This window comes from Canis lupus, chromosome 4 (genome assembly GCF_003254725.2).
Source record: "Canis lupus dingo isolate Sandy chromosome 4, ASM325472v2, whole genome shotgun sequence".
Taxonomy (NCBI): Eukaryota; Metazoa; Chordata; class Mammalia; order Carnivora; family Canidae; genus Canis; species Canis lupus.
Window position 1 is genome coordinate 38,841,453 of NC_064246.1, and position 144,179 is coordinate 38,985,631.

Sequence of the window (144,179 nt, forward strand, 5' to 3'; positions counted from 1 at the left end):
AACTGTATTCAGTGAAATCCAATCTAAAATTTAGCCTTGCCTAGGCCTTTCTGTGTTTAGTTATAGTCACTAAAAGTAAGAACAAAACAAAACAAAACAAAACAAAAACCTAGCTGGAAAGCCATTGGCCATACGCTCCACATCCCCCAGGCCCTGAAGGCATGTTTTTGCATTTTGCATTTTCCCCAGTTCAGTTAAAATAGTTGTTTCCGACAGTTGGTAAAGAACTTTCCCTCATCCTCAGAAATCCATTTTTTCCCCTTTGTATCTCCATGAAAACAGGGTGTGTAATTATAAGAATCTAATTATCCGCTTTTTCAAAAGAGTCAAGCTGCTCAGGCTGTTTGCAATGTTGGACTTCACTGCCCTGAAAACTCTACTTGCGCAATATTATAATTTTCATAATCAATCCCGCTACCCTCAAGGCACTAAGTGGGAACTTTTTTCTGGAAGAAGACAGATGAAACCCTTTCTCAATGACAAATAAGTAGCAGAACAGGAGGCAGTTAGCTCAGTGGTCTGACTCCCCCAGATGACAGTTCCAGTCCCGGTCCTGTCCTGACCAGCTTTGTGACCTTGGACAAGTCATGTGACTTTTGAGTCTGTTTCCTTATCTGTAGAATGGGGACCAAACAGCTTCTTTCGTACCATCCTAGGAGGTTAACCAAATAACTCATGACAAAGCACGTCCTGGCATGTCTGGCACAAGATAAACATTCACTCAATGGTAGCATTATTTCTACCTCACATCTTTGTGTTTGTATTAGCCCATCAAATTAAGATGATAAATTATGCATGCTCTGGGTACATTGTCAACTCCTCTCCACATGCTCTCCCCCAGGGTCCAGATAAGGTCACGTCTTGGACTTGGAAGTCACTCCCTTTGCCTGGGAGAGACTCAGATTATAAAGCACAAAGAGGCACGGAAAGACCATCAGCCTAGACTCCCAGACCTCAGATTTCCGTCTGTAAAATTGGCTGGTCACCTCTAGCTACCTCACCGCTTTGTTGCGGCTATAGTGAAAATATATGAAATGTCCTCCTCAGTTGCCAGCACGTGGTAACTGTGGCATAAATGAGTTTTCTTCCTTCTGGCACCCACTAAGCAGTGTACTCTGCACTTCTGGGAGGGAAGCAGGCAAGGATCTGCGTTCCCACTGGAGCACAGAGAGACGCTGGCCCATCTGTGGTCACTCGGCTGGAAAAGGCTGGAACGTGAACTCTGTCTCTGGGTTTCACTCCTGTGCTCTTTCCACTGCTCCACTCACTGACTCAGTAGAAGTCCACTGAGTGCCTCCTCCATGTCAGGCCTTGGACTGGGCTACTGCAAAGGTCCAGGCTTGATGTAAAGAGGGCCTGACCAAGGCCAGTGCAGGAGAGAAGGGCAGGGGGGCAGCTTCTGTGCCTCCTCCTCTCTCTTCCCTCTTCATGCCTCCTCTCATTTTCTTCTCTCCAGGGCTTCACCACCCACACAGCCAGCCCCATTCTCATGAAGTTAATAATCAGGGTGTCAGCTTTAAATACCAGTTAACTCAAGGGACAAATCCTACTTGCCAAAAAAAAAAAAAAACTTAAGAAGAAAATTCCAATTGAGCTAACCTATTACCACAGCTCACGCTGCCCGGTCTATATTACATGGTTACGTGCCATTCATTCACTCATTCATTCGTTCACTTATTCTTAAAACAAGTAGTTACCAGCATCTAGCACTGTTCTAGGACAGGAGTCAGCAAACTTTTTCTGTAAATGGCAAGATAGTGAATTTTGAAGGCTTTGTGGGTCATATGGTTTCTTGGCAACCACTCACGGCTGCAGTCATAATGCAGACACTACAGAAACACAGGGGGGTGGCTGCGTCCCAGTCGGACTTTATTTACAGAAACGAGAGGAGGTGGGAGTGTGCACACCCCCCCTCCACGCACTGGGAGGCAACGCGGAAGACCCGGGTGCCCTCACAGAGGTGTGAGCAAGGACGTGAGGACAGACCAGTGGTGCACTGTGGTAAGAGGGAGCGTAAAGGAGGGAAGCATGGTGATGAGGAGTAGCTTGTTATGTACGGAGCACCTACTATGTGCCAGAAACTTTACCTAAGCCATTCAATGTATCCCCCAACAGCCCTGAGAAGGAGGTATGGTCCTTGCAAAAAGCGAGGCTCCGATGGAGGAAATGCCTGCCCGGACCACACGGCAGTGGCCAGGCACAGGGCCAAGACTGAAGACAGGCACATCTGACTCCAAGGTCACCCTCCTGGGCGCTGCCTCTCTTGGAGGCTTCATGGAGGAAGGAGTCTGCTGATTTGGGCAGGTCATGGGAAGCTTGCCCAGGTAGGTGATACTTAACATCTTCAAAGACTTGTTGAATGTTCCCAGACAGGAGGGCACAAGGAGTGGAGAGAGTAGACCAAGCCTCCAATGGTGAGGTACTTTTTTAATGTTACCTACCATGTACCAGGCTCTATTCAGAGAACAATATAGCAGTGAACAAAACAAAGTACCTGTCCTTGTGGAGCTAATACTCTTGTGGTGAGGGACATACAACAAATGAGTACAAATAAAATAGGTGAGAGGGTGGCACGTGCTTGTCAAAGGCAAAATAAAACTGGTAAGGAGGCAGAAAGTAATCAGAGAGAGCCTCTAGGAAGGGCTGACACTGGAGACACAACATGAGAAGGAGACACCTAATCCAGGCAGTGAAAACAGCATGTGTGAAGGTCCTGAGGTAGAAGCATGCTTGAGTACTTGAGCAGCCAGGAAGGGTCAGAGATGAGCCTGACCTTCCACTGCCCAGAGTTTAATCACGAAACCATGCTGCCTCCACCTCCAATACCCAAGGATACGCCAGCTGAGTTGGGCACAGCCAGGAATGGCAAGTGGCCCCAGCACTTCCCTGGACATCCCTCCACTACCCACAGGGTGCTGAGAGGGGAGCAGCCTTCATGGAAGCCCAAGGCAGAGGAGAGGCAGACGTGTGGGCCCTGCCCTCAGGACTAAAGGCTGTATCTTGGTTCCCCTTGAGAGGAGCCAGGAGCAGGGCATGTAGCCTGCATCAGTCTCTGCAGCCTTAGCACAGCTGTCAGAAGAGAGGGCTAGGGAGGGAAAGGAGACACACACACACACACGCACACATGAACACACACACCAGAACATTCATTTCCTAGTAAATCCTAACTGGTAAAAGCCAAGTCAGCCAACACTTCCGTAAATAAAACATCACATTTGTCTTCTGTGGATCCATTCTGGCTTCACTCTTCCCCAGGACTACACACAGATTTGCATATAGTAGAAATAACCTTCTAGGTCTGCTTATTCCCTTACTTTAAAAAAATGTGCAAGGCACCTGGGTGGCTCAGTGGTTGAACGTCTACTTTTGGTTCAGGGCATGATCCTGGGGTCCTGGGATCGAGTCCCGCATCGGGCCCCCTGCAGGGAGCCTGCTTCTCCCTCTGCCTGTGTCTCTGCCTCTCTCTGTGTGTCTCTCATGAATAAATAAATAAAATCTTCAACAAAAACATGCAGAAACACAGGAGCCTGGGAGGCTCAGTTGGTTAAGCATCCCACTCTTGATTTCAGCTCAGGTCCTGATCTCAGGGTCATGGGATCAAGCCCTGCATGTAACTCTGCCTCAAGCCTGTTGTTGGGCTCCACACTCAGCAAGTCGGCTTGTCCCTTTCCCTCTGCTTCAGCCCTGCCCTAAAATAAATAAATAAAATCTTTTTAAAAAAAATGAGCAGAAACAGTAATCAATTTTTTTACCAATTAGAAATTTAGCCTTCAAAAATTATCTTCACTAAGGTCAGAAATGAATGAGTCAGGTGAAATTACTTGTTTTTTTGTTTGTTTGTTTGTTTTTTCTGTTTTTCACCCTGCAAGGGCACATTTGTGAGTTTCCTAGGCATGAAATGGAGTACCCTCGGGTCCCATTTCCAGCCCACGGCATTGATTATGGCGGAGACTGCTTTCCTGAGGCATGTGCCGTGTTGGGGTGAGTAGAGAGATATGCAGGAAGGGGGGGCGGTGTCTAAAGAGGGACACATTTTAAATCATTGACTTTGAGCTTGCTGCCAATCTGTTTCTGGATAAATTCATGTATATGTCACAGAAATCTGCAAGGAATTTTAAGAAGATAGAAGATGCTATATTCCTTTTGACAGTATCTGAATGCCAGAAATAAGTTTCTGGACCTTGTCTCAAGCAATGGGCCCGAAATATATCATTACCCTTCAGGACTCTTAGCTAAAGGGCTGTGTGCAAGAGCATGTGTGTGGTAGGATTTGGTCTGTATTCAGAAAGAAGAATGTAATGCATTCATTATCTCAATTCTTCTCTCTAGGGGAAAAGCAGGCTGTAGGGATGCCAAAAACTGGAGCTGTATCTGCTTGCGAGCCTTTTCTCTTGCATATTTATCCACGGAAAGCTATCGTGAAGGAGCCCTGAGCTTATCACATTTTCTCCCTCATTCTTTTGTACCCGGGGATGCTTTTCCCTCCAATGCTCTTTCCCTCCATTTGTACATAAAGATCTTTTCCTTTTCTTAGAAAATCCAGCTCAGAATTCTGTCTAGATTACAGTGAGTTAATTCCTAGTGGACATCAGTCCCCACAGAAATAGTAACTTTAGGCTGTGGACACAATACAAAAGCTATTCGACACTGAAGATCCTGGGGGTGGTCAAAGCAGCCAGTTTGGGAGAGGAGCCAAAGTGTAGCAAGGACAGGCACAGGGTGAGATCCTCGTGTTTGCAGCTTTGGTCTGAGGATAGGCTGGAATCTTAGAGTGGTCTGGGGCAACTGTAGCTCTGATTTAAAAACAAAAAACAAAAAACAACAACAACAACAAAAAACACAGGCACCCGGGTGGCTCAGCGGTTGAGTGTATGCCTTTGGCCCAGGGCGTGATCCTGGGGTACTGAGATCGAGTCCCATGTCGGGCTCCCTGCATGGAGCCTGCTTCTCCCTCTGCCTGTGTCTCTGCCTCTCTCTGTGTGCCTCTCATGAATAAATAAATAAAATATTTTTGAAAACAAATAAACATAAGCACCATCTTTATGGCCTGAGGAACAAGAAGACAGAGCCTAGGGTGGCCACAGCCACCAGAATGTGAGGGGGAAGTCAGGAAAGCAGGGAGCTAGGGAAGGGGAGCCCCCAGTTCTGTGTTTAACTGGAACCAACCAGGTGTCTGACCAACCCACGTGGACGAGACTTGAAGCAGCTCAGATGAGGCTTTGATATGGATGTGAGGATGGAGCAGCCACTGCCACAGACAAGCCCCCCTCTGCCTCCCCCCGCCCCCCCATGTGTGCAGGCATGTGTGTGTGTGTGTGTGTGTGTGTGTGTGCGTGTGTGTGTGTGTGTGTGGCGATCACCCCGTCCACCATGGTCAGAACCCTGTCCTTGGCTTGGCAACCAGAAACATGAGCCATTGAGAGTACCTGCAGCCCTGGGCTCGAATCCATCAGACCCACCAGGGCTGGAGGTGTAGACCACCAGTACTCTGTCATCTCCTGAGACGGAGGGGCTGGGCCACTTGTGAAGAGACTCTTGAGGGTCATCAGAAGCCAACTTAAGGCACAGCAGGGCCAGAGAATGGACCGATCTCAGCAGTAGAGCAAGAGGAGAAAAAGGGCGAGCCGCACAGTGAACATGTGTGGAAGCCCTCCTAGGGCAGGAGCCCTTTCCACAGATTTCCTCACTGTTCCCTCACTCCAACTTTAGGAGGTGAGTGCTATTCTTTTTTTTTTTTTTTTAATTTTATTTATTTATTCATGAGAGGCACACAGAGAGAGGCAGAGACACAGGCAGAGGGAGAAGCAGGCTCCCTGCAGGGAGCCCGAGGTGGGACTCGATCCCGGACCCCAGGATCACGCCCTGAGCTGAAGGCAGCCGCTCAACCACTGAGCCCCCCAGGTGTCCCTGTGAGTGCTATTCTTATCAACATCCAGGAGCACAGATGAGGAGTCTGGGGGCTCCGAGGGGTGTGTCCTGCTTCCCGCCGAGTGCCCCTCGTGGGTTCAGAGTGTGCTGAGATCGTCATGATGCCCTCCGTGCAGGCGATAGTCCGAGTCCACGCCTGGGCGCAAACTCATCTGTCCTCCCCAGGGTGACAAACAGATCTGAATTTTCTCCGTGGGGCCTTGATATGGGAATTGGCGGGAAGCAGCAGGGCAGTTTGTTCCCTTGAGGTCACTCACCAGCCATGGTGGAGGGGATTCAAAGCACAGCGGGGCTCCCAGGCCCACCCTCCAGGGCTGTGTGCGCACAAGCCCGGCCCCAGGCTCTCTCCATGACCGACTCAAGTCTCCTTGCCTCCGGGGAGAGGATAGTCAGCCACGACCCCCTCAGCCTTCGCACAGGCCCGGTGGGCCAGACGGGATCCCACTTGCTATGCAGACCAGGACACTGGGATGAGGGCACCCCCTCTCCCCACACACCGAACTTTGTTCTATGCTTTCTCTGCCTACCTGGGGCAGGGCGGTAGGGTTGAGTAGCTGATCCTTGATTCCAGAACCTCCTGGGGCCTTCAGTCAGAAGCTACCCCCTCACCCAGTCTCCCAGGTGAGGCTCAAATGTCAGACCCCTTTGTCTCACCATGGAAAGAGCTAGTGATTCTCTCCTCGCACCCACTGCTCCTTCGCAGCAGCTCCCCCTGGAATTACACCTGGCTATGTGCCAGCAGCATCACCTCTTAGAAGGAGCGCAAGACCTGCAGGATGGGGGCCAGGCACAGGGCCGGGCCTCACTGGGAGCAGGATGCACAGAATGCGGAGATGAAGTAGACGTGGGACGCTGGAGGAAAGAGGCCTGAATGCTCCCAGCTGCGTGGTATAAGTTAAGGTGCAAGAAGCTGCCATTTGCTGAGATGAGGTGAAAAAAGGCAGCTGAGAAGGGGACAACTTGAAGCCCCCTAAAGGCAGGAGTCCTGGCATCAGTGACTGCCGACAATCTCACAGCAGAGAGATCTGGACAAGTACGCAAAACCTTTGGAGGCGGAGTCACCCCCCTGTCCCCTTGCGCTCATGTCCAGGCTATTACGTTTCCAGGACCCTCATTGAGATGGTGGAAGCACCTGGAAAGAAGTGGAAACAAGGCTTATGGGAGCCCTCAGCTGGCCTCAGATGGCTGGGAAATCACCCTCCTTTTTGATCCCAGCCAATGTCTAGTGAGAGCCCAGGAAGGCGGAGAGATGAATATTTCAAACACCCGGGGCCCTGGACAAAGCAAGGCCATCCTCGAAGTCAGGGGTCTGGGCTCTGGTCCAGAGCCACCCCTAATGATCCTGGAGTCACCTTCTCCAGGCCCGTCCCCCAGAGTGCCCCCAGCCTGCCTGGAATCTCTGCTTGTTCCAAGGCCATTTTCTGTGACTCCCGTCCTGCTCTCAGCAGAGGTAGATGTTTTCGGCCTCATTCCTCAGCATCCTGCTCATTCCTCAGTTACAGCAACTGCCCCACTTAGTTATGGTCATTCCCGGTCATTGTCACAAAGGAGAGAAAAGCAGATGAGATGGTTTGGGGCTCCCTTTCCTAGCACTACACTACCTCTCAGTACGCATGACCTTGGGCAAGTCCCCTTTCTTCCTTGAGTCTCTGTCCCCAATTGTTGTGAGGTTTCAGATGTGAGAAGAAAATATACATAAACTGCTTGTCATCATGACTGACACATGTGGACTGCACAGATCAGGCCCCTGCCCCAAGAAGATGGCGAGCTCTGTCAGGACAGGGGCCCTCTCTCTTGTGCATCTCTAAGGACTTGGACTTTGTCATCAGACCAACGTGTGCTCATCTCCTAGCTCTGCCCCTGACTAGACAGGTGACCTTAAGAGAGACCATTTTACTTCTCTGAGCCTCCATTTCCTAATTTGTAAAAGGGTGGCTTTTGTTAGGAAAAATGTGGATTATATATATGTGAAGTGTCTGTTAGTGTCTGGTACTTGGTATCATAAAAGGCTCAGATTGTTGAATTTGGCCCATTAAACTGTACGGTGTGTGACATCAGGAATTGTTTCTTTCTTTTTCAGTAACGTATGCCCAGGCCTGCCAAATACAGTTGTATAAGTTGTGCACTGCACTATGCCAGAGCATCTTTCATACAGACTTTGATGTGAATCATGCTCCCTGGAGTTATACAGTCTATCAGCCCTGCCTGCGTAGTGCCTGGCATTGTTCTAAATGCTGTAAACAGGGCCAATTCCTGCTCTCATGGAGCTTATATCACAGTAGAGAAGGGGACTAATAAAGACAATAAGTAAATTCCCAATAAATAAAATAGGTCTATGTAATAGTTCCTAGGATAGGAATGCCCTCATGGCTACAGTGATACGAGCTGAGACATCAGTGTCAGCTGTGCGAAGATTGGGTGGTGTGTTACAGGAAGAACACAAAAGCAGGGGCTCTGGGGCAGGCATGAGTGTGCCAGGAGGTAGTCAGAAGGCAAGGCATCAGGGCACGCAGGCCTGGATGAGGACAGCACGCCTTTCTAAGTGCTTCCTGGAGCCATGGAAGATTTCCACCAGTGGCTGGACATGATTTGTGATCTCTAAAGGGGTGGGAGGAGGCAGAGGCCAATCGGGGGACTGATGCAGTCCCCTTGGCTGGGGATAGAAGCCACCGAGAGCAGGGAGGGGGTTTTGGATTCAGGGAGAATGAATCCAGGCCTTCGGGATATCAGACGTAGAGGGAGCCGTAGAGGCGAAGGGGCTGAGTGTGGAAGAATGACGAGCGGCCCTCAATCCTGGGGTTCAGATGGAGAGCTATGTGCGGAGCCCAGAAGACTGGCAGTGGGACAGGTTGGGGGAAGAGTCTGCAGTGAGCAGAAGGCACCTGAGTGGAGATGCCCAGTTGTCAACTCATGTTCAGTAGACTTGTCAGATGCATGAATGAGTGATCAGATGAGGCTCCGGGTCCTCTGCAAATAGGAATAATAGGGTTCCTTTGGCGAAATTAAATGAGCTCATGGAGATGTTGGAGAGAGGAGTTGCCTCTTGATGCTGCCCTGAAGAGGCACAAAAGGTCCCTGTGGTCTGACCCATCCCCCTCTCCTCGTCCACCCACCCCTCCCCCTGCAGAGCCCCCTGGCCATCCCAGAGCCCCCCACCCCGAAACACACATAGACATGCTTCCCAGGCACCAGGCATCTCTGGCCCCACTTTCTGAGAACAGCTCCTGCAGCCCAGGGATGGCTTCTCAGCCGGGGTGGCCCTTCTCCATTCCTGGGGTGCAGGGTCAGAGGGCCTGAGGCTGCACAAGCAAAAACAGTGGCGCCAGGCCCGTTGATGGATCGTTGTGTGGCACATTTTCGTTGGGGTCCCACTGAGTGTGCTGGGTGGGAGGAGGAGGGTGCTCCTGGGATCTTGGGGAGGGCCAGCCCCATGCAGGGCCAAGCTGCACTTGCCATGCTTTTCCCAGAATCCCTCACCCTGCTCTTCTCCACACTCCCCTGCTCCCACCCTCAGCTGGCCTTTTCATTCCTGGCAGGTGTTGTCTCTAAATGGAAGGTGTCTGGGAATACCAGGGAGATATGAATATGTCAAGGCTCTTATTTCTGCACCGTTGCATTTTAAATGCTCTTCAGAGGCCTGGAACTTCACAGCCGAGCTATGGGACCAGATCCACTGGAGCTTGGATCCCCGGCTCTTTTAATCAAAAGCTGTGCTGTCTTGGGCAAGTGGCTTCCAGTCTCTGAGCCTCAGGTTCCTTGCCTGCAAAATGGGCTATTTGTGAGGCGTGAGTGCTTATCTAGGGATGTGCCCAGCACAAAGCCTGGCTCTAAACAGAGGCAGATTAACATTAATGCTCTGCTTTTTCCCAAAGGAAGATAAGACCAAAGACAGAGGTTGGGGTGGGGGCGGGGGCGGGGGTGGAGAGTCATTTCAGAATCAAATATCCACTTTTCATGTGTTAATTCTTTCTGAAATGACTTTATTGGGTCAGGTGTCAGTAGATAAAGTAGAAATCAAGGTGGGGAATCCCAGTGCCTGGTGGAGCAGAATTGCGCATGGCAGAGAGGGTAAGAGGGGAGGAGATGTCCCCAGGCCTGGCCACAGGGAAGGCTGCTGGAGGAGAGAAGGGGGTCCAAGCTACAACCTGAGGAATGATTCCCAAGGTCAAGGTGGGGGATGTCACCTGCTTTGAGACAGTAGAGTTTGAAGCCTAGAGGAAAGACACGTACAAGAAGGAAGGAGCAAAGAACACCCGGTGGCTCACGCAATTTCACGCATCTGCCTTCTGCTCAGGTCATGATCCCGTGGTCCTGGGATCGAGCCCCTCATCGGGCTCCCTGCTTCTCCCTCTCCCTCTGCCTCTGCTGCTCCCCTGCTTGTGTGCGCTCTCTCTCTCTCAAATAAATAAAATCTTAAAAAAAAAAAAAGGAAGGAACAGGAAGCATGCGTGGGGAGGGGAAGCGATGCCACGGGGTGGCTGGGCTGCGTCAGGCAGCTGAAGGAGTGCGCTGAGGGCACCGGGCAGCATGGGTGGGCTGTAGCAGAAGCACGTGATCTGATTTCTGGTGGCTTTGCAGAGAATGAATTGCAGTGGACAATGGATGAAACAGGCGATGCTGAAATCAAATCAGGTGAGAAATCAAAGCCGAATCCCACTTCCTCTCTTGGGCCTGGATCAGAGAGGCCCGGGTTCAAGTCTCAGCCACACCGCTTAGCATTTGGGTGGACTCGGATACGCCACTTTCCCTCTTTAGGTTTTGAGTTTCTCATCTATAAAGTGGGAGTAGTTAGAACATGCATCTTGGGGTTATTATAAAAATTAAATGAGCTAATTCATGGACAGAGGGTAGCATAGAGCAAGCACCCAATAAATGCAAACCATCACCGCTGCTGCCTTTTCACCCCTATCGTACAGGAAAACGCCCATAGCCCTAATATACCCTTGGACTTGCAGATTAACCCCTCCCTGTTTTTATAGCCCATTTCAAATCAACCACCGTCAGCAGCTCTGGGTGGAGGGGTGAGTGGCATAGAGGCCTCGGAGGATTTGTGCTGTAGCTCGGTTGCCTAGCAACAGCATCAGCATCTGCATCACTGCAGAGCCAGGCCACATCAGGCACTAGTCAAAACAAAGGCAGCAGCGATGACTCACAGCCAGTCCTGGGAACTGGTGGCAGAGGGGCCTTGTTTTGGCAGGGATCAGGGATACCCAGAATCTAGCTCTAGGCCGGGCCTAGCCCCCTCCTTCTCTCCTGCGAGGCCCAGCCCCTCACAATCCCCAGGGCCTTCTGGGGCAAGGAGGGGACCTGGGGTTGATTGTGTGCCCACTGTATGCCAGAGACACTTTGCAACATGCCAAGCATTCCTGCCCCCTCCCCCCAGCTGAGCCGTGGGCCCCTCCCTCAGGATGACCAGAGCTGGCCTCCTCATTCCCCCCTCATCCAGGTCCTCCTCCACCTGGGCCTTCTTCTCTGTAGTGGCACCGACACTACCACGTGGTGCCTAGTGAAGAAGCTGCTATTCTGGGCCCTTCCCATCCTCCTCGGCCTCAAAGCCAAATGGTCACGAAATCTCAGCAACTGAAGGCACCTGGGTGGCTCAATGGTTGAGCGTCTGCCTTTGACTCAGATCATGATCCGGGGGTCCTGGGATCGAGTCCCACATCAGGCTCTGCATGGAGCCTGCTTCTCCCTTTGCCTTTCTCTGTGTGCCTCTCATGAATAAATAAGTAAACCTTTAGAAAAAAATCCCAGCAACCAGTCCCCTTCCCTTGCTCTCCTACCAGGCCTTCTGTGCAACTCAGGCCTGAGCCGTGGCTTTCCAGGCAGAAGTGCACTTGCCCCAGCCTCACCCACTGTCCTCCATGCAGTAACTTTCAAATGCTACACGAGACCTCAGTGCAGGACTCCTGGCTTCGACCTCTATGTGGCTCCACCTACCACAACCCAAAGCCTGATTTTTTCCAGGGCCTTACAAGGCCTCACACAACCCAGTCCCCATGGCTATCGCTCATCACATGCACACACACACACACACACTCACACAGACACACAGCACAACCTCACCCTCAAAGACACACGTGCACACACACACACACCTTTCCCTCTTGACAGCAGGTGACAGAGCTTCTCTTTGCTCCCTGGTGATAGAAGAGCTGAGCATAGCGGGGAAGCCTAGTGGCCACAGCCCAGCAGTCTTACAGTGAAAACATGTCCTAGGTTCCAGGTCAGGGGCAGCTCCTCCCTGATTCTGGACCCTCCTGTCACACTCAGAGCAATCAATACCCTACTTACCCCAGTGAGACTGGCCACCAGTGTCACATATGTTCTGTGGGGGTGGAGGTGAAGAAGGACCTCAGGCTTGGGGGCCTGTGATGACTTAGGCTTGAGTCCCAGTGAAGCAACTTGCAGGTACTGAGGACACTGTTGGTTTTAACATTCTTTGATAGTCCTTCAGAAGTGGGAACCGAATGCCCCTCCCCTAGTATGTGGGCTGGACTTAGTGATCTGCTCTAAGAAACAGAAGAATAAAAATAAAGAGGAAATGACAAGATGTGACTTCTGGGACTAGGGCATCAGAGGTGCTCCAGTTTTGCCCCATCCTTGGTCTTGGGTCACTTATGCCAGAGAAAGACATCTGCCATGTCATGAGCACAGTCAGTGTCCTGAGAAGAAGTCCCTTGAGCAGACGCTGAGGCCTCCTGCCAACAGCCATGTGAGTGAGCCACCCTGGAAGCGGCTCCTCTGCTCCATCAATCCTTCAGATGATGAACGTTGATGACCGCCTTAGGAGAGACCCAGCTCAGACCCACCACCCAGCGTAAGCCAGTCTGGGACTCTTGACCCAAAGAAACTGTGGGATAGTAGACGTTTGTTGTCAGCTGTCAAGTGAGGGGCAAGGCGGGGCGATTGGTCTCGCAGCAGCAGATAACTCACTCCTACGGTGTCTGAGAGTAAATCTCTTAACCTCACCCTAGTTCCATTTCCTCAGCTGGAAGATGGTTTAGTAAGAACATGTGTTCAGTGTCATTGAAAAGATGAAATGCGTTAACAATCAGGAAGTGGTTAGCACGGTGCCTGGCATGTATTAAATATTCAATAAATATCAGCTATTATTATTATTATTTCCTATAAATAATAATTTATTTTTTCTTTTTCATTTTCAAGTTTTTTCAAGTTTCTTTTTCATTTCCAGAAACTTGAAGTTCAACCAAAACATCAAGGGCTTGCCCTGTATCAGCTGATTACGCCTGCTGCAAGAAGCTAGGTGCTGTGATCACTGCAAGTCAATGTGCTTGCTTTGTTAGTGAAGAATTTCAGCCTCATGATTCCCAAAGCTGTAGAGTCCAGAATCACAGTACTCCCCAATAACAACAGCAATAATCACAGGTAGCCACTACCAGGCACCACGCTCCTATGCTGCTGAGAGCCCAATGTACACGGATCCTCGCATACAGGAACATCAGGTCTGGTGACAGATGCGGAACAGGAGCCCAGAAGGCAGAGCGCTATGGCCAAGGTCCCCAGTGAGTAAGCAATGGAGCCAGGGCACAAACCTGCTCTGTCGCAGCCACTGCCAGGAATTGCTTGGAGAGTGAATACCCTCCTCTCACCTCCCACCTCAGGGATGTCCAGAAAGGCGAGTGCTGGCTGTGGCAGGAGCTGAAAGCCTGCCCTAAGGGTCCCACATCTGTAGAACACTCTCCTACCTGCATTTCAGGGTCATGGAGACTCAGGGACCCCCAGACGCCAGGGGTCCTGTGTTGCTGTAGGGTGCCAGCACGTGGGGGTGCCTGCAGTCTCCCCGATCCCCATGCCACCACTGCCCTGTATTCATGGGAAGGCCTCCAGATCTGAGTAAGGCCAAAGGCCCCGAAGTGAGTGAGAGCACCATTCGGTTATCTCTGGGTGACGCTGGTGCCTACCTCACTGAGATGTCACGATGGCCCGTGGAAGAGGGAAGCACCAGAGGGGCCTGCCTTCGTGGCTCTGTTCTTCCCATTCCCACTGCAGTGGCCACCCTCCCTAAACACACCTGTGTGACCAGTTCCACTACCCACCCCACCCCCCAGACGTCCCCAGAGGTGGCAGTCTGTAGCTGGGACTCAAATGGTGGCCAAGAAATCTGTCTCTTCTGGCCCTTTGTCCTGGGTCTTACCAGTGCAAGGATGATGGAATATGCTAGATTAACATGCCATCATCTGTGTGAGGCACATCAAACTCGAAAATTCAAAGGCTTCGGGTCCAGCTGCCAAAATGTGGATTGGTTTTCATAGACGTTATTAGTCCCAGCAGAAGGCCCGAGTGCCCCTCCGCCAGAGGTTGGCAAGGGGCAGGCTCGCTTTTTGGTTGATCTCCAGAAAGCAAGGGAAGGGTGGGGGGGTGCATTTTATGCACCTGGTGATACATTCTTTGCAGTGTCTTGGGATGAAAAAGCCAGCATCTGAGTAGGGTCAGAGAGGGCACAAGTCCCACCTCCTCTGTCTCCTTGGTGAAGGGATGCTCAGCCTCTCCTTACATACCTTTACTGATGGAAGTGATTACTCACCTCCCAAGACAAACCTTTCTAGAACCAGATTCTGGAATTTGAGCCCTGGGTTGGCCATCCAGTATAGTGTGTGACCCTGGAAATGCTGCTTCCCTCCTGTGAGCTTCAGCTTCCTTTTCTATAAATAGAGCTCATGATCTCACAGGTCCACAGGGAGATTCAAATAGGATATTGGCTGTGGATGTAATTTTTAGATGGCAAGCTGCATGCGGATGGTGAGGGTTATTTTTGTCATAATTGCCATTATTATGAGGTTGTCACACTAATTGTTCCGGAGCTTTCTCTGAAATTGAATCCATATTTGCTCCCCTCCGGTGCCTGCCTGTGCACTAGGTCTTCCCACCCATGGGCTAATCACAGTGGTTGTGGTGAGAAGGAGAAGCCTTTGTCAGCTTTATTAAGACTCAAATCCACACTGAGAAAAATATTGACCAAGGGCGCACTCAGCACCCATGACTCCCCACTAATGAACTTGCTGCTGGTCTCAGGGCCAAGGGCATCAAAAAGAGGGACGTGCTCCCATCCTCCCTCCCCCTCCTCTTGCTTTCTGTCCACAAGCATTCCAGTGCCTTCTATGGAGGATGCAGAGAGGCTTTACCAGCTTGCCCAACACCCCTCTCTACTCTATCTCCTACCGGCATATTTCTATCTCCGGTGCCTATCACCATCAGACACTTCTTACTCAGTCATTTGTTTACTATCTGCACTTCCCTGCTAGAACAGGGGCCTTCTCCATTCACCCAGTGCCAGCGCCAGCCCAGGGCCATGAGATGTTGAATCCATGTCTATTGAATGAATTTATAAATAAATGGTGAGCAAAGTGCAGCTTCCACCCCAAAGAACTTCTGCCTGACGGGGAACAACAGTCAAGTCTAAGGATGGTATCGTTCCCTGTGATCAGTGCTGTGATAACAGATGAACAAGGAATGGTAGGAACAAAACAAAAAGAGGTAGGAATGCTGCTTCAGTGGGGTCCAGGAAGGCTTCCCTCGGGAAGAAGTTGAAATGGGCCTTGAGGGGTGCATAGGAGTTAGCCAGGTGGATGAGGAAGCTGTGTGTACAGAGGAGCAGTGTTGAATGGCAAATGCATTTGTGGTAGGACACATTCTGGAGCATAGGGTTCCCAGGATCCCACTGGGAGAGGAGAGGCTGGAGGGCTCATCTGAAATCAGGTCAGCACTTCAGCATGAGAGCCATAGGGAGCTCTGAGAGCTGGGCAGGAGCGTGGTGGGGTCAGATGGCCGGAAGACCACTTCCGGGAAAAAACTGTCCAAGTTTTTACACGTAGGCCAGGACTCAAACCCGGTTCTTTCTGACTCCAAAACTCAATTTCCTTACCATAGATCACCTCCCTCCCAGAAGACTCAAGGGGGACGGGTGTGAAAAGGAGGGAAAGAGAAGAGAATAGCAAGGGGGCAAAAACACGCTGCCTCCTATGGTCAGGATGTGTTCCCCCAAATTCATGTGCTGAGTTCCTAATGTCAACAGTAAAGAGAACAGGTTATCTTTTTTCTTCCATGCTGATTATGGTAACATCAAAGATTTTAAATTCTTCATTCCTGGGTTCAGGCACTATTTTCCTTTTTGTGCCTATAAAATGAGTTCGTGAAGACCTAAGCTTTGACTGGCTTTGATCCCTCCCTTCTGGCTCCAATTGTTAGAAAAAGCTTTGGATTTAAAATGAGGATTGCAGAGCAGAGGTCCACACTTCTTAGGAAGGAAAAGCCCAGTAACTGAACCCCCAAGAGAGCGCTACCTCTCGAGGTGCCTTCTGTGCAAGATTGCTGAATTGTGACGTATAATCATCTTCATTTTACAGACGAGAAAGCTGAGAGTCAGAGGTGGACTTTTTCACACAAGCATCACACTAGGAAGTGAAGACCGAGCGGATCAGATCCATCATTTGGGTCCATGTCACCATGTGGCACAGCCCATGGCAATTTCTTCATCACTGGGCCCAGCATGGGTACTCAACAAATGTTTGCAAAACACGTGTTGAGAGATGGATGAGCGTGATCCTGTTCACTGTGACATCAGCTTCTATGCCTGTATGTTCATTCCAAGTATTGTGTCTGTTTGCCCAACGCTTACCCCATAGAAGTTGATCGAGAAGACTGAACAATCCTGCCCTCGCAGTGCAGAGTGGCAGTACCCTCTCATGCTTGCCCCCACTGACAGACCCAGAAATGAATTGTCCCAGCCCAGCAGGACACAATTGACAGAGGGTCAGTGTTGTCAAGGTAGGCTGCATAGTGCCACTGTGGAGAAGACAAGCTGGGGGCTCCCCAGACCCTTTTCTCCCTTGCCCCAGGGTATGTAGGGAGGCCATTTGCACCCAAGCAGCATTATGTGACTGGAAGGGGGCACGACAGGGACAAAGATCGCAGAAATTAGCAGTATGGGTGTTTGAGGTACAATAAGAAGGACAGTGTGGCTGGAGTCTATATAGAAGTATCATGATTTTTTTTTTTTTTTTAACCTGACAAGGCTTTTGTGAGGGTGAGACAAGGGCAGAAAAGAAAGAAACTTCAGGCATCAGGCTTCTCTTTGCTTCCCTCTTGGACCTCTCACAGAAGGATGGACTGCCTAAAAGGATGGGCAAGAGCTTGAGCCCAATGGGAAGTTGAGGATGATGACATTGGACATGACTCTCAACAAGCACCCCACTGAGTGGCTTCCAGCTGAAGTGACAGAAAGCCGTATTGGCCGTGGCTCCCACACTGAGGACATTGATATCTCTCTCATTAGAGGAAGTCGGAAGGTAAGTGGCTCGGGGTTGATGCATCAGCTCCACAATGTTAGTGAGCTACTACACCAATATCCCTTTGTTTCTCTTGTCCTCCTCATGGTTGCAAAACAACTGCCATGTACTAAGCATCATGGCCTCACTTGACCATAGACAGAAGGCAGAGGGCAGTGGCGGCAGGGGCCAAAGAGTTTACCCCCACGTGCCTCCTTCTTGTTATGGAGAATATACTCTGCAGGAGCTCCCCAGCAGATTGACCAGACCTGGGTCTGGTCAGACATAGGGAAGGGAAAAGGTGAAGCAGCGGTGGTCACGATGCCTGTGAGGTCACTGCTCAGCCTCTAGAGTGATTGGTTGATGGAGGAGAAGCAAACAAAAGACACATTTTTGAACTAATCAATTAGCTCTCAGGAGTGACAACTCACCTTTGAATGGCACCTCACGATTACAGAAAGATTTACGTGCACTGGCTCATTATACCCTCCCAGCTGACTTCCAAGGAGAGAGTATCATCCGCCTTTTGTAGATGAGAATAGGGAGGCTCAGGGAGGCAGTGACTAGCACGTGGCAGAGCTAGGGTAGCCTGTTTTAAAATTCCTCCACCGCACCTACTCTTCTTCCTCCAGCCAAGCCCACAGCCCTACTGACTGAAAGAAGTGCTTGGTTCATGGTCCCCAGAAATCCTCGGAAGCACTGGGGAGGGGGTCACAGGTTGTTGATCCCCTACTGTGTGCAGACAGCAGGGACACAGGGAGCAACCAAGTGATGTGTCTGAACAGCCATTCGGGGTGAGCTGACGCTCTGGACACCACAGGCCTTCCCCCAGACAGTGAGATGCCTCCACGTTGTCTCAAGGGGAACTGGGCTTGTTGGAGCAGGACACCCCAGAGAGCACCATGCTCCATGTGCACTTGATTCCCTCCCCAAATGGGCACCCAGGAACCAGCAGAAGAGGCCCTGCAGGAAGCTTGGTGCAGAGTTTATGGACTGAGATTTGGGACAGAGCAAGGAGGGACATCTAAGCCTCACCTGCCCCTGCCTGGGCCCCCAGCCCAGTGGGAGGGTCTGGAAGGGCGTGGAAGGTAAGGCGGAGTGCAGCCCTTAAACGGCTCAAAATGGAGGAAGATGCTGAGGCCCATCTGTTAAATTTTCTCCCTTGGAAAGACTATTCTGAAATCACAGCATGCTCTTCTCATATCATCCATTTTACTTATTTATCATTATTTTCATCAATTATATATCATTGTGACTATATCTTCTTCACTTTACAGAGTAGTGGTCTTCCTTCAGGAATTAGGATATGCCAAAAAGCAAAGATACAGAGGAGAATAATCCAGTTTGCCTTCCTTTTCCCTAAATAGACTCTCAATCCTCAAACTCTTGAGGAAAGACCCAGAAGCCTGGGGGCGGGGACCACCTTCGTCTACAGCTGCCACGGCTGGATTCCTGCCCTTTGCAGCCTCCTCCCCTGGGGGAATGGCATTAATAATCTACTTTCTTTCAAATAAGAAAAACACACCAGCCTTGTGGCCAAACAGCGAAGTGTATTTTATCTGACAACCAAGTGGGTGAGCAAGATGGCCTCCGACTGCGCGCGCAGATCCAAAACACCCTCCTCCTCTTGCTTTTCAGGAGATGATCTTTGGACATCGAAGCTGACACCAGCCTCCCGTTCCTTTCCCTGCTCCCTGCCCTCAGAACCTGGTCGGCCTCAGGGACCAAACCCAGTGCCTAAGACAGAGAAAAGGAGCTTCCTTCTGGTCTTTAGCTTCCAACTTTCAAAAACCTAAACCCCCAGGGGAAGGGAAATCTCACAGCGCGGACCAAGTATTTAGGAGGAAACTTGAGGCTGTAATGAACAAGGTGTCCCATTTCTTTGTAGCTTGCCACCCCTCAGAGCTGAAGAACTGATTTCTTCAGACTGGGGTTGTCTCTCCCCCAGAGGGAAGATCTCAGAGGAGGAACACAATGCTTTGGCTGGGTCCTAAAGAAAGAGCCCTGATACCTCTCCAGGCTGAGCACCGCATCCCAACCAGGGTGGCAAAATCCCTACGGGATTTGCAGAGAGACAACACCTGCCCTGGCTTCGCATCAGAAACCCTAGAGAGGTCAGAGAAGCCACAGGACTGGGATGCGGGCATGTCTTAGAAACAAGGCTGTGGACTCCTCACATGGACATGCCAGTGACCAGGAGCTGTGGAAGCAATGAGATGACCTCCAAGCATCCAAAGACATAAGGCTGAGCCAGGAGCCCAGCAGATCTGGCACAACTGAAAGAAAGCAGCCTTAACTCCCCTTCTCCCTCCCCATCTCTACCTCTCTGTCTGTCTGTCTCTCTCTTATACACACACACACACACACACACACACACACCACAATCAGTAAATCTTGCCTTGATCCTTAAAAACATAAATAAAAAAAGGATTGTCCCACCAGTATTATAATTTCTCTGTTGCTTTTCTCGCCATCCTCACACCCCGGACCCTACCACCATCTCTCACCTGACCCGCTACAGTAGTCTCCTAACTTACTTCCACCCTTACACTACTCCAGTTCTTTCTACCCACAACAGTCAGGGTGATTTTTTCGAAACACAGTTTAGATCATGACAGCCCTCTCCTGCTCAGGATCCTACAGCAAATACTCAGTTCACTCAGTACAAAATGCAGATTCCCTCCTCTGTAACATGCAAGGTCTTACCTGGCCACCCCTTGGACCTCATCCCCTAGTCATCTCCTTCTGGGGAATGAGGATCATGTCCTTCTTTCAACACACTGAGCTTATAGCCCACCTCAGGGCCTTTGCACATGAGTGAGAATATTTCCAGCTGACATGGGGCTTGCTCCTTTAATTCATTCCTTCTCAGACCCTACCTGAGCACCTGATCAGAGAGTATGACTTTATCTTTCTTCCATATCTGTATCCCCGATACTTAGGACAGCACTTGACATTCCATCCATGTGACTGATGGATATTGATGGAATGAATACATTTCCCACGTTGACAGCTAACCAAGGGCTCATCGAGTGGAGTCCTGAGTCTTGATGGATGTTATCAAAGACCAGAGGAGCAGCTCCTCCACCCCTATATTTGAGTTCTCCAGACTTTGAGTACCATTCAAGGAAAAAGTGGGGAAACACTGATTGTGGCCACCATCCTAGAAAGGGAGCTAAAAATAGAATTAATACAAATGATAAAAAGTGAAATTATGTTTTGTGCACCGAGTTTGTGGCCTGGCATTCACAGTCGGCCCACCTTCCTTGAAACAGAAACCCCCAGCTCGTTTGAGGTGACCCATCCACATCTTCAATGACTTTGCTGCTGGACAAGCTCACCTGCTTCCTTCAGCCCTGGGCATTCTTAAATAGCAGTCCATCCTTTCTCTGTGCTGCACCTGGGCTGGTGGTCACTCGGTTACAATGAATAATAACCGTTAATATTTATGGGGCATTTACAGTTCCAGAAATCGTGCTTAAGTCTTTATCTGGATGATCTCCTTAATCTTCCCAACGACCAGGTGAGGTTTGCAAGGTTTGCACTATTACCAACCGCATGTTACAGATGGTCCCTGACCTAGAGGCACTGCGAGGCCTGTGGGGGAGCCAAAGACATGAATCAATAATTACCATATGGCACGAACTGGAACAGAAGCAAGCACAGTGCTGTGGGAACACAGATGGGAAGCTGGTTCGTTCTCTACAGGGTGGGGCTCAGGGAATTTGGCCTTCTACAGCTACCAGGATCCTCTCAGACTCTTCCTTTTTGGGATCTCCCAACCTGTAGTTCTCCTCTCTGGACACCCTGCCCTTGGCTCTTCACGCAGCTGGCCCTTCCTCCTTCAGCTCCAGGCACCCTCCAACACCTCCCCGCAAAGTAGGGTCCCCGTTGCCCTGCTGGAATGTCAGCTCCCCGAGAGCAGGAATCCTGCCGCTCTTGTCCATCGCTGCACGCCCAGCCCCGGAGGGGCGTTTGACACAGCAGAGCTGCTGGATAAATATTTGTCGAACAAATGCCTGTAGGAGCATGTGAGTGAGTTAAGTCATTGAGATCAAGAAAGGCAGGACGCCTGGGTGGCTTAGCAGTGGAGCGTCTGCCTTCCACTCAGGGCGTGATCTTAGGGTCCTGGGATCGAGTCCCACATTGGGCTCCCTGCAGGGAGCCTGCTTCTTCCTTTGCCTGTGTCTCTACCTCACTCTCTCTCTGTCTCTCATGAAAGAATAAATAAAATATTTTTTAATCCCCTTATTTAAAGAAAAAAGAAAAGAAATCAAGAGAGCAAGAGAGGCTCGGTATGCTGGAAGGGAGGAAGGGAGGAAAGGAGGAAAAAGAGCAGTCCAGACAAAAGAGATGTCATGGGCAGAGCAAAAAGTTTGCCAGAACTGGTGGCAGCAGGGAGCACAGGGACCGTCGGAGACATCCTCTGCCTCGCTCTGCTTAGAGAACCTCCTGCTCTGCATCTCCCCGCAGCTCTCCCCCAGGTCACCCCCCAGCAGAGGTCTTAGGACACACTAGGTTCTCCTGGATGTCTGATGAATGAGCGAACGACTGGGCATCACCCCAGCTGAGCAAATATGTAGCTGAATGAGGTGGTGCTGGCTGTCCCTCGTGTTCCCTCCTCAGCGAGTAGCGGTCGCTCCACTGTTTATCTGCATGGCTCCTTCACTGGAGGTGTTCGTGTCAAGCAGATCTGGACTGGAACCCTACCTCCACCACGCTGCCCGAACCCCTGCGCTCCCCAATCCGAGTGCGAGCACCTGTACTGAAAATGACAACATCTCCGTGCTGGCTGCCAGGATTGCAGGAGAGGGGTCTGCATAGTGGCTGCTACAGAGTATGGGCTCCGCAAATAACCTGTCAATGAATGAGTAAATCAGCGGATGAATGAATGAATGACAAAATAAATAGGTATTTTTGGTGAGATCTTGGAACTTGATAAATTTAGTGAATTTGAGACTTCCAGATGCAAGATAGGCTGCAAATTCTCTTCTCCAAACATCCAGAGAATTCACAGACATGAGCCCTGCTAGAGCTTTACCCCTACACCTATCCCCGCAGTGGTTTAGAGGGTGTGGGCCAGGGAAGCTTGTGTGAAGGTCACCACACACGACCTGAGCTGTCCTGTCCCCATGCCCATGAGGGAATAGCCAGTACAGCCAGAAGGGCCCCTTGGCACATGGAAAAGGGGCCCCCCACAGGGGCTGGGAGCTTGAGGCAGGTCCCAGAGAGCTTGTTGGACCTTTCCAGACACAGCTTAGTAGCTGATATTACTATGAACCCAGCTGTCTGGGTTCAAAAGTCAACCTGCTTCTTATTAATTGAGCGGCCCTAGTCAAGTCCCACGAGCTCTGTCCGCCTGGGCTTCCGAATCTATAGACTAAAAATGGTAACAGCATCTGCCCCACTGACTTATGGGGGTTACAGAATCGCTGGGTAGGAAACATGAGAGCAGTACCTGGCCCACAGTGGGTTCCCAGTAGAGGTTGCCGGGAAGTGGAAATAAAGAAATTCTAGCTTTATCACCCTTACTTAATGTCTGCCCTGTTCTGGGTTCTGGACAGGGAGGACATAGAGATGAACAGGGTGTGACCCCAGCCTCCCTGGTGCTCCTAGTCTGGTGAGGGAGGCAGCTGTGTCAGCAGGCAGTGGCTCCCAGTGACATCACTGCTGTGACAGAAGCATAGGTGACAGGCTGAGTCCCCACAGCAAGGACACCCAAGCCAACCTGGGACGCCAGAGAGCCCTTCTTGGAGGACGGGATGAACTTCTAGGGGCAAGGGAGACTGAGCCAGGGGGAGGGGAGGCAAAAGGCTGTGTGTGGCGCGGCCCAGGGGCAAGTGAGCCCGGGACAGCCCGGGTACCGGAGGCTGAGAAACCCACGGGCTAGGTGAGAAAGGATCACCGTCAGGAGATTTGCAAGGCTCACCCTGTGCGCCGGGCCCCAGGCCCAGCACTGAAGGTAGGAAAAGCAGACAGGAGCAGCTCTCAAGGGGCAGACATTCTGGGAAGAGAGACGGAGACCTAGATAAGCAGTGACCCGGTGATGCTAGTAGTGCCGCGGAGGGTGCCCGGCCTGCCCGGGGGTGGAGGAAGCCCCGGGTGAGCGCTGGAGGCGTGTTTTGAAAGACTGTCAAAGGACACAGTGACTGCCACAATGTTCCTTCTCCCCTGCCTTCCACCAAGACGTAGTATGGGGTGGTGGGTGAGAGGGCCAGCTCTCGGCTCAAATCCCCTCTCTGCCACTGAGCCGCTGTGTGACCTTCGGCCAAGCCTCTTAACGTCTCTGCGTCCTCACGGGGTTGCTATGAGGATTAAACAAGCTAACACATTTATTTATTTATTTATTTTATTTTATTTATTTATTTTTTTTTAAGGTAACACATTTAAAGCACTTGCAACCATGCTTCACACAGAAATAAATGCTCTATGTGTTGGATACGGTAGACCCACTTATTCAGTAAATGGATTAAGTGTCTTAAGCTCCCCTGGGTGCCAGGCATTGTTCTAGTCCCCGGAGACATCACAGTGGCCTAAGCAGCAGTGCCTTCACTTGCCTTCCCAGGATGTGGGGTTCTCAGGGTTAAAGCTGGAACAGTCCTGGACAAACAGAGGCAGCTGGTCACCCTACTGTGAGCTGTGGAGCCTCAGGAGATGATTTTCCCTTTCTGAGCCTTCTCCTAAAAGCCCTTCCTGAGCCCATTGTCCGAGTCACCCTTTCCTGCCTACTGGCCACCTTCCTACTTTTTAAAAATTTCTGTCCTAGCACTTACTGCTAGCACACTCTGCATTGCCTCATTCGTTTGTTTGTCTGCCCACTCTGGAAGGCAAGCTGCATGCCTTATACTTTCTTCACTTAGAAAGCGAGCCATCGCCCTGTACGCGCGACCTTACAGATGTGACAAGTGATCAAGGGAGACCATAACAGGGAAATTCTTTGTAAAGGACAGCACGCATGTGAGTCAATTTCGGACACAATTTTAGCACAGAAGGTTAGGGTACAGCAGAAAGAACTGGAGTCAAGTTGGGGGAAATCCCGGACACCTTAGTGTTGAACAAGCATATCCTGTAAATGAGGAAACAGGAAACTCAGGGGACTGCAGGGAGGAGGTGACTTGCCATGAACACTGGAGGTTCACAGCAGACCTGGAACCTAAACCTCTTAGCAGTGAGCTCAGAGCCCTTCCCCTGCTTCTCATGCAACTTCCCCTTTGCTACCCACCATCCAGCAAGACCCTTGTGGGGTCCAGGATATCATCAAAAGATGAGTCCTCCTTGTGGGGGAGGCCATTCTTATGGGGGGATTCCTTGCAAATGGTCAAGTTCATGTCCCCCAGGCTCTCAGCCCTAGCTGTCACCAACTGCTACAGGGATTGAGAATTTGGGCAATGAACTTCTGATCACTGTCATGAGTATTTATTTCCTTCAGTAAACTCTGGCTTTATAATAGGAAAGCTCTAAAATATTGATATTCCTCATGATTTGGAGTCAACGGGGAATAAAATACTTTGCACAAATCACAAACTCTGAGATTTAAAGATCAACCCCAGCATCTCTGTTTACACTTGAAATGAAAATCTCTTACTCGTCCTGGCCTGCCCAATTTCTAACCTTCACTGGAGTATAAATACTATTTGGTTTCTTCTTGAGTCCAGAAATTTGTTTTACTAAGTCGTCCTAACCAGTTCTTTAAAAGGCTAATTTAGCACGGCAACATGTGTAGTATTAGACAGGGAATCTGCTCCAATGTGCTGCCCAAATGTTTACCCGCAATAAAACATTTAGGCACTTCGTCATGGACCATCACGTATTGACAACCAAAAGGGAATTCATTCTTTCCACTCCAAACCTGGTTCTCCTTCTGGTTTCCTGTCCTCATCATGCCAGGATAGTTCCCTTTGGTGTCCAGAAACCAAAAACTATTCTAGACTCTTCCCTCCCCCTCACCCACCACATCCAATTTGTTCTGTGTCCCATCATTTCTACTTTTTCCCATATACCTCTTGAATCAATTGCCATCGCTCCAACCTTACTATTTACTTAGTTGGAGTCTTCTTTTCCTTCATCTGGACTATTGTCATGGCTACCCTGACTGGCTTCTCTGTCCCAGCCCCTGTCCATACACCACTTAATTCATACACCGCCCAGGCCAGGGGTTGGACATCTTGCTGATTGTCTACTTTTTCTTGATTTTCCTTTTCTCTCTTTCTTCCTGATTCTTTATGAACATTACTTATCTTGGCACCAGCCTGATGTTTCTCATATACGGCCTTAACTATGCATCAATTCTTATCAGCTAAGTAATGTTGCTCTGTAGGGAAAGTGTTTTAACTTAAATAAATAGTATTATGCTATTAACACCACTGGGCTTCCCTTCTCTCCCTCAGTTTTGTTGCACAGAGATCTTTCGATGCAGCTGTATATGCACCTGTTCTGTGGCATCTGGCTCCCATATCGTATGCCACAGTACACATCCACCACACTTTCTATTTGCACTGGCCCCTCATGGGCACTCAAGATCCTCTCCTCCCCTTCTGCACAGAGCCTAGCAATGACTATCTTAGTACATGTTCCCCTGCAGACCTTGGAAAGAACCCATCTGAGCCATACACCGAGGAACCTACTAACTGGAACATATGGCACATGCAGTCCTTAATTTTGCTCCATGCTGCAGATCACTTTCCAGGACTCTGCCAACATACGCTCTTGCTTCCAAACACAAGTGTTCTGGTCTCCCCACATCCTCACGGGCACATGGAATTACTCACTTACCAACGCCTGCTGCACTAATACACACACTGATTCTCACAGTGTTCTTCTCACTTCCATTTCCCTCATTGCTAGTGAGGTAGAGTGGAGCCCTCCTTCACATACTGCTCAGCCATTTGGATTCCCGTTCTATGAAGGAAATGTTCATCTTTGTCCTATGTCCTCAGTTCTGTATTTTCACTTTAATGGGTTTGTAGGAGTTCTTTGCATAACACAGGTACAGTAATTTGTTGACATGGGATACTGCAAAAATCTTTACTCAGCCTGTCATCAGTTAGTGACATTTCTGGTGAAATTCTTCATTGAGGGAGCAGCCTCCATTTTAAACCCAAATTCATCCACTTTTGCCCTTGGTTTGTTAGGACCTCCTTTGAGCCCCTCAACTAACTCCTGGCCCCATGTGACTTCAGCTGAGACAGCCACATGCCTCCAGCATCATCCTGCCTAGGGAACATAAGTGATTGGCACACAGACTGGCAGGCACCTGACCCCCCTGCACCAAAGATCCCATTCCCGGGGAAGGTGATGTGCGCCTGAGCACAAATTAACCAGTGGTGGTCAGATTTGGGAGCTGTTGATGACTACCTTCTATTGTGAGAGAGCTGGCCTGCAGGCAGACACCAACAGAAGGAGAGACAGACAGGGGGAGAGCAGCAGAAAGAGGACAGAACCTGAGGCTGTCAAGATTTCCCTTCTTATCCTCTGGCTCCTGAAGCTCAGCCCCTCCCCCCGCACCCCTACCCCCCTCCAACACAGCTCAGCAGCTGCCAGACCTGGTTCCCCAATTACCTTACAAAAGGCAATGTTGTTGGGCATTCAAACACTATCTTTATCTTGCCGTATCCTTCAACCCCGTCCACTACTGCATACTTAATACTTCACATTCAGTGGAGCAGATAGTTTGGCTTACAACTTTGCCATTTCAAGGGAAAACTTTGTATAGAGACTGTGAACAAAAAATAAGCACCACTCACTGTACCTTGAGTTTCTCTGGGAGCATATTTCTTTTTTTTTTTTTTAAGATTTTATTTATTTATTCATGAAAGACACAGAGAGAGAGAGAGGCAGAGACACAGGCAGAGGGAGAAGCAGGCCCCATGCAGGGAGCCCGACGCAGGACTCGATCCCGAGTCTCCAGGATCACACCGTGGCCTGAAGGCGGCGCTAAACCACTGAGCCACCGGGCTGCCCTGGGAGCATATTTCTAAGCCATATCATCTTCAAGAGCTCAACTAAACATCCGGTATCACACACTGGGGTGTGCGTGTGAGCTGGTTATCAAAACCAGTCACAGAATAAAATGGCCTGGCACTGAGAATTACTTGGATGTGGTCTGAGTTTCCGAAGGCTGCTGTAACAAAGTACCACACACTGGTGGGGACTTACACAACAGAGATATATTGTCTTATAGTTCTGGAGGTCGGAAGTCTGAGACCAAGATGTTGGTGGGGCTCATTCCATCTGTCGGCTCGAGGAAGAACCTGTTCTTTTCATATGCCTCTCTCCTGGCTTCTGGGTGTTTTGCTGATAATCTTTGGCATTCCTTGATCTCTATGTACATCCTTCTGATTACTGCTTCATGTTCACATGGCATGCTCCCTAGGGACATGTCTGTCTCTGTGTCCAAATTCTCCTTTTTATTGGGACAACCAGTCATATTGGATTAAGCCCACTCTAATGACCTCATTTTAACTTGATCATCTGTAGAGAGCCTATTTCCAAATAAGGTCACATTCCAAGATTCTAGAGTTTAGGGCTGCAACACACGAGCTTGTGGGCAACACAGTTTAACCCTTAAGAGTCATTGTCTCAAAATCAGAATGTTCAAAAGAGAAACAGCAGGGGCCATGTTAGGGAACATAATGCATGCACCAAAGTCAACCAGCCTCTGTGAAGTCCTCACAGTCCATAGCTAGAGAGCAGGAAACACGTTTTGATTTATCCAACTTTCTTTCCCAGAACTTAAAATAGCTACTGACCTCTAAAAGAATGGGCTTAGTGAGATGACTAGAACATGGGTGCCAGAGGCAGAGCCCCGCACTGCAATCCAGGCTTACATCTGACCAACTCTATGACTTGATACATGAGCCTCTGTGTTCTCATCTGTAACCTCAGGTGGTACGTGCCTTATAAGATGGTTAGGATGACTCAATGAGCAAAATGCCAGATAAGTAGCTCATAGCAGGCATCGTGCTAAGCCCTGGCTATAGAATGATAGACAAGTGTACCTTAAAGGAGTTGCATGGGATCCCTGGGTGGCGCAGCGGTTTGGCGCCTGCCTTTGGCCCAGGGCGCGATCCTGGAGACCCGGGATCGAATCCCACGTTGGGCTCCCGGTGCATGGACCCTGCTTCTCCCTCTGCCTATTTCTCTGCCTCTCTCTCTCTCTGTGTGACAATCAAAAATAAATAAAAATTAAAAAAAAAAAAAGGAGTTGCATGGTAGACAGCCACACACCCACTGTCTAGAGGTAACCAGCCCTTTGCTACATTTCCTTTCTCACGTATCTCTCCAGCCAGCCATCCTCTCCATCCAGTCATTATTCCATCTTGTTTTTTATGCATTTTGAAGTACACTTCCTCCTAAACATTTCGGTGTGCATATCAATAACCAGTGTTCAGTATCTATTTATACTCATTTTTTTTTTATTGCGAGGTAAATTTTCATATGGTGAAATGTACAGGTCTGAAAAGTCCCTGTTGATGGGTTTTGACAAATGGTACTGTCGTGAAACTTAAGCAACTGTCACGACACAGAACATGTCCATCACCCCAGAAGCTTCCATTATTCTCCTTCCCAGTCAGTCTCCATTTCCACACACCCACCCACTCTCCAAGGCAGCCATTATCCTAAATTTTCATTAGGGACTAGTTTGAGCTCTTGAAAAACTTTATATAAATAGATGAGGCAAGTTACTTTGATTCAGCGTAATGCTTCTGTGATTCCTCCATGTTATCATGTAGGCCAATGTTCCCTCCTTTGGCTTCCTGGAAGTGTCCCACCGTGTTCCTCCACCAGCTATCCCACTGATACACACCTGGGCTCTTCCCTGTGTCTTGGTTACTGTGAAAGGTGCTGCTGTGGAGAATCTTGCATGGCTCTTTGTGTGGATGTGTGGCTTTGTATTTCTTAAGAGCACCATTGCTTGCCCTAGGGTAGGGTTATGTTTAGTTTCATTTAAAAAGTTCCAGAACTTTTTCCAAAGTAGTTATATTATTCTATAGTCCCACCAAGAATTTCCTGGAAAAAAACAAAAAAAAAAAGGAAGATCACTCTGGTGGCCTCTGAGGAAGATGGACTGGAAGAAGAGAGAGTCCAGACCAGGCAGATGACCAGCTGGGAAGATTTTGCGATGTTCTGGGGCAGGGTGACAGAGGCTGGACAAGTGCTGGTTAAGGGACAGGTGGGGCTTGGTAGGGAGAGATAGATAGGGGGCTATGGGATCAGGCTCACAGAAATCCCAAAAATGCTGAGGTGTAAGGAAACCAGAGATAAGGGAACAAACCCAATCACCCTGCCCTAGGTGTGGGTGGGGAGTATGTCTTTTTTTATGACAGACATTTGTGGCCAACAAAGAATAATCAGACCCTAAAAAGAAGGAAGCCATTAAAGATGTTATCACCAGTCCTTACTCAAACCAAGACAGCCCAAGAATGATAAGGCCACAAGCATCCTGGTCAGGTCTAAATAAAAGGCTGTCAGTGGGGGCCTGAGTTGGCAACCCTGTCAGGACCCCTCTCACTCCTGACAGCTTTTTCTGTTTCCTTGCTTAATAAACTTCTATCGCTTACTCACTCCTCTGTCTTCAAGATTCATTCTTCGACTCTGTGAGACAAGAACCAAGCTCTCCAGCTTCAGTACCTCCCAAATCACCAAACCTATGTTAAAAAAAAAAATTAAGATTTTATTTATATTCATGAGAGACACAGAGAGAGAGAGGCAGGGACACAGACAGAGGAAGAAGCAGGCCCCATGCAGGGAGCCCGACACAGGACTCGATCCCAGGACTCCGGGATCACGCCCTGAGCCAAAGGCAGATGCCCAATTGCTGAGTCACCCAGGTGTCCCTGTTTAAAAAAAAAAAAAGTATAAGGCAGCATAACCTTGATCTTCCGTGTATGTTCTAAATAACCCCAAACTACTACCAGAACACCAGACACAGCCCAGAGAGAGAAAGCTCCATTCTTGCTTTAGACAGTAATTTCTTGGAACAAAAAAAAAAAAAAAAAAGGCTTACAAATGTGGAATATTTTAACATCCATGCCAGCACATTCTTTTATTAACTCTAAAAATGTTTGACCTATTTAATACGGGGTCGGAACAGTCCAGGCTGAGAGCTGAAGGTCTTTCACTGCTGTTTCTGCATCCCCCCTGCCTTGCAGCTGTCACAGTGAACTGAGTCCCTGGCATCTGGCCTCCCTATCGCTGCCCCCACCAGTAGCATGATTTTGAGTGCTGTCCAGAGAGCTAAGCCTGGAGTTGGGGTCTCCAGGTCTCTCAATGAATCTGTGAACCTCTTAGCAAATGGTAAGCAATCCCTTTTTTCAAACTCCTTTTACTATCTGGGAACCTTCAAACTGGGGTAGCAGGCCCTGGGTGGGTGCACAAAGACTTGAGTGTGTTGGAGGGAATCAGTTGCCAGATCTTCTGTTTGCAAAAGCCCGTGCTTCTAAATTGGGCCCTCTGCCAGCCTCTAGGGTCTCTGCTCCCCTTTTCTGAACACAGTCCTGCGCCTTGCAGAAGAAAGGCTCGCTTCCCCTCCAGCCTGTTACTGTTAGTGCTTTGCCACAAGGGGCCAAGGTTCCCAGGCCCAAAGAAAGGGATAGATTGGAGAAGGAACAGCTGCAGAGGGAGAGTCCCTTAGTGAAGAACACTGGAACAAATTCCTTACAGAGCTCCCTTCTGACTTCATGCAACGGTCTCTCTGTCTATTTGGTCTATCTTTCTGGCTGGCTGGCTGGCTGGCTGTCCAACTTAGAATTGGAGTTCAGAAGGGGGATAGTTGTGTCCAGGTCAAGTTTTTATTTTTTATTTTTTTTTTATTTTTTAATTTTTATTTATTTATGATAGTCACAGAGAGAGAGAGAGAGAGAGAGGCAGAGACATAGGCAGAGGGAGAAGCAGGCTCCATGCACCGGGAGCCTGACGTGGGATTCGATCCCGGGTCTCCAGGATCGCGCCCTGGGCCAAAGGCAGGCGCCAAACTGCTGCGCCACCCAGGGATCCCCAGGTCAAGTTTTTTTAACTAAGTCATGAAGTCAGGTGTTTTCTGATAGTTTGATTTGGCCGAGAGTTTAAATAAGTGGCCTTGCCGTTTAAGCAAGGTGGCAGATATTTTCAAACCTGGAAGAGCATAAATGTGCCGCTTCAAGGTACCGAAGAAAATATATTTTAAAGTGTGTACTTAGCATACAATAAACAGTAAGCCGCATCTTTTGCAATCATTCAAATTTGTGATTTACATATCAACCTAAAAAGTTACAAGGGAACATCAAGTTTTTAAAATTATTATTGTCCTAGGGGGACTTGGAGTAAAATACTTTGAAACCCTCTGCCTTGGGATGTCACCCTTCATCCATCTGAGCTGTTTGCTCAAGGTGTTTCTTCCAAATAAATACAGCGCTCTTCTTAGAAGGAAATCTGGCAAATTGACTTCTCCCTATCTCATTGTAGTTGGAGAGAAAAAAATAACAAAACTGTCCCTTTGCTTTTGGAAAAAGAAATTCATTTGCAAAAGATTCAATCAGCCACAGCAAAGCTGCCTGACAGGCCAGATGAAAGACAGACCTATCACAGAGGCACAGACTCACAGGGCTCACCTCTGGGCTATACGTCTTTTCCAGGCCTCAGTTGAAAGAGGCTTTCTTCCCAGCACCGCAGGAAGGGGCTACAGGCTGAAGCCCAAGCCAAAAGCAGATACAGAGTCTCAAGCCCCTGGCCATCTTCCCTTGGAGAGCCCGCTCTTCCTTCCTCCTCCCCAGGTGACAGCCCCTGCACCTGCTAGGGAAGCTCAGAGGAGATGGGGCTGCCGGAGTTAGGGGAGCTGGCTTGAGCCCAGCCCCACCAGGTTGCTGAGGACAGAGCCAAAGAACAGCTAATTAAAAGCATCACTACTCATGCTGGAGAAAATGCAATAATGACTTTAAAAGATTTTCCTGTGTTTTCTTTCCAAGCGCAATTAGATGCCAACTACCTTTGCTGATTTCAAGCCCAAATTGCTGATGCTATTTTATCTAACTCATGATTGCCAAGGCATCAGAGAGCTAACGGCAGATATGTGAAAGAGAGGGTTCGTTTTCAGCTCATCTAGTCCAAATGAAGTTTCGCTATTTTTTTCCCCCGGCCAGCGGCGGGTTGGCTGCTGTGGGTGTGCCTGCCGGCACGATAACAGTTGCTGTCATCTGGGGGCTGTGTTCCCTGTCACGACACTGTGAAGCCCCTGGCACCGGAGGGCGTGGTGGAGGCCGGGTCCTCCCCTCCATGAGTTCCCAGCAGCTGCTCCAGGCGGCGTGGGCACTGCTTCAGTGGTTGTGGGGGATCGAAAAGAATGCGGGCATCACTGGGGAGCTGGACGTGGGGTGATACATTTTTAGGAGGGGTGGGGTATGCATTTTTAGGAGGCCCTGCCTCCCCAGTTCCTAGCAGAGGTCCGGCACGTGGTTCGGCGGACTGAATAGACTCACTCAAGCCTACATTTGTTTATTAGAACAGCCACCCAAGGAGGAGCTGTTGCACCCCGCTCAGAGAAAGGGCACAGCCTTGAGGTCTGTGTTAGTTGGCTAGGGCTGCTGTCCACAATTCCGCAGACAAAGTGGCTGGAAATAACAGGAGTGCGTCTCACAGCTCTGGAGCAGGAGTGTGGGGTCAAGGTGCTGGCGAGGCGGTCGCCTTGGGAGGGCCCGCGGGGAGGGTGCCCAGGCCTCTCCCCGGCTTCCGCTGGCTTGTAGGTGCTCCAAACCTGTGCCTTCGCGACGTGCTCGCCCTCTGCCTGTGCTTCTGTATCTAAATTCCCCCTTTTTAGAAGGACACTAGTCACACTGGAGTAGGGTCCCCTTTAATGACCTCATTTTAACTTGATTATCTCTGTACAGACCGGATTTCCCAAAAGGATCACATTCTGAGGGCCAGGGGCTGAGGTTTCAGCATATCATTTTGGTGGGGGACACACTTCAAGCCACAACATAGTCTAAGAGACCCGAGTGAGGTCATGACTCTGAGTTTCTAGCAGCGTGACCATAAGCTCTAGAGTCTTTATGAGGAGGCACAGACCATGTGTAGGTTTTTCTGCAATTTAACATGAGGGGCTCTTCTCCTTGAACTTCTACTTCCATAGTGTCTTGGAGTCCCCAAAACATTTGCACCATACTTTCTCAAATGACCTTCCCAGCAACCCCAAGAAGTAGGGATTAAACCCTCTCTCCATAGGTAAGGAAAGTGAGACTGCTGCTGTTCAAGGTCCCAAGGGCAGGAATCACTAGAGCGGGGATTCACACCCAAGCCCAGGACTGTCTGGATGCCACCGATTTGCTGACCGCTCCTTCATTTTCTCTTTTCAAGAGCTCACTGGTGTGAATTGTGTTGGTTTTTTTTTTTCTTTATTAGTTAGTTGGACAATTTGCAGAGAAGGGAATACATGCTAACATGGAGAGACACATTCTCCTAATTAAATGTGTTTGTTTAAAGCTGCCGGGGCGGGGGGGGGGGAGGGCGGGCGGGGATCCCAGCCCCTGACAAGGTCAGGGGATGCACTCCATCCTGCAGGAGAGCAGGACCAGGGGGCCTCCAAGCCAGATGGCAGAGGGCCATGAGGAGGATGGATGATGGCACGGGTGGGCACCAACGACACCCCACAAGGGTGCCAAGGCCCGCACCCATGAGCTGAAGCAGCAGTGCAGTTCAAACCCCACACTTTACCTCTCTGAGCCTCCATTTCTTCATCTATAAACTGAAATCCTAATGATAATAGCTACCGCATATTCTGTTAAGTGAATAAACAATTATAAAATAAGGAATACACTAGAAGGATAGATGAGATGCAGTGGGGACACAGAGGAGGGGCTCACACAGAAAACACCTGTCCCCAGTGGGCCCTGCAGAGTGAGCATGGAAGCGATGAAGAGCTGGAAGAAGTGAGATGGCCCAAAAGAGTGTGAGCCTCACTCTGGACATTCAGGTGGGCAACATCGCTCTTTTTTGTCCTCCAACCCAATTAAATCCCTATCCAAGCCCCCATTCTGCTAAGCCAACAGGAGAGGTAATGTCAGTCCTTTGAGGAATTTGGTTCTGGAATCTCAGGTATCTCTAGGGCCTCTTCCAGTCTGCTTCTGAGCCACCAGTGGGCGCCTAGAGTCTTCAGGAGCCCATCCATTCTCACCGACATGCTGTAGCCATTTCTCTCTGGGGCCTGCTGCTCCTTGGTGGGGGTCCTCCCTTGGCTGGGGTGAGCAGCACACCCAGCTCTCTCCTCTCCATGACCCACAGAACTGTCTGTTCTATCCCCTGCTCCCTTCAGCCCAGAGGATCCTTTCTGGAATAAGGTAAATCTTTCTCCGTGTTTCTTCAAGACACTTCATCTGTATGCAGGAATTATCTCCCCTCTGTGGTAGAGATTTTGGAAACAAAAGCAAGAAGGCCAGGAAGGCACTTTCTGCTTTACGCCAGGCTATATCTCTTTCTCACACAGTGAACACAAAGGCCATTATCTATTTCCATCAGGCATGGTGAGGAGGTTGGAGAAAGGGGACAAAATGAAACCTTAATCTCCAAAACATGATCCCAGCTCTTAGGGCATTTGAAGCTGTGGGTGGGAAAGGCCAGCTTGGTGGGACTGAGTATGGGTGGGAGGGGGGCTTGTCCATGGAAAACATGAGAGAGTAGGAGGAGACAGGGTTCACACTGCGATGGGATTCTGATGACAAGGCAAAGAGGCTGGATTTAATCCTGAGAGCCAGGAGAAGCCAATGAGACACCGTAGCCAGGAGAATGACAGGATCGATGTGAACCCTTGAGAAGGGCAGAGGGAGACTGGGAGGCTGTGCCAGGGAGAGGTAAGCAGGACCTGAATGCAGGTTGCATCAGAAGAAGGGGCATACCTGAGTCACACTTTGAAAGTGGAATGGGAAGAACTTAGCAGCTGACCAGATATTGGCTGATCTGGGTGTGGGGGCGTGGAATCTAAAATGACACGCAGGTTTTCAGCCTGGAAAACTTAGTAGTCGATGAAGTCATCACTCAATTTAAGAGACATGAAGAATGAATAATTTTGTAAAATATGATGAAGGTTTTAGGGGGGCATGTTGAGTTTGAGGTGCAGGCAAGGGTATTCAGTTAGAGATGGGCAACAGGAAGAGGCATACATGGGTGTGATTCTCAGGGGGAAGATCTGAACTGGAGTTGGACATTTAGGAGTTACTGACATGGAGACTTTTTTCATCCATTGATTTAACCATCCCCTCCCCCCCCCCCCAGGAGCTCACAGACAAGTAATCTGATGATAAAAATAGATTGTGTACCTCTGTGATACAGGCATGCACGGGATTTGGCGGCATTGCAGTGGAGGATCCAACCCATTTGGGGAGGGATAGGAAGACTTCACAGAACAAGTAGGTCTGAAATGCTTCCTGAAGCATAAACTAGAATGTGCCTGATGGGTGAGAGAGCTTGGAGGCTGAGGAGCTTTCTGGAGAGAGCTCACCTGAGGGATCATGGAGCTGGTATTAGGAGCCTAGCCCAGTGTAAGGCTCAGCCACTGTTGCAATTAATCCTAAACAAGGTATGGTGTGCAGGTGGAAAATTGATTTCATTTGTGTATTGGTCTGGGCAATTCTTTCTATCATAACAAATTAAACCTAGAACTTTATTAATATCACCATAAAACTTGTTTTTCATATGTAATAACCCAATGTAGGCAGGTGGCTCTCCTCCACATGGAGATACAGGAATCCAAGCCTTAAGACGTTGCAGAGTAGAGAAGAGTGCGAAGGAAGAGAGTAGAGAAGCCCTGTCACTTGCTTCAAAGTGCCAACTTAGGGGCACCTGGATGGCTCAGTGGTTGAGCGCCTGTCTTCGGCTCAGGATATGGTCCTGGAGTCCCAGGATCGAGTGCCACATTGGGCTGCCCCTCTGCCTAAGGTCTTTGCCTCTCTCTGTGTGTCTCTCATGAATAAACTAATAAAATCTCTTTTAAAAAGTGCCAACCTAGAAGTGACACACATCACTTCTACTTATATTTGAATGGTGAAAACTAGTATGTAATCAAGCTTGGATATGAAAAGGGCTGGGAAAGATGATCCCTGACCAGTCAATCCCCCCTCCTCCCCGCCCAGTGATAACTCCATGCTCTGGGAGGGGATCATGGGACGTTTTAGAAAGCCAGCAATCTCTGTCACTAACAACATCAAGTCAAGCAGTAGACGTAGTGTAGAACCACTGCAGGGAAAGATTCCTTAGCTGCAGCAGAGTCCCATGAGAAAGAGCAACACAAATGATTCACAGTCTGCCATGGGTGCAGACAGGAGCAGCTATGGTGGTGGCCATCCACCTAGCACCCAAGCACACTACTCCCATTTGTCTTTCAGTGCAGATACAGTGGATTCACATAGTGGTCCCACATAGAGCACAGAAGAGGTGGGAGTGCTGAGATTACAATAAAAGAATAAAAAGAATTGTTTTGGTTAAAGCTCTGTAGGGCTTTGGAGGCACAAGCAGTCCTGCAGTGGGCCCCTGATAATAGGGTGAAATTCAAAGTCAGAGAACACTGTCTCCCCTTACTTCACCAGAGCCTGAGGAAACAAAACCACATGGACTCTAGGGTGTGTGTGACACTGCCCATCAATGTCTCAGAACATCTGGGGCATCCATGGAGCTCAGCAGAGCAGCAGAACCCAGCAGGTTCACATCTGTCCTTAAGCACACAGGAGGCTCCACCTGGGCTGAGGAGGAAGGTCTTGAGAAGGACCTGAATCCTCCATGAGAAGATGGAGGCATGTGTTTATGACATTTAAGGTACTGTTGTTAATAAGATCCCATTATTCCTCTCAGTGGTGAGGCCTTGGGAAACTCAGCTTAAATATAACACAATGCATTGACCTCCAAAAGTGCTAACCTTCAGAAAACAAATAGCTCTACCTGTGAGTCTTTATAAATAAAGCACAAAAGAAAGTGATATACTCTAAAACACAAAGTTAATGATTCAAAAATTGTCTTTAGTGATGTCAGAAATTCCAAACCTCAAAAAAATGCATGTACCTGAAACACCTTTACCTGTATACTAGAGACAAATCAGTAAATATATGGTAGATAATGGAGTCATATTTCCCACTGTCGGAGATAGAGGTTACAAGCAACTAAAGAAGGGACACTAGCATGAACCCTTTGGTTTTGCGTTGGAAAGACAGGTATCAAAATAAATTCATGTTTGTTTTATTTTTATAGATGGACAGATGACAGATGATAGGTAGATGGTAGATAGACAAAAGGAGACAGAGAGAGAGAGATACACATGAGTTACTATACATTTATAGTTTCCTGACTCTGCCCACTGAGAGGGTCTGAAAGGAATGGCACCCCCATCCCCCCAGCAATACACATACCTAATACACAGACCTTGGCTTCTAAATATCATTCCTCAAGAGGGGAACCAGGGCTCCTTGGCAACATGGTTGATTCCAGGTCTAGGAAAGGGAATACAAGATGGGTGTGGAATATCCCATGGTGCCAGAAAACAAAGAAGTGCTCCCACCCCCAAAAGGACATGTGTAAAAGAACGCAGGAGCTAACCTGAAAGCACTCCCAATGACAAAAGCTGAAACAGTTAGAGAAACAAAATAATGACAGTATTGGATTCTAACAAGTACAAATAAATATACCTTTATAGTATATACTAATATATACTATATTAACATATAAATGATTGAATCAGCAAATAAATGAGGAGAAGGGACAACTCTTCTTTACAGAAGAATTCCAATTAATAAACATAGAAGAAATGGGGGAAATAGAAAATGACTATGAGAACACTACAGTAGTAATTGCTGCAGGCGAGATCTACTGATGAATGCTAAAATTAGTCTATGCAAATGTAAGGAGAAATGGGTATTTGTACATTCTCAAAGTACCTTCCCTAAATTTTTACTAATTAGTAAAATAGAAAAATAGTAATATCGCAATGGAGAAACCTGGCAAACAAATACCACCTAATGTGAAGATCAGGGTTAACATCACCAAGAACAAGATCAGTGTCATGCACCCTCTGATGTGATGCTCTGAGAACAGTAAATCACCCCGGTGCAATTCTTCCCCCAAATCCATATTCTCAGTGTAATCATGGGAAACGTTAGACAAACCCACACAGAGGGACAATCTACCAAACACCTGACCTACACTCTTCAGAAAGGTCAAAGTTGTGAAAGGCAGGGGTAAGACTGAGGAACTGTCACAAATCAAAGGAGACTATGGAGACATTGAATGCAATGTGGGGTCCTGGGACAGACCCTGAAACAGAAAAAGAATATTCATAAAAAACTGGTGAAATCTGAATAAAGTCTGTAGTATGGTATTGTTTTAAAAATACGTATAAAGAGTTTGATCAAAGTTGCCAAAATGAATGTTATCATTAAAAATGACACATTTGTGTGACTACATTTACAAATGAAAAATTGTTGGAAGACATGAGGAAAATGGGCACCTGTGGTCTGTGTTAGGGCACCTGGGGTGACAAGGTAAGGGATGTCAGGAATGAAGGGGCGGGGCCCAAGGGCTTCCTAAGGGCAGGTGGGAGGTAACCAATTTCTGTGTCATGGGCACTTCACACAGCACTGCCTCATTTTTTTTCCTATTTTCTGAAATATTATTTATTTATTTATTTATTTTTATTGGAGTTCAATTTGCCAACATATAGCATAACACCCAGTGCTCATCCCATCAAGTGCCCCCCTCAGTGCCCACCACCCAGTCACCCCCACCCCTTGCCCACCTCCCCTTCCACCACCCCTAGTTCATTTCCCAGAGTTAGGAGTCTTTATGTTCTGTCTCCCTTTCTGATATTTCCCACTCATTTTTCTCTCCTTTCCCCTTTATTCCCTTTCACTATTTTTTATATTCCCCAAATGAATGAGACCATATAATGTTTGTCCTTCTCCGACTGACTTACTTCACTCAGCATAATACCCTCCAGTTCCATCCATGTCGAAGCAAATGGTGGGTATTTGTCGTTTCTAATGGCTGAGGAATATTCCATTGTATACATAGAGCACATCTTCTTTATCCATCATCTGTCGATGGACACCGAGGGTCCTCCCACAGTTTGGCTATTGTGGACATTGCTGCTAGAAACATTGGGGTGCAGGTGTCCCGCACTGCCTCATTTTAAACCACATCAATCCTATGGGGGGGGGGTTAAATAAATAATTCCAATTGATAAATAAGGAAACTGAGCCTGAGGAAGCCATATTCAAGATATGGTAGCTATAATTTGTTGAATGCTGCCCACAGGTAAATCTTTAAATACTATTTCATTGAATTCTGACAAAATAAGGTAGGTACAATTATTGTCCCCATGTTAAAGATGGGGAGGCTGAAGCTGAGAGTGGGGAAAGGGAGTTAGCCAAGGCCACAGATCCAGGAGGGGCGGTTCCAGGAGAGTGTGCCCCCCAGGGACTCGGTCTCCCAGTCTGCCACATGCTCACCCACGCTCAGCACTGTGCTCACCTGGGGCCTTGGATTGATACAAAAATTACATCAATTCAGTCCACAGCCTCCAGACATCCTTTCCTTGGATGGAGACTGAGAGGCAGAGACAGAGAAAGACAAAGACAGAGAGAAGAGAGAGATGCAGAGTGTCCAGAGAGGGGATGGCCACCTTGGAGGGCAACTTTGACTAATGAACTCTGGGTCTGGGTTCTCAGAAGCAGATCACTTCTGACAAAAGGACAGAATCAGATGAACACCCTTCTGTGCCAGATTTGAGTCTGATCTATGGGGAATGACATTGATGTTGCCATGGAAACCAGTCTTGTTCCCTCTACTGTTCAGGAGTGCAGTTTTTTTCTCAAGAGATGGTGATGGGCACTTCTTGGGAAAATTACCCGGAACTTATTTCTCCTCCTCCTCCTCCTCCTCCTCCTTCTCCTCCTTCTCCTCCTCCTTCTCCTCCTCCTCCTCCTTCTTCTTCCACATGACTTCCCAGTCAGATTAGAACACAATGTAGGGTGAGGGGGGCAGGATAAATTGATCAACAGCAGCTCTGGCGGGTAGTCTTTTGATTTTCCAAGGAAAATGTACATCTCGCTAAATATCTCTGGACCTGCTTGCCTGCTGGGGTAACCCTGGGGCCAGCAGGGCATCTCCGAGGAGCAGCAATGGTGTCTCCAGGCCTCTCCCTCCCCACACCCCCTGGACCCAGAGCCCCAGGGGGACAGCAGCTGCATCCTGTGCGTGTTTGATCTTTGCACCCCGCACAGGCCCAGAGAGGACATCCCAGGAGCATGTGTGAGGAGCAGCCCTGGGTCCTCTCCCCTCCGCACCTCTGTGATGCTGTTCCGCTCACCTGGGAGTGCTATCTGCTCTGAGCTATCTTTTCTCCACCCCCGAATTCTCCCTTTCCAAACACAAGCTATTTTTAAAGGCCCAGCTCTAAGGCCCGGTCCTCCAAGGACCCGTCGCTGGCCCCCATACGCCATGCCTTCCATCTGTCTTATCTCCCTATCTACTGTGAGCCCCTCAAGAAAGCCGTTCCCAGTGTCTGCAAGTATGTTTTAAAAGGGTGGGAACCAAGGTGCTGTTTTACAATGATTTCCTGCCTTCCCCTGACTCTCCATCAGCCAGCAGTGCTCTGCAAAACCCTATCCTCCAAAACCAGAGCAGCTTTTCCCTGACCAAACCCTCTCTGGTTAAGCTCTTCTAGAACTAATCTTCCACTCCTTGGGTATTGTGGGAAGAGTTAGGTATCCTCTTCTTTTCTGCTGGGAGAGATTTGACTCTACCAAGAAGAGCACATGGCCCCAGGGGTGCCCCTGAAAACAGAGGTGTCCGTTGTCCATCACCTATTCCCTACCACTTCCTTCTTTCTGGTCGCACTCCCATAGCCTGTTCATTCCAGAGAAAAGATGACTTTGGTCTATTTTTTGAGGCAATGGAGTGGCAAATCCATTTATGACAGAATGTTTGAACATGTGTTCATTAAGCCTTTAGTGGACTTTGTGTAATTGAAAAAAATAGTGGGTGTTTACACGTTGGCCATATGGATCAGTCTGCCTCAACTAGTGAGCTGCCAGCCCAGATCCCTGCCCTGGCTTCACCGCGCCCTGAAGAGAGGCTGAATTCCTGGGCTCTGTGGGTATGGGTGGGATTGCCTAATGCCAGAGCTCAGCAGCATGGGTCTCCCCAAAGGACCGGAGCTATCTTCCTTCTCCTTCCCACCAGGCATACATGAATGGCCACAATCCTCAGGGCAGCAACAAACCTGGAGCCTCAGCCTCCAACTCTGTCCAAAGTCAATCCCAGTCTTTCCCTCAAACATTCTGTCATCTAAGTTTGAGAAGAACTGTGAACACAACCCATAAACTACCAAGCAAAATATAGGGATGAGCAGTTACTGCTGAATGGAACCATGGTTGGGACACTGATACCAAAACCTATGGGTTGGAATCATGGGTCGGCCACTGCCTAACCACGTGACCTTTGTACAGGCTGCTGCACTGCTCCATGCCTCTGTTCCTCCATTCCAAAGTGGGGGTGAGGATGACAGCATGACGGCAGTGACACTGATGATGATACTTATCTTATGGAGCTGATGGAGGATTATACATCACACTTAGTAATCGGCACATAGCAAGGGGCATTCACGTGTTTGCTATTCAATTTTGGGACAGGGCTCAAAATCACAACCCCAAGATCAAGAGTCGCATGCTCTTCCGACTTTCGCCAGCCAGGTACCCCACATGTTTGCTATTATTAACATTAACAATTGATACTGAGTTCTGGTGGGGAATAAGCTAGTTTGCTTTTATGACAATTGACTTGACTTTAGGGTGGAATGAACTATAACCTTGACAGGGTTGCCCAGGGTCTTAGAGAAGCAGACTGGGAGGCAAGGAGCCATACGTACCTGGGTTTGAACCCCAGCTCATCTGCTATGGCCCTAGGGCCCCTCTCCATCCCTCTGGGCCTCAGTCTCCTTACCTATAAAACGGAGTCAGTTAATACCCCCTGCCATGGCTATAATAAACCTTAAAGCTACTTACGAAGGGAATCCCACTGATCACTCATCACCTTCCTCCTCAAGCTTTTGGCTAACAGCCAATTGTATTATACCGGTGGCATCCTCACACTCTTCTTTGCCAACATCTGTGTCCACGTCCAACTCCATCTCCAGATGTCAGGATGGTGACTATGCATCATTCATCACTGAATGCTGTGTGCCCAGCACCTCCTGGCCCTCCATGGCTGCTCAGGAAATACTCATGGTATTAAGGACATTGCACTGTAAGATAAATGGCTAGGTGTATCTCTTAGTCCTTGATTTTTTTAAATTAATTTTATTTATTTATTTATTTATTTATTTATTTATTTATTTATTTATTTATTTATGAGATAAAGACTGCAAGAGAGAACACAAGTGGGAAGGAGAGGAGAAAAACAGGCTCCCCTCTGAGCAGGGAGCCTGACACAGGGCTCAATCCTAGGACCCCAGGATCATGACCTGAGCCGAAGGGAGACGCTCTACTGATTGAGCCACCCAGGCGCCCCCTTAGTCCTTGTTTCTGACCCTCCCCACACCCCCGACCGGGAGCCCCAGGGGGTGGGGCATCATTTCAGGCCCCACCTGCCTAAGGATGGAGGTCTCCCAACAGCCCAATTCCAGCCCTGGCCTAATGAGACCCTCTGTCCCCAGAGCCCACCCTATGCTCAGGAACCAATCCTGGCCCCCAGCATCTTCCCACCAAGCTCACTGAGCAAAAGATCAGGAAAGTTGCAAAGGAAGGTCAAGAATTTCAGACACATCTATCTTTATTTGTTTCCTGTCAGAAAAATTCAAGAATTACACCAAAAAATACTTCAGCCTCTGCTACCTACTGACAAAAATACACCACAAAATTATAAAGCGCTCAGCAGTTTTGCTAGGGACAATTTGTTATTCCGCTTCGGATGACAAATGAATTTACAGGTGACTCGAGGTGGTGGGGTGGGAGGAGGAAAGTCAGATGATAGCATTTGGCAGGATAGTTTGAGCTATGATAGTCTTATTACCCAGCTGTTGTGTATGATAATTTCGGCAACATAGCAAGCCAGGAGAAAATGTCCTTTAAACAGCCTGTCTCAGCTTTGTGGGGAAACGGTACTACATATCAAATAACCAACTTTCCCAGCCAGTTCTGGCCTGCAGGCCTGGAGCCACATCCCACAGAGTGGGCCTCCTGGGCACCTTTGCAGGAGAGCCGTGTGGGAGTACCTGGTGTGGTCCCAGGACAGCAGGAGCCCTGGTCAATGCCAGATGCTGCCCCCTAGTCAGGGGCTTCTAGAACTAGATTGGGGACTTTGGGTGCTTGGCTGACAGCTGTCAGTACAACAGGTGGGCAAAAGACCATCACGTTTTTCAGCTTCCTTTAGGAGTGATTTGGCATTGTTGCAGCTCCAATCTTAAAGTCTCCCTGGCTGTCACCTGAGGTTCCTGGTTATGGCCCTTATCACTCTTCCAATTGTTATTAGTACTTTAGGAAACAAACAAACAAGAATTTTAAAAAGTGGTGCCTGTGCTTATAGCTTGGCCACATGTGATATGCCTGTCCTGTGCCTTGCTTCGTCCTGCATCCTGTCCTCTCCTCTCTCCCTTCCTACTCCTGTTGTCTCTTAAATACAGGCAGTATCCAGGTGTAGATCTAGAAACTCAGGAGAAAGTCTGCCTGCTGCTCAGTGTTTGCTTGTACCTATACATCCCCAGGCAGCCACATGGGTCGGCCCAAGCCCCAGCTCAGATTCTCATATGAATAATTTGTGCTAACTTGGTAAAACACACCCGTGGTGGGTGCTCTTCACTTTGGGTTGTGTGTGTCCAGGCTTCACAATGCCAAAATCAGCCCTCCTCTCCAACTATGCTGGTTCTGACTTCTTGTCTTTCTCTCCTGCAGGGCAGAGGCCAACCACATAGCCCCAGCCTGCCTCACTCACATTTCCTGTACCTTCCAAACCCCCCAACTGAAGCTACAGCTTCTCATCTAAGAAGTCCAGAGTCTGTGCTCTCTACTGCCCGTCAACGTCTTCCAGGTGCAGCCAGTTTAATCCTTCTTTGTTCATTTTGTTTCTTTTCCATTTTTAAATTTTCCTAACAAGTAATAAGCAGTGGCTTTGAAAATATCTTACATGGGAACAATCAACACGAAACATGCCTTTGTACATAATCCTGACTTGGGGACGAATCAACAATACCAAAGGACAAAAAGAAATATCAATTCAGACAACTCCAGTGCACAATATTTTCGGTGAGTTCCCCACCCACCCACCCCGGCCCCACCCCCACCCCCATATCCCAGGAGTACAGTGGTGTCTTATAACTGGAGCTTGGCTTAGCCAACAGGGGGTCCCCCTGTGTGCCCCCCATTCTGGCTGGGGGTGGGCCTCTAATGGCCCTGGGTCTTGGGAGGCTTGGGCTCATGGATGACAGCAGCCGCCGACAGCCATGGCCCAATGGCCCGAGCAGTGCTCTGCTTGGCCACGCTGTAGTGGCTGATGACCGTGTAGAAGCGGCTTCTGGAGTTGGGGTCCTGGGATGAGTAGTAAGCATCCAGGGAGGCCGGGATACAACGCTTGTGCTGAGGAAGAGAAAGACATAGTCAGGGGAGCTCAACAGACTACTTCCAACCCAACCTGTACCACGGCCACCCCATCTGGGGGCCACAGCCACAAGAGGCTCTCAGCCAAAGGGCAGGTGATGTCACCTGGCCTGGGCCTGGTACTCAGCACTCTTTGCCCAACATCATCATTATCACCATATCAAAGCTGCCACCTACTCAAAATCAGAAAAAAACAATGCTAGACTGGTGGTTGCTAGAGGCTGGGGGATGGGGTGAGGGTGAAGGTTGTAAAAGTGGTTAAAAGGCACAAACTTCCAGTTATAAAATAAATAAGCCCTGTGGATGTAATAGACAATGATGACTCTAACTAATAACACTGTATTGTATATTTGAAAGTTGCTAAGAGAGTTGATCTTAAACATGCTTCTCATAAGAAAAAAGACTTTTGTAACTGTGTAGTGATGGATGTTACCTAGACTTTTTAAAAAAGATTTTATTTATTTGAGAGAGAGAAAGAGCAAGAAAGCGGGAGAGCATGAGCAGGGGTGGGGGCCATGGGGAGAAGCAGACTCCCCACTGAGCAGGGAGCTGGATGATGGGCTCAGTCTCAAGAACCTGGGATCATTACCTGAGCTGAAGGTTGACGTTTAACCAAGTGAGCCACCAAAGAGCCCCTGATGTTACCTAGACTTACATTCAAAAATATATGCAAATATTGAATCATCATGTTGATTCTTGAAACTAACCTAATGTTATTACATCAGTTATCCCTCCATTTACAAAAAGAAAGAGAAAGAAACCTGATGCTGATACCAATCCAAGGTCCTCTGTTCACTGACTGAGGCTATAGAGGCCACTACTAACAGCCCACCAGACCTCTCAATCCACTCATTCACCCATCTCCTGGTTGCTGCTCTGGGTCATTACTCCAGCCTATGGCTGTCTATTTTATTTCTTTGATTTTATATTTGTAACTCCTCTCTCTTTTATCAAAATCTTTCATGCCCAACATTGATTGAATTTCCTATTTGCATTATCCTACAATATATATCAAATGGTCACAAAATAACACTAATACTATGCCCAAAAGTTAGATTATTGAATAAACTTTAAGATATCTCTTCAACTTTCTGTATCCTTAGAATATATTCCACTGAGGGTGTACAGTCAATACACTGTACTCATTTGGAATATTTTCTTTTGTACGTTTATGCCCCCAAATTGATATAGAGCTAAGTTTCTTGTTAAACTTGTTTTTAATTTTCAGGAATGACTTCTTCTTCTTTATTTTTTAGATCTGTCAGACATTTACAGATACCAAGGATAAATGGATACATCTTGCTCCTCTTCCCTGTCCCCTCTACTCCCTTCCCTTCCACCCATTTTCCTAGTTTTTTCATTTATCCTTCTAGAATTCCTTTCTGAAAATATAAGCAAATATCTTTCCCCTCCCCTTTTCTCACACAAAGGCAGTGCCTTTTTTTCTTCATTACTATCCTGGGGGATATTCCAGATCCAGGTCTGGAGACCTCCCTCGCCTGTTTTCATGGTTGCACAGAAATCCCTTGTGTGAGCGCGGCATCATTCATTCAACTGTTCCCTCCTGAGACTTTTGCCTTTTTGAGAATCTCAGTTTTTAACTACTAGGAATGTAGTCTGAGAAAGTCACATTGTAGACTGAAGGACATGTGTTTCCAAGGCAGAACATTCCCCATTTGACTCCTTCACTTAGGAATGTAATGTGATGATATAGAAAACTCTCTTACCCTACACATTCTTACCCTATTTCCTCATATGTAAAATGGGAGCAAGAAAACCTATTTTTCAGAATGCATGTGCAGCTCAATTGAGATAATATTTATGAAAATATCTAGGAAAGGGTGTGACTTAGATGCTCAGTAATGCTCAGTAATGGCAATTTATAAATACTTGTATCACCTGTTTTTGCTGTAGAATATATTCTGTCTTTATTACAACTAATATTCATTGAGAGCCCATTGTCTAGTAGGTCCTCTGCTAACTTAAATTCTCTCCCTAAGGCCTCACAAAAATCCTGCAGGAAGGTATTACCAGTGCCCATTTTGCAGGTAAGAGAACTGAGGTTCAGAGGGATAAGGAGATGCCCCAAAGTCATGCAGCTGGTTGGGTTCTTCAAGGGAAGGAGATCCGAGCAGAGTTCAGTAGAAAAGGCCCAACAGAAGGACTCAGGACACCTCTAAAGCACACACTCCTACCACAGGAGCTGGGAATCAGACATCAAGCCAGGAAGAATGGTGCCAAAGCAGAGCCTTGTGAAGATGGACCCACCTATGTCAAGCAGAGGCAAGCTCTCCCTGACTCCTGACCTCCAGCCTGAAGCTGGACAACCTCCTGACTCCTGACTCTGGAGGGCACCATTTGGGAGGAGGAACTCTACTGCCTACTGGAAGGACACCAAGTCCTTTGTGAAAGTCCTTGCCTGACACATACTACATCTTAAATAGTCTGCAGGAGGTTGCCTGAATTTGGATTCCAGTGAAAAGAAGACACTGATAAACCCTTCAATTGAAGTTGGCCATCACCTGGGGCCACTCACCTGCCAGAAGCCCCTTACCTTATAGACAAATCCCTCTGGGCAGCTGTGGTCATAGGTGAAGGCTTTGTAAACCACCAGAAACACGATGCAGGCAAGGAAAGCGAGGGCCAGGCTGACAAGAATGGTGACCTGGAGGAAAACAGAGTTGAGAGTCATCCAGCCTCAGCCCTACCTGCCTTCAGCCTGGCACACAGGCAGGCTTGGAATTGTGGAGCTGGTAGGCAATGTGGTAGGTCAGAAAGAACAGGAGCAGCCTGGGGCCAGAAAAACTGGCTGTCTCACTCTGTCACTAACTTGGGGTATGACCTGGAGCAAAGCACCTGTACTCTTTAGGCCTCAGTTTCCCCCTTCTGCTACATACTTTCTGAAGCTCTCTCTTGGCCAATGTGTGATTTCCCCCCTCGTTTAGTTTTCCTGATTTTTTTTTCCTGATTTTGTTCACTTTTCCTGTTAAGTGTGTGTGTGCTCAGGTGCAAAGGCTGCGGGGGTGGGGTTGGGGTGGGGGGAAATCATTAATCTGTCACTGTAATCATCTGTCACTTCCAGAGTTTCTGCCTTCCATCACCACCTCCCTCCCTACACTACTGAATTCCAATCTCAGATGCAATTGCCTCTTTCACCTCCACTTGGACATGCAGTAGTTACCTTAGACACATTACCAAACCAATCCCCTGCTCCTCGCCATCCCACATCTGTTCCATCTACATTTTTTACCCACCTCCACCTTTACAGTCACTCAGGCCAAAAATCTTGGAGTCATCCTTGACTCTTTTTCTCATATTCTACACCCAATCTGCAGTGGATGCTATGGTTTCTGCCTTCAAATACATCCACAGCTCCCGGCCATCTTCAACCCAGCCGAGTCATCCCCACCTCTCACCTGCAGTCCCAAAGCAGCCTCTGACTAGCAGCCTTCTCAACCCCTACAATGTGGTCACATGCAGCAGCGACCCAGGAGGTTCTTTCAAAATCTAAGTCAGGGCATGTCTCTTCTCCCCTCAAAAGCACCTCATGGTCTTCAAATTGCTCACAGTGAAAGCCTGGCTCCTAACCATTATCTACAAGCAAGATTTAAAGAAAATAATACAACACTAAACAGACAAGATTTACCAGAAAGGAGTAAATGGCTAATTTCAGAGGCACCTCCAGGCTTGCACTGGCCCCTTCCCACTCCCCATGTAGAAAGTGGTAGTGTAGTCACCATGACATGGAGCACCTAGTGTAACAAGCAGGATTTTTTTCATGCTGTTTTTAAAAGCTGGTGGCTTTTTGAACAAGTTGGCCCAGAAATATGGGAGAATTACCTCTCATGGAGAGGTTTCTTCTGATTCAGAAGAAAAATAAAATCAACCTTGAGGATCCCCACCCTCTCCTTCCCATCCCAGGGCATGTTTATAAGACCAGAGGAGACAGAAGTCTATGTTGTTCTAAATGAATGGAGTTGTTTGTTGGCAGCATTATTTTTTAATTTTTATTTATTTATTCATGAGAGACAGAGAGAGAGAGAAGCAGAGACACAGGCAGAGGGAGAAGCAGGCTCCATGCGGGGAGCCCAATGTGGGACTCGATCCCAGGACCCTAGGATCACAACCTGAGCCAAAGGCAGGCACTCAACCACTGAACCACCCAGGCGTCCCTGACGGCAGCATTAAATATTGGGTGGGAGGCATTTGAAAAGGACAAGTGGAAGATGGAGATGGGAGGTGTCCCTCCAAACCGATGGGCAGACCCTGTCTGTGAGAAGTACCCTATGCATATATGTATGAAGTTCTAGGACAATGTGCTATTATGATATAAGAAACATATATATTTGGGTCTTGTTCACAATTCCTGGCACACAGCTCCTAAAAAGCTTATAATTTCCTAAATTATAGGAGCACTAGAAGCATCTTTTGTTCTAATATTTGGGTTTTATGCCCAGTCCCTGAAATAGCCCAGATCCAAAGAGATGAAAGGAGTGTCTTTTATTATTCATAAGGAGCCCCTTGCAACCACACCTGAATTTGTTAGCGACATGACTTTTGGAAAGCCTCTAAGGATGGGGGCCATTTGTAAGGGAGCCAGCCATATGATTAGGGGGTTGGAACTTTCGACCCCACCTCTTCACCCATGGGGAGAGGAGAGATTGAGTTCAATCACTAATGGCCAATGATTTCATCAATTATGGCAATGATTTCATCAATCATGTAATGAAGCCTATACAAAAACCTTAACTGAAGGGATTTACAGAGTTTCCAGGCTGGTGAACAAGAATGCGTCCATATTCCGGGAGTGTGGCTCATTCTGTTACTCTACACAGGGACAGAAGCTCTCGTGCTTCCTTCCACACTTGGCCATGTGTATCTCCTCAGGGGGCTCTTCATTTGTATCCTTCGTAATAAATCAATAATACTAAGTAAAACGCTTTCCTGAGTTCTGTGACCTGTTCCAACAAACTATTAAAACTGAGGAGGAGGTGGTAGGAGCTCCCAGTGAAGAGCCACTTGTTCAGGAACACAGATACAGCCTGGGACTTGGAACTGGCATCTGAATCAGGCAGTCTGTTGGGACTGAGCCCTTAACTTGTGGGGTGGGCACTCACTCCAGCACCTAGTGTCAGAGTTGAGTTAAACTACAGAACATCTAGTCACTGTCCACTGAGAATTGCAGAATTACCTGGTGTGGGAAAAACCTCACACGTTTGATGTCAGAAGTGTGGTGGAAGGATGGAGAAAAAGTACTTTTTCCTTTCAGATGGTGACATGGAAAATTCACTTCTTTTTTTAAGATTTTTTATTTATTCATTTGAGAAAGAGAGAGAGAAAGCACAAACAGGGGGAGAAGCAGAGGGAGAGAGAGAAGCAGACTCCCCACTAAGCTGGGAGCCCAATATGGGGCTCCACCCCAGGACCTGGAGATCATGACCTGAGCTGAAAGCGGACACCCAACCATCTGAGCCACCCCAGTGCCCCTGCAATATTCACTTCTAAACTCTTGTCAGCACAGTGCGATGTTTGCTCTCTCCATTTGCACATTGAACTCTCAGTCTGTTGCACACTCATCAGCCTCCTGCGCAAGATTGGGGTGGTGGTGGGGTGGGATGGGGGAGTGCAGAGATCAGACTGGAATCACCCATGTAGGATGTGGAGAGAGATAAAGATGTCAGAGGAGGCTGGAACCTGAAGCAAGAGATGCCCCAAATATGCATACACCCCCCTAGGGACCTTGAAAATAGTATCTGATTAGTAGAGGGAAGGGCGCCACCACAGACCACTAGCTATGCTAAGGACTAGGAATACTTAGTCAGCAGATGTTTGGAGTATAGAGGTAAAGAATCTTAAATGCCCAGATTTCCCAATAGCCAAGGGTAGAAACAGCCCAAATGTCCATCAACTAATAAATGAATAAGTACATTGTCCATCCATATAACAGAATATTATTCATCCATAAAAAGGAATGAGGTACTGGTAGATAGTACAAATGTAAACATGGACCTTGGACCTTGCAAACATGCCAAATGAAAGACACCAGACATAAAAAGCCACATATTGTATGATTCCATTTATAGAAATATCCAGAATAGGTCAGTTTGTAGAGACAGAATGCTGATTGGTGGTTGCCAGGGGTTGGGGGTGAGGGGAAGGGGGAATGACAGCCATGGAAACAGTTTCTGTTTGGGGTGATGTTTTGGAATTAGGTAGGGGTGGTACTTGCACACTATTGTGAATGCACTAAATGGCATTGAATTTTTCACTTTAGTTAATTCATATGTGAAATTTACCTCAATTTTTAAAAAGTTCCCAGAGCCCAGGTTGATTCTTTCCATCAAAAGGGCCTTAAAGTCCTGCTGGTATGCCCTACCAGAGCCATGTATGAGACTGAGACACAGACATGCTTGTAGGCATGTCCATGGACAAAGGACAGCTGCATACCTCACCTGTGCCAAGGAGAGAATAGGGGCCTGCAGCCCCACCCTACCACCACCGCCAGTTTGATTCAGGGACTGGGGCAGCCCCTGGAAAGCCCCCATCCTAATGTGACCTGAGTGAGCAGAGACCCAGTCTCTTGCCTGACCCAGCAGGGGCGTCCCCGGGTCAGCAGCGTGTTGGTGAAGAGGAGGAGACACTGAGATCTGGAGCAGGGCCCAGCACCCCTGTCCATGGGGCACATTCCCCTTAAGGGTAGGGGGGCTCTTCCCTTCCTAACACCCCTGAGTTAAGCCCTGTTATGCCCCCACCTAGTAGGGGTAGGGTCTGATTCACCACAGTACTCCCAGAGCTCAACAGGTAACCACAGTAAATGTTTCTGGAACAAGAAAAAAGAGGGAGGGAGTCAAGGAGAGAGGGAGGGAAGGAAGATCTTGTAAGATTCAATGCTGAAATGCCAAGCTTGCAACCACTATGGTAGACTCCGATTTATTGGCTCAGGGATGGTAGGTCCAGGACATGGGCAGTCTTATGAACTCTCAGAGTATGATTATAATATACAATCAAGGACGAGGACCACTGCTCTAGTATGACTAGGTATGAGTGGTTCTCAAGCTGGCCACACTTTCTTAGAATATCCTGGGCAGTATTTTAAACAATCCTGATGCTCTGAACCTGCCCCAGAACCATGACACCAAAGTCTCTTATGGGAGAGTCCAAGCCCCAAGGTGGTCGTCATGCACAGGCAGTGCTGAGAAGAGTGTAGTACATAGACACCGGGCACGGTGCCCTATATCACTGCCAGAGACAAGCGTCTGGTACTGGAGGAGGATGCCAGGAACACAGCCCACCCAAGGGATTATGCTGAGCGAGGCTAACTCCTGCCATGTGTTTCAGAGCCCCGCAATAAGGCTGAGCAGAGACCATTTAAAGGAAAGTGGGCTTTGCCTCCCTGTCCTGAATCTTGATAACTTCTGCAGCAGGAGGTCCTAAGAGCCTGTGGAGGTCAGAAAATACAGGGCTGTGACCAAGCACAGGCCCTCCCTTGGAGCCTCACAGACCACAGGGTGAGGGAAAGGTGGACAGATGGATGTGGGCACATGCAGCACATGGGGTGGCACCATGAGTGAGGGCATCTGCAAAGGGGAGCCTGGAGGTAAGGGATCCTGGGAGGCCTCCTGGGGGAGGCAATGTTGGAAGTAACTTCAGGGAAGAATGCTACGATAGGAAAGGAAAAAGGTTCTGAGCAGAGGAGAAAAAAACATCATATGGTTTGACATGGCTGGCCAGAGGATGCAAGAGAGCAGGAGAGAGGTCTGGGGCAATGAGTAGGTGGCAAGAGGACAGAGAAGGAGGGACAAGGCTAAAACTTGGACTTTATCCCCAGGGTAACAGGGAGCCCCTGAAGGTGTTTTTTTTTTTTTAAGATTTTACTTATTTATTCATGAGAGACACAGAGAGAGAGGCAGAGAGACACAGGCAGAGGGAGAAGCAGGCTCCCTAAGGGGATCCTGGTGCAGGACTCGATCCCAGGATCCCAGGATCACCACCTGAGCCAAAGGCAGATGTTCTACCACTGAGCCACCAGGTTGCCCCCCCACCCCCACCCCTGGAAGGTTTTGAGGAGGGAAGTGAGAGGATATAAATTATGCTTTGGAAATATGTCTCTGGAGGCAACATGGAGGCAGGCTTGCAGGAGTGTGGCTAGAGGCAGAGAGGCCAGTGGGAAGGCTGATGCACTAGGGCATGCCTCAAATGCTGAAGCTGAACTTGAGGCAGGGGGGATGGAAGGGGTGCATGGTTTGAGAAGCTCCTAGGAGGTGAGCAGAGTGATGTGAGAGGGGGGGGGGGATGCTGACTTTGGGGACAAAGGGTGACATTTGCGCTGGTCTAGATTCTTGGAAACAGCATTGTTGGAAGAGAAGCAGGGAGTAGACCAAGGTTTCTAATTGGGTACCTGGGTGAGATACTCCCTGAGGAGGGCTCCCAATGGGGCCTCCTGTGGAACTGGCCATCCTCAGCTGGCCTCTCCCTTTCTGACAGATAATTAGTGCTTTGGTCCCTACAGTAAAACTCCCAGCACAGAGAGGGGAGCCTCGGAGAGGACCCCAGAGAGAGGCTCCTACTTCCCCACAAAGCATCTTGCAATGTGAAAGCCTGGCTGCAGATCAGTATTGACTGGATTTGTACAACCTCAGAGAGGTCCTACAGCCCTCAGCTTCACTTCCTGATGTAACAGCCTGGATCTAGAAATGGGTCCCGTGCTAAATTTGGGTTTCTTGAGAGGTGCGGTCCTCATCACTGGACATAGCTCCTTCTCCCTGACTCCAGGCCCACCCTTCACACACTCATCCATGCATCCACTCAGCACACTTTTATGAAGGGTGCACAGGAAGCCAGATGCTGCTATATAGTCCTAAATTGGGGAACTTATGGCAGAAACAGGGTCAGACTCTGAACAAGCAAAATCACAAAGAAATAATTATAAAACAAGCCCTGAGTGGGATCTGGAACAGCACATACCAGGGGTAGGGTGGTCCAAGGTGAGAGAAGGAGCCCTGCACAAGAAGTCTCTGGCCAGAGTGGTTCAGGATGAGGCACCAGTCCAAAGACCCATAAAAGGAGTAGCTGGGTCCTAGTGGATCTGGAAGGAGCAGTGTAGCTGAGACAGGGAACAAGGGGAGAGAATGCCGGGATGAGGTGCCACTGGGCTTTGAGACCTAAGTCACCTTTGTCCCGCCCAGGAGACCCACTTTCCACAACATCCATCCCATGCTTTCAGGTAACATTCTGCTCAGCCTGGCCTTTTAGGGTCAACCTGGCCTATCTCTGCCACCTCCAGCCACTTGGGCCACCACTCCCTGGCTCGCATGGTCCTCTCCAGCCATGTCCAGCCCACCGAACACTCTAGCACTTGTGCTTCTCAGCCTGGGACTCCTGCGTGTCCTTTCTCATCATGGTGGATGGCTCCTCAAGCCTTCCAATCTAGTCCTGCTATCCTTTCCTGGCCCAGCTCTGAACCAGCACCTGCTTCGGCTGCTCTGAGGGTGCTCCTTCTGTTATCATGACCTTTTCATACCTCTGAATCCTCCCTTTGCTGGAGAATGCCTTGGGCAGCAAGCATATCTCATCCTTTACTCTGTGCTCGGCACCAGGACTCCTACAGAGTGGGGCCAGTAAACATCTCCTGAACTGAAATGCTGAATCAAAGTAAGGCCACACAGTGTGTGTGTGCACACACATACACAAACACTCTTCCCCAGATATGCACAAGCAGATGGATGTGCGACCGGTCCAAACCACATTGTGTTTATCTAGGATGGAGCACTGAGATACCTGCACTTGGCCTTCTGTTCTTTTCCATCTCCTATTCTCAATCCCACCCACCACAAACCCTAATACATGTTCAAACAAGAGCATCTTACCCTTGGGGCCAGAATCTAGGCTGGGATCTGCTAAGGCCTGTCTAAGATTTCTCCTTATGTTTTTGAGCACAAGTCAGAGAGAAAACAGAGAAAGAGCTCAACACAGAGTACGCAGTTCACAGCTCCAGCAAATCTGTGCCAGGACAGGAGCCATAATGACCACCCACCATGGGCTGTACATTCATACAGTGATAGTAGCAGCAGTAGTAAGAATGATATTAATCATATAAATAATAGTGAAAGGGAATATAAGGGAAGGGAGAAGAAATGTATGGGAAATATCAGAAAAGGAGACAGAACATAAAGACTCCTAACTCTGGGAAACGAACTAGGGGTGGTGGAAGGGGAGGAGGGCGGGGGGTGGGGGTGAGTGGGTGACGGGCACTGAGGGGGACACTTGACGGGATGAGCACTGGGTGTTATTCTGTATGTTGGTAAATTGAACACCAATAAAAATTATTTTATTAAAAAACAAACAAACAAACAAACAAACAAACAGAATGGTATTAATCATAGGTGCTGGGGCACCTGGGTCGCTCAGTTGGTTGAACATCTGCCTTTGGCTCAGGTCACGATCACAGGTCCTGGGATTGAGCCCCACGTTGGGCTCCTTGGTCAGCAGGGAGTCTGCTTCTCCCTCTCCCTTTGTCCCTCCCCCTCACTTGTACGCTCTCTCTCTCTTTCTCAAATAAATAAATAATATCTTTTTAAAAAATCATAGGTGTTAAGAGTTATTGGGAACTTACTGTATACTAATATTGGCACAATCACATACTGTAAGTAGAATTATTATGCCCACTTTGCTGGTGGAGAAACTGAGGCTCTGACAGGTTAAGTGACTTGCCCAAGGTCCCACAGTGATTGGTAAAAGATAGGTTCAGACAATACACAGAGGCATCTCAGTAACACTGTGAATGCTTCATTCCAGGACCAGTCCTGGTGTCTTCTACTTCAGTCAGATGTGCGTTCAGCAAACCTGCCCCCCACCCCCACCACCCGGGCCTCAGCCCTTGCCTCCACTGTCTGGATGCACCCTTGTTTCCCCACTCCCACGCCCTTGTACTTGCTGGTCCTGCTGCTCATTCTAGGCCCAGATCAAGCATCTCCTCTTCCAAGGAAGTCTTCCCCAAAAGTCTTCAGGCAGTATTCAGCACCTCCCCTGTCTGCTCTCAGCTCCCTGACACTTTTCTCAGTGCACCATAATAAACCACCATGGTCTGCTTTCCCTCTTGAGAGGTAGTATGGAATAATATGGCACATTTCCATTTACTAAGCACTGTTTATGTGCCAGACACCATTCTTGGCACCGGACATGGATTTATTCTTGTAAACCTCACAACAGCCCTTCATCTTCATTGTTTTATTTTTTTAAGATTTTATTTATTTATTCATGAGAGACACAGAGAGAGAGGCAGAGGCAAGGCAGAAGGAGAAGCAGGCTCCATACAGGGAGCCTGATGCAGGACTCCAACCCGGGTCTCCAGGATCACGCTCTGGGCTGAAGGCAGATGTTAAACCGCTGAGCTACCCAGAGATTCCCCATCTTCATTGTTTTAGATGAGGTGATGAAGGTACAGAATGGTTACCCAATTTTCTCAGAATCACACAGCTAATTAAATAATATAGTCCAGAGTCTAATTCAGTGAAGTATTAATGTGGGCTCTTAGCCCATGCTGTATTCCTTGTTAAGCATTTATTCACTAAATATTAGCTGAGCCCCTACAATATGCCAGAAATAATTCTACACATTGGCATAAGCTGAGGAAGACAGAGAAAGACCCTGCTTTCATAAAGTTTACCTCTCATCCCTTTGAGTGAGGCTCCTTTTCTGTAAAAGGGAATAATAATAGTATCTGCCTGTCAAGAGTTCTAAGATTAAATCAGATAATGCATGTGAAACTTTGTTATGAGTTGAATAGTGGTCCCCCAAGACATACGTCCATGTCGTTACCTCTGGAACCTGTAAATATGGCCTTATTTGGACATGAAGTCTTTGTAAATGCAATTAAGTTAAAGATCTTAAGATGAAATCATCCTGGATTACGCAGGTGGGCTCTAAATCCAAGAACAAGTGCCCTTAAAAGAGACATCAGAGGAAGACAAACACACAGAACAGGGGGCCATTTGAAGGAAGAGGCAGAAATTGGAATACAAGCTGAGGAGCACCTGGAGTCACCAGAATGTGGAAGCAAGGAAAGACTCTTCAGAGAGTGCAGTACCCTGTCTGGATTTTGGACTTCTGGTCTCCAGAGCTGTGAGAATAAGTTTCTATTGCATTAAGTCACATGGTCTGTGGCTATTTGTTATGCCAGCCCTAGGAAACTGATATAGTGCCCTCCCACAGCCTGGCAGTGATACAAATGAGAGCTCCTTGATTTCTCCATATCATCTGCCATGTTCCTCCACATGCACTCCAAAAGCTCCAACCCCTCAGGAAGACTGCCATTTTCCTCAACATGTGTTGCTCTTGTGCACCTTTTCAGCCTTTCCTCTCTTAGTGAGCTCCTAGTCATGCTTCAAAACCCAACTCACAGCATGTTGCCTTCCCTGACAAGCCTTCCATTGCCTACTTGTGCTCTCACCACACTGTTTTTCCTCTACCACTTAGCACTCAGCCTGCATATCATGATGGTCTATTCTATTGTGTGTATCGTGGAGCAGGAACCATATCTTGTTTGCCTCTGTGGTCCCAGCTATTGGCTCATGAGCTGGCACTGGGTAGAGAGGATGCTAATGCATATCCCACATTCCCTACCCCACATCCCCTTTCTCATCTTTGGCACAAAGCACTCCAAGTAGTGAATTTTTCAGGGCCCTTCTTAACTATTTCACAGCTTGCAGGATGACTGGATAAAATCACTGCCTAAGGTTATCTGGAGTAGTTCATCTGGTGCGGGAAGAATTATTGGTCGCCCCTGAAGCGATCTCCTTGTCTTTCTGCTGTGCCCATCAAAGATGAGAGGCTTCTCTCTGATGGCTGGGAGGACTGGCCCTGCATTCTCGGCAATATCCATGAAGTTCTTTACAGTAGTGGTGGCCTCATCTAAATAGGGCTGTCCGCCTACATCTGCCTCTGATGAACTGTGGGATCTTGGGCACGATGCTTCACCCCTCTGAGCCCATTTCCTTATCTGTTAAATAGGAACAAAACTCTTAGCCTACAGAACTGCTGTGAGGATTAATTGAGATGATGCCTGTAAAATTGCCCAGGGTTGTCCTGGTGTACAGACTCAACCAACAATAGCAACCACTTACTGATCATTCAGTAAATGCACCAGGTACTATGTCCAGCACTTTGTATGTATTATCTTTTTAAAATCTTTCATGAGAAACCTATAAGCCCAGTTATTGCCCCCATTTTACAGCTGTGTAAACAAAGGCACAGGTACACAGTGTAGCCTGCCTGAAGCTGCAGAGCTTGATTGGAACTCTGGAATATCTGATTCTGAAGTTCTCAGTACTAACCACTGCTTTAAACACACTTTTGGTAAATATTTCTCTGTCCTGCTGCTGCCTTTGCTTGCAATAATGCAATGAAACATGACAATATGTACTATAAATTCATTCTAGGGGGTATGTCACCTACATGTTGAAATCCCAGGAGTTAGGAAGACAGAAGAGAAGAACAAAACCCTCTCACTGTCTGCCAAGCTAGGATCCTCCTGATGGCAGGAAATAAAAATTTCATTCACATTCATGTACTGCAGCCTCATGGCATCACAATGCCCAGTAAACCACCCTTTTTATGAAGAATGCAAACCCTGGAAACCTCAAAGCAATTGAACCACTCACATCAGGGGAATTAAACTTTGTGGGGAGATAAAAACAGAGCTGTCTGACAGGCATTCATCTTTTGTATGTGACAGCTGGAACCTCCAGAGACAGAATTAGGCCACCCAGTGCCTTGCTCCTGGCTTGGTCCCAAAGATCCTGACAGTAGGGCTTGAGTGGAAAGTGCAAGGGGATGGTAAATTCTCCATCAATTCTGCCCCAATGACATCTTGGTTTCCCTAGTCCTGTCCCTAGCATTAAGCACTTAATGGAGTAGAGCTTTAGACCCCAATTGTCTAGACTGAAAACCCTGTTTCCTCACTAACTTGTTGTGTGACCCTGGGTGAGTTGCTTGGCCTTTGAGATCCCTGACCTACTTCTCTCTAAAATGGGGGTGATACTGATGGCTACCTCACACTGACAATGCATGAAGCCTTCAGGATAGGCCTGACCCATGGTAATGACCTTACTTAGCATGACGGTGCACATATATGGGTTACATCATTTCATGTCCTCGAAACCCTATGGGAAAGTTACTAGTGATGTGTCCATTTTACAGATGTCAATGACTTTACATATATGAAGGCAGAGTGAAGATTTAAACTCACTCTATGAATAAATAAATAAATAAATAAATAAATAAATAAAATAAACTCAGGTCTAACTCAGAAATACAGCTGCCTTGTCATATGTTATACTGCTGATAAATCTATAACTGTGTCACAGTTTATTTTTATTCAAAGTGTGCTGCACCATTATAATAAGAACAACACTGGAAATCCGAGAGGAAAACACCCATTATAATCCTGCCATCATCTGAAGTCTGTTTTTACACACTTTCTATTTATTCTTATCCACATGTATCCCTGCATAAATCTTGATTCCTTCCGCTTCTTCCCATTTTACCCATTCGTGGCCCATCTAACTTTCTATGATCACATAGAAAGTACCTCCACATACCAAGTCTGGCTCCTCCCAGCACAAAACAGATCTCTACTTTGCCACCTGCCAAATGGCTCTAAGTCATTACACTAATCTATGCAAAACTGTCACGAACCACAACCAAGATGAATAATGCAAAAAGCCAAAGTGCCACATAAATGTGAAAGTGATAAACTAATACTTCTTGCGGCCATCTCTGTTATTGTTACAATTGTGCATCCTTTCAGCTGAATTTGGTCTAAGTGTTTCTGCAACACGAGGACTATCACGTGTTACACTGTGTTGCCATCACCTGTCCTCCCTGACTGACAGCCCCTCAAAGGAAGTGCCATTTGCCTTTGGGCTTCCAAGGGCCTAAAGGTCCCATGGGTGATTCTTGTTGATGGGACAGAAAGGCACCTCTCATGGGGGTCATCTTGTCTCTGGTTTCTCCTGCCTTCCCCTCCCAATCTATTATCTCTGCTGGCCTCCAGAAGGATCTTCCTAAATTATTCCTCAGCACATTTTGTGAGAGCAGCTGCAGATCCCATCTCAGCCCACTACGGGGCTGACCTCACATCCAGACACAGTACATCTATGATTTACTAAGCATCAGAGCCATCTGAGGAGACTGATCAGATATGGGGTCCTGGACCTTACACCTAGAGATTTTCATTCCCTCAGTGTTCACAGACACCCAGAAACCAGCATTTACACACAAGTCCAACAGTTTCCATGTTTCAAGTGACCTGGAAACTATAGTTAGATCAAGGCAAAGACCAAAACTCTTTGCCTGGCTTCTAAGAGAAGAAAGCAAGGAGCTCACATCTTTGATTGGCAGATACTCAGCACTTTACAAATGCTAGCTCATTCAGTTCTACCCAGTATCTCAGAAGGTGGGTATGGGGGATAGTCCTGCCTTCCAGATAAATTGCTCAGCTTTTCCAGCCCATCAGTAGTGGAGCAAGACCTAGAAGTCAGATCTGTTTGGAACAAAAACACATTTTTTTCCCCTCAGCACTGCACTGCCTTTGTTACCTGCTTACCTGTCCCACATTGCCAACGACTACTGTTCCAGGAACCCTCACACACATGTGCACACACACACACACACACACACACACACACATACCAACATACTGACACACACACACACACTCTCCTTCCCTGTCTCTCATTCTCCCTGTCTCCCTCCCTCCCTCCCAATCTCTCTCTCCTTAGTTCCTGAAAGTTTTAGATTTCCTGCCACTGGCATGCCTTTCCACTGCCTTCCTCCTGCAAGCTGTCTCCTGGCTAGCCTTCCCAGACCTTTCCCTCAGGAATGAGGCCTCTGGTGAAGCCCCAATTTGCCGCGCTGGGTTCTGGCCATGGTCACTTAGCGTTCTGCGTTTTCATGACTTCTTGCCCCATCAGCCTACCCCACCAGACCAGTGAGCTTTTCAAGGGCAGGGGATATGCCTCACAGTGACCTGCCCGATTCTCATCCTGGCCCTGCTGCAAAGAACATAGGAGTGAGCTATGAGGGACTCACACCCATTTGGTTCAGCCACACCTGGAGCCAGGCCCCAGAGCAAGGCAGTTCTCCTCCATCCAAGGGGCCCTCCATGTACTTCACAGCTACAGTGGGAGGCACAAAGCTGTTTCTCTGCATCCCAGCCAATCCCTGTCTAGACTCTGCCTGCAACCCCATCTCCATGGAGACACCAGCCCTGCAGCCCAAATAGCTGGTTCCATTAAGCTACTTCATTCCTCAATCCCCTTTCTTGGCAGAAAAGTTGATTTAAAAAAAAGAGAGAGAGAGAATTAGGTCAGCAAAATTGGTTTGGAAAATTAGAAATCATCCTCCAAGTTCCAATGAGTGGCACTGCTAGGAATGCCTGTGGGATTTCTGAGCCAGATAAGCTATACCACATCTTCCTATAAATCTTACAAGGGTGAGAAATTGTGCCTGCCTTTGCCACAACTGCCACCCAGCAGAGGGTCCTTAGATAGAAGTCAGCTATGCTTGATGGAGGTAGTTTTCTGCTCCTCTCCTCAATTTGCTGCCTTTGTCCGTGAGGAGGAAGGAATCTGTATCCCATCTTCTACTTCCTCTCCTCTCCCGCCCCACACACATACACACAGACAGCACAGACACATGTACCATCCCCACCTGGAGGAGTCTTGGAAAACAGACTTACAGGAAAGAGTTAACACCCAAGCCTTAGACCTGTACCTTTAGAAAGGTCTACTTGCAAGGTTGGCACTTGGCTGGTGCCTGGGAACTTGCACAATTCCAGATAATAAGAGTGGTTCACTGTACCTAAAATATGTAAACAGTACAGGTGATATTGAACACCTGCCACCCTTCTGGGGGTCTGGAACATGTGTACGTACTGGTCAGGGGGTGCCTATGTGACCAGATCCCAGTAAAAACCCTGGGTGTTGAGTCTCTAATGAGTTGCCTAGAAGACACCATTTCATGCATGTCACAACTCATTGCCGGGGGACTTGTGTCCAGCGTGACTCCACGAAGAGAGAAGTCTGGAAGCCTGTGCCTGACTTTGGACCCTTTTCTTTTGCTGACTGTGTCCTGTATCCTTTCACTGTAATAAGCAGAGTGTGCTCAATACAGCTATAGACTGGGTCCTGTGAGTCCTTCTAGAGAATCGCCAGTGGGAGGGTGGTCTCAGGGACCTTCAGCACGTCTCCCCTCACTATCTGCCTTTCTGGTTCCCCTAAAGGAGAGGCATCGTGGGCACTATTTTCCAGAGCCTGGCAGGAATGTCTGCTTTATTATGGACCCTCTACCTTAAAGACAGGCACCAATATCCAAGCTTTAACCTTTCCCTTCCTGCCCGCCCCCCATTTCAGACCCCATGAATATCTCTTCTTTACTTCTTGCTTCATGGATCAGGACAGGGTGGGGGTCTTCTTCTTCCTGCCCAGGAGGAGCCTGTGCCATCTCTTTTCGGGTCTATACCTCCTCTCCTTGTTGCATCCTGACTCAGGTGATCATGGGGTGAGTGTGATGTTAGGATCTGGGAACAAACACTCTCTCTCATATCTTCCAGCTCGTATCTTTTCGCTCCAGTGGTGGCAAATGTGATTTGGATTGCCCTTTTCTCAAATTGAAGTAGAAGATCCCTCTTTGGGGTGAGGGTGAGCAAGCCAAGATGAGAAGCCAGAGACTCTCCGAGGCCTCCCACCCACAGCCTCACACTCCCTTTGCTCACAGAAGCAGCTGTCTCTCAGGTTTGCAGGGATTCACCAGCTACTTTGCCTCCTTATGTACTGACATCCTTGGCAGGGAGCTTCAGAAGGAAAGAGTGAAAGGATTCTGGCACCAGAACGTCTTCCAGCTCTTGGCCACACAAAAATGTGGATATGTAAGCTGGCTCTACAACCACATGGCCCAATGAAGATGCTCACTATTTCACCTTTACATCACACCTAGGAGCTGAGTCCACCCTCAAGGTCCAAATATTCTCTGGTCAGCCATGTATGTTTCGGTGTGACCTCAGGCAGAACATTTTCCAGCTGTCTGTTCTGTCCTGATAAGGAGAGAAAAATGCAGTGGTCCCATTTAGATTTCCCAGGCCTCAGCTTTCTCATCTGGAAATTGGGACCATAATAACTACCTCAAAGCACTGAGATGAGGACAAGATGAGATCACTGTGTGGAAATACTGAGTACAATGCCTGGTGCAGGGTCAGTGCCTGAGCTGTCCAGCCCATTCTTGAGTTCTCACCAAAGATCTGGAAAGAACGAAGACGCCTCAGGATTCAAAATCTGATTTCCTCTGACTGTCCCACAGTTTCATGTTTTGAATTATTTTTTTTCATGCCAAACTACATTCATTGAACACTAATGAATTCATTCTCCTGTTTTGGATTCCTCAAGGACATCTTGTGAATGAGAGATAATCTGAGTGACCAAAACAAAGACCCCTGATATTTTTGTGGGTCTGTTTGGCCTAGTCAGAAGAAAAGAAATTGTTTGGGTTTTATGAAATATCTGGACAAGATGGAAGACATGTCATCACTATTGACCAGGGCTGGTCTGAAGCCAGTGCAGACTCAGAATAGACATGCTCTCCACTTTCAGCTCCTCCCCCTGTTTTCTGTGTGACTTTAGACAAGTTCTGCAATGTCTCTAAGCCTCATTTCTTCCATCTAAAGATGGGAGTTACAATGATTCCAGCTCCTCAAAGTACTGGAAGATTCCAGGAGATCATATAGATCGCCAGCCCAGCTTTGCTCCGAAGCAGTACACATTCAACAAACAGCAGAACAATTTCTGTCCTGTTTCTTCTTGGATAGAAACATTAACCTAAAATGGCAGGAGTCTGAGGAGTGAGCATTTGTTTTGTTCACTCCCATAATCTGTTCAATTCCTCCGTTGGAGTGGGAGTTGGCTTTGCTTATGGGCTGTGCTTCCATATCCAAGATGACTTCATTGGAAAGATTTAAGATGGACAGTAAGAATTATTAAACATTGTATAGTTGTTTTAACTTTATTTCTTACCAATGACTTCTAAAACCAACCCTATAAGGTGGGTCTTATCATTTTTCCGTTTTATAAATGAGGAACATAATATCCTAACTTAAACTCAAATAATGACCTAGGAAGCAGAATTTGAACTCAGGTCTGATCCCAAAGGCTGTGAGTATCCTCCACTCATGCTACTTCCTCTGGAATGGCTGCTTGTAGCATGGTTATTTGGAATACAAAGGTTCTCTCCATCCCTAAACCAAAAAGATTGGTATTTCATTGTTTGGCTAGCTCCCTGTGGAAGCCCCTAGAAACCCATTAAAGAAGCCTATCCTCTAGGGCGCCAAATGAATCCCACTAAGTAAATTGCCTTTTGAAAGGAAAAGGAAAATGAAACATCTGTGGCCTCAAACTTTGTATGAGCAATAATTCAAGAGTCTCTTTCAGAACCCAGGAAGAGAAACTCCCCACAGAAGGAAGAGTGGTATAGAAATGTGGATCCAGCTAGAGTCAGGAATTCATTAATATTTGTGGAACCCTTGAAAGAGAAAAAGCACAATTTAAACTGGAACATTCCAAAGCAATAGTTTATTTCTCAATGTAATTTGCTATTGGCATAATCATTAGAAAGAAGAAATGAGGGTCTGGGGGGCCTAGCTTATGTGGGAGACAAATCTCTGGTCCCCTGAAGTATTTTTCATTTCAAAAGTTCAAAGCATTGGTCGACCTGGACCAGAGGACAATAAGACAGCGCTCTTACAAGATGGAGAGGTGGAGGCCTTAACTCAAAGGTTTGTCTTTCTAAGCTGATAAATTAAAGACAAATGCAGAACAGAGATATAAACAAGTATGACTTGATCTATAAATGACCTATCAAGGGGGAGGGAGTCAACATTCTCTAGTCTCCCACTATGTGCAAGCTCAGAGCAGACAAGCCACATAAATGAGGGAAGAGGGCCAGGGGTGAGGCACTGGAGGGAAGGCAGCCCATCCACAGGCAACAGCAGCTGCTCAGCCCCAGGAAGTTGCTGTCAAGGACAGGAAAGAGGGCCTATAACAGCTGGTCTTCTGCTTTCTCAAGACAAGACAGAGGTTCTGAGCTTTAAGTGAACTTTCCCAATGTTTAAATTGGGGGCAGCAGATACAAAACTATGTTTTCTTTCATTATTCATTTTAAATGTTCCAAAGACCTTATCAAATTGGCCTTTTAAATTCTATTTTATAGACAATCAGGTTCCAAAAAGTAGCTGGTTCAGGGTCAGAGAGCAGCAAAGGTTGAAACAGGCACTTGCTCCCAATCAGTTGTAGGAGGAAGGTGATGAGATCCAAGGTGAGGCAGGGAGTGTGACTGGTTTGGGGCTGAATGGAAAGCCAGGTCCCAGGTGGCCCCATAAGCATCTATGACCAATTACTGCACAGCACAGGGTAGGGGACTCCAGTGGTCTGGAGCATGTGCCCACAAGACATCTCCAAAGAGGCCCAGCATCTTCCATCACTGGGGAGGGAGGGGATGTGGGGGCATGGAGAAGGACCTAACATTTATTGAGCTTCTGCTATAAGCCAGGCACTGGGTTTTACACACATTGCTTTACTGAGTTCACACAATAACTGTTTGATGAAGATGTTATTGTCCCTGTCTTACTGAGGTCAAGCTAAGGAACTTCCCAGGGTCACACAGCAAGACCAGGTAAAGGATTCCTTTCTAACATTTGCTCAGCACACCGGGACCTTCCTCCTGCCTGAGCTGCTGAGAAAGGGGAGCCCTGGGACTTTCCCTGAAACCTTGTTACTCACCAGCATTTTGTAAATATGGTCCAGATAAGAAGATCCTCATAAATCTTGCCAGGGTTCTTTTGCACCAAGAGAAACTCAGTAAATTAAGATGTCATACAAACCTTTCTGCTTCCTCAAGGAGTGATTGTAACTACAAATCTGTCCCAACATGCAGGAAAATGGGCTTTGAGAAGATAGGTCATGAAGTTGATTTACTGCTGCCATGATTATAATTTTAATTTATTATGAAGAAAACGAAAGGCTTCCAAGTCACTAGGGTACAAGGGTATAGTAGTTATAGTTTCAGCTTTACAGAGACTGGGATGCAAGGGTTTAAAAGGGAAGCAGTGGGAGGCGGGAGAAGGAGCCAGTCTCTGCTCCACCATTTTCTGGCTGTGTGACCTTAAGCAAGTAGTGCCACCTCTCTGAGACTAAATCTCCTATCTGCAAAAATGGAATTATCATAACAGCTACCAACCAGGCATGTTGGAAGCACTCCCAAAGACTCCCAAAGCTTCCAACAATGCTGGATATCATTTCTGTCATTATTACTGAAATACATTTCTTAAGCAGTGGCCTGTACAGCCAACTGCTTGACTTCCTGTCACTGAAATAGTTGATGCTTAGCTGAACCTCTTAATTTCATCAAAATGGTCTGCTGAGTCAGAGCCTTAATTAACTTTTGCATGGTAAAAAAAAAAAAAAAAAAAAAAAAACTTTTGCATGGTGCTCTTGGGGCAGGAATCAGAACCTTGCATCTTGCCCACTCTCTCTGGTTCCAAATAATAGAAGTGTATGTCCCTTATAAATTGTTCTGACTCTACAAAGACAAGCAAATCACCCAGTAGACACACAAGGTTGAGCACACAACCAGCCTGCAGAGCCACGGAGAGACCTCTCTGCAGAACACTAACACAAGGGCTTGTAACCTAATGAAATTACCCTCCCTCTGCTGAGTTCCCCGCAGGGATTGCAATCTGGGTCCCCATTGGTGTGCTTATTCAACAGTGACTTGAAATAACTCAATCGGAGAAGGACAAACATTGTATGGTCTCATTCATTTGGGGAATATAAATGATAGTGAAAGGGAATAGAAGGAAGGGAGAAGAAATGGGTGGGAAATATCAGAAAGGGAGACAGAACATGAGAGACTCCTAACTCTGGGAAATGAACTAGGGGTGGTGGAAGGGGAGGAGAGCGGGGGGTGGGGGTGAATGGGTGATGGGCACTGATGGGGGCACTTGATGTGATGAGCTCTGGGTGTTATTCTGTATGTTGGCAAATTGAACACCAATAAAAAATAAATTTATTATTTAAAAAAATTCTTCAAAACAAAACAAAACAAAAAAAACAGTTACCTGAGTCCTACCCCTCCCAGCAGTCCCAGTAGGATGAATTGGGAATCATGACCCAGAGTGAAGGGTCAGTGTTATTTCCTATATGCCACTCTTTGCAGGATTACTGGAAAACTAAAGGAGTGAGGTTCAGGTCAGGGCTGCTTCCTGGAAACAGAAATCAAGCAGGGCAGAAAATGCAGAGTGTAGAATGTTCTTAGTGACAGTCTCCGTGGCTAAAAAAGTCAGTTTGACATTTGTGCCATTTGTTTCTTGAGGCTCCCCAGCCTTGAGGATTCATCTAGACAGCCCCTGAATCAGGCCAAGGCTTGACTACAGTAAGTGTTTAATAAATCTATGCTGAGTAAATAAATGCCATCTAACTAGTTTTATTCATCTGATTTTTATTTCACCCTCTATCTTTTTCCAGAAATGATTTAAGGGAACTTACGAGCTACATGTTTTAGCAATCACAACCATTCATTGAGTGCTCACAATGTGCCAAAGTTTGCTTTGAGAACGTTACCTGGTTTCTCCAGTGAGTCTTCATGACAATCTTTTGTGATAGGTATTATTATGATTATCCCCATTTTACAGATGAAGAAAATGGTAATGACATAGTGGAAGGAACAAAGATGGGCATAAATTGGAAGCAGGTGTTATAACAGTGCCCATACTCAGAACAGGGGGGCAAAAATCGGCTCAATGTTTACTAGCAGCCTGACTAAAGAAAGGAACTGGATCTGTTAGAACATTCAGAGTCCGAAAGATAAAAACAAGCTGGTTGCTCAGAAGATGCACAGATGTTTCCTATCTGATTTGTGTGGCCTTGGGCAAGTCACCTTTCTCTCACCCTCAGTTATTTCCTCTATACAAAGAGAGTGATGACAGTAATGTCCCCAGCACAGGGTAGTTGGGAAGGTCCTGGAGATGTTAAGACAGCAAGCACAGTGCCCGGAACCCAGAAGACACTCCATCAATATTTGCCCTCCTGTCTCTTCTCTGGCCTTTTTGCCCCATCCACTTATTGAAAGAGGAATCTTGGAGGATGGGTGTTTAACTGTAAAGTCATTGGTAAGTTTGCCCAGCCAGCTCATTATTACTTAAAAAGAAGAAAGGAGCTGTGCAAGGCGTCTCAGGGCTTTTCAAGCACGCCTGCTTCTGAATTTCATGAGCTGTGGGTGGTTGAATGGTTTGTGAGTTCCAGCTTGAACCCTGCTTGAAATCCACGTTAAACGAAAGGTGCCTCCAACTCCCCATCATAGTGTCGTGCCCTGGGAGGCTCGCGAAAGTCATTCTTTTCCGTCATCTCCTGCAGCCGAGAAATGCAATTGATTTTCCTGGCCTCATTTTCGTGTCTTAGAGAACTATTTCCTCAGGGCTCTTCTGAGAAATGAAATGGGGAAAATCTCATTCATATTTTAGCATGTAACCCAAAGACTAATCATGCACCTAACAACAGATACTGGCAAAACACCTAGTCCATAGCAGACCCAGGGCCAGGTAGATGGGACATAAGGATGACAGATATGTAGTCTCTACCCACAGGAGAGCCCTTTAGAAGACAAGCCATGATAAAGACAGCACCAGGCAAGAGGGCTCCTGAGCCAGTCTGGAAGGAGAGGGGAAAGGGTGATGTGGGCAGAGAGAACAGCCAGTGCAAAGGTATGGGGGTCTGGATGCTACATGACGCTGAAAGGGGAAGCTTGAAAGGTAAACATACTCCAGAAGGAGCATGGTGTCAGACTAGAGTTTATTGGGAGAACCAGAGAGCTAATATGTGTTTAATATCCAGTATTCACTGATGTGGTTCTATTTGAGCATTAAATATTACTCTGGCAGTTTGGATGGAAATTGAATTGGAGGTGATGAAATCGGGAGGTAGGAAGACCAGTCAAGGACTCTAAAATTAATCCAGACCTGAACATATATTCCACGAGTGGCTTCTTCACAGCCTCCTAGTGAGCTAGGTATTTGGGGAAATATCAAAATAAGGAGATAAACCCAGGTTTACTGGGTGCCCATTTCATTTTGATGTTTTACAAATGTTTTTCCCATCTAAGTATTGTAAAATAAGATTGGTATCTCCATTTTACAAGGAAAAAAAAAACCTAGCTCAGGGAAGTAAAGAGAAGTAACACCAAGAGCTCCACCCACTGAAGATCAATGCTGCCCTACTATGCAGACCAGCATCAGAGATGGCAGCAGGCTCCAACACAAAAAGGAGAGACAATTTGCTGTATGATGGAGTGAGATGTTGCACTCCAAGGCCAAAAATAATTCATGTATGCCTACAGGGTAAACTGTAAATACAGAGCTCTGAGCATCTATATACAGCTCTGAGCTGTATATTAATACTCAATGATAAATGATATTGCTTTAAAAATCAAATAAATGAAAAAAAAAGAAAAAAATCAAATAAATGCCCATGAATGGAGGTTTTAGCTGTATGCTGAGAACATCAGATTGTGGGCCACGTCTGGTACTTCCATGAATCATCCATATCACCTACCTCAAAGCCTGGGTCATGGTGGCTATTCTGTAAATATTTATTTACTGAATAGGGCCACTTAGAGAAAAATTGTTGAAGTGAGTTACAATCAAGAGAATGACAATGGGCACATTTCAAAAGATAAGTTTTCAAAGCTTTATAGAGGAATCTGGGTACAAATGAAATTTGTGTATTAGTTCTTCATATATTTACTGAAAACTACCCATACCCTCCCAATGAACACTAAGCCAGATGACTTTATGTGTTAATTCTTTAAGAAAAAAAAAAAACCTCAAAGAAACAGAATATTTCTCTATTCTTTCAAATTTTCTAGAGCACTGAGAAAGAAAAAGGCATGTACATTTTCTTTACAAGGCAGCATGATAATACCATACCGAAAGATAGCACACACACAAAATTACTCAATACAACCTCACAACATTACTAAAGCAAAATTTCCAAAGAATATAGTATCAAACAGAATTCAGCAGTACACCATGACCAAATGTGAATAAGTAAGAATGGCTTGGTATTTAAAAATCTACTCATATAATTTACCATAATATCAGGCCAAAGAAGATAAACCATATGATCCTCACCATACATGCAGAAAAGGCATTTGGGGATAAAAGAAATCCCTCAAAATAAAAATGACAAAGGGGTACCTGGGTGTCACAGTTGGTTAAGCATCTGACTCTTGGTTTCAGCTCAGGTCGTGATCTCAGGGTCGTGAGATTGAGCCCTTTTTGGTCCCTCTTATAATATCAACAAAAAGTAGATAAAATGCTTTGGAATAAATTTAATAAGAACTGTAAAGATGATTTTAAAGTTCAACTAGAACCTCTAAAAATGACTTCAGCAGACGTAAAGTAAAATTTGTGTATCTACATAGACTCAATGTTTTAAAGATGTAGCTTCTCTTCAAATTAATCTACAAATTCTTAAACCCAAAATGAAAAAGTAGCATGAGTTTTTAGAACCTAAAATATATATTTGTATTTATCTGGAAAAGCACACATGCTAGAATGGATAAAGGATTTCTGAAAAGTCAAAGGAATAAGAGAAGAACAGTTTACACAGGTTGTAAGATACATTATAAAAATATGTCATTGAGGGGCACCTGGGTTGCTCAGTCAGTTAAGCGTCTGACTCTTGATTTCAGCTCAGGTCTTGATCTCAGGGTTGTGAGTTCAAGCTCCACATTGGGCTCTATGCCCAGGGAGGAGCCTACTAAAAATAATAATAATAAATTAAAAATAAATAAAACTATGTAATGAGGCAATTTGGTATTGTCTCAATTTTCAATATCAAATAATTGTCAGATCAATGGAAGAAAAGAGAATCCAGAAGTAAACTAAAATACAAATGGGAATGCAGTATATAAAAATGGTGGCATGTCAAGTCAGAGAGAGGAAGGATTAACCAATGTAGAACAAGTGGCAAACCACCATTCATAAAGAAAGAAAGTTGGAGTCTTACCTTACTCTTTGCAAATTCCAGATGGATCAAAACTATAACATAGAAAATAAAATCATAAAAGTACCAGAAGAAAACACAAGTTTAGGGTAGGAGAAGGTCTCGATTTTTTTTTAGAGTCAAATGTATCAGTATTTTCCTTTATGCCTTCTGGAGTTGGTGATTAAGATAAAGCAAAAGAAAAAAAAAGATAAAGCAAAAGTAGGAAATCTTGCAGCCTTAAAAAAAAAAAAAAGAGTTATACCATAAACAAAACCAAAAGGCAAAGGGCAACTAAGAAAGTACCGAATAAGTGAGAATGACTGAGTTCTTAACTTTGGGAAGAGGCCACACAAATCAGTAAGAAGGTCCAACCAAATAGGATGTTTTCCAGGAAGGAAGTAAAGGTCAATCAATTAGTACACAGAAAGGGCCTCCATCTCACTGATAATGAAAGACACACAAACTTAAACAAAGGTGAGGTGCCATTTTCTATATATCAGATTGGTAAAGCTTTTAAAGATTGTTAAGACTAGCAATGTGGGGAAGAACACACTTGTAGGCATGACGGAGGAAGTATAGGTTGGTGGGAAAAGTATGGGTAGTTAATTTGGCCAAATCTATTAAAGCTGAAGATCCACAGACTCTCTGGTAAAGCGTGTAAAATGAAGCTTCTTGCAGCCTACAGATATACTTGTAAAATATATGAAAGATGTGTGTGTATGTGTATGGAGATACACACACTAGGAAGTTCACTGCAGCAGGGTTTTTAACAACAAAAGACCGAAAGCTAGGAGAACAATAAGAGACTGATTAAGAAAGATTATGAACACCCTCAGTCTACAGTAATTAACAAGAACAAAAAAGGATCTCAATGTGCTGATGCAGAAAGATCTCTGAGCTATATATTTTTTTAAAGATTTTATTTATTTATTCATGAGAGACACACACACACACAGAGAGAGAAAGAGAGAGAGAGAGAGAGAGAGAGGCAGAGACACAGGCAGAGGGAGAAGCAGGCTCCATGCAGGGAGCCAGACGTGAGACTCAATCCCAGGACCCCAGGATCACACCCTGGGCTGAAGGTGGTGCTAAACCACCGAGCCACCTGGGCTGCCCTCTGAGCTATATTATTAAGAGAAAAAAAAAGCAAGGCACAGAAGAATATATATAAAATGGTCCCATTTGAGAAAACAAAAAAGATATCAAATGTATAGATGCATATATATATCTATATATGCTGACATGTATAAAATGTCTCTAGATGGGAACACAAACTATTCCTGGGCCATCCAATGGAGCTGTCTGCAATGATGGAAACAGTCCTGAAAATCTGAGCTATCCAATATGTAGTCACTGGACTCCTGTGGCTATTGAACACTCGAAATGTAGTTTGTGAGACTGAGGAATTAAATTCTGAATTTTATTTCATTTTGATAAATTTAAATGACTATAGGCACATCTGGCTGGAGGCTTCCAACTGGACAACACAGACATAGATGATGGGTATTTGAGGTCAGAAGGATTACGAAAGGAGAGAAAAGGAGACATTTTTCAGTTTATGCCTTTTCTACATTGTGGGAATTTTGCACATGTAGGTGTGTTGCTCTTATTTAAGAAGAAAACTTACTGGCCACCTATTGTTTTCAAGGTCCCAGGGTCAATAGCCATAGGGGATGTAGCACTCAGCCAGGGGTGGCATCTGTCTCCAAGAGCCCAGGCTTTCACAAGGCCATGGAAAATCGCAGGTAAGGAAATAACTGCATGAGGAGGTCAAGTTGACAGGCTCTCTCTAGTGAGGAAGACCTCAGAGGAAACAGTTCTACATCTGAAGGTGGGGAAGAGAGGATGGGCTACTAGGACGGGCTTCACCCACAAGGTGATGTTTGAACAGGCCAATGAGATTAACAGGTGTGCACTAGACCGTGGGGGAGAGGAAGTATTCAGGGTGCAGGAAACAGCTAAGCTGAGGAGTGGAGGAGATAGGGTAGAGTATGCCCAGGATTCCTTGGGTAATGTAAGTTGGTGGGAGGAGTGTGGAGGCAGGAAGGAGGGGAAATTGAAGAGATGAGCAAAAGATAGGTTCGGAGAACCAGGTACAAAAACTAAGGGGTTCAGATGTCACTCTGAAAGCAAGGGAAAGCCCCAAAATGATTTTAAGCAGGAGTAACAAGTGATCACAATGGCTCTGAGAAGAGACACACAATGGCTGTGACTTAGAATGTCAAAATCAAAGGCTGAACCTGGAAATGGGGGTGCAGTTGAAATACATACAAGACTTATTTTTATCCTCTATAGAGAAATAATAATAAAACTATTTATGAGTCTAAAATTACACTCTGCTCATAAAACAATCACATTTGGTCTGTTTAGAGTTATGCAGTACCCAGGAAAAAGAAAATTCAACAGGACCATATTTTTCCCACCTCCCAAGGCCATCTCATTATTTATTGAGCCCCAGGGACCTTGAGAATTCTTTGTCTTTACCTTAATTAACTTTTCTAGGGCTTCAAATCTCCAGGAGATGGCTAGGATAAGAAACTGAATACTCTACAAAGCTGACACATCTCAATGGGGCAACAGTGGCATGATTCTTGTTTTTAGACCAAAAAACATGGTAAGTCCTAGACTAATGTTTCTGTCTTGGCACTCATGACATTTGGGGCAGGATAATTCTTCATTGTAGGGGTCATCCAGTGCATTACAGGATGTGTAGCAGCATCTCTGGCCTCTACTTACTAAATGTCAATAGTATGCACAAACATGTGTGCACACACACCACAGTTGTGACAATTGTAAATGTCCCCATACATTGCCAAATGTCCCCTGGTTGCAAAACCATCCCTACTTGAGAACCACTGTAAGAACATCAAAGACGGGAGAGCCCTTGGGGGCCATCCCACCCAACTGCCTCATTTTACAGATGGGAAAACTGAGGTCCAGAGACTAAGACTAGAAGCTAGGTTTCCTCACACAGGTTAGAGATTTTTGGAGACTAGAAGTCTTTTTCTTAGCTTCAAAAAAATGTAGTTAAAAAAATTGGTAAAAGTTTCATTTTGTCAATTTCACCTAGCTGCATATTCATTTGTCTTTTCTCTCCCTTCTCTCTCTTTCCATCTCTTTCTTTCCCTCATATACACAGAGCATCCTAGAATTTCTATTTACTAATTTGGTTTTCTAGCCACAAATGCTACCAAAACTATTATTATTATAATTCTGTTACTAGCAAAACAACCACCCTCTCTAATTCAGCATTTTTCATTTGTTCACAGTGAAGAGGTTAAGGGGAACATGTCTAATTTATATCAGGGACTACTGTGTGCCAATCCCCCTGACAGGCAGTTCACAAACATAATTATTGTAACAATCTCCTGAAGTGGACATTAAGATCCCCATTTTGCAAAAGAGGAAACTTAGGCTCATGGAGGTGAGGTGACCTGCCCAAGGTCAAACAGCCTGTGAGTTCTAGAACCAGATTCGAACCCACATTTGTCAAACTGCATAACATGACTGAGTTCAAGTTGTGGAGAATTAGAATGAGCTCACGATTAACACCCAAGTAAGAGTTGAATGTCCTCAGAGAACCAAATTCCCTCCCAATTTCTCGGATCACGGAGCTGAGGAGCTTGTCAGCATCGCCAGGAGGAAGCTAGGCCTCTATGGCAGTTGCTATGACAACTAGTTTTCTTATAATTATAGAACATGGTGGTGACACACAAGCTGCACATACAGTCACTTTGTGAGGACCTGTCTGCCTCTGACAGTTCCAGGAGCTTAAACACCATAATTTTTTTAAAATCACATTTAATATAATCATGCATTGCAGCAGTGGAGGCCCAGAGAGCGAGAAAGTCAGGAGATTAACCCTCCCACCATGTGATGGGACCATGAGGCAAGCCACATGACAAAGGGTGAGGAAAATGGCATTTCTCCCTTGGGAGATTTTGCTTCTCTTTTTTTCTTTTTTGGATCAACGTACTTCAGGGCTTGGCCAGAGTATTCAAAGAAAAGAAAGAAGAAAAGAGCCAAAGCAAAATTAGCCTAATTCTTGGCAAATAGCAAGGAGAGGCAAAATTTAGAATTTTAACAACCACTTTTCAGTTTAGCTTAATTTCGCCAATTCCCAAAATGTGCAGGTTTTCCCAATTTGGAAGATGGATATAGACAAAAGAGTACATACACACACTCACATATACATTCAAAAACACCCAGAGTCACACATACCATTCTGGGTCAAAAAAGCCTGATTCTGCCCCTTATTGGCTGTGTGATCTTGAATACCTCAACTAACCTCTCTGATCCTCAGTTTTCTCCTCTGTCCATCAAAAATGATGCTTACTTCATGAGCTACAGTAAAGATGAGATGGAAAATGACTACAAACTAGTTATTGTTATTTATTAATTACAAATAATAATTTGTAAATACTATTGTACTTTCCATGAACATCTTCCTCTTATTACCCCCCTCTTGGGATTTGAGAAAACATTACGAAGCCCTGCCTTCAATGCTACCTTCAGCAACCCAGCCAGGCAGCAGAGGAACCCTGCCCAAGCAGTGACAGGTATAGGTACTGAAGGTTATGCTGGGACTGTGGGACTCCCAGATGAGAACTGACTTGGGGAATCAAGGACTGGTTTCCACTGGAGCTGACATTTGAGCTGGGTCACAAGGCAGAGAACATGGGATACAGGAGAGAGGAAACTGCATAGGCAAAGACCTGGAGATGAGAAAAGGCATGTTAACTTTAAAGGACCATGAGAAGGCTGAAGTCCTGGGGGTACAGAAGATCAGTGGCAGAGGTACTGGACCTAGCAGCAAGGCCCAGCTTTGGCCAAGCCTGCAATGCCATGCTAAGGACCTCATGTTTTGCCTGTAGGAAGTGGGGAGACACTGAAGATTTTTCAAGCAAGGTCAATGATCCAATCTGATGTTGTTCATCATGAGTGGAAGTAGGTGGGATGGAGATGGAAGGTCAAATGCTGATACCATGGAAAGGGTGAGTGAGAAGGGACAGATGTGCCAGGGCAATGTCAGTTGAGATGGAGGTCCTATGGAGATGGAATGAGGCAGGGCTGCCCACTGGAGGTCCCACCTAGGTGGATACATTCCATCCGGTCAAATGACCAGCTCCCCGGATATGAAACTGTTATGCAAGTACAAAAGGAAGCTCACATTTACACAAGCTCCCATGGGACAGTGCTGGTTTATATTATCTCACTCAGTCTTCACACCAGGTTTATAATGTAGACAACACTATATTTCACAGATGGAGAAACACAGGTTCAGACCAGTGAAATGACCTGTTCTAGTTCACACAAATTCCTGACCCATGTATCCGCCTTCTTCCATGTTGCCTTACATGTCATTCTTGGGGTGCAGGGGGCTGATTTGTCCTGTTTGCCCATTTTCATGGGGTAAATACTCCCACTATGGTTGGCTATAACTATAGCCAACCATAGCCATAGGTTGCGACAGTTTAACAATGGTTTGCAGACTTTTAGTAACCTGCCCTCAAGACAAGGTGGAAGGCAGCTCTAGCCCTCAGCTGCAGGAGCCCCAAGGGAAAAAAGAATATTCACTAAATTCTAGCAGACTTCTGGTACAACAAATATATTAACAAGTCACTTGCTTTACTGCAGCATTTACTTACCAGTGTTTGTTTGAATCAACAAAAATGAGAAGCCACCAATAAGAGCAGCTTTAGTTATTGGGCTATGGAGTGGTCATGGAGCCACCCAGGCTCTCCCTGAAATCCTGAGCACATTCCTTCCGACACAGCGCCATGGAGGTTTTTGTTAGAAAAAAAAAATTAAAAACAAAAAACACAACAACCCACATTTGCTTTTCAATGACCAATTGATAGCCATATATATATATATATATATATATATATATAACAATTTTATCATTCTTGTAGAAAGTGCCCAGAGAAAAACATAGGCCAGCATCTTTATTCTGATTTTCAATAAAACCCTAGCCAGAAATACAATAATAAACATCAAATACTATCATGGCCTTCTCCACCAAGTACTCATAATGCAGATTCTTTCCATGCCGGATAATGACTCTGCTCTTACCCCAGCAGGCAATGTTTTTAATAACTCACCTAAACTGTTTCTTAGAATAAAAAAATTTTAAAAAATAGGAGAGCAATAAAAAACCAAGACAACAGATAATGAAGTAAAATGTCTTATCTCCATTTGCTGCTGTCAGTAAAGATTAGAATCCCACCCAAGGAAGGCTGCCCCAGGGGTTTTGATGAAAAACTGGCAGAAGCAAATGGCAAAGGTATAAATGGGGTCTCACCTCCCTCGGAATGTGGCATCAAGAGGAAGACATTTATGAGAATGTGTCATCATCAAGAAAGGAACAGAGATAAGGTCCCGATTTTAAATAAAGATATTGAAAATGAGACAGCCAGAGCTCTGGTGTTATTTAAATGTAGAGTTTCTAGGCCAGCCAGGCGGATTTTTTGTTTGTTTATTCATCCACCTGTTCATTCAGCTATTAAAGGCATCTTTTGGTTCTTAATGTGGCCAGGTGCAAAGGCTCTTGAGGTGCAAAGATGAAGAAGATATCATCCAGTCCCAAGTCAGTGAGAGACATGGCAGGTAAGTCGATGATGCCAACACCACATAACTGGTCCTAGAACGGAAGCTAGTACAGCAGGTGCAGGAAACCCAAGGAGGAAGGACAGACGGCTTGAGCAAGCCAGCAAGACGGCACAGGCCAGGGGCCATTTGGGTTGGATGTTGAGAGATGAGGGAACATGTCCAGTGGTGAAGGCAGGAAAGGCATTCCATCTGGAAGGGACAGCACAAACAGAGAGAGGGAGGCATACAGTATATCATAAGGGAAGTGCTTTGGGCAGTCAGAAAACTTGTGGGAGAGGCAGGTGAGTAGTGGAGCTTTAAAGGTGGCAAAGCCCTCAGGGGATATGCACTTTACGGAGAGTACTCTTCTGAAGTGGTGAGAAGAATGGACAGGAGCTTGAGAAAGGAGGCAGAGGTACCCAGAACAAGGCTGGGCCATGAGAGGATGGGTGAACAGAGAGGAATGTACAGTTATTGGAGATTTGCTGTATGGAGAGAGGCCTGGACTCTGCGAGCTCTTAGACACGGCAACTGACCCTGTCAAGGTTGGTTCTGGCACTGCACTGTGTCTTTTCCCATGTTGGTGTGGGAGAGAATGCTAGTAGAGCAGAGGCCTGAGACAGAGTGCCAAGGTCCTGTCCGTTGGCCAGACAGAAGACAAGGAGAAGGAGGAAGGGAACAACTGGCAGGTAGGCTGGTGCAGCAGCATCCCCAGGAACCTACTCACTGGTAGTCTAGCTCCCATTCCACTGTAAGCAGGCTTTTCTGCTCTTTACACCCTCCTTAGGGCCTGGGAGTGCAGCCCAGCCCCATAACCTCCTAGTGTGGATCTTGGGGAAATCACAAGCTTCTCTGAGCCCTCACCTGTTTCCCTCACCTGTACGCAGGGTGATGAGCTCACCAGCCCCGTGTGCTGGGATCTTTCAGGTATATAACATACAAAAGGCACTAATCACAGGTCTAGAGCAGAGCAGAAATCCAAAGAACTGAGTGATAGATGAAATAGTGAAAAATCAACACCATATAAGTTTCAACTGGACTTTTGTTTATTTTGGGTTTGTTCATCGTTGCTTGTTTTTAGTAATAATGCACAGACCTCTGTTCTCTAAGAATTACCAGCTCTTCCACTTCCAGCCCTCCCCCTTACCCCCTACCTGGCTTCTTGTTAATGTGTCCATTTGCCTGACAGGAATAGTGAGTTCTGGCCCCTTGGCACTAATGCACCCCTCCCATTCTGGCTTCTCCCACTGATTGTGTTCTGGGTCTGATCTTCAGACATCCCCAGGATCTTTCCCCATGCACTTGGACAGCCCCCATTTGAGTTTGCCCAAGCCATAGCCTCCAGAGCCAAATTTTCTGGACTCTGAATAGGAATATGGTCAGAGACAAATACTGAAGCAGTCCTAAATGACTGGGCCTCCAGTGGCCACACACCAGACACTCACTCTATGCCATGCCCTCAGCTGGGAAACTGGAGATGTGGGTAGGTCAGAAGTGACCTTGCCCTACAGGCATCACAGACTAGGGGCAGGGCTGCATGCAGCAGCAGCCAGGTACAGTATAGCAGCATTCAAGGCCCCCGTGTGACCTGCAGAGCCAACAGGAGGCACCAAACCCAACTAAGAGGATCAGGGGAAGCATTCCAGAGGAGCTGATCCTACAGGAACAGTATAGCTGAGAAGGTGGCCAGAATGTCCTTGACTAATCCACATTTGTGAGCTCCTCCAAAGCAAGGGTTTTGTCTTATGCATGTTTGTGTCTCCCAGGAATAGGCATTTGGCCTAACCCAGAAAAAATATTAATAAAGACAAAATAGAAAGGGGAAGAAAAAAAGGAAGGAAAGAAGGCAAGCTAGCCATAGAATGGCAGCGTGGCATCGAGGTGTGACAGAGAGAATGGGATATAGTTAGGTTCTCATCTTGTTCTAACACATCCAGGCTGAATGGCCCTGACAGCCACTTCACTTCCCTGAGCATCAGGCTTCTTACCTATAAGATGAGGATGACAATAGGTATACCTATTGGTTGTTATTAAAAAGTGGATTAAAAGCATTTTTTAAAAGAGTTTATTTATTTGACAGAGAGAGAGAGAGAGTACAAGCAGGGGAAGTGGCAGGCAGAGGGAGAGGGAGAAGAAGATTCCCTGCTGAGCTGAGCAGTGGTGAGTCCTGACTCCATCCCAGGACTCTGGGATCATGACCTGAGCCAAAGAGAGACGCTTAATGGACTGAGCCAGCCAGGCACACTAAAAGCATTTTTTTAACAGATACCAGGATTATTCATGTTATAACTGATGTGTTGAGAAATAGCCTACCAAAAAAATTGCCTATACTCCCCAGGAGGCAAAGAGGTGAGTCCAGAGGTCACTGTAGACAGCTAGGGGTTGTCCATGAATCCTGACATTGAACTGGCTACCCTCGAACAATTCTGCATGTTTCCCCAGCCACATTCTCAAGGGGGAAAGCCAGAAGGGAAGGCCCAAGTTTGTCTCAACCAACAGTCAAAAGCTGGCTAATTACGCAAGAAGCTAAGAACCCAGGAAGAAGGAAGACTCTGAACAGGAAAGAAATAAAATGATCATTCTTTAAGATCTAGAGTGTGCCAAGGACTTACACTATTTGTTATGACAACAGTGTGTCCTGGTTTATGGATGAGGAATCAGGAGTTCAGAATGGTGAAGGGACCTTCCCAAGGTCATGGAGCTAGGAGGTAACAGAGCTGTGATCTTAGTTTCCCAGGTCACTCTGGCCCCAAAATCCGAAAACACCTGTCATAAACTAACACACTGTCCTCTAAATGCAACACTCAGTTCCTTCTCATACCAGCCTGGGGAACAACCAGGTCTGCCAGTGTGGCCAGATGCACCAGCACCCTGTACGGCACCTTCCATGGCAAAATCAGCTTTAGAGGAACACCCAGCTTCCAAGACCAAGAAAGAAGGAGGGGCTCCTTTCTGCATGCTCCTGTGTTCTCAAATAGCCTGCTGAACACCTTCTCAAGTCTGTGACCTCTCACAGGAGTCTTCTTAGTTTTAGAAAAGACAGAAATTTCAGGCAACTCTTTTAGCTAATCTTTCTCAATTCATCTCCCCCTGCCCGTTCTCTCCTCTCATTCTCTCTCACATTGCTTTGAGCTGCTCTGTCCAGGTCAGTTCTGAAATATGAAGTAATGAGCTGTACCACTTCTGTGAGGGTATTAGAATGAGGGGCAGGTGCATCTCTGCCATCCCCATTGCTACCTCTGCCATGAGCAATATCCTCAGGAGGCAGCCCAGCTACTGTTTCCTAAGCATCACACTCTTAAAGACTAACTGGGAATTCTCTGACTTCCACTCTGGTTTCACCAGCACAGAGCTCAACCCTGAGCCCCAGGCCATTCACATACAAGGGTGACTAGACCATCATGCAGGGCCCATATGCCCCAGGCACCTCTCACTCAATGCATGCCCCCAGCCTACGTTCTCCAGTTCCTACTAGAGTGGACAGTATCCACCAGCCCAGCTAGCCAAGCCACATACCAAGGATTCCCCTAACTGTCCCTCTTCTTCCTACCAGGAACAAGTTCTATAAATTCTATCTTCAAAACAGCCCACCTGGGACCCCCAAGACCTGCTGCAGCCAACAGCTCAGACCCTCAGACTCTCCTCCAAAGCCTCCTCCCAGGCCCTCAAGCTACCCTCACCCCAACAGATACATCCTACACACAACCCAAAGGCAGCTCTCTTTAAGAAAGCAGAAAGAGGCTAATGCATCCTCACATCTTTACATAGACAGATTTGCTCCCTTCCTCTCATTTTGTTCCTTGAGGCAGGGCTCTCGGCCCACATCTGACCGTCAGTGCTGACAAAGGATTACTGCCCCCAAACCCAATGCCCTTCCTTCCTGACCCCCAGGATTACTCGAGTCAAGATGCATGGAGGGCTTCTGCAGCCCCAGAACCTGACTGAGCCCCTCCTTTCTTCTTAGCTGACTCACTTCTGTCAGAATGGGTAGTGACCACCACAGGCGGTGTGGCTAAGAAAGAAAGGCTGCTTTGGCTCAGCTCTGAGTGCTGGCCCTGCTGCTTGTTGGCTAGAGGAGCAGATCACGTCACTGCTCTGAGCCGTGGCTCCCCTTCGAGAAATGGAGGGTTATGTCAGTCTCTGGGGGCTTTTGGGCGTTAAATATGATTAAATAGCAACATCACCAAAAGTGGTCAAAGGATAAAAAAAAAAAATTATCCAACACTACTTCTGTAACATGGCCACAGATGGCATATGCTGATACATTTTTGCCATGTCGTTTCTCCTATGTTTACTTGTGGTTTTTTGCATAGTTCCAATCCTGTAAAATACTATTTTAATCCTGGCTTTCTTCACTCAACTTTCCCTCTGAAGTATTTGCCCAAATTATTCTGTGTCTTCATAACCATCATTGGAAAGCGACTGATAAATAAGAAATAATTCCATCAGAAGCTTGTAACACTCTATTTGATTTAAAAAAATTATTTTAATAATTCTACTTTTTTTCTGATTATCAAAATCCTGCATGGTCATAGCAAATTTGGAAAGCACAGGACAGTAAAAGAAAGATGAAAATATCTCAGAAGCCCATAATTCAGAGTAAAAGAAATGCTTTCTTTTAAAGAAAGGAAACCTTGAGAAACTGCTAAAATAGTCCATCATTTGGATGTGCTTTTATTTACAGAATCATGAAGAAGTTCTTGAAAGTGTAGCATTATTTCCAATACCTTGATTTTCTAAATAACACTGCAGCAAACCTTGTTGTACGTAAATCTGGGCATATTCTTGACGGTCTCCATTGCCAGGAGCACAAGTCAGCTTACATATACTTTATGCACCAAGGTACTCTCGACCTCCTCTCGAAGCTCTGAGTACATTCTTGCAGGGATGCAGTTCAGGCCAGGTCCATATTTATTGGGCCCACACTGTGAGCCAGACACGGAAGCTATAGCTAACAATAAGAGGAACCCCTGCCCTCAAAGAGGGTGGCAGTGTCCAGGGATCACCCATTCTCTGAGGCATGCATACAGAGGGGCCACAGTCCCTCTCAGGCTCACACACGCAGCTGCTCAAACCCAGATTTAGCAGGGAGATAGGGAAGGACAGGAACAGACCAACATGTTTATTCATGTACACCCTCCAGTTCCCAGATACCCAACCAAAGGCTGTTTTCACTTCCAAAGCCCCCAGTCATGGCTGACACTAAAGAGCTACTATTTGTTGTGTACTTACCATGTACAGATCGAAGTGCTTTGCATGACTTCTGTACTGCACCCTCACAGCCACCCTTCTACTACCTCCATCTGATAAATGAGGTTTGCAGACTTGTGGTGGCCACTTGGCTGGTATGAGGTGGAAAGAGGGCTCATACCCAGTCAGACTGCTCCAATATCCATCTAAGGAACCACTTGTTCTAGTAAAACCATGGCTGATTGGCTGATTTTGCCTCCTAAGTATCTTTTAGGTCTTCCCATGTCTCTCCATCTGTTCACCATCCTTGTTCAAGCCACTGTCTCTACTTAGACTATTGCAGTAACCTAATAGTCTCCCCACATTCCCTCTTGCCTGCTACAGTCCACTGGCCACATAAAATCCAACATGCTTTATTTAAAACCCAATTAAGTCATCTCTCTCCCCTTCTTGAAGTCCTTCAGAGGCTTCCTTTATGCTTCTAGCATACAACTCAAATTCCTCCATATAGTCTACAAAGCCTAGAACTGTCTGTTTTCTGCCTACTTCTATGGTTTCATATTTGCCTACTCTCTATCCCCTTCTAGAGCCTAGCCTCACTGCCTTTATTCTTATTCAGAGTTGAGATCAGCCTCAGGGCCTTTGCACAAGCCGTGCTCTTCTCAGCCACCTAAGTGACTTTTCCAGGGTACTTCCTTGAGGTTTCTCCTTTTGTTCTTGTAGAGCATGTTTCATGACTCCTTCATGAGACTTACCACAGTGATACATATTTATCAGTTCTCCTAATGACCCCTCCACCAAGAAATAGATGGTCAGCCGTTTGGGTTTTTTCCATTAAGAAGTCAGGTTTTTTCCCCCTTTGTCTTTTTTATATTTTGTTACAATCATCCACTGACTAAAATTTGAGGGTTTTAAAAATACATTTCTGTCATATTTCCTGGAGATTTTGATGGAAATGTAGAGAGATAAGGACAAGAGAAAAAGAAGAAAGGAGGCACATTTATCAATCATCAAATTATCTGAGCATTCCAGAGCAGAAGTAGTACTCAAGAGGCAGAGCTTTTGTTATCTGATTAGACTCAGTGACCCAGACAGTGTGACCTCAAGAAATCCTCTAGAAATATCCTAAATAGAAATAGCAGTAGCACCTGCTCTACTAGTGCCAGGAGTCTTGAGCTGGCTGAAGCCAGCCTTATCTTTACAATTTGCATAAAGACACTGACCGTAAATTCGGCGATTTTCGGCACCCGGAACTTCCCTTTGTTCTTCTGTTCAGGCTGATACTCTGTTCTTGTCTTCACAATCACCTGAAATGTTCAACCAGTGTTAGCGCAAATGGAAACTTGAAACACTTCTTGTTTTCTTTTCCTTTTCTCAGTAACTGGAATTTTTGTACATTGCATAAGGATCAGAAAACAAAGAACTTCCCTCTCAAACACACAAGAAAGCAGAGAGTTCAAATTACCCATACTTCCCCATTCCAACAGAGATAAACACAGGTGACAATTTGGGTCACACTTGTCCAGATGTTTTTATATGCATATAGATGCATATATTAGATATGTGTGTGATATTTATATAAATGTATTTTCTTTTTATACAACAGATTCATACTCCATGAATTACAACCTACTTTTTAAAAAGATTTTATTTATTTATTCATGAAAGACACAGAGAGACATAGGCAGAGACACAGGCAGAGGGAGAAGCAGGCTCCCTGGGAGCCCAATGTGGGACTTGATCCCCAGACCCTGGGATCACGCCCTGAGCCAAAGGCAGAGGCTCAACGACTGACACCCAGGTGTCTCAAACTACTCTTAACATATAACAACATACTAGCATTTTTTATGTAGACAAATACACAATTGTATTTTGCCTTTTAATGTAGCATATTTCACCCTATGCATATGCTACAATTAATCCAGTAACTGTGTTGTTGAACATTTAGGTTGTTTCCACAGTTTGGGTTATGTAAACAAGTTATGATGAACACCTTGTAGCTCAACCTTTATACATATACTTAATTCCAATTTGACTTAGAGACTTGCACAGATAAAAGCATAAAGGTCTTTGAATCTTTTGTATCATCTTACTTTTTCTAAACTTTTCTAAAGTCTGAATATTTTGCAGAGGTGGTTAATATCTTATCAAGATACTCTGTCAACCTGCCAAGACATTTATGGAACTCCAGCCCACTGTGTAGGCAAAGTGGAAGAAAAAAGAACCTGACAGATAATCAATAACCATGGCCAAGTGCCACAGTGTCGGGGTAACACAGAAGCTGTCTGAGACTCAGGGACTCACCTGTAAAATATGGGCAATAATCATAATCATAATCCCTATTTAACAAGGTTGTTTTGAGGGTTAAATGAGATGACAATTGGTAATATTTTTGTAGTTACTTATTATGTGCCAGAACTAGATCAAGCACTTCATATGCTTTTATCTATATACCACTACTATTTCCATTCTTCTGACAAGGAAACTGAAGCTTGGAGATACTAAAATACTTGTCCAAGGTCACAGCTAAAAGGAAGCGGTCTTCTAACCATGATCACTCTTACTTTTCACTGGAGTTTAATTTAACTGAATCTTCACTGAAAACTCCTACCACGTGTTCCTGGAGATAGCAGTCAAGTGTACTGACTCAAGCAAAAAGTTCTCCAATGAAGAATATTCTTTATGTCTTTGAGGCATGCCATTGACTAAATGTAGCTCAAAAAGGAAAGGGTTAGGGAAAGGACTACTATTACTGAACATCTCCCATGTGGCATTTAAATATGTTGGTTCAGGAGGCTTGGGGATCAGCCCATCTAGCTGATCCCTTCTCTCCTGCCCCATCATCTAGAACCCATTTGCAGATGTAAGGTCTGCTCTTGTGTCCTACCCCTCTCTGTCATCTGCTCCTCCTAAACAACAGAAGTGAGCCCTGGCTCCTTCAAATAGGGAAGTGGGGGGTAGCCAATTAAGGGTGAGGTTTTATGGGAGGTGGGGTGGGTTGTTCTGTTATTTTTATTTTCTTTCTATCTCCTATTCCAAAGAATAGGAAAGCAGAAGCCTCTTTGCCACAAGTAATAAAAATAAGTCTCATGCTTTGCAAACTTACCACATAGCAGGCACTGAACGTTTGACATGCAGATCTCACTTAATTATATCTTATGCGGCAGACACTGATACTGTTAGTACTGTAGGAAGGTGTAAGGGTATGTACTGGGTTTGAACAGTAGTTTCACTATAAAGCCTTCTGTGTCTTTGTTTTCTCATCTATAAAGTGGGACAATAAACACAAATACCTCGTTGCATTGCTGTAAGGCTTAAATGAGTTCATACAAGATAAGCACTCAGACCATTCAGTAACAAATGCTTATTTGAACACTGCCTCTTAGTGCTGCCAAATTTTCTTCCATGGATATTCAAAGCAGATGTGGAATGGAGCCTGGCCTGCACCTGTCAGCCTGTAGGTCCTCCCTACTCAGTCCATCAAGAGCAACACGAGAACTTCTCAAGAATAATGCTGTTCAAGCATGCTCCTGACCTCCTTGTCTGGGGAAAAAAAAAGGTAGGGAGTGATGGATGAACAAAAGTTAACTGAGTGAAGGGAGCTAGGGTGGCTCAGTCAGTTAATTGTCCTACTCTTGGTTTCCGGTCAGGTCATGATCTCAGGGCCCTAAGATTGAGTCCTACATTGGGCTCTGCACTCATTGGAGATTCTACTTGAGATTCTCTCCCTCTCTCCCTAAGCCTGCCACTTCTAAAATAAAAGTTTACTGGGTAAGAAAGCCAAGGAAAGACATTTTCTGCAAAGTGAACCACATGGCCAAAGAAAGAAAAGTGTGACATAACGTAGTCTACAAGGTTTGCTATTTGCTGTCATGTAAACTTCCATGGGTATGCAAGAATCAGGAATTAAAGTAGCTAAGTAAGCAATACTTACAGCATAGCCCACAGGCTAGATATTTATATTACTGCCTAAGTAAACATTCTGGGAAGGGCCAAATGGAGTAACATACGTATAGATATGTTGTGAACTTAAAGGCTATTCTACAAATTTTAAGGATTCAAAATATTTTGGATAGCACTAGATCAACTGTCAGGTTATAAAGTGGTACAGAGGGGATCCCTGGGTGGCTCAGCAGTTTAGCACCTGCCTTCGGCCCAGGGCATGATCCTGGAGTTCCAGGATCGAGTCCCACATCAGGCTCCCTGAGTGGAGCCTGCTTCTCCCTCTGCCCGTGTCTCTGCCTCTGTGTGTGTGTGTCTCTCTCATGAATAAATAAATAAAATATTTTAAATAAATAAATAAGGTGGTATAGAAAATGTAGATGTCTGATCATTCTGAATCCACATTTTTAGAAAATATTCACAAGTTGAGAATTATAATTTCTTTTCCCTATTTCTCCATGTTGTATGTATGTATATATTTGATAGGTATGTGCGTATATATATTATAATGCATCTCAGTATCCATTTCTATGCAGAGGTAATTTCCTGATCAGTGTGTCATGTGATCCTAAGCCTTGGGGCAATAACTGCCTTTGCCTTTTATGGTAAGTAGCATTCTCAGATAGCCCCCCAAGCTCCCACCCCAGTGCAAATGTCCAGCATAGTCTTCTCCGTCAAGACTGTGGACAGGATAATTGTATATGATGGCATAGTCACCCCCACAATTACATTAAGCTATTATAAAACTCTATCATAGCAGACTGGAGAAGGATTCTCCTGATGGCCTTGAAGAAGTAAGCTGACATGTTACAGGAGGGCCATGTAGCTGGAACCTGAGGGCCGACTCTAGATGCTGAAAGTAACTTCAGCTGAGCCAGGTCATTCAGGACGATGGGGACTTCAGTACTACAACCACAAATAACTGAATTCTGCCAACAACCTCAGTGGGCTTGGAAGAGGACACTGAGTGCAGATGAGAGGGCAGCCTGGCCAATGCCTTGACTTCAGACCCCTGAGACCCCAAGCAGAGAAAACAGCTAACCTGTTCCTGGACTTCTGACTACAGAAACTACAAGGTAATATATTTGTGCTGTTTTAAGACATCACATTTTTGGAAATTTGTTGTACCATGACAGAAAACTGATATTCCTTCCCACATTGTCAAGTCCATCTTGACCATCAACCGTCTCTGTGATTGATCCTTTTGCCACTAGATCTTTAGCCACCAGATCTCAGGCATCAACACACCACACAACAAATGTTAAGAAGCATTTGCTTCTTAGTCCTTCCCTCTGCCCCTCAATTTCTATAAACATTTTTTCTAAAGCTTCCCCAAAAACTCAAAAACATCTTCATCATTCCACATAAATTGAAAAGACCCTATGCATAGCTGACATTTTGAGACAGGTGACAGAACTTTTAAAATATGACTGTCAGAATGAGACAATGAATAATCATTACAGGCAACATCATTCTAATTATCCTATTAAACATTTTGTGGTTGCTTCCCTAACATCCATTTAGATCAAAAGTCCCCAGATATTCCTTTTGGGAAATCACCACCGCCCTTTGTGTGGCAGCCATGTGGTTTGGTGAGATTGATGCCTCCCTTCATGATAGGAATGGTCCCTAATTAGGTTAAGCCAATCAGGGCATACTATCCTTTTGATCACAAAATTTAATTAACTCAAAGTTTGGACCAATTAGATACAAGACAATATTGACTAAGAACATGGGGAAAGAAGCCTCCTTGCTCTTTATGGGGGTTCCCAAAGAGCATGTTCTTCCTCTGCTTGGTGTGGTGAGGACTTGAGTTCTAAAACGTCTGTAGAAATTTCTGACACAATAAGGAGGAGCCAAGATGAAGACAAAGGTGGCATATGAAAGAGGGTAGAGCCAAGAGAAACCGAGAGAAATGGAGATGGACCCTGATGACACACTGCCCTCTGGATCACACCTTGCCTGAAGTCCACATTGAACTCTGCAGTTATAGGGTCAAATACATATTTTGGGGGCCCTACTCCAATTTGGGTTAGGTTTTCTGTTATATGAGGTAAAAAGTTCTATCTGATAAAAATGTGGTCCAAGAAAAATGAACTAAAAAGCTATTAGACTTTAGTAAGATGGCCAAATACTAAATAAGCTTAAAAAAATCAGTAGATTCTTTGGTGCCAGAAAAACAACAACAAAAACAAAAACAAAAACCTCAAATATTGTAGGTCCACCAAAAAATACAAATAAAAATATTCATAGCCATTTTTTTCATAATATCCCAGAACTGAGAACAATCCAAATGTCCATTAATAGAATGCATAAATTGTGGTTTATTCATAAAATGGAATGCCACGCACAAGTGTGAATCTTACAAACATTACCTTGAAAAAAAGAAATATGACACAAAATTTTTTGTATATGATTTCATTTAAATCAAGTTCCAAATATATACAGAAAAATTTACATATTAATTATTTATATAATTTATATACAATATTTATAATAAATACACAAATAACTGTAATATGTGTGTGTGTGTACTTACTATTTCTTTTTAAAGTATCTCATTTACCACTTGCAGTAATGGAGGGCTGATGAGTTTAGGCAGAATTAGGGTCACAGCCTTCCTTTGAATCCATGTCCTGCTTTGCCTGAACCCTTATGGCAGGCTGCTTATGCCCTGAGTGACTTTCTAATGGTTATTTTTATTTTAGAACCCCACTCCTCAAACCACCAGTTCAAACACAGGCCACAGGTCAAGTGGGTACCTGACCCAAGTTGGTCCTCAGTCTTTTCCTCCTCTCTTTAGCTAAGCCACATTTTCCCCCAAAGCAACCCAAGTTGCTACCCAATATCTTCCCTTCCCTCCTAAGGACATGTTAGCTCATTAGAACCCTATCTCCACATCAAAAGCAGGTCTTTGCCCATTGCCTAGAGCAAGTAGACAGTCCTCTGGTATCTTCTTTGATCTCTCAGTAGTAGGCTTGTTTGCTCCCTACCCCTTTAGATGTCCTTCTCCCTTGGGTCCATAGCCATATCTCTCTTGGTTCTCCTGTTCACTGACCAGCTCTCTTCAATTTCCCTTTCAAGATCCTCCCTTTCTGCTTGACCTCTCAATGTTAGAATTTCTCAGGGTGAGGTCATTGGCACACTTCCCTCCTACATGTACCCTCTGAGTATTCACACTCCCATTACTTCTAAGTCCATCCTTATCCTTTTAACTTAATTCAGACCTCAGCCAGCATTCAGATTACCCTACTGGACATTTGCCCTTGGACCAACCTCCCTAAATATACCACATCTGCAGCAAAGCTCTTGGGTTCCCAGATCCATCTGCCCCTCAACATTTCTTCCCCAAGTCACCCCCCCCAAATAGCAGCATTATCTATGCCAGTGCTTATGTCAAATCAAATATAGGAATTCTTCCATGACTCCTCCCCTCCCTTCACTCTCCAAATCCACATCAGTACCAGCTCCTGTTTCTCAGAAACTTCTCTCAAATCAACCCATCTGTCCAGTCACAGTGCCACCACGCTAATTCAGAACACTGTGATGTTTCCATGAATGGTTTCTCTGGCCAGCTTCTTGTTTCCATTCTTGCCTCCCCAAATTCAGGGAAAAGAATTTTCTAGACCAAGGGAACCGCATATACCAGCACACATTCAGAAAACACTCAGGAGGCTGGCACGTGGAGGAGCCACAATGAGTGATTTTGAGTGGCCACAGCACAGGGCGGGTGAAGTGAGGGGGTAAACAGAGGCTCTGAATGCCATACCAAGCATCCTAAAAGATGAACCAGAAAGCAGTGAAAAGCCAAGGAAGGATTATAAACCACAGAGTGGCTTTCCAGATGTATATTACAGGTAATGGTTAAGCCTCTGGCCACAGTGAGATACACTGGAAAGATGTAGAGAACTGGAGAAATACTGTAGAAATACTGAGAACTGTAGAAATAACTACAGAGTTACTGGAATCAACCAGATATTGGGCATGTCATGAAATTTGGTGTTCTGTTCCCATGGAGGGGAGCCAGAAACATTTCCCTTCTATAAAAGAAGATATGGCAATAGTCACTTTTTTTTTAGTACTATGAAGGGAAAGCATGAGAAATGTTAGCCAATCATTAATTATACCTTGGAGGAATCAGCTTACATAAGCAAAGAAAGAGAGAAGAGAAAATATATTTGCAATGAAAGGCTCTATTCTCTGCAGTTGAAAAAAAAAAAAAAAAGTAGGGAAAAATGGAGTCCTAAGCTCTTACTAACAGAAATGAGGGAGGAGTGGAGAGAGAAGAGGAAAAATTTGTTTCTACTCTTTTTATCATTTAAAGTGGAGTTTTACAAATATTTGGAAAAATGAACCTCCAGATTTTCAAATACCATTGTGGATGTGGGCAAAGATATAAATTTGTTTTCTTTTCGTATTTTGACATCAGTCCCCATTGTCCTGTCAGTGGCTGATATGAAGAACATAATTTAACATAATTGGCATTGTGAAAATGGGATAAATTATTCATCCCAAAAGGACCCCTCATCTGGATATATTCCCCCTTCACTGGCAAGGCCAGATAATACATGGTGGTTCAGATGGCACAAAGTACAGATCATAAAAATTTAAAATACTACTTTCCAGGATTATCAATAATGAAGAGGTTCCCACATGGAGAGGCCCCAGGATTGGCAAGAACAATAAATAAAAGTGCAGAAGTGCTGACAAGGAGCAAGATTGTATTTTTATGAGCTGGACTTGCACAGGCCAAAAATAGATCTAAGCTGTATTCTGCAGCTCATCCCTGCAGCTAAGAGAGAAGTTCAGAGCAGGACAATGAATCTGCTGAGCACCTACTATGTGCCAGGCACTGTTCTCAGGGCCCCCCTGATCTGTTCTCAGTTAATTCTCATAATTCTCCTCACAATGTTTCCAGTCTTTATGTATCTCCTTTAAAATCATTATTACTCCATTTCTCAAATGAGACAATTTAGGCTCAGAAAATTCAGTCACTTGCCTATGATCAAATGACTTATAAGCGGTTGAACTGGCAGTTCAAACTCAAGATTACCCTGCTCTTTCCTATCATTGTTTTAAAATTGGTACCCAGGAGCACCTGGGTGGCTCAGTCCGTTAAGCATCCAGTGCTTGATTTCAGCTCAGGTCATGATCTCAGGGTCATGAGACTGAGCCCACCATCAGGCTCTGTGCTCAGCATGGAATCTGCTTGAGATTCTCTTTCTCCCTCTGACCCTCTTCTTTCTCTCCCCCCACCCCAGAACAAATAAAATCTCTAAAAAAAATTAAAATAAGATAAAATAAAAATGAATACCCACTATCACTGTGCCAAGTTTTATATCCTATATCACTGGAAACCTCTCAATCACTCGGAATGGGAATGATTACCCTCATTCTACAGATGAGGAATCTGAGTCTTAGAGAGCAGAAATGACCTCGTAACCTCAACACAGCTACTAAGAAGCAGAGCCAAATCTTGAATCTAAGCTTCTGGCTCAGATCCAAGTGCCACCCACAAGGAATGTCACCATTCAAGAATTATCACACTCAAACCCTGATCTTGTGGCACCTGGCACATAAGAAGGGATCCATAAATACTGTTGAATGAATGAATCCTATCTCTAAAGAGACAAGTTGGCCAGATGGAGTCTGAATACTTAGTTGGGAACCTTCTCCCATTTCCCCTGCTTACCTCTCAACCCATACTCCACCTTTTTTGGGTTTGAGTCTTTCTCTGGGCCCTCAAAGTTTGGTAAGGGCCCAAACATAGGGTAAAATGTCAGTGCTCATAGGACATTAGTGGTAGTATTGTCCAATCCCATTAACTCACAGATGGGGAGATGGGAGCCCAGAGAGCAGAAGGGATTTGCTACAGATCACACAGAAAGATTGGGTCAAAAGCAGGACTCTAGTAAGGAACTGCTCACTCCCAGACGAGGGCTCCTTCCACAGGATCAGATATCTTTTCCTTGTTGGGCATTTACTCTTCAGCAGCAGAATGGAAGGTGGACCAGTATGGCCTTAAATGCACCAGCCAGCCCACTAAGTCTATGATTGTCCAACTGCATGGCAGAGCATAGTGTGTGGAGAGATGAGAGACTCTCTGTATGGTCCTCTACAGGGGAGAGGGAGTTCTAGCTTCTGCTCTGAGTGGAAACTAGACACCTAGGCTGGAATCTTTATAGTAGAGCTCCACACATCTGCCTCTGGGCCTGTCCTCTGTGGTCCAGAGGCCCAGCCCACTTCACTGCTCAGCACTCCTCATGACCTATACTCTCCACAAACAATGATCCTGATTCTGGGACCGAACTGATGAGAATGGTGATAAGCAACAACAGTAATAACAACAGTCTTGCACTATCATCTACTCTGTCCTAGACACTGGGGTGAACACTCGACATACATTTTCTCATTTCACCCTTAAAACAGTTCTTAGTAGAAGAGATTATTGTCCTCATTTTAACAGTGAGGAAACAGAGGGACAGTGGTTAATAAACCTGCCCAGGGTCACACAGCAAGTAGTGGTAGAGTTAGGGTTCAAATTCAAGGTGCAGTACTATAATGCTTTCCCTTACATGCAGGGACACCAGCTTGCTTTGTTTGAGTGTGAGCAAGTCATTTCCGTGCTTTAAGACTGTCTCACCATCTGTGAGAATGGGCGTGATTTACTTTGAAGTAGAAAATTTGATACATGCTCATGGTAAAAAAAAAAAAAAAAGGTATGAAAAATATGGAATGGAAATCTTCAAACAGGCTATCCCCCAACTCCTATCCCCCTACTTCCTCACCATTTAATGATTTCTTGTGCAGGTCCAAAATTGTTTTATGAATGATAAGTACAAAACATACACACAGACATGTTTCCACAAATGGGATGACTCCATGCCATGCTCTTTAAAGCTGTTTTAACAGAGCGGTGTGTCTGTTGCTCCTCCCACATTAGCATAAGCAAGAATGCTTCATTCTCCTAGCAACCACTTAGTATTCCACATCCGTGCGCTAGAGTTCATCTAACCAGCCCAGTCGCATGGAACATTCCAGTTGTTCACAGGTTTTCTTTATATATAAGCCTTTGCATACTTGAAAAATATACCCATCGGGTAACTTCTTACCAATAGGAAACATACCAATTGATGGTACATATAGTTTAAGTTCTATAAACAATGTCAAAACACCCTCTGCAAAACATTGCACCAAATTATATAACCAATAAGAGTGTATTGAGAAGATCTGCTTTGCCTCGGTGCTAGCAACACTAGGCATTATCAAATGTTGTGCGGTGGGTTTGCTTGGTTGTTTTTTACCAATCTAATAGGTAAAAAGTTATCTTTTATTTAAAATTATATTTTTAAATTAAAAAGAGTTTGAAATAGGCTTAGTGGCCATTTTTATATCTATTTGTTGGAATTGCCTGGTCAAAGTCTTTGCCCCAATTTGTGGTGATTTATAATCTGTCTCTTGAGAGTGTCTGAAGAGCAGAACAAGGGGGCTCTGTGAACCTCAAATCTGCAGAGATGTGCATTTTCTGCTTCTCCCTAGGGAATGGCTGAAAGTTCTCTGATCCTGTGCTTTAGGGAGGAAAAGAACCCTCTGATAAAGCCACAAGAGAAGCCAAGAAGGTACACAGGATGTGATGACAAGAGAGGCATCTCCTCTGGCCACACCTGTCCAGGTTCACCCTGTCAAATCCCTGTACCTTAGAAACCTCATTTCTGGCATGTTTCATTTTTACAGTCATCTTCTGAAATGCGAACTTCTGGACACATATTCTGGATGCCCAGTGAAATACAGAAACTATATCAATAAAGCACCATCTGTGTTCCATAAGACAATTTTCATGCTTTTTCCTCACAATAGCCTGATAGGTAGATATTATGCTCATTTTACTGCTGGGAAAAAAACAAAGCCCAAAGATGCTAAGTGACTTGCCTAAAGTCACACAGTAAGTAAATAGCTTAGCTGAGATCTGAACCCAGGCCTCTAGGACTGCAAAGCACATGTGGTTTACCATGCAAAATACAAAGTGTATCAAACCTCAATACTGGATACCCAAACATCTGCAATCTTTTCTTCCCACAGGCAGGTAAGCCAATCTTATCCAGGACATGTAAAGACTTAGTAATCAGTAAAAAGGAAAGGGATATTTTCCCAGAGCTAGGTTGCTGGCTTGCCAAATACATGATTCATCTGGGGCTTTGCCAAGGTGGGGTTGTGCCCATTTGTGGCTTGCTTTCCGCAGACCTGCCACCCATTAGTTGGCATCTCCCAGCACACCTGTGTGCAGATCTTGGCTGCACTGTTTTCTTTTAGGTGTCCTGGGACAGCATTTCACCTCTCTGAGTCTGTTTCTGCATCTGTAAAATGGCAATAATTGGTTGTAAGGTTGCAACCTTACAGATGGGTTGTAGGACATCTGGGTTACTGCAATCACTTAGATACACCAAAGGAAACAAGGCCCCAAAAGCATGTCCCTGAATTTGGTATCTGTAGGATGATATTCTGGCTTTTCAAGAGCTTATGTTCATGGGCTGAAAAAGTAACCCAACTGCTTAGATTCAAGTCTATTCCCACATCTGTCAAGTGGAGAAACTAAGCTCAGCTTTAGGCTCTGCAAGGGACAGGGAGCCTTGTTCAGCCAGCATTTCCCACTGCCCACTGCATGCCAGCCAGGATGCACAATGAGGCAGAGCCAGGGCCTTCAGGTCTAGTGGGCAAATCTCCTCACACCCAACCAGACACCAAGTCAGCCTAAATTCACCCACCTCCCCATTCCCACTGCCACTGCCCTAGTGCCCACCACCACCACCTCCTTCATGAGTGTGGCAGTGGTCTTCTAGGTGACTTCCCGCCTTTCAGTCTTTTCCCTTCTTCTACCACTCATGGTGGGCATGCTGCAGGAAATACAGTCACTTCTGTCTTGGAGAAACTACTCTGGTGCTGCAAGGGGGCTACACTAGAAGGAATGAGGAAGAGGAGACCAGGAGATTCAGCATGAGTCCTTCATCACTAGGGTGGCCCACAGCAGCCAGAGGAATCTTCCTTAAATAGAAATTTGATCCCATCACTCCTGCTTTAAACCACTTCAAAAATATACACTGAGTCCCCCATGAACTGGTGCCCACCTCACTTCATCATCTCTGTCCTTCACTCAGGGTGACCAGCCCACCTGCTTTCCTGCTATTCCTTCAACTCCCTCAATGCCTGTCCACATTCCTGGACCCTATGTTCCTATTCCCTTTATCACCCATCTTCCAGGTCTCAAGCAGGGCTCCTTCCTCAGGATGACCTCCCCAACTAGTCTCCAACATAATTAGGCCTCTTGAGTCTTATCCTCTCTCATCACAGCTCTGTATTCTTTCCTAATAGCCTTTCTCGCAGCTTGTGTCTCTATATGGCTGTCTGTATAATGGATAATTTGAAGTCTCCTCCTCCCCATTGGACTGAAAGCTTCATGAAAGCAGTGGCCACATCTGACTTTTTATGTCTGGATATGCATAGCCTGGTACAGTGCCTCACGCATAGAAGGTGCCCAACAAGATGTGCTGGATGAGTGAGTGAGTAGATACCTTCCATGGTGATAAGTAAACCATAGGTATAATTATAGGTGGCCAGGGAAGGTGCTGCCATCTGAGCTAGGTTTTAGGAAGATCAGTACTGGCTTAACAGACAGGCAAGGGGTGACAAGGACATTCTAGGAAGAAGGAATAGCATGTTCAAGGAGGAGGGAGCATGAACCACCCTGGAAAGTGTGGAAAATTCTAAGGCAGAATTTCTCAACCTTGACACTGTTGACATTTGGGGCAGGATAATTCTTTCAGTTTGGAGGGGGGATGTGTCCTATGCACTGTGGGATATTTAGCAGCATTCCTAGCCTCTACCCACTAGATGCCAATAGTGCCCCCCCCCTAAAGTTTTCACAACCAAAAATGTCTCCAGACATTGTCAAATGTCCCTTGAAGGAAAAAAATCATCCTCCACTTCTCTGGGTAGGTTTGACATGCTAGTGTTCAAGGTATAAGTGGGAGCAGTGGGAATAGAAGCCAATAGGGCAGATAAGGATTTCCCAAGGTAAATATTTGGGATTGTAGCCTGTGGAGATGACTGAAAAGGGTTTCAATGGGAGAGAGACCCGGTCCCAACTCTGGGGATGCTCCCTCACAGGATGCAATGTGGAGGATTTGATTAGAATGATAGCAGAGGTGGGCAGCAGGCCCATCTCCTCTCCTGAGGCAGCCACCAACCCCTCCAATACTGGACAGGGAGGGAGCATTGGAGGTTAGGATGTTCTCTCTGGAGTATCATACCCAGACCCCACCAACTGGTCCAGGGAGTCCAAGGAGGAGTGTGGCCACAGATGAGGGGTATAGAGTTTGAGAAAGCACTCTTAGAGGTGGGAGGCTTCTTGTTATTGAGGGCAACACAGTGCAGTGGGGAAAACTGGGGTTTCAGGTGCACTGGGATTCCAATGCTAGCTCTCTCATTTCATCTGTGAAGCTGGGGCAAGTCACTCCATTGATCTGAGAGCCTCAATTTCCCTATTAGTGAAATGGGTGCACTAAACTCCCTTCACAGGGCCATTGGGAAGATTAAGTGAAACAACAGCCATGAATGCCTTGTGTGGCCCATTCCCAGGCCAGCACAAGGACTTCAGACTTGCTCATTTCTCCATTTGGCCTCCAAAAAGGTTTTCCCCCTAAGGCTCACAGACTCCATACTAAAGCACATTTGGTGATCAAATCTAAAGATGATTAACAGTATCACACACTAAGCATACTCTGTATTTTACATTATGAAAAAACCCATAATTTAACATTGGGGTCAAATATACTTCTTTCTGATGAACACTTTGGCTTCAAACACTCACCACCTGACTGGAACCTAACCCAAAAACTGATGACTGTGTCAGGACTCACATCACCTTCCCTATGACCTGTGATCTGAGTCCCAATATTCTTATCCCCACTTTATAATGAGGAGACTGAGGCAATTTAGGAAACTCATTTCAAGTCATTAGCCAAGGTAAAAACAGTAAAAGTTGGGGCAGAGATGTGAACCCTCCTAGAGAGGTAGCTTCAGCGTCTCTGCTGCTAACTATGCATTTGGAGGACCCATTTGGCTGCTTGAGTGGAATTCACTTCTAACACATCTGTTCTAATGTCAGGGTAAAATTTGTTTACTCTTGTAAATATTATACAATCAAAATACTAGTACAGAAAATCACTACTAGAGTTTCCCACTCAGAGAAGAGAAGACAGAGGACTGAGGGAGAAGAAACAAGTCACACAAGTCTCACCATGGGTTGGCAACTGAGCTCAAGCTAAAGCCCAAGTCTGTGGACTCCCAGGCCAGCTGGCTCCTTGTTCCTGCTGAAGTGGAAGTTTCTGGAACAACACTGCCTGGGTTCTGTGTTCTCTAGGGATTGCCAGAATGCTTACTATGTGCTTTGGGAAGTTACTTTTACCACTCCATGCCTGAGTTTTGTCATTTTTAAAAATTGGATTAAAATAGCAATTCCCTTATTGGGTCTTAATAACTACTGAAAGGGTGAAAAAACGCATGCACACACATGTGCACGCATGTACATATGGCTTAGAACAGAATCTAATACTTAGGAAGCACTTGAAAATGATCATCATTATTCTTTTATAGTTACTTTTGTGCCAGGCACTTTACATATGAGGCCATATCTAACTTTGTTCAGACCACTGTTGAGGCAGGGATGATCATCCCTACTTCACAAGGGAGGAAATGGTGGTGCCTAGTAGGACGACTTTGTCATGAACATCAGAAAGAGTCTGTAATGTACCCTTGTGAGGTTGTGTCCCTGTAGGGATTTGCATCTTTTGGGATGCGTTGCTTTCCCTTTCCATGCATGCAGGTCCTCAATATATTTGTCTTTCAGGCTTTGGGATAGCTTTTTGGTACATCTGGACTGGGAACTCAGTGGTTATTATGTCTTTTCCTCTCTAAAGAAGAGGAAGTCCTCGAAGGCAAAAGGATGGGATGGGGGGAGTAAGGGGAGATACATCTGGATGACTTGCAGTGTGTCTAAGGATAGGGGAGGGGTGATCTCACCACAATCCCTTTTCCTTGCACACCTTTTAGGAACATAAAGATCTTCCAGGCTGTAGCTGTTGGCAGAAGGATAAAGAATCTTCCTGAAACCTCACAAAACCTCAAGAAAATATCCTCCTGCTCCTCCTCAATTTCTGTTATACCTGGGTTCAAATTCCAGCATTGCCACTTACTCCTTCTGTAAGCTTGAATAACTAACCAAATTTCTCTGATCCTTCGCCTTTTCACCTATAAATTTGAGTGCATAATCCCTGACTCCCCTGTGGAAATGTGCATACAGAGCAGTGGTTCTCAACTTTGCACACATGAGTCACCTGGGGGGATTTAATTAATACTGATGCCTGGGTGTCACCCCCAGAGCTCTGACATAATTGTTCTGGGGAGTAGCCTAGATATCAGGATTTTCAAAGGCCCCCTCAGGTGATTCTAATATGCAACCAAAAACTAAGAGCATCTGCTATATGCATAGCAGATACCTAATTAATACATTAATACTGGTTTTTTTTCACATTTCTTTAGTGTTAGGTCCTGTTCACATTTTATTTTTAAAAGCTTTATCAGTCTCACAGGATGGCTCAAAGATTCTTTATTTCTGCCACCCCCATACACATTCTCATATTGACAATCTCCGCACTTTCAAAACAGATGACTCAATCCCCAGCCAATCATCCAGGCCCTTTATCTAGCTTTGGCTCCTCTTCTGTTCATTGGATAGAGCCAATTGGTTAAGACACACAATGCCCTCCTGGAGATGCCAATGAGAAAATCAAATAGATGGAATGATCCATTGTTTGCTCTTCAGCCAGGGAACTCCATCATTTACCTCCAAATCTATCTCTTGCAGTATGCAAAAGCTCACATTATAAAATCTCAAGTTCTTTCAACTGGATCTCACACAATAATGTTTCTCCCAGCTCTGTCCATGGGATAACTTTTGTATCCGTGCCCACCTTTATATAAATGCCCACCTCCATTCTTCATGGACTACTCCCATGTCAGGAGATGTGCCATCAGCCAGTCATTCATTTCCAGCCACGCCTCCCTAAAAACGCTCTACTCTAGTCACGCTATTTCTCAAAAGCTCTCCATGCTTTGCATATGTCTTAAATGTCTTTTCCTCCTATGGTCTATCTGGAAGGTTTTTACTCACCTTTACAAGCCAAATTCAAATGTTCTTTTCTGCAGGTTACCTAACCTGTTCCTTCCAGTCCCCTCCCACCCCAACAGAATGTAATTGTTTTCACTCTTATGCTCTCATAACCTGTGAAATTCTCAGGTATAACATTTACCCTGATGCATTATATTATGCATTATACAGAGTAGGGATTTTGTAATTTGTCTTTTCATAACTTGTAGCACAGGGATATGGCCTTAGCAGGTGCAAACTAAATGCTTGTTGGACTGCATCCAATTCTCTGTCCTCAAATCTATACCACTGAATTCCTGAAACACCTCCCCCAAATAATCAAGACAATTATCTCTGTCATCATCTACAAGCTTATTAGTATTCATCTGCTATGATAAAACTTTAACAAAGAAAGGTGAATTGTCTTGCCCATGTATGTATATGTGAACAAAAATTGAGTAAACACTTACCATAAACCTGAAATAACACAAGAGATGTCATGTCTCTGAAAGGAATGACTACATTTTACAGGAAAGGAGACATATTTGGCTGAGGGTATGAGAGGATTTGGGGAGGTGGAATTTTTGCTGCTTTATTTCCTGAGATGGGAGGTGGGGAGCATGAGGGTCTGATGGGGAAAAGAGCAACTGCTTTACCTTTTCCGGAGCAGGCAGCTGTAAGTGGTTAACCTCCAAAGGAGTGATGAGAGGGACGGTCTGGAAGCCATCCTCAACCGAAGGCGGCTTGGTTCCCTTCTCACTGGGGTTACTGTTCAGCTTCACCATCCTTATGCCTTTCTTCCCAGACCTAAGACAAGCAGTGGAGTTCTAGTTACAGTGGGAGGTGAGGCAGGGAAAGAGAAGGCTGATGACAGAGAAAACAGCAGCGTTCTCAACGGGTCCACTCGGCTTTCAGTGTAGAGATCAGTCATCTATCTATCCTCTGCTAGATTTCTTGACATGAAACTCATTATCCAGTGAAACTTCTTTCATCATCAAAATATGCCACCTTCCCATGGGGTTCAATAGCCCTCAAATTCAGGAAACTCAAGGAAAATCCCAGACTTACACAAACAATATACAAGCTTTCAAAAAAAAAAAAAAAGACATTAGAGCTAATACAGTTATATAACCTCAGTGAAAAGCTAATTCTTACTGAAAAATTAAATCCTATTATTCTGGGTCACCCTGCTGTACGATAAATTTCACCTTACCACCACACCTTACCCCCTTGCTATTTTATTATGCTAGCTTTTCTTCAGCCATCTCCCTAAAACACAATAAATACATTAAATGTCTCTATGTGTACTGTACCCTTTCACATGAAATGTAAGTGGTACAGGAGAGACAATTTCATAAAACAAAACAAAACAAAAAGGTTGTCTTGAACCTGATTCTGTTATTCAGCCATGGAATGCCTCCATTTCCTCAATAGTGAAGGGCCTTTTTTTTTTTTTTTCTTCCATGGAAAGTTAGCAACCCCCATATTGCAAGATTGCCAACTAAATAAACAAATCACATTTATTTCTCTCAAGCTCCTTTGGAAGTCAAACGGTGCTCCCACCCCACCCTTATGAAGCCCATACAACTGAATTTCTCTTGTCAATCCTGCTGATGGAACATTATTAGGCAAAATAGGATTGTTGTGGAGGTGAAAGGGATGGTAAAGGGTCGGAGGATATTAAGGAGTGATTATAGCAAAAACAAATGCCTACTTACTGTGCTGCACTCTTGGGGGGTCAAAGCAGATTCAAGCCAATTTGAAGAGGAGGAGGACGACCAGGAGTCCTCCCTCCTCAGCCCGAGCTTGTGGTGCTGAAAGGACAGCGCCTTGCCTGTGTCTGGATTGGGAGTTTCTGAGAGCGAGGCGCGAGCGAGAGGAAGAGCTCCTGGCAGCTGCCTGCCTGCTCCCTCGCTCGCACCCCCTCCCACCGGGGAACGGGCTCCCACACCATCTGTCATCTGGCACCACCTGCTGTTTCTCATGCATGGCCACAACCAGGGCATGAGACAAAATGGTTTCAAGAAAGTGGGAGGGATTCTGGCAATAATAATAATAATAATAACAACAACAACAACAACCATATAATAAGCAATCTTTCAGTCTTTAGAAAAAAAGAGGAAGGAGACATATTCATTAGGAGAAGGGACCACCTTTTAAAATCTTCCAGAGCAATATTATAAAACCCAAAATGGTTCAGGACCTGCACTATGCTCTGACCTGAAGTAAAGGGGAAACTATATTTATTGAGTATATCCCATGAAGCGGGCACTTTTCCAGGCTCTTTCAGACTATTTCCTTCATTTGCAAAATGTGATAGGGTTAGTGTGAGGTGTGAATGTGGTAACAGCTCAGAGGCACATGGCTAGCCCTGCATGTGAGAAGCTACTATTCTCACAATACCACCATAATCACACAGGTCAGCTAAGGTTGCACAGCTGGTATAGCACCATGAGCTGGAATTTGAGCCTGGATCCATAGCCACTGATGTTTTCATGCAGTTCACAACTTTTTATGGCTTCCAAGTTGGTGTCTGGAATCAGGGGAGGAGAAGTCCTAGTGTCAGCTCTATGAAGTTCTGACTGTGGAGATCTTGGACATTTTATATTCCCTCTCCAAGCCTCCATTTCTTTATCTCTGATATGCGAATAATAATACCTTCCTTGCAGAGTGGTTGTGAATAAGATGAGACTGTGCTCAGGGAAACCTCTTTTAACTCAGAGACAGGGTTCTGAATGGCTGAATTATTTCACCTCTGGGGATTGCCCTTACACTCTTGGAATCCTTTGAGATTAAGACTACTGCCACAGGTTTCTCCTCACTGTGATTCAAATCACTGTTGGTCACTTATCCCCAGCTGCAGTGATGTTTATGATGCACGTCATAAGATCCAGTGGTTTTGGTATTAGTAATAGCATTCTCTTTCACTTTCAAAAATATCCTGGTTCCCATGATAAATTGTTTGGTCACCTAAATTAGTGCTCACATGATGAGCATACATTCTACTGGCTAAAAAGCCAGAAGAAAACATGCTTTTATCTGTATTGTTCAGTAATGAAATGGACATGTATGTGCATGTATGCGTGTGTGTGTATGTATGTATGTGTGTGTGTGTGTGTGTGTAAACAGAAATGCTTCTGAGACAGTAAAGTCTATAACATATCAGACCTGTACAGGGTACTATCAATAGAGGTATGTATATATATGAGAGGAAGTTACTCTAATATTAGTTTCTCATTTTCTCCTTTCCAAAGACCAAGATGATTTTCAGGTGCAAGCATAATCTAAGGACAACACAATGTAGACACCTACATGGAGTCAATTGTGAACATTTTTGTTCAATTTAATTATTTCTGCCTCCAGAGGGGGAAAAAAAACCTTCACACAGCTATGGGTAATTCACAAGCAGAAATCAACACTTTAATAACTCCGAGCCAGAGATCCTGATAGTTTAGTAAAAAAAAAAAAAAAAAAAAGGTCCAGGAGAAGTGTCTGTCTCATGGCAATAAGGAATCCAAGCTTTTGGGTAAGTGAAGCCAGGAGAGAGGCTGCAGGAAGAAACAGGGGGCTGGAGTGATGTGAGAAAATCCCTTATGGGAGAATATGATATTGAAAGGTGCTTAATATAATAGACTATTATTCTCCTATTGAGTTCTGGGAAACATGCTTGACAGTGAAAACACAAATAGGACATTTTTATGAGGTTTTCCATGTGTAGATGTAATATATAGCATAACTGCAACAAAAAGAAGAGAATATAAAGGGGCCACTACAGTAGTAATGTATCTGTACTCTACACGGTAAATTACTGATTCCCACTGAACAGTGAAAAATTAGTTATGTCTATTCCCCATAATAACCAAAAATATACAAAGATAAGGTCAAAACTGCAATAAAGAAATATAAATGGAATACTAAAAAAAAAAAATCCAAAAAAGGCAGAAAGGAAAAACAACAACAACAAAAACAAAGGAAATAAGCAGAAAACAAATAATGAAATAGTAGACTAAATCCAAACTTAACATTATCATTCAGAGTTCATAGTCTGCATTAGAGCTCACTCTTGGTGTTGTACATTCTATGGATTTAGACAAATGTGTAATGTCTCCACCATCAGACTATCACACAGAATAGGTCACACTGCTGTAAAATCCTCTGTTCTTCACCTGTTTATCCTTCCCACTTCCCTAATCCTTAGCAACCACCGATCTTTTTATTGTCTCCATAGTTTTGTTTTTCCAGAATGTCATGTGGTTGGAATCATATCATAAGTTGCATTTTATTATGTGAAAGAACCAATCTTTCACATAGTAAAATGCATTTATGTGTCCTCCATGTCTTTTCATGGCCTGCTAGATCATCTTTTTTTTAGCACTGAATAAGATTCCATTGTCTGGGTGTTCCACAGTTTATCCACTCGCCTACTAAAGAACATTGTAGTTGCCTCCACATTTTGGGAATTATGAATGTGGCTGCTAAAAACATTTGTGTGCAGGTTTTTGTGTGTACATAAATTCCCGACTCCTTTACAGAAAAACAAAGGAGTCCAATTCCTGTATCATATGATAAGAGTATGTTCAGTTTTATAAGAAACTGCCAGACTCTGTTCCAAAGTGTACCATTATGCATTATGCATTCTCATTCACGCAATGAATGAGAATTCCTATTACTCCATATCCTTGCCAACATTTGGCATTGCCAAGTCTCTTGAATTTGGCCATTTTAATAGGTACAGAGTAGTATCTCATTGTTGTTTAATTTTCATCTCCATGATGACATATGATGTGGAACATCTCATTTGCTTATTTGCCATCTATATATCCTCTTTAGTTAAGTGTCTATTAAGGTCTTTGGCTCATTTTTAAAAATAGGTTTTCTTATTGTTGAGTTTTAAGAATTCTTGTATATTTGGGGTAATAGTCCCTTATAAAAAAACATATCTTTTGCAAATACTTTCTCCCAGTCTGTGGCTAATCTTTGCATCCTTTCGAGAGTATCTTCTGCAGAGCAGAATTTTTTTAATATTGATAAAGTCCAGCTTATCAATTATTTCTTCCATGGTTCATGCCTTTGCTGTTGAATCTAAAACACCACCACCAAACACAAGGTCATCTAGATTTTCTCTTATGTTATCTTCCAGGAATTTTATAGTTTTACATTTTACATTTAGGTCTGTGATCCATTTTGAGTTAATCTTTGTAAAGTATGGAAGGTCTGCATCTAGATTATTTTGCATGTGGACATTCAATTGTTCCAGCATCATTTGTTGAAAAGACTCTCTTCTGTCCATTGAATTGTCTTTGCTCTTTATCAAAGATTGATTGACTATATTTAGGCTTATTTCTGGGTTCTCTATTTTGTTCTCTTGGTCTATTCTTTCTCCAATAACACATTGTCTTGATTATTGAAGATTTATAATAAGTCTTGAAGTCAGATAGTGTCAGTCTTCCAACTTTGTTCTTCTTTTTCAATATTGTATTGACTATTCTGGATCTTTTGCCTCTCTATACAAACTTAAGCATTAATTAGTTGATATCCATAAAATAACTTGCTAGGATTTTTATTGAAATTACATTGGTCCTATAGATCAATAGAAAATCTGGCATCTTGGGAAAAATTGACACATTTACAATATTGAGTCTTTTCTATCCATGAACATGGAATATCTCTCCATTTTTGAGATCTTCTTTGATTTCTTTCATCATATTCTTGTTTTCCTCATATATTTGATATATTTTGTTAGATTATTCTCTAGTATTTAATTTTTTTGGTGGTACAGTAAATGGTATTGTATTTTTAATTACAAATTCTACTTACTCATTGCTGGTGTATAGGAAAGCATCTGACCTTTGTATATTAACCTTGTATCTTGCAACTTTGCTATAACTACTTATATTAGTTCCAAGAGTTTTGTTGTTGATTCTTTCAGATTTTCTACAGAGACTCTCATGTCATCTATGAACAATTTTATTTCTTCCTTCCCAATACGTATTCCTTTTATTTCCTTTCCATACCTTTATTGAATTTTATAGGACTTCCTATAAAGTCCTATGTTTAGTTTCAGTGTGACACTGAAACATAGTTATAAGATATCCTTGCCTTGTTCTTGATTTTAGTAGGCAAATTTCCAGTTTGTTGCCATTAAGTATGATGTTAGCTGTTGGGTTTTTTTTTTTTTTACAATGTTCTTTATCAAGTTAAGAAGTTCCCCTCTTGTCAAAAGTTTTTAATCATAAATGGGTGTTGAATCTTGTCAGATGCTTTTTCTGTACCTATTGAAGTGAATATGCAATTTTTCTTCTTTAGCCTATTAATGTGATGGATTACATTAAGTGATTTCCAAATGTTGAAGCAGCCTTGCATACCTGGGATAAATGATTGCATATATAATTAGTTGTGTGTATAATTGTTTTTATACATTATTGGATTCATTTTGCTAATATTTTGTTGAGGAGTTTTGCATCTATAATCATGAAAGATATTAGTCTGTAGTTTTCTTTTGTAATTTCTTTGTCTGATTTTGCTATTACGGTAATGCTGGACTTACAGAATGAGTTAGGATGTTTACCCTTTGCTCCTATCTTCTGAAAAGATAGATAATTGACATGATTTCTTCCTTTAATGTTTGGTAGAAATCATCATTGAATCCATCTGGGCCTGGTGCTTTCTGTTTTGAAAGGTTATTAATTATTGATTCCATTTCTTTAGGAAATACAGATTTATTCAGATTGTCTATTTCCTTTTGCATGAATTTTGGCAGAGTGTGTCTTATATGGAATTGGTCCATTTTATTTACATTATTAAATGTGTGGGCATAATATTTGTTCATAGTACTCCTGTATTATCCTTTTAATGTATATGGAATTATGGTGATGTCTCCTCTTTCTTTTATGATATTAATAATTTATGTCCTCCCTCTTCTTTTTTTTCAGTTAGCCTGGTCAAAATCTTTTCAAAAACCACCTCTTAGTTTTATTGATTTTCCTTACTGATTTCCTTTCACTTTACCTCTCCAGATATGTATTGGTCCTGTTTTCGCTCTTCTTTTCTGGGATGCTAATTACATGTATGTCAGACCTTTCCCCAACATCTCCTATGGCCTTTTCTGTATTGTCCACCTGTTTTCCTTTTTCCTCTTTATGCTTTAACCTAGATATTTTCTATATGAACTACCTTTCAATTCTCTAATCTATTATGAGAGGGTTTTTTGTTGTTGTTGTTTAACTTGTACAATTTACTGGTAAATTGTCTATTGAGTTAGTTAATTTTAGTTATTTAGAGATAGTCTTAATAGTTCTTCTTGTAGGTTTCAGGTTTTTGGTGATATTTTGCATTTTGTCACTGCTTCCTTAATAATACCATTCACAAATATTTTAAAGTTTGTGTTTGATAATTCTAGTATCCAGATCACATATAGATCTGGGTCTATTACCTTTTTCTTCTCCCTTAGTTGACTCTGACATGCCTGTTATTTTTTTATTAATTATTTTACACTATGTATGAAAAAATTATAGAGGCTCTAGATTACATGATCTTCCTAAAAAGATAATTTAATTTTATTCAGACAGGTAGTTAAATAGGGGCAAATTCATTTTGATCCAATTAGGGATTGAGGTAATTAGAGGCCAGGTTTCAGTTCTTGTAAGATCTGGTCTATTTTGGGTTTTAACAGTCCCTTGGGGCTCTCAAATGAAAACCTAGGGTGTTAATCAGCCCTTCCTCCATGCCAAACACTGACCTCCAGTTGTTTCTCTGTAGCACCATGAGGCTTCAAAGGTTCAATTTAGTTTCTTAGCCTCTTCATATCCATTTTCTATTTGGGTCATCAGCTTCTAGGACAGATTAGAAATCAGAAAATATCTTGAAGGAAAATATGGAAGAAAACACTGGGCTCTCTCCCCAGCAGTTCCCTTTTCTCTAGGATCTTATTCCTTCCAGTCCTGGATATTTTTGTAGCAAACAACTCCAAAGTTTGTCTCCCCAGCTCCAAGAGACTGATGAAAGCTCTTGACCATTGCCTTCTGCTAAACTTCTAAGTATTTCATTAAGAATTAGTAGTGTGAAGGGGGAAAGCACTGAAAATTTGGGGTTTGCCCTCAATCTATTATTAATTCTCTTAGAACCCTAGCACCTCAAGTCCTTGCTTCACTGGTCCCTTTCCTTCAAACAGCTGTTTTATTTGTCTTATTTTTAATCAACACACTTTATTTTTTTAAAGCAGTTTCAGGTTTACAGAAAAACTGAAAGTGCAAAGTTCCCAAATACTCCTGCCATCACCCACCCTATGCAAACACACATACAGTTTCTCTTATTATTAACATCTCACATTAGTGTGGAACACTTATTTCAATTGATGAGCCAGTATTGATATATTATCATTAAGTAAAATCCATAGTTTACACATTAGGGTTTACTTTGTATCGTACACTATTAATTTTGGCGAATGTATAATGTATCCATTAATAATATGCATATAATACATTTATCATTACAATATCACACAGAATAATTTCAAAGCCCTAAAAATCCCTTGTGCTCTACCTATTCATCCTTCCCTCCTTCTCTCCAAACCCCTGCCAACCATTGATTATAAATTTGCCTTTTTCAGAATGTCATATAGTTGGAATCATACATTATATTGCCTTTCAGATAGGCTCCTTTCACTTAGCAATATGCACTTGAGGGTCCTTCATGTCTTTTCATGACTTAATTGCTCATTAGTTTTTACCATTGAATAGTATTCCATTGTTTGGATGTACCACAATTTATTTATTCACTTACTCAATGAAAGACATCTTGATTGCTTTCAAGTTTTAGCAATTATGAATAAGACTACTTTAAACATGTGTGTAGGGGCTGGGCTGGCTGCGCAGGCATGGTCCCCAGCTCCAGTAAAAAAAAAATAAAATAAAATAAAAAATAAACATGTGTGTACATGTTTTTATGTAAACATGTTTTCAATTCATTTGGGTAAATACCAAGGAAAGGGAATGAAGAGTATGATCAGTTTTGTAAAAAACTCTCAAGTTCTTCCAATGTATTTGTATTATTTTGCAACCCCAGTAGTAATGAATCAGAGTTCTTGTTGCTCCACAACCTTACTAGCATTTAGAGTTGTCCGTGTTTTGGCTTTTTTTCAAAGCTGTAGAGTAGTATTTCATTGTTTCAAATAGCTGTTTTCTATTTTAGCCAAAATTTTAGTTGTTCTCAGTTTAGAAGTATTGCTAAAATAAGCTTCTCCATCATACCAAACAAGAATTTGAGACTTTCCCTCTCAGGTCCTAAGTTCAAAATTCCCAGAGAAGGGCTCTGATGGGCCCTAGTAGACTCCAGAGCCCACTCCTAACAAGGAAAATGAAATTTGAAAGAGATGACTACTTCCATCCAAACCACTGGTTAATGTGGACAAAAGTACTTCTTAGAAGAAAGAAGGGAGCATTTCCAAAAAGTGAGAACAAGTGCTGATCACTCAAAACAACAATTTCATGCTGAAGAGGTTAAACTTTAACAACTTCACCCTTAACCTAATGTACCCTTAAGACAGTGTATTGACATTGTCCTGGATGAAACAAAGAAATAATTATTCTTTTGAACATTATGTGACAATTCTAGGTGTCTTGCACCATAAGTTACTTATAAAGAATATTTTTAAATCATCCATATTTTTAGTATAATGTCATAGGCATTTTTTTCACCTATAAATGTCTTGGTATTTATTGTTTCTATGAGTTTGCAACTATTTTCCTTAATAATTGTGGAAATTAAGGACACAGTCTTTAGAGCCAGACTGCCTGGGGTCAAATCTCAGCTTTGTCACTTGCTAGATTTCTGGTCTTGGGTAAGTTACTTAATTTCTCTGTGCCTCAGTTTCCTCATCATAAATTCAGGATACTGCTAATACTTACTACATAGTGTCATTATAAGGAGTTAATATATGCAAAGTGCTTAAAACAATACCTGTAAGTGCAAAACAAATATTTATTCATATTATTCAATTATTAGATACATTTTTTTAAAATCTAGCTCCTATGTTAATCAATTTTTAGTTTCCTCATTTATACTTTTAATTTTTTTTCTTCTTTCTGATTTCCTTAAATATGTCGCATTTGTCTCTTTTGAACTTCCTGGAACAAATATCTAGTTTATTGATTTGCTTTCTTCCTGTTTGAAGAATGGGGAATTAATGCTATTATTTTAATTTTCCTCTGATACTGGAGCTTTTTCATTATTATTCTTCAAATATCTTTTAACTGAATATTTGTTTCTCTGACTCAAGAGTTATTCAGTGAAATAGATTTGTTTTATTTTAATTTCTATATGCTTAACTTTTCATTGTTACAAATTTGTATCTTTTGAGACCTGTTTCTAGTTTTATTGTATGTAGTTCAAGAGTGGCTTATGTAAATTTTCTATTATGCAGAATGTAGTAAATTTTCTTTGTGGCCTAACATATGAACTCTTTTAAATTTTCTGAGTCTAAGGAAATAAGTCATTTTCTATATAAATACATACAATTTTTACACATAACTATTAAGTCAGATCTGTTGCTTAAGATATTTAAATCTCTATGCCCTGATTTTTCACTTGCTTGATCTGTCAAGAAATGAAAGATAAGGGCACCTGGCTGGCTCAGTCAGTTGGGCATCTGACTCTTGGTTTCAGCTCAGGTCATAATCTCAGACTCATAGAATTGAACCTCAGTGAGGCTCCATGCTCAGCAGGGAGTCTGCCTTTAGATTCCCTCTCTCCCTCCCCCCTCCCTTCATTCTCTCACCCTCTCTCTCTCAAATAAATAAATCTTTTTTAAAAAAAGACATGAAAGATAAGTGTTGCTATTTTCTATTACTGTTGTGACATTCCTCCTTGCATTAAAGCTATGTTATTTGATATATAGCTTCATTATGTCACATCTTGTTGTGAATTTTGCTTTTATGGAAAAAAATGATCTTTAAGTCCTTTTTAGTGCCTTGTAGTTTGAATTCCTCTCTATCTAAAATACAAATGCAAACTCTTTTCTATTATTTGTATTTGCTCTTCTCAGCCTGTTATAATTGGACTTTATTTCTTAAGTAGGTCATTATAAGTAACCTTTTTAATATGGAATTTATCTCCTTAAAATTAAGTCCTATGATAACATGTATTGTCTTACACTTGTCATGTTTATTGTTTCTTGTTATTTTCTTCATTTCCTTCATTGCTTTTTACATAAATTTTTTCTCCAATAAATTGGAAAGCACATATAATGTTTTAAAATTGTGTCTTCAGTTATTTTTTAATATACCAAAAACATATTTGAGTCAACATTCATCTCTTGGCCTCAAGAATAGAACAACATATTTTGATATTTTCCCATATAAAATGAAATGATTAGCACACATCATTTTTTTCACATCACATCTTTTCTCCTCCTTTTCCTGGTGCTTATTTTTCCCATATTTATCAGATATTAAACCCCTCTTTATTTTCACTGATGTACATTTTCCCATTTTATTTCCATTTCCTGAGACACTATTGTCAGGATTCATAGTGGGAGAAAAGTGAATACAGTGAGAGTCTTTTCCCAAAGGGCTCAATGATACTTTATCTGAAAATAATTACTTTACATACATAAGTTTCAAAGGATCTGTGATGCTTCTGTGATAGGTTTTCATTATATCTTAGCATTTAATGTTTTGTTTTCTTTCCATGCATAAGATATACCTCCAATCAAAGAGATGATAAAAGCACTTTAAACGTCTCATTATAAATCTTCTTAAGTTGTCAGTTTAAGAATGTTATTCAAAATGTAATGGTGTGATAGAAATATAAGCTTTTTAGAAATCTGTTCTAAGAATCTCCCAGAGGCCAACATAAAAGGAAGCTATGCTCATACTATTGCTAGAAGCTCTATATTTAAATTTCAAACAACAGCAGTCAGAAAGCTATGAAAAGCATGAGATCCTTTCTTCTTAAAAAGGGAAGACGATGTTGCCTACTTTTAATTTAAAGGATAAATGAACACTAGAGAGGCCAAAAGGCAAATGACAGAAAGGCCAGCCCACATTTCTCCCCGGATTGGCTAGAAACACATGAAGAAGACTTTCTAAATAAAGGAGGCAAGCTCTGGGGGTTAAAATTGACATCAGCTTAATTCAAGCAGGATGACTTATGAAGAATCCTTCCAATTAAGTCTGAGATCTACTTAGAAATAAGTTGATAAGAATAAAGCCTTTTTTAAAAAAAAGTTTTAAGTTTGCCTAGAAGTATTTGTCCTTAAAATGCATTCCAAGGGACTTTTTCCTGTTAAATGATCCATTCATCTGTCTTTTCCAACAAAAGTTTTCGCAGTCTATGTTGTAAAATGTTTCACAATTGAGTGGAAAGTTTTGGTTGTAGAACTGGTTCCCCCAGAAGCTGATTCTGAGTGTTCTGAATGCAGGAAACTCATTAAAGAATTCTTGGGATGAAGAAAGGAAAGGAAGGAAGCAGGATTGACCAGAGGGAGAACTTGAACTGTGATACAATCTCAACAAAGCCCTCAGACAATCTCACAAGTACCTGTGAAGCTGGGATGGCCTCTCTTAGTTGTCCTGAGTTCAGATGCAGGTGGACACCCTGCTCCAAGACGGCAAGATCTTTCTTGGGCAAGGTGGCTGTCTTCAGCCAAGGGCAATTCCTGGCTAATAGATAGCTATGGCTGCCAGCCAACACTCGAGGGGCAGAAGTCTTTGAGTCCTATAGGAGGATCTAATTGGGCAGCACAGCACCCAGCATAGGCTCTATCCTAGGTTGTCCTCAGGCTTGCTCACTTGACAGTCACATTCTGTGACTTCAAATACCATTCATATATCGATAACTCCTAAATTTATATCTTGAGCAACAGAAGTTTCTTCTGGACTCCAGACCCATATATACAACTGTGGTCTTGACATCTTGACACCTTGACATCTCCATTCAATGGTTCACAGGCACTTGAATCTCAACATATCCAAAACTGAACTCCTGACTCAAATGTGCTCCCCTGTGTTGCCTCTTGGTGAATTATACCATCATCCATCCATCCATTATCCAACTAGAAAACTGAGAAGAATTCTTGACATCTTATTCCCCACTTCTATATCTAATCACCAGGTCCTCATCATTCTCCCTCCTAAATATCTCTCACATCAGTTGCACTCCTCTGCATAACTCCTGAGTCCACTCTGTCTCCTCATCTAACAAGTCTCCTGGCTTGTTTTCCTCCCCACTAATATATTCTTTATACTGTAGTCCAAGCAGTTTCTGTAAAATGAAAGTCTAGTAATGTTATTTCCTTGCTTGAATTCTTCAGAAGCTTTTTTTTCTTCTTCTCCTTCTTTTTCACCCCCCACTCCTCCTCCTATCCTCTTCCTCCTTCCCCTTTTTAAAGATAAACGCCAAAATCTAAAACTTAGTCTGAAAGGGTCTTTATGATTTGTCCCCTGACTGTTCCACAAGCTTTACCTCCTGCCACCATTCCCTTATAGCTATGCTCCAGCTTCCCTGACCTCCCAAACACACTCCTTCCCATCCCAGAGACTTTCCACATGATGTTTCCTCTGTGACTCCCTCTTCAGGGAGTGCTCTTTCCTATTCCTGTAATTAATTTCTTATTCTTCTTCAGAGTCACTTAAATATTACTTTCTCAGAGAAGTCTCCCCTGAGAGACCTCAGACTACATTTGACTCCCATTGTATTCCCTTAGGATCCTGTTTTTCTATGTTGAAATACCTATCATTCTTTAAAAATTATATGATTATTTGTGTAGTTATGGTTTAATGAGAGTAGGGATTGAGTTCTTCCAACCTAAATATCAACAAACAGGGGGTAGATGGATAAATTGTGGCTCATGTCATATGATGAAATATTATGCAGTCATTAAAAATGATCTCAGAATTTTTGGTGACATGAGAAACGTTTATAATGTTGAATAAAAAGAGGAATCTGAATTGTAGAGACATTATGATTTTTGACTATGTGAAACTATAAAGACTGAATACCAACTGTGAAAGAAAAAGAACAGGGACACCTGGGTTGCTCTGTCAGTTAAGTATCTGACTCTTGATTCCAGCTCAGGTCATGATCTGACCTGAGGTTGTGAGATTAAGCCCCATGTCAAACTCCATACTAGGCACAGAGCCTGCTTAAGATTCTATCTCCCTCTCTCTTTGCTCCTCACCCTCCCTTTCTAAAAATTAAAAGAAAGAATAATTATGAAATCTGACAGAGGTGCTAATTATTGCTACAATGACAATCATATTACAATATATAAATGTATCAAATTAACATGTTGTATAATGTAAATTTTTGCAATGTTATATGCCAAATATATTTCAATAAAAAAGACTGAAAATTATAAAAACTTTTATAGGTTTTTCTTCTGGGTTTTCATTCTTTTCTTAACACTTCCTTGCTCATCTCCCCAAAACATTTATTTTTAAATCAGTGAGGAAAAATGAATAATTTTATGCTAGAGGGAAAAATCCACTGAGTTCTAAAAAACAAGCTTTTTTAAAAAACAGTAGTGTATGAGAGATAAGTTAGCCAATATGGTGAAATCAAATAGTTGAATATAAGTTTACTGGATGTTATGGAACACCTTGCAGAAAATTCCTTTTATTCCTCTCTAAAACACCAGAAAGGATTATTGGGCTGTAACCATCTATTGTTATTTTCTTCCAACCTTACTGAGATATAATTAATACGCATTATAAATGTTTAAGACATACACTGTGCTAATATGCATATACATTGTAAAATGATCACCACAATCAAACTAACATATCCATCACCTCAACCATTTTTTTGTATATGTGATGAAGATATTTAAGATTTACTCTCAGGGAGCCTGGGTGGCCCAGTTGCTTAAATGTCTGCCTTCAGCTCAGATCATAAGCCTAGGGTCGTGGGATTGAGCCCCTCGTTGGGCTCGCTGCTCAGTAGGGCATCTGCTTCTCCCTCTCCCTCTGGCCCTCCCCTCCACTCATGCTCTCTCTCTCAAATAAATAAAATATTTTTTAAAAGACTTATTCTCAATTAATTTCAAATGCATAGTACAACATGATTAACTATAGTCACCACCATGCTGTACATTAAGTTTCCAGAATATGTTCATTTTGCATAACTGCAAACTGCATCATTTTACAAACTTTGTATCCTTTGACCAGCATCTCTCCATTTCCCCCACTCCCCTGCCCCGGACACCATCATTCTACTCTCTGCTTCTATGATTCAACTCCTTTAGATTTCACATATAAATGAGACCATGCAGTGTCTTTCTGAACCTGGCTTAATCACTTAGCATAATGTTGTCCAGGTTTGATCAGGTTGCTATATATGCCAGGATTTCCTTCTTAAGACTGAGTAATATTCCATGAATGTGCATACATACATATAGCTGACCCTTGGACAATACAGGGATTAGGGGCACTGATCCTCCCAACAGTCAAAAATCTATGTATAGCTTTTGACTCTCCCAAAATTTAGCTACTGTACTAATAGTTTACTCTTGACCAGAAGCCTTACTGATAACATTAAGTCAATTAACACATATTTTGTATGTTATATGTGTTATATAATGTATTCTCACCATAAAGTAAATTGGAAAAAAGAACATTTTAGGAAAATCATAAGGAAAACAAAATACATTTATAGTACTATCCTGTATTAATAAAAAAAATTGTGTAAGTGGACCTATGAAGTTCAAACCCATGTTGTTAAAGGGTCAACTCTATGTGTGTATTCTACATCTTAGCTACAGTGAATAATGCTGCAGTGATCATGGGAGAGCAGATATCTATTTGAAACACTGATTTCATTTCCTTTGGATATATACCAAGAAGTGGAATTGCTGGATCTTACAGTAGTTCTATTTTTAATGTTTTGAGGAATCTCCATACTGTTTTCCATAATGGCTGTACCAATTTACATTCCCACCAATAGTGCACAAGGGTACTTTTTCCTCCATATGCTCACTGACTTGTTATATTTTGTCCTTTTGCTTTTAGCTATTCTAACAGATGTGAAGTGATATTTCATTGTGGTTTTTATTTGCATTTCCCTGACAATGATGTTTAGCATTTTTTTACATATCTGTTGTTTTTAAACGAAGTGTAAAAAGGATGTGAGTGTCCCTTCTAAAAATATGGACTATTGCCAAAAAAATGAAAACTTACAGTATTTGAAAATTTCCCATGAAAATTTCCTTTTTGTAGAGAAGTCCTACTTGCTTGATTTTTATATGTTTATATTAAAGAACTGAGGAAAAATCATCCCTCACCAACTCATAAGGTAAGAAGGCCCTTGCTTCCTCTCAATCCATGCTCAAAACAGTTGCCAAGATTGTTCCATTCAATGTTAGCTGGTTCATGTCAATCCTTTGCTCAAAATCATCCAGTAGTTTTTCATCTAACTCTGAAGAAAAGCAAAATCCTCAAAGTGGGCACAATATAACCTGGTCTCTGTTACCCTCTCACCTCATTTCCTAATACTCTATCTCTCACTCCTCTGGACCTCTTTCCCCCCCATCCCCACCCCCAATCTTCAGGCCTAAAACATTGGCCTCTATGCAGAATGCTCGTATGGTCTTTCCTCATATATCTGCATGTCCAGCTTTCTTACTTCAAATTTTTACTTAAACGTTACGTTCTGTGTGAGGCCTTCCCTTCACCTGCCTACTTAACACTGCATCCCTTGACACACTTTCATCTCCTCTATTTTTCTCTGTACTATTTTTTTTAACGTTTATTTATTTTATTACCTGTCTCCCCTTGAAGACAGAGATTTTTGCCTGTTTTGTTCACTTCTGGTCCCCCAGGGCCTAGAACAGAATCTGGAACATAGGTACTCAATAATTATTACATAAGTAAATATTGAATGAGTGAAATGAATGCCCTACCAGAACCTGACTCACAAAGGCAGGAAACTTGACTGCAGGTCACTGCTCCTCCACAACCTCTGCCCTGGACTGCTATATAATTGAAGACTCCCACCTTCAGGCAGGAGTGGGTAGTACACATTTGCTAACTATATGGCACTGTCTTTTCTGGGATAATTTCAATTTTCAGCTGGTCTCTCCAGAAGATCCCATTTCATGGTGATTGTTTAAAAAGAAAACAAAAAATTACATAACTTGTATACTAAAATATTGGGACTAATAGTCACCCAAAGTTAGTGAAGCTATTTCAAGTTGTTTGAAAAATTTATCTAAACTTCACAAGATTCCTGGAATAATAGGGTCCAATGAGGACACATTAGGGTCACAGAGAGACTGACATGATAACTGACAATTACATGGAGCCATTTTAGATTCTATTGGAGCACTTCCATAAATATAAAAAATCTTCCTCGTACTCAGATTCTTAGAAAGCATATATTAAGTAAAATGTGTATATTTCATGAAGCAACAAGTCAGGTCCTTCAAGTAGGAGTCTACAGTTTAATTTTATTTCATTCTGTAGCTTTTCTAGGAATATAAAGTATTTCTATATATACAATCAGATTTCTAAAGGTATAGAAACCAGAGAACTAATTTAGGTTTATTATCATTTATCATCAATAAAATTAAGCAGATTAAGCAAGTGGTCAGTGAGTTTATAATAAGGAAAAGTCAGAAAATCTAGGCTCAATTTGTGTTATTCCAAGAAATGTGGATATTCTCCCATGCTTTACTTAACTTTAAAATGTACAGAATAAAATAAACCACAATGAAAGTCAATAATATGTATGAATGTTCGCAATATAATATGTAACATTAATGTAATATTAAAAGTCCGAAAAGATTACATCCTGCATGTCCCTATTAGAAAATTAACACCTAGATTTATAATGTAAGTTTTAAGGGACATATGAAAACAATAAAACTACATAAAAAGGGAAGGAAAGGAAAGAAATCATATGCATAGCATCAGTAGGATGGTTCTCTTGAATAGGAAAGGCAGGGAGGTGGGCAGCCCAGGTGGCTTACTGGTTTAGCACTGCCTTCAGCCTGGGGCCTGATCCTGGACACCTAGGACACCTAGGATTGAGTCCCCTGTCAGGCTCCCTGCATGGAGCCTGCTTCTGCCTGTGTCTCTGCCTCTTTCTCTCTGTCTCTCATGAATAAATAAAATCTTTAAAAAAAAAAAAAAAAGAAAGGAAAGGAAAGGAAAGGAAAGGAAAGGAAAGGAAAGGAAAGGAAAGGAAAGGAAAGGAAAGGGAAGGAGGATGGTTTGAAGGTATTGAACAATGTGATTGGATATAACTTATTTTCAAGATAGTGTTTTAGGGGCAAGTTCACAGTTGCTTATTGCATATTAAAAATAACTAAATAAAAGCAGACCATGCACTGATCAATGAAAATGTCATGAACCAAAGACTAATGATTGATGAAATCTCTATCCTTGAGATCCATAAATTTGACAGAGGAGAGACATGGTGATCAAAATTTCATGATGACATGAAATTAAGTAGTCAAGAAACAGTCAATTGCCCAAATTCCTGGATTCAGTGTAGTATGTACCAAGCTGGAAAAAGCATCACTCCCATCTTAACAAAAAAAAAGCTGAGTATCTGCAAAAACTGTAATTTTTTTAACCCATCAAAGTGCTATGGTTACAGTACAATCAACTTACTTGAAAGCTAAGGAAAGATAGGCATGTCAGCACTTGCTTACCTGGGATAGATACCAGACACTGTACAAGTTGGTGAGAATAATTCAGCTAAAAATTTAATGGATTGCTAAAAGTTGAATTTGAGGCAGTGTGAGAGTACAGAATGCCCAGAAACAACAGATGTGAGAATTTTCATTTACTCACAATTCTCCATATATTTTACCAGGTGCTCACAATAAAGATTGTGGGCAGAGCAAAAAGCCAGAGAAAGCCTCCTTCATGGTATAAAACTTGGATATGAAAATAAGAGCACTACAGGAAAGGCACATAGTTCTGTTCAGATCTTTCTTCCCTATTTCTAGTGGAAAAGATTGACAATATGCATGACCAGATGAGAAATTTCATCAGAAAAATTAAAGGTATAAGAAAGAATCAAGTGAAAATATTAGTTACCATACAGTTGTGAGCCCATTTCTTGTTTCTCTATTCTGTTCCATCAATCTATGTGTGTTTTTGTGCAAGTACTATACTGTCTTGATGACTATAGCTTTGCAATATAGCTTGAAGTCCAGAATTGTCATGCCTCCAGCTTTGCTTTTCTTTTTCAGAATTGCTTTGACTATTTGGGGTCTTTTGTGGTTCCATGTAGGATTGTTTGCTCTAGCTCTGTGAAAAAAATCTGGCAGTATTTTGATAGGGATTGGATTCAATGTGTAGATTGCTTTGGGTAGTATAGACATTTTAAACACTATTTTTTAAATTTTATTTTATTTAAAGATTTTTCTTTTATTCATGAAAGACACAAGGGAGAGGCAGAGACACAGGCAGAGGGAGAAGCAGGCTCCCCATGGGTAGCCTGATGTGGGACTTGATCCCAGGACCCCAGGATCACAACCTAAACTGAAGGCAGACACTCAACCACTGAGCCACCCAGGTGCCCTATTTTATATGTTTTTTAAGATTTTATTTATTCATGAGAGACACAGGGAGAGAGGCAGAGACATAAGCAGAGGGAGAAGCAGGCTCCCTGCAAGGAGTCCGATGTGGGACTTGATCCCAGGACTCCAGGATCACATCCCAAGCTGAAGGCAGCTGGCTCAACCACTGAGCCACCCAGGCGTCCCAAAACACTAATTTTTTTTTAAGAGGTAATATAGAATAAGCTGTGGTAGACAGACTTCTAAGATGGCCCCTAATGATCTCTTCTATAATCACTTTTTCATGTAATTGCTTCCCCTTGAATACAGGAGGAAACTAGTGACATGCTTCAAACTAATTTGTCAACATATTATTTGACAAAAGTAATGGAATATTACTTTCTTGATTTGTCTATAAAAGACTATGATTTCCACATTGCTACAGACTCCCATTATTTTAGAGAGGCCCAAATGGCAAGAAACTGAGGGTTGCCGTGAGCCAATAGCTAGCAAGATACTAAATGTTGCCAATAGCCACTGAGTAAAATTGAAAGTAGATCTTTCTCCAGTTACAATTTCATATAAGACTTAGAGATACGAAGCTGATACTTTGAAGCCTTGGCAGAGACCATGAAGGAGAGGATTCAGTTTAGCTGGGTCTATATTCTTGACTCATAGAAACTATGAGACAATAAAGGTGTGTGGTTTTAAATAACTAAGTTTTGGTTGTGTAGCAATAGATAAATAATACCTAAGCTAATAGTTTAGATAAAATGGAGTAATAAAAAATACCCTATCCAAAAGAAAAATCAAACAAAAAGAACCAAAAGAGATAGAATCAACAGAAAATAGCAATCTAAGTGACAGACTTTAATCAACCATATCAATAATTGCATTTACTGTAAATAATCTAAACATAACAATTAAAAGGCAAAATTTGTCAAATAGGATTTTAAAAACAATATAGGCTTCTATAAGAAATAAACCGCGAATACAAACAGAGACATGTTAAAATAGAATGGAAAAGGATATACCATGCAAGTGCTAATCAAAAAAGGCTGACATACTTATGTTAATACCAAAGTAGACCTCAGAACAAGGAATATTACCAAGAATACAGAAAGACATTACCTAATTATAAAGTTTTCAATTTGACCTTTATCATAGGTCACAACAATGACCTATATCTAACTGTGTATGCACCTAATAACATTGCATGAGAACAGCATTACCTTGATACTAAAACCAGGCAAAAATTACAATTAAAAACACTATAAATCAATATCCTTCACAAATATAAGGGTAAAAATCTTCTACAGAATACAGCAAATCAATCCCAATAATACATAAAAAATATATTACATCACAGACAAGCAGGGTTTATTTCAGGAAAGCAAGGCTTGCTTAAAGTTTTATAATCAATCAATATAATTCACCTTATTATAGCTTCATGCACTTTTTTCAAGCCCCACCCCCTCCTAAAACCCTGGAAACCACTAACCTGTTCTTTATTTCTAAAATTTTCCCATTTCAAGAATGCTACATAAATGGAACAATACAGTATTTTGTGATTGGCTTTTTTCACTCAACAATCTTCTGGGGATCTGTTCGGGTTTTTGTGTGTATCCATAGGGTGCTTCTTTTTATTGCTGAGTAGTATTCCATGATACGGAGAACACTTTAATTATTCATCCACTGAAGGATATCTGAGTTGTTTTCAACTTTTGGCTCTTAGAAATAAAGATGTTATAAATATTTCTGTATTTTTTTATTTGATGAAACCAAACTTACCCACTTTGAACTCTTTGCTTAATCCTATATCATCAAGACTTTCTCCTACATTTTCTTCTAAACATTTCATGATTTCACACTTTACATTTATATGTATGATCCATTCTGAGTTATTCTTTTATATGAGATTTATGTAGAGGTTCATAATTTTGCACATGGATATCCAGTTATTTCAGCACTTTATTGAAAAGACTACTTTTCTTCACTGAATTGCCTTTGTACATTTCCTTTTAAAATATTAACTGAAACTTGTGCTTCTAGGAAAATAAAATAGATATATGTTTCCCTAAGTATTAAAAACTAAAATCCTTGGATATTATATAAAACAAACATAAAAAGACCCTGAAATGTGTAAAGAAGAAGACAAATCAGCTAAGGACCTCAGAACCCAAGGAACAACACAGTGGTAAATTCCTGTGGTTTTGTTTTGGTTTTTAGTCTCAAATATGTACCCCAGACTTGCAGGTAGGAAAGCCAGTAGCCTGGAAATGCCAATGGGCACAAATAAAAAAGTCTCAATAAAAGCCTGCTTCATCTGAAAAAGGATAGCCTAGAAAGACAGAAAATTGTAATAACTTCTCTTCTCCAGGCAAACACCACAGAAAAAAATGGATCCCAAACAACACTTATGGCAGCAAAGCCTGAGTGGGGACCCCAGACTTCCACTTTTCCCCTGAATTGAAGTGCACCCTCATACCCTCAACCCAATCCCCAATGGGATTATGTCAGAAAAAGGTCAGGTAGAATTTTTATTTTTTTTAAAGATTTTATTTATTTATTCATAAGAAACAGAGACAGAGAGGTAGAGACACAGGCAGAGGGAAAAGCAGACTCCATGCAGGGAGCCTGACGTGGGACTCGATCCCAGGACTCCAGTATCACACCCTGGGCTGAAGGCAGAGCTAAACCGCTGAGCCACCCGGGCTGCCCTTAAGTAGAATCTTTAACCCCACTAGCAAGTAATGAGCCTTCTATTCTTCCTACCCTCCTCTGACCACCCCTCTCTTTACTGATTCAAGTGTCAATGGAGATCACATGAGGAGCAGGAAGGTAGGAAAAAGAAAACAGAAATGAGAAAGGAACAGAAAACATAAAATAAAATAGAAAAGTCAAACCTTCATACATCAAGAACTACATTAAATGTAAATAGTACAAATATATCAATTGAAAGATTGATCAAGTGGATTAAAAAATACGACCAAATTATATGCTGCATACAAGCAACATTTCAAATGTAATGAATGATGCAGGCAAATTGAAAGTCAAAGGGTTAAAAAAAAAAGTCAAAGGGTAGAAAAGATGTATTAATTAAAATAAAGTAGAAATAATTATATTATGACCCTATCAAGTAGACTAAAGAGCAAAGAAAATAACCAGAAACAGAGAGGAACATTATAATGATAAAAGGTCAATCTACCAGAAACACACAGCAATACTAAACATGAGTGCACCAAATAATATACAAAATACGTAAAGAAAAGACTGATAGAACCTAAAGAATAGAAAATTTTATAATTAAATTAAAAAATGAAAATGCAACATATTAAAGCAGTGCTGAGAAGATTATGGCACTAAATGCATACATTAGGAGAGGAAAAGTCTCAAATCAGTAATCTAAGCTTCCAGTTTAAGAATCTATAAATCTATAAATAAATAATCTACAAAAAAAAGCAAGCATAAGGAAAAAAATAATAACTGAAATTAAAGAAATTGAAAACAGAAAGACACTCAAGTTCTTTGGTAGCTGGAGGATGACAGGTAGCTAACATCAACTAACTGCTCATCATTCTGTCTACTCAGTTGTTTAGTGTCTCTTCTTACGAATGTTAGCATGTAATACAAAAATCTTCACACTTTGTGTCCTTTCCCATATGCTCATACATATGGGAAAGGACATATGGGAAAATCTGTGCCTCTACTCTATATCTTACTTTTTGTCTCCATTATACCAGTTTTTCCTAACAGGCCCCAGATAAAATGACCAAGCCATTGGCCCAGGAATCCACATAGATTCTCACTGAGCCATTCCTCCTATCACACAAAGTGGATGACTAGGTATGGGGCTTGCAATTCCATCCTTTTCCCTTTCCAGTGCTTTCTGGGCCAATCTGGAACATGGTCATAGTACTGCCACCCTTGCGGCACCTACAATTGAACCAATTGAACCCACAATTGAACCAATCCATTCATAAACCAAAGCTCAGACTTTTCCTCCTTTTTCTTCTTATTGTAGGAGACTGCTCATATGGCCATAGGTGCAAGCAGGAGGAAGGGAGCTAGTATAACTGATGTGAGTGACCTGAGGATTGGACAACCTGTTCACATAGTCTGCTTGTGCTGTTTGGTTCCCACTTAGGAACTTTCTACTGGGAAGTCTTCCTTCCTAGATGTACTATTTCCATTTTAGACAGTCTGCTGCAGGAAGTTTGTTTATTTGCCTCAGGGCGAAGCAATTTGTCTCTACCAGAGCCCCCAAACATGTCAAAACTATCTCTCACATGGCATTTAATTTTATGCTGTGGACAGCATGGCCTTGATTTATAATTCCATCATGAAGTCTGTGTTTGGCTTTCCATAAGCTTTATACTACATCTTTTCCCACTAATGGTATCTCCAACACCACTGGGTCTTCCAAGTCAGAAGACACAAGCAGCAGGCCTGCTTACATGTTGGGCTGGACCTACTGCAGAGCCCTTTCCTGCACTGGTTCCCACTCAAAGTTGGCAACTTTCTGTGTCACCTAATACATGGGTTTGGCCAATATTTCTAGGTGAGGAATGTACTGCCTCTAGAACCAAAGAGGTTTACCAGACATGTGCTTTGATTTTTATGGTAAAGAATTCAGGATGCATGTGGGGTTTTTCTGTTTGATTTTGTTTTACTTGCCTTTATCATGGGCAAACTTCTTTTTGTCTTTTTCTCCTAAGTTTTCAGTTCTACCTAGGCTTATGATACAATTTAGGGAGAGAGACTGCATCAACAAAAAGCAGAAAAAAATGGTCTTGGCAATAGTTGAGTAGAAAACAATGAGACTTCACTGAGAAATATTTATAAATTCTTTTCAGAGTTCTAAGTTTCTCATTCACTGATGAAAACATAATATAATATTATTGAGGGGTCTGGAAAGGAGAAGAATGTTTCCTCTGATCTTTGCCCCTAAATTTTCCTAAAATATTCCATGTTACAATTTAGAATTTGCACAAATTTTCTAATTTTCCTTAGGACGAAAAGATGGCTTAACTAACCATTAGTTTTAACACTCAAAATAGCTATCACTATGTAAATTGTAGACTTTTGTCATAAAGCAATTGAGAAATTTAGAAAAAAAGAAGGAAGCCAAAAACAATTTAAATGGAATCCAAGTTTAATTTAAAGCATTTACATCTAAAAGAAGGATAAAGTGATGGTTGCAGATGCATTAATAAAAGGGAAAAATGGCAATTGTACATGCCTACAATTATATTACTATTTCAATTTAAATTTTATGAATAAGAGGAACTTAAAAGAATATGGGATATTAATTCACACTTGAAGAACACTTGCATAACACTCATGTGCACATGATAACAATATTTAACAAAAATCTGTATTAACTTGCAAAGAAATACTATTAATTTATAATAAAGGTAGTTTTTCTATTCAACTATGAAAGTCCCAATTCCAACAAAACACACCAAAATTAACATATAATTATAATTCAATTTAAAGTTCCACCTTTAAACTCTTCACAATCTTCTTTGGTAAACAGATCCAAAGAGAGGTTAATCCTAAATAAAAGATGACAAAATTGAATCTTGTTAAGATAAAATGTCATGGTCAATAGTCATCGAAATAACTTAACATTTCTAGGATTGCAAAGCAACAGTTAGCCATTCCCTGTATTTACTTTTTGGTAACTTTTACTTTCTCTAGTCACCATAAAAAGCTTCTAACAGATTCAATGTGTAAGTCATATTTTTCTTCTCCATTCTAGCTCCCGCAAATAATCTTGATGACTTCAACAGCTCCATCTATAGAAACTGGTCGTAAAAACACTCTATCATAGGCCTTTATCTCCAGGCCACTTCATGCCACTCATAAGCAGGGTTATTGCTTTGGATAATGTCATCACTTGGCATTTCTGCTTTAGTTCTAGGTGTTGAAACTTTTGAATTGTTCCTAGCTAACATATTTCTATACTCCTATTTTTTGTACCCCTATATTCTCACTGAACAAGGCCACTGCAACCCTTTGAACTGCCAAGCTTCTAATCTTCTGCTTCACTTGTACCCCTCTTTGCCCCCTCATTACTTCTGATTAAGCTCCTAGAATCCCTCTTTGAACTGAGAATTCCTCTTCATCCTAGACATCATCAACACTGCGTTCTCAGTCCTGTCCTCCCACTCCATCCTCATATCGAGGTTTTCATGCGCACCTACTATCACAACTACTTATGACTTCCATGTAGCATAGACTGCACACTAGCTCAAATAAGATACTTCCAAATACCCTAAATACCTCACTACAGCTAAAATTCAACATGACAAAATAAAACTCAGTAGCTTCATAAAACCAGTTCTTCTCTTGACTTCCTTCTTTCTTATCTACTCATTCTCAGAACTTGGGATCATCTTTCTTATCCCCTAGCAAATCTTTTGTCTCCGCTCCACCCACTCTGCTACTCCCATTTACTCCCATTTCACTTGGATCCTTTTAGAATCTCTAGATTTTACTTCCTGTCTTGCCCTCCATTCCAAATATTTGCACAAAATAACATCAGATTCTTTCCAAAATGCAAATCTGATCAATCCACTGCTTTAAAATATTCTATACTGATGATGTACAAGGTATTTGCATATTCTTTTATTATGTTTCCATAAAATACTTAGTAATTACAAAAGGAAAAATAAGCTTCCTGAATTTGATCATTGTTGTATGGTTATATAGAGATATCTTTGTTCTTAGGACATACACAGTAAAGTATTAAGGGGTAATGTTTATATGCTATATACAATTATATCCTACATATATATATATATGTATGTATGTATATATTTAGAGAGAGAGTGCTTGAGGGGAGGAGCAGAGGGAGAGGGAGAGAGAGAATCTCAAACAGACTCCACATTGAGCATGCAGCCAGACATGGGGCTTGATCTCATGACCCTGAGACCATGACCAGAGCCAAAATTAAAAGTCAGATGCTTAACTAACTGAGCTACCGAGGCACCCCTTAAAGGGTAACACTTTATATACATGCACATATACACATAGAGAAAAAGAGAAGGCATCTAAGAATGAAAAAGTAAATGTAGGGATCCCTGGGTGGCGCAGTGGTTTAGCGCCTGCTTTTGGCCCAGGGCGCGATCCTGGAGACCCGGGATCGAATCCCACATCGGGCTCCCGGTGCATGGAGCCTGCTTCTCTCTCTGCCTGTGTCTCTGCCTCTCTCTCTCTCTGTGTGACTATCATAAATAAATTAAAAAAAAAAAAAAAAAAGAAAAAGTAAATGTAACAAGATGTTAAAAATCAGTGAAACTAGGTAAAGGTTATACTGGAGTTCTTTGTATTACCCTTGTAACTTTTCTGTACATTTGGATAATTTAGAATAAAGGGTTAATAAGATGTTTCATGTTTCTTTATTGCCTACTTAATGGAGTACAAATATTACTCACGTGAGACCCTTTGAAAAAGAGTCTCAGTATTTTAGACTTTTCTTTACAATGACTATCGTAAACAAGGTTTGATCAAACTACACATTCCTGAACATCTTCTTGGACTCCATGAACTTGCTCATGTCCATGTCTAAAGTATACTCCCCTCCCCCACATTCCCATGTACAAAAGTCTGATTTCTCTTTCCTAACACCCATCTTACTTTTCTAGTACTTTTCAAACACCACCAAACTGGATATAATCTCTCCCTAGAAATTTAATGAACTCACATGATTAGCAAACCAAGGCACAACTGAAATGAAAGGAGGAAAGATGATACACTCGATTTAAAACATGTAATATTATCAAGTAACTACAGAATTGCCTAAAGGAATTCAGAGGTCAAAGGTAGAAGAGAGATTTAATGGTCCTACACAAAGAAAGAGTAATTGAAGCTATAAAAGTGGGTTGGTATACCTCAGAATAAATATGTAAAGAGAGAACAGAACCAATAACACTTGTTATTAAGTGGTAACAAAAGGAACAAATAAAAAATACACAGAAAATGCTGTCAGAAAGGCAGAAAGAGAACCGTGTCATAACCTCCAGGACACTAAGAAAGAAGAAAAATTGAAAGCAGTAGTAAGATAATATTAAATGTGACAAGTTCAAAGAGAAAAGGGAAGTAAGAGACATTATTAACAAACAAACAAAAATTCCCACAAAAACAAAAACCATGGACCATGGAAAGAGTAGTTTCAATAGCATTGTGAATATGGGGCCCAAATGAAGTTTATTAAATTTCAACAAATATTTATTCAGTGCTTACTATTTGCCAAACACTGGGTTTAAGGAAGGAAACAGGCTGGAATTAGCAATGGGTATTCTAAAGGTTGGAGACAGTAAGATGTAAAAGGGATGGAAATAAAGCCTAGGATTCTTACCAGCAGATGATAAGAAGATTCATCTTTTGTAATTTGAGTCTAGGAACAACATAAAATATATGGGAAATTCAAGTTGGCCTCTAGCACTGGTTTTCCCATTAATAAATACATATTACAAAATAAGAGTTATAATACATTTCTAAAACATTATTAGTTTTTGTAATCTGGTTTAAAACTATCTATAATATAAAATAATGAATTACCTGGATATTTGTTTGTAACAGGCTGTTTCTGGAAAACACAGATTATTATTTTAAATTGCCAAACAAACCTTATAAGTTTACTTGGCATTTAATCGAAGGCCTCTTGCTGGGGCACAAGAGAACTGACAAGTTCAAGGTTGTGGCCAGAGCAAATTAGATGTAATCTGTTCATTAAAGTAACTGGATCTGGATTAACTCAGAACAATGCCCAGGGTCTTTGCACATTGCTCTGCCTCAAACAATCCCTTTCACCTAAAAAAACCACGAACCACTTTCTTCCTCCTAATCCCTTCTGCCTCATTCTCCTTAACTGAATAAATAAAATAGAGTATCACTAATCTGAACATTGGTTTATACGTCATTATTGCAAACAATTTATGCTATTATTAATGCAATATTACATGAACAGTGATGAGTTTCCAGAGTAACAATGCTTACAAAATGGCATTCTGTTCCAATTAATTATCTTATGAAAATAGTCTTCACAAAATTAAATTCTGTAGATTTACTGTCAAAATAGAAGTTGTCATCGAGTGACTATACTATACTACTATACTATACTATACTTTACTATACTACTAAGAACCTATCGAAGTGTTTAGCATAGTAACATGTGAAGGAAAGGAAATAACTGTTATGATTTATCAATTCGTGTGGCATTATTAGTTATATAAATTTTATCCAACTTCATTGTTTGAGAATCCAAAAGTTCCAATTACTTTAATAAGTATACTAGATTACATCTAATTTTGCTCTGCCCAAAATATCAATTCAATACTGTTGCAGCTTTAGAACATAGTTTAATTTATGAGTTGTTTTCTAGGAATGAATTCATGACTTCAAGGCCATAATTCAAGGGCAGTTTTGTTAAATGTATTAAATTAGACTGCAGCATCCATGGAAGGAAGTAACTGTATGAAATGACACAGAATGTATAAATTTTATTGCAGTCAAAATGTTTTTCTTTGTCAATATGTATGAGTTTTGTAATTTGTATTAAAAGCTGGCATTAAAATTCAAGCTTAACAGACAAGTGTGTTCCTTTTGCTCAGTAAATGCTAGTCAACATTTACCTTCTGTGCTCCTCCACTCACACTTAGGCCTGTGGTCTAGTCTATAACTCAATGGTTTAAGATGTTTTGTATGTTTAATTATGATGAACAGTGATAATATGGTAGCCGCATTTCTATAGCTCTGTACACTGAATGTGACAATTAGGAAAACTACTAGACTAATATGACCCTAGGGTGACTAAATTGTCGGGGAAGGCAGGCTTCTTTAATACAATCAAAATAGTGTCAACTTACTTTCACAAGATAATTGTTGGTATTTCAGTCTGAGTCTATATTTTTCATTTTCTTCAAGCATTCTAGAAATGACTTTGTACACTTTATTCCATACTGAAACCTTAAAAATATAAGCACAGTGTATATTTGACCGAGGCAACTGGCAGTGACTCAACCACGTTGCATGTCAATTGATATCACTATAAAGCAATATTAGCACTTAGAGACCAAAAAATTAAATGTAACTGTTTTCCCATGGTCAGTGATCTCTTCTGCAAACTTCCTAGCATTTCCTCTTTGTAGTTTAGATTACTGTCCTGGATGAAAACAAGGTCTATAAAGTCTTACCTAAATTGTTCTAATACATTCAATTTTGTTTTCAACAGTTGTAAAAATAGTGAATTTCTATTCCACTGGGAAATTATGAGATTTTTAAATGTATTTTATTCTAGTTAAGAATTAAACATTTCTCCTAGGACATACCAAAGCAAAATTACCAGATAGCATGAATACACTAGAACAGAAAGAATGAGAACTATGGAAACAAACAGATGTAGGCTCAGATCCTGGCTTTGCCACTTAACAGTTGCTTGACATTGGGCAAATGTTTTATATCTCATCTAGTAATAATTTCATACATTGGATTATTAGAATTAAGGAAAAATATATGCAAAGCACATACCCCAGTAACTACAAGTAAACATTGGCTATTACTCTGTTCTCCTCACAAAAAAGGAATTCATTCTCGGGAGAAATAATTCTTAGTATAGTGGGAAGATCAGATGCATATTCAAAATACATTTAGAGTTACTTTGAATGCTATTTTGTACTATACAGGGGTTACACCTCATAAATACTCAAAGCTCAGAAATAATACCATTTTATGTGTCATTATCAACTAACAATTTCTTTAAACCAAAGTGTAAGATATATGGTGGAAAACAAAGATGCATAGAGCTAGTGATCTTGTGTATTTAAAACACTCAAGTTACCATGACACTTGGATAACCAGTCCAGCAGTAAAGATTCATCCTTGTTAGCTTTCCTTCTACAAACTAAATGTTCATCCCTTGTCTTTAAAAGAGCAATATGGCACCAATATAGATACATTATTCTTTTCTGTGAAATCCATGATTTTCTCTTTATATTATACTATCAAAGTTATATATTCTATGAAACATATATTTTCATGCTTTGAAAAATCTCCCATTACATTTTGATTGAAATGTGTTTATATCTTCAAACACTGGAAGGACTGTTCTCTACAGTTAATAAATATTTCCAAACCCAGTTCCATTTCTGCTAAATTAATTCTATTTTCTCATTTCAGTAAATTAAATTTTCAAAAGATGGAACTATTTTTACTGTTGAGTATCTTTACACATTTTTATTTAGAGAGGTTAATCTAAAATTCAAATATTGTTCATTCTCCTTTATAATAATATACCTTTTTCTTCTTCTTCATTATTTTGGAAGCTTCATTCAATGGGATGGGGAAATCAAACTTTTTAGCTAAATTCTTCTGGGTTAAACCTAATTTTAAAAAGAGAGAGAGAGTGAAAAGGTAAAAAGTTTAGCACATATTTTAAAGGATGCACCATCCTGAGAATAGAGAGAATTATAAATGTCTCTTGAGTCGTCTGGGGATTTTTACACTTGTTGGTATATTTCTGAACACTATATATTATCAGTTTACCAATTAGCTAAGACTATGCTGGGGAAAAAAAAAAACAAAACAAGAAAACTAGAGACAAACTACCTTGGAAATGCCTAGGAAGTCTCTTTTCTTTATTGATTTGAAAGATGAGTCCCCAAAAAGTCAGTAACATCTAACAAATACAGAAGCCACATCTTTCTTCTCTGTTCAACTCCAGACACACATTATGCTTTCAACTCTCCCAAATACCTATGGTTTCTCAAATGCCTTGCTCCTATCCTTCCCAGCCTTTGCACATGCTGTTCTATATGGCTAAAACATTTCCCAGCCTTTGCACATGCTGTTCCATATGGATAAAACACTCTTCCCAGCCTTTGCACATGCTGTTCCATATGGATAACACACACACACACACACACACACACACACACACACACACACATATCCTTGGCAGGCAAATTTCTACCTGCTCTTCAAGACTCAACTTACACCTTCACCTCCTCTCTATAGTCTCCCACACAGCACTAGCTCCAGAAACACTTGGGTAACTGGTACTTAGCACACTTTTATATCACGTTTATAATGTGTTTCCTTCACTAGGCTGTGACTTCCCCAAGGGCCACAGCTATGTGTGCCTTAGTCATCTTTCCACCCACACTACCAGAGACACAGTAGGAACTAACAAGGGTTTGTTAAAGAGTGAATAAGTTTCCTCCCTCTACTCACCAAACCATGCTGCCTTCCCAAATATTAACTGTTAGAAGAAAACCCAAGGGCTTGTTCTGTCCAAGGACAAAATCATAAAACACTGAGCATGTGCCCCTCGAAAGCTTTTATATTTGCCTGTAATCTGCCCATCTGAACACTTACCCACCTAATTCCTGCCCTATCACCACCACTCTATGCCTGGCTTTCTTCCACTTATTCAATATTTAGCTTTCCAGGAACCTTCTCTGATTTCTCAAAGCATCCTATGCTCAGTTATCATGAGATTTATCATGTTGTTTACTTGAGGAGTGTGTTTTATTTGAGATCCAGTATCTAATACCATACACATTAAGTATGCAATAAGCATTCTATTTGTTAGTGAATTACAGTATGTTCTAAAACGGTATTTCCCTATTTGTGAAAAGCATATCACCAATTCTAGGAGGGATAGAGACCTAGCACTAAAGAACCTTAACACACAGTGAGAAACTCATTTTCTTTCCCATTATTTTTCAATCTGATTACATCACAGAGAAAGTCTGAGTTTGGAACTAGTATGTCACTAAGATTTCTCTGACATTTGCTTCTCTCTATTTATGACTACAGAAAACCTTTATTAGACAAACGATTTGGCTAGAATTTAATAATATTGTTTAGCCTTTATTTGATTATTTTTAATTAATTTCTATTTGTGGCAAATGGTACAAGTTTGCCACTGAGATAATGATGTAAAGTGTTCTAAAAAGAAATTTAGTTGAGAAATTTAGTTGAGAGGAGAAAAAAGTTCATATTTAAATAAATATATTAAGTAAGTGATCGTACAGATGATATGCAGATATGATGTAGGAAAATAAGTCTGGGAATCTCTGTTCTTCATATACCCATATGTACCCTTCCCTCTAAATGCCTATGCCTTTGGAATACTATACTTGCATCATTTGCAAATGTTTTCCATTTCCAAGTCTTAGCTATTCTAAACATTATTCCTGGAGGTCAGGGTAGGAGCCATCAAGTCTACCTGTATTTACTGGGGATCTACAATATGTCAAGGAGTATAGAAGATGTGATAAAGAAAAAAGACAAAATCATTTCTTCTACTTGTTTTGCATACATCACTAAGGGAAGCTCCAGTGTATACCAAAGACTTTGTCCCAACTTATGTTTTCAATCTTTCTCTAGCCTTCTTTCTACACACTGTTTCTACACACTCAAAATATACTTCTAGTTCTTCCCTAATCACTCTCCATCATGGATCCATACCCAGGGCAATGTTTACACATTTTTCCCACCTGTAATTCCCTAGCTCAGCAACATGTGTGACTCTCATGGAGCTTCCACCACTGTGAAGCCTTTCCTAATCCTCTCATTCTCAAATTATTACCACTTCCAAAGCATTTATTTGTACTTCCACAATAGCACTCATCACCCTCCATTATATATCAATTATGAATATACCTCCTAAGTTCTGTGAGAACTGATTTATTAGTCTTGCTTTAAATGTTTGAAGAGTTTCCTAATTTGCTTGCCCCAGGATTTCTAAGTTCTACTACATCTTATAAAGAACTTACAATTTTATCTTCTAGAGTTTCTGATCCCTTCATCCCACCATTCAAAAATCTTCAGTGACTATAAACCGACTGCCTCCAAGGTATTCCACAACCTGGTCCAAAACTTACTTTTCATTCATTCAATAAATATTTAGCCATGCCCACTATATACTACTCATTGGGATAATACCTCCCTTCCCTCCAAGCCATCTCTATTCATTGTGCCAGGATTTACTGGTCATTTATTCTGTATCAAACACCGTGCCGGGCACTGCACACATTCTGTACTTCACTTAGTCTTTTTTGTTTTTTAAGATTTTATTTATTTATGAGAGACACACACAGAGAGGCAGAGATATAGGCAGAGGAAGAAGCAGGCTCCCTGTGGGGAGCCTGATATGGGACTCAATCCCAGGACTCTGGGATCACGCCCTGAGCCAAAGGCAGATGCTCAACCACTGAGCCACCCAGGCATCCCTGTCACTTAGTCTTCACAGTAACTTGTTCTGTTAGAAAATATCATCCCCATTTTACATATAAGAAAACTGAGAATCGAGTAGTTAACTAGCTTGGCCAATATTACACTACTAATAAATGACAGAGCCAAGATTATGTCTTTCTGATTTCAAAGCCAATGCTCTCAATAATCTCTACCTTCCCACTAGCACTTTCTCCATGCATATCCCTTGATTTCCTGCCTTTATGCCTCTCCTTTCCCTTAACTATCAAAGTCTTTCTAAGGTGTCTCTCTTACAGCATTTGTGTCTACTAACTTGCATTCATATTATTATTCATTTAGAAGTTCCTGGAGAGCAGAATATTTGTCTGATTCATCTGTCACTAGCACATAATCTAGTGCCCAAAGTGTGGGAGATGTTCAATGATAAATAATTCACTTAGTTCCCCATAGAGAGCCAGACATAAACATCCTTTTAATATTAATATTAAATATATATCCCAAACTGAGTAAAATTTAAGCACTTCCTGCCTTGGTTTAAATATAAATCTGACTATTCCTGGCCTCACAAGCACAGCAGAGGGGCTCTGAAGCTCTTGGCTCCATCATCTGCCCATCCACCTACCATAGAAACTTCAGAGTTGGGATGCCTGGGTGGCTCAGTGGTTGACCATCTGCCTTTGGCTCAGATTGTGAACCCAGGGTCCTGGGATCCAGTCCTGAATTGGGCTCCCCATGGGAAGCCAGCTCCTCCCTCTGCCTATGTGTCTGCCTCTGTGTGTCTCTCATGAATGAATCGATGAAATCTTGAAAGAAGAAAAGAAAGAAAAGAAAAGAAAAGAAAAGAAAAGAAAAGAAAAGAAAAGAAAAGAAAAGAAAAGAAAAGAAAAGAAAAGAAAAAACAAACGAACTTCAGGGTTGGCATCAATCCCTTCCTTCTCTGTCTTTCAGTCAGTCATTGATCCTGTGCATTGTCTCCATTGCTGCTGCCTTCGTTCACACCTTTCATCTCTGCGCTGGACTTCTGTGACTGCCCTCTAACAGGCTCTGGCCTCCAGTCTCTTCTAGCCCAACTCTGTCCTAGTTCTCCTTCCTCCAGATCTGATCATGTCACCCCTGCCACAAGGGAGCAGCAAAAATCCCCAAATTTCAAAATCAAACTTCAAGACAAACTATATTATTGTCTTTTCCTACCCCAGCAGAGAAGTCAACTAGAGGAAAGCCACCCTAGGCCTGTACGGCATAAAGTTACAAAAGCACAACACCGGTTTTATATTGGCTACCCAGTTACTTCTAACTGGCATAGGTAGGGATCTCCAGCACAAATTCATGCATCCCTTCCCTCACGCCTGGAAGCTTCTTCATCTGCTTTCAGTGTTCCTCACTTCTAATGCACTATCTTGATGATGGACTATTATTTGTCCTTTGATTCACGGCACTAAAACAATATAGGCTCCCAATTGAATCGATTGTATTTTTTCTTGGCTTCTTACCAAAGCTATAGAGCTCCTCATTACCACTACTACCACCACCATCACCATACTCTCTCCTCTTCCTAGAATAAACCTTGTATCCTATTTCTATTATTCAAAGAAGCTGGAAACTGAGGGCTAAAGTATCTTATACTACCCCTGGATTTTTTAGATCCCTGGGAGAGGAGCCAGAAAAAAAAAACCAAAACCAAAACCAAAAACAAAAAAACCTGAGGCCATTAGAAGAGCTTGTTGTCCAAAGTAATGACCCTGGATAGGTAGCTCTGAAGGCTTCCTGCCACAGCTCATTTTCAGGAGCTTTCAATCAAGTCACACGGAGTACTATCTTATACATCTAAATTATCAAAGCAATCTGGAAGGATAACAAACAAAATGTTTACATATTCCTCAAATTGGGCTTCAGTCTTGCATGCCTCCAATTCTATCTCCTTTATATAGCATAGCCTGAGTAAATCTAACCCTACCACTTCTTTTATTTGAGAGAGAGAGAGGAGGAGGAGGAAGAGGAAGAGGAAGAGGAGGAGAAGCAGAGCAAGAGGGACAAGCAGACTGTGCAGAGCACAGAACCCAATGTGGGGCTCCATCACACAACCCTGAGATCATCACCTGAGTCAAAATAAAGAGTCAGACGATTAACTGACTGAGCCACCCAGGTGCCCCTCTCTTCTCTTTTTCAAAAACCTTCAGTTTTAGACTTCTGAGTTACTGAAGACAATGGGAAATGTAGAGCAACTGACCTCCCAAAAGTTCACCCCAAACAATTTCACATTTTGAAAATTCTATACAAAACTGCACCCTCAGCATTGCTTGAAGATAGAAAAATGAGAACTGCAAAGTAACTGTTTAAAGAAAACAAGAAAAATCATTCAATCGCAGAGCTATGGTCCCATAGGCTCCAGCCCCACCCCAAGGAGGGATTTGTGGCCAGCAGGGACGAGAAAGAAAGGGCACTAGAAAAAGTGCCTGCAGGAGAGCTTTCTGGCCAACAGAAAGATTAAATCCACCCTAAATCTGAAAATACTAAAACAAAACCCTACAGGTCAGAGCACAAACTACAGAGAAGGAATATCAATGTGCAATTTAAAGGGCCAGGGCCAGACACCACATAAAGTACTAATCATGCCATTTAATGGGCCTGACTCAGTTTAAAGGGGTAAGCATGATTTAAAGGGACAGTCTTCCAATTGCATGGCTTCCGCAGGAGAAAGAACAAAAAGGAAGAAGCATAAATTAGGTCACGAAAAAAGTATCAGTAGCATCCATAAAAGTGGAGACCTTACAAACAACACTCTGATTATAATGCAATAAAACAAAGTTTACTAACAAAAACAAAACAGAAAAGTCCTGGAAGCTTTTTTTTTTTTTTTTTTTTTTAGTCCTGGAAGCTTCTTAAAAAATCAAATCTATTAAGCAACTCTACAGTGAGAAGAATAACACAAACTGAAATTACAGAATTTTAAAAAAACATAGTGACAATGGAAACACCACATATTAGAATCTATGGGATTTAAAGTAGTGGTTAGAAGAAAATGCATTGCACTAAAGGCTTTAATCAATAAAAAGGAAGAATAAAAATAATTGAATGAAATGTCCTGCTGGAAAAAAGTATAAAAACAACATAGGAAACCAAAAGAAAGCACATGTAAGGAGATAAAGTTTCATCTTTATTATTTATCTTTATTTTTCAATGAGGAAGAAACTAGAAAAACAAGACATCTCATTAATAAATTGAAATCCTGTTTTTTTTTTAATTGACAAAACACTTGATCAAGAAAAAGGGGGAATAGGGCAGCCCAGGTGGCTCAGCCCAGGTGGCTCAGCAGTTTAGCGCCGCTTTTGGTCCAGGGTGTGATCCTGGAGACCCGGGATCAAGTCCCACGTCAGGCTCCCTGCATGGAGCCTCCTTCTCCCTCTGCCTGTGTCTCTGCCTCTCTCTCTCTCTCTCTGTGTCTCTCTCATGAGTATATAAATAAAATCTCAAAAAAAAAAAAAGAAAGAAAGGGGGAGTACATACACATGCAGAAAAAAATGACATTGAAACACAAGAAATTTCTTAAAATCATGAGACACTACTTTGCAGACCTCTATGCAAATAGATTTAGAAACACAGATGAAATAGAGAATTTCCTAGGAAAATATAACCAAAATTGACCCATTAGGATTAGAAAGCTTAAAAAGAGCAATTTCATATAAGATATAGAAAAAGTTGTAATGGAATTATTCCACAAAAAGCCCTAGACCCAGATGATTTCACAAAAGAAATCTACCAAACCATCAAACACCAGGTAGTCCCACTGTTATATAACTTTTTCCAGAGCATAGAAAAAGGAAAGTTTGTAAATCTTTTATGAAGTACGTACACTCTAATACCTAAACTAGATGAAGAAGTACAAAGAGAGAAAAACTATGGATCATGATTTCTCATGAATATCAATGTAAAATTCTAAACAAATTAATAGTGGAGTCCAAGCTACTTTAAGAAAATAACACATCATAGCCAAGTAGGATTTATTTCAGGAATGCAAAGTTGGTTCAATACTGGAAAATCCATTTACATTATATACCATAATAATAAATCTAACAATGTATCTCCATAGATCTGAGAAAGCCTTTGACAAAATTCAGCACCCACTTATGATAAAAACACTGAAGAAAATAAAAACTGAGGAATACTTTTTAGTATTTTAACATTTTTCTTTTTTTTTAATTTTTATTTAATTGTGATAGTCACAGAGAGAGAGAGAGAATGAGGCAGAGACACAGGCAGAGGGAGAAGCAGGCTCCATGCACTGGGAGCCTGACGTGGGATTCGATCCCGGGTCTCCAGGATCGCGCCCTGGGCCAAAGGCAGGCGCCAAACCGCTGCGCCACCCAGGGATCCCCTTTTTAGCATTTTAAATATATATGCCTTCGTTCTAAAGCCAGTAACTTATTTAATGGGGAACACTAGAGGCATTCCCTCTACTGATCAGGAATAAGGCAAGGTTGCCCAGAATCTTCACTAGTATTCAACATAGTACTCGAGGTATTACTGCATACAGTAAGACAAAACAAATCTACTGCAGGCATAGGAATGGGTAAAAAAAAAAAAAAGAAAGAAAGAAAGATGAAATTATCTCTCTCTCTTTGCATATAATCTTAGAGTATACCTGGACAATCAGCATCAATGATAAAACCTACTCTAAAAATAAAAGAATGCAGCCAGGTGCTAGGATTTAAAGTTCATTCAAAAACCAATAGGCTAAGTGAAAGAAGGCAATCAGGAAAGCTCATATATTGTATGATGCAATGTATATGAGATGTGCAGAATAGGCAAATCGGTGAAGAAAGAAAGTTTAGCCCTTGCTTAGCCCTGGGGTTAGGCGGAGGGGAGGGCAGTAAGAGGCGGTAGTGGGTGCCAACGGATACAGGATACAGTACGAAAAGGTACAGGTTTTCTCTTTGGGGTAAGAGATACGTTCCAAAATTGAGTGTGGTGATGGTTGCCCATCTCTATGAAAAGCACTGAGTTGTACACTTTAAATAGGTAAGCTGGACTGTGAACGTCTCCATGAACTCTTCAAAAAGCACAGGTGGAGGCAGTAAGCCCTCAGAAACGAGGGAGGACTTTTCCAGGAGATGGAAATGCTCTGGATCTTAACTGTGTCACTAAAAATATAACCTTATCACATCTCGGCATGTATATACATGAATCTTAAATCCGGTTTGTTCATTTATTTTTTTAAGATCGAGGAGTGGGGCGCCTGGGTGGCTCATGTGATTTCACCTCAGGTCATGATGTCACGGTCCTGAGGTCAAGTCCCACCCCCAGATCCCCCTCAGCACGGAGTCGGCTTGCGTGGCTCCCTCTGCTTCTCCCCCTGCTAGCTCGCTCGCTCTTTCTGAAAGAAAAGAAGGAGGGAAGGAAGGAAGATCAGGAAGCTTCCTAGACACAAGCAACAAGCGCTCGGAGGGGACTGTGGAGGAGGAAACCCCTTTTACAACGGAAGGTCGGACGCCTAGGAAGTAACTCAACAAGACACGGGCAAACCCTATAGGGACGTTTCACACACAGGGCAAGCCCGAAAGCCGCGCGCGCAGACCGAACAGGGCCAGAGAAAGACCCCCGGCGCGCAGCGGGCACGGGCCTGGGCCTCAGCGCGGCGAAGACGAAGCCGCCTCGGCCCCTCGCGGTGGCAGACGCAGGGGCTCCAGCCCGGGACCTTCCGCCCCCCGCGCGCCGCCCGCCGGGCCCCAGCGCCCTCCGCCGCCGGGCGGGAAGGCCGACGGGCCGCTGACGGGAGGCCGAGGGCGGAGGCGCCCACCGCCCACACCCAGGCGCCCGCCCGCCCGCCCGCCCGGCGCCACCTGCTCGCGCCGCCGACGAGGTACCGCTCTGCGCGCTCGACGCCCGCGCCGGTGAGGAGACGGCGGGCTCCCGGGGCCGGGGGCCGGGGGCGAGCTCCGCGCCGTCCGGGGCCGCCGCCCGCGGCTCCTCGGGGCTGCACGCGGCCCGGCGCCCGGGGTTCCCGCGGCCCTGAGCCCGGCGGCCGCCCAGCCGCACGACGCCGCCGCACCGGTGCGAGCCGAAGCGCGTCACGTAGACGAAGCGCGGCAGGCCCCGCTCCTGCCCCCGGGCGGCCGCCGCCATCGCCATCGCCGCCGAGTTTCCTCAGAGGCCCCGCGTAGCCCCGGGCGGGACGGCGGGAGGGCGGGGCCACTGCGGCGCGGCGGGGGGGGGGGGGCGGGAGCGGGGACGGCGCGGGCAGGCGGGGGGCGTGGGGCGGGGAGGCGCCTGGGGCACGGCCTCTGGAGAACTGCTGAGCCGAGGCGACGGTGCGGGAAGGGGGACAGGCCCCTGGGGCAGCCCCCCGCGGCTGGGTGTGCGGGGGCTCCCGTGAGCCGCGGACCCCGCAGGCTGGGGTGCGGGCCGGTGCGGTTGGGGGCCTGGGGGAGCGGGAGGACACAGCACCCCCTGCTGCCGGAGCGTTCCCGGGGCACCGTGGCCGGGCACGGCCGTGCTGGGCCATATGGGCCTCGGGCCAGCGTCCTTCCCGCCGCGCCGTGCGGCCCCCCGTGGTTCCGCTGCCGCCCAGCTGGACCCTTTGGGCAAGCTACTTCTCCTCTCTAAGCTTTCAGTGTCCTCGGGTGTAAATTCAGGATGACGGGGCTAAATCAAAATAAGGCCTATTATACTGGCACATAGAGTTCCCGTAGGCCTCACCTTCATGTCACGTTTATTGGGTACATACCCTGTGAAGTGCATGTGGCCATAGCTTTACATCTGCGCTTTGCAAACGGTTCTCCCATAGACCATCCTTTCAAATCGCGCAGCATTTCACAGCAAAGAAACTGAGTGACTTCCCCAGAGTAACAGGCAGGACAGAGACATAGTTTCTTAAAATGAATCTTTTTAATTGAATTATAAATATGTGCAGAAAACTGTACCAATCATCAGTATACAGATCGATGAATTTTCACACACTAAATATATCCATGTAATATCCACCCAGGTTAAGAAATGGTGCAGTGCAGAAGCACCCCATGTTCTCACCCAGGCCCAATCCCTTTGCTTTCTTTGTTTCCATGTGGGGTTTTCATTCTGTTCTCAATCATTAAGAGGAGTTTTTAATATATTCTGTATATTAGGTATTTGTTACTTGTATGTATTGCAATTTTTTTTCTCATCTGTGATTCACCTTTTATTCTGTCTACGAACTCTATTGAGATGATTATGTAATTTTACTCCCTTATTGTATAAATGTGATGAATCGCATTGATCGAATTCCAGTGTTAAACCAACCCTCTAATCTGGGATAAATCCTACTTGCTTGTGATATATTATCATACTATATGATTGATATACCTCTAAATTTGATTTTTTTTTTTTTATGATAGTCACACAGAGAGAGAGAGAGAGGCAGAGACACAGGCAGAGGGAGAAGCAGGCTCCATGCACCGGGAGCCCGACATGGGATTCGATCCCGGGTCTCCAGGATCGCGCCCTGGGCCAAAGGCAGGCGCCAAACTGCTGCGCCACCCAGGGACCCCTAAATTTGATTTTTTAATCTTTTCCTTAGACTTTTAACGTCTGTGTGAGAGAGAATGGCTTACAACCTCTTATGTATTTGGTAGAATTTATTAATTAAGACATCTAGGTATGGTGTTCTTTGTGAAAAGGTCTTTAGTAGTTATAGGATTATTCAGATTTTCTATTTCTTTTTGGGTCAGTTTAGTAAAGTGGGTTCTTCCAGGATTTGTCCAATCCTTCTATATTCTAAAACTCAGTAGCAAAAATTGTTCAAATATTCCTTCACTATCTTTTTAAGGTTTATAGGAGCATCACAATATCCCCCTTTTCATTCAGGATATTGATAATTTATATACTCTTTTTATCTGATTTGATCTCATCAATAGGTTATCAATTTTATTACTCTGTTCAAAGAATCAAATTTTGACTTTGTCAATTCCTGCTAATGTTCCCTAATTGTTTTTGTAACATCCTGAGATGGATATTTAAATCATGGATGTTGAGACTTTTTTCCTAATGCAGGCACGTAAAGCTATATACATTTTCCTCTGAGCCTAGCTTTAGCTGCATGCCACAAGTTTCGTATTCCTATTCATTATTCAAGACATTTTAATTGTAATTTTTTAGGCATATGAATTATGTATAAATATATTGTTTCATGTCCAAAGATTTGGAAGCTTTTCAGTTTTTTTGTTATTTATTTTTAGCTTAATTCCATAGTAGTCAGTGACCATACCTTGAATGATTTCAGTCCTTTGAAATTTTCTGAGACTTGCATTAGAACACAGCATGTGGTCTACTTTGGGGAACTGTGTGCAGTTGAAAAGTATGTGTATTCTGTAGTGTATTGTTGGGTCTAGTGCTCATATTATATATGCAAATTTGATCAAATTTGTGAAGTGTCTTATCTAGGTTTCTTAATCAATGTATCCTTGTTTTCTTTTTATCTATTTTATACTGTCAGTTAAATTAGGTCAGACTGTTCTATCAGTTACTGATAGAGGTGTGCTGAAAATCACCCTATGGAGGAATTTTTTTTTTATTTGTTCTTTTAGTTCTGTCAATATGTGCTTAGTATGTCTTTAACTGCTATTAGGTGCCTACACATTTAAAATTGTTATATCTTCTGGTAATTTGACGCTTTTATTTTTATGAAGTGTTCCTCTTTGTCTCTAATGACGCTTGTTGGTATATATTTTGATGATTAGTGTTTCATGGTATATCTTTTTCATTATTTTACTTTCAACCTTTCTTCAATCTTGTGTTTATAATGACTGTTGTAAGCAGCATTATAGATTTTTTTTTTTTTGGTGATTTTACAATGTATTTTAAACACCATCAGACATTAATATTGCTTTATACCGTGGTCATTATTCATTTTGATTTACTGATTTTTTATATATTTACCATTTCCATTGTGTTTGTATTCATTCCTACATATTTGTTTTTCCAAATGGGATTATCTTCCCTCTACCTATAGGACAACCTTTACATTTTATAGTAGTGTGGCTGTAACTGGTGATGAATTCACTAAGAATCTGTTTATCTGATACAGCTTTTTCTAATGATTTTTAAAGAATTTTTTGCTGGGTATCAAATTTAAGGCTGTCAACTATTTTCTTTCAGCATTTTGAAGAAATTCTGTTTTACTATTTCTATTTCTTTTGAGAAGTCACTGTCAGTCATATAACTGCCCCTTTAAAAGTAACACAGCTTTTCCCTCTGCCTGTTTTTCAGATTTTCTTTTTGTCCTCACTTTTTAGCAGTTTTATCATGAAATGACTCAGTATGATGTTCTTTCCATTTATCCTGGTTGGGCTGCATAATGCTTCTTAAATATGTGATTTGATATTATTTATCAGTTTGGTCAATTCTAGGCCATTATTTCTTCCACTATTACTTCTGCTTCATTATTTCCTTTTTTTTTTTTTCCTGAGACCCCACTACACATGTTCAATCTTTTTACCTTGCTCCATATAACTCTTTTGCTCTTTCCTGTAGTTTCCCTCCTTGTTTCTCTTGTTGCTTCATCTGGTTATTTTCTACTGCTCTGTAGAGAAGTCTATTAATCCTCTTTACAGTACTAATCAATCTGCTACTGAGCTCTAAATTTCAGTCATGTTTTCCATTTCTGGAATGAAATGAAAACTGAGCTTCAGAATTTCTTTGGAATATTTTCTAGAACATATTTATCAGAGTTATTTTCAATCCCTTTAGGATAACTGCTACAACTTTTTTCTTTTTTATGTTTTTTTATTATTTGACTTTTGAATCCTGGTGTGCTGGGAAATTTTTGCATGGCAGATATTATACAATATCAAAAATATTACATAGTATTACAATATTAAAACTGTAGATTATTTGGGAGCCTGGATGATACTGTCTTTTTTTTTTTTTTTTCTGGCAGGCAGTTAAGGTAAGGGAGTTTTGAGTTGACTTACAGCTCAGCTTCAGTCTTTATAAAGTCTGGTATATACCTTATTTAGTCTTACTCCTTAGAATAAAGCTTCTCAGGTGTCCCAACTTAAAGTCTAGGGCATTACCTAAGGCCTCCTTGGGTGACACTGAATGCTAGCTACCACTCATAAACTGGGCAGCATCTGGTGAGGGAAAGTTATGGTGTAGAGTCACCTTGGTGCTTTCCTTACTCGTCCCTGGAATCTTGACCCCTCAAAGTCCTCTCACCTCAATAGCTCTTTAATCCTTTTGAACAGATTTATTTTTCCTTTTTAATCCAGTGTTTGATTATTTTCTTGGCAGGAGAGACAGTAGATATGGTACAAAGTAGTGCCCTCTGGCCACAACAGAGATGGGTCAAATGCAGGGAACAGATAAGACCAAAGCTACTGTACCTCTTGGGGCACCTGGGTGGCTTTGTCAGTTAAGTGTCTGCCTTCTGCTCAGGTCATGGTCCCAGGGTCCTGGAATCAAGCCCCGAGTTGGGGCTCCCTGCTCCGGGAGGAGCCTGCTCCTCTCTGTCCCTCCTTCTGCTCCTGCTTTTTCTCTCTCAAATAAATAAAATCTTTTTTTTTTTTTTCATAAAAGAAGTCTGCAGTACCTTGTGAGCATATTTGGGCCCACCCAAATGGAGCAAACAGATTTCACTCTCACTGCCCCTGCCCCCTG

The 144,179-nt window shown here is 43.4% G+C and overlaps 2 protein-coding genes and 1 long non-coding RNA gene across 5 annotated transcripts; 1 reads left to right on the forward strand and 2 right to left on the reverse strand.

Annotated features, from left to right (window-relative positions):
- The first annotated feature begins 10,408 nt into the window (after window positions 1-10,408).
- LOC125754920 (uncharacterized) lies at window positions 10,409-19,649 on the forward strand. Of its 2 annotated transcripts, XR_007410068.1 has the most exons (4): window positions 10,409-10,560; window positions 16,296-16,524; window positions 17,050-17,237; window positions 19,105-19,649. It is a non-coding gene; the product is annotated as an uncharacterized LOC125754920 (long non-coding RNA). The 2 variants fall into 2 exon arrangements; XR_007410066.1 differs by having other exon boundaries at window positions 16,296-17,237.
- Window positions 19,650-42,974: 23,325 nt separating this feature from the next.
- NSG2 (neuronal vesicle trafficking associated 2) lies at window positions 42,975-101,707 on the reverse strand. The gene is made up of 5 exons (XM_025434736.3): window positions 101,542-101,707; window positions 100,480-100,630; window positions 83,904-83,987; window positions 47,367-47,477; window positions 42,975-44,791 (listed from the first exon to the last, which is right to left on the reverse strand). The coding sequence occupies exons 2-5, from the start codon at window positions 100,606-100,608 to the stop codon at window positions 44,600-44,602; spliced, it is 516 nt and encodes a 171-aa protein (XP_025290521.1). The 5' UTR covers window positions 100,609-100,630; window positions 101,542-101,707; the 3' UTR covers window positions 42,975-44,599.
- A 22,774-nt stretch (window positions 101,708-124,481) lies between these two features.
- On the reverse strand, window positions 124,482-139,679 carry C4H5orf47 (chromosome 4 C5orf47 homolog). Of its 2 annotated transcripts, XM_025434961.3 has the most exons (5): window positions 139,391-139,679; window positions 130,629-130,714; window positions 129,203-129,302; window positions 127,693-127,731; window positions 124,482-124,885 (listed from the first exon to the last, which is right to left on the reverse strand). In XM_025434961.3, exons 1-4 carry the CDS (start codon window positions 139,677-139,679, stop codon window positions 127,712-127,714), a joined length of 495 nt encoding a protein of 164 aa, XP_025290746.2. In that variant the 3' UTR covers window positions 124,482-124,885; window positions 127,693-127,711. The 2 variants fall into 2 exon arrangements, with proteins under 2 accessions (XP_025290746.2, XP_025290745.3); XM_025434960.3 differs by lacking the exon at window positions 127,693-127,731.
- Window positions 139,680-144,179: the final 4,500 nt, after the last annotated feature.

Coding starts and splice junctions, on each gene's coding strand:
- C4H5orf47 (XM_025434960.3), bottom strand. CDS start 139,679: ATGGCGATGGCGGCGGCCGCCCGGGGGCAGGAGCGGGGCCTGCCGCGC. Junction 129,303..130,628: donor TAATGAAGAAGAAGAAAAAG/GTATATTATTAT, acceptor TATATTTTTAAG/GTTTCAGTATGGAATAAAGT. Junction 124,886..129,202: donor CCAACAATTATCTTGTGAAA/GTAAGTTGACAC, acceptor TCTTTTATTTAG/GATTAACCTCTCTTTGGATC.
- NSG2 (XM_025434736.3), bottom strand. CDS start 100,608: ATGGTGAAGCTGAACAGTAACCCCAGTGAGAAGGGAACCAAGCCGCCT. Junction 83,988..100,479: donor AGCTGCCTGCTCCGGAAAAG/GTAAAGCAGTTG, acceptor TGAACATTTCAG/GTGATTGTGAAGACAAGAAC. Junction 44,792..47,366: donor CAGAGGGATTTGTCTATAAG/GTAAGGGGCTTC, acceptor TCTCTTCCTCAG/CACAAGCGTTGTATCCCGGC.